The 144,179-nt window shown below is 38.2% G+C and overlaps 2 protein-coding genes across 4 annotated transcripts in view; one reads left to right on the plus strand and one right to left on the minus strand.

Annotated features, from left to right (window-relative positions):
* The window catches only part of LOC149224176 (uncharacterized), a 1,071-nt gene extending 62 nt beyond the window's left edge, over positions 1 to 1,009 (minus strand). Inside the window, exon 1 of the mRNA XM_089388102.1 lies at positions 1 to 1,009. This exon is cut by the window's left edge and continues 62 nt beyond it. Within this exon, the coding sequence (XP_089244228.1) occupies positions 1 to 1,009 (1,009 nt within the window).
* Positions 1,010 to 12,745: 11,736 nt separating this feature from the next.
* LOC149224177 (transmembrane protein (DUF872)) lies at positions 12,746 to 92,476 on the plus strand. 3 transcript variants are annotated; one of them, XM_089386024.1, is made up of 3 exons: positions 12,746 to 13,162; positions 13,260 to 13,607; positions 91,230 to 92,106. In XM_089386024.1, the coding sequence occupies exons 2-3, from the start codon at positions 13,274 to 13,276 to the stop codon at positions 91,265 to 91,267; spliced, it is 372 nt and encodes a 123-aa protein (XP_089242150.1). In that variant the 5' UTR covers positions 12,746 to 13,162; positions 13,260 to 13,273; the 3' UTR covers positions 91,268 to 92,106. The 3 variants fall into 3 exon arrangements, with proteins under 3 accessions (XP_089242150.1, XP_089242149.1, XP_089242148.1); XM_089386023.1 differs by having other exon boundaries at positions 12,751 to 13,162; positions 13,245 to 13,607; positions 92,041 to 92,476; XM_089386022.1 differs by having other exon boundaries at positions 12,755 to 13,162; positions 92,041 to 92,476.
* The last annotated feature ends 51,703 nt before the right edge of the window (positions 92,477 to 144,179 follow it).

The following is a 144,179-nucleotide window of genomic DNA, read 5'->3' on the forward strand; positions in this document are numbered from 1 at the left end:
GGAGATAAATGACCCCCCCGGCTCCTGACCTGCCTGGATTGCCTTTCGAGGCTCCGTCAAAGAAGATAGTGCATTTTCCTTGAGATTTCCACCACTTCTGGAAGCTTTCCAAATTGTCTCGAATCTGCCAGTTTTCCTTGTGATTTGGGCGTGTGATTGTTGAAGGACTCGTTGTAGGAGTGTAATCACCCAACCATGCTCTTTCTTCATCTCTTAGGGAGTTATCTCTAACATTGGATTGTCTCAGAGTTTCTATTAGAAGATTCTTGGCCTTTTCTGCGACATTTCCTGCTGACATTTCCTTTTGGTTAAAGACAATTTCGTTCCGGGAGAGCCACAACTTCCAACACACATATTTTGGAGCTGCTATCCACACTTTGTACCAAAGGGATTTGTCTGCGATGCTGTAGGGATACCTAGCTTTCCAGGACAAAAACATGTCTGTTATCGAACAATGCACTGGGGATCTTACATTCAGTCCAGCCAAGAAGCTAGTCCAGGCCTTCTGAGCATACTCACATTCAAGAAAAATGTGCACTGTAGTTTCCAGGGCTTTTTTACAAAACACACATCGGTGTGGACCGGCGATGTTCCTTTTACAAAGGTTCTCGCCAGTAAGAATTTTGTTTTGAAACAAGGTCCAGAAGAAGAAATTGATCTTCGGGATACTGAAGCACTCCCAGATCTGCTTCCACACTCCTTCCGGGTGCACTGAGTCTTTTTTACTTTGCATTTGTAAATACCCTTGTTTGGCAGAGTAGACCCCTGTTTGTCCCCAACCCCATGAATCTTCCTCGTCTTTATGCACTGGAGTAAAGTCTGTGATTTCATCTATGAAATAATTTAACTGGTTTTTTAATTGCGCTGGTATGTTGGGCAAAATCCAGCACTGCCAATTGCCTTTGTTATCCCACTCTGCAATGTCCTCGATTTTCCTGATTCCTTTTGATCTTAACCAAACTCTTAAATCTGCGATTTCATTTATGTCCGAGAGTGGAGGATGGCCCATGATTCGGTCTCTCCACAGCAATGTTTTTTTGCCATTCCCTGGAATTTTATACAAATGTGTTCTGAAGAAATCTATCCCTTTACAACAGAGCCTCCAAGCCTGTGTTCCTTTAGGTGAAGACGCTGGGTTGAAGGAGATGATCGACCGATTTCTGAGATATTTGAGATTTAAGAGCTGGTTGATTGGATGCTTGGGCTCAGATATTAACTGCCACAGGAGTTTACATCCCAGGGCTAGATTCGCTTGTTGTGGGTCTCTAATTTGGAGTCCTCCCTCAGCAATTGGACGCTTCACCATTTCCCAATTAACTAAGTGAAAACGGTTACTGTTTCCCTTCCCACCATTCCACAAAAAGTTCCGCATTAAACAAGAGATCTAATCTGCGATTTGCCTTGGAGCCATCAGCAAAGAGGCTTGGAAAGTAGGCAGAGCTGAAAGTACAGAACGGATGAGAGTGAGCTTGCCTCCTGTGGTAAGCCAGACTCCACCCCACGCTGCTATCTTCTTATTGAACTTGGAAATCACCTCCTCCCACAAATTATTACGATTGGATCCCATCGTCAACGGAAGACCAAGATACTTTATTTTATCCCACTCTGCGTAGCCTTTGAACCCTAGTTCATTGGCTATCCTTTCAATTGTTTGTTGATCGGTATTCCATCCGTAAACTACGCTTTTCCTCTCATTGATTAGTGCTCCAGTAACACTGCAATACTTTTGGAGAATTGTCTTGAAGGATTTAGCGATTCTCATGGATGCGCCCCCGAGCAGGAGTGAATCGTCGGCGAAGAGCGCATGATTCACTGGGGCTACGCCTTGCACGATTCTTATCCCAGGAATGGTGCCACTTTGTTGCTCCTGTGTCAACTTTCTGCTTAATGAATCCGCCATCAGAATATAGAGAAAGGGAGACAGAGGGCAGCCTTGCCTCAGTCCCCTGGTGGCTGAAAAGAACTCTGTTGGTCTCCCATTCACCATTGGAGCGATCCAGATGTTTTCGATGCAGGCTTTGATAAGGTTTATGAATTCCTGTCGGAACCCAAAGGCTGCAAGTACCCTGAGCAAGAAAGAACGGTTAACACGATCAAAAGCATTACTCATATCTAATTTGATAATCATACCTTGTTCTTTCCGTGTGTGGCTGGAATGGAGAGCCTCTTGGATTTGAATGACATTATCTAAGATTTGTCTGCCTTTCACAAATCCTCCTTGGGCTGGAGAGATGAGTTTTTGCAGAAGTGGCTTAATTCTGTTTGCCAGCAGTTTGGCCACGATCTTGTATGATGAATTACAAAGGGAGATCGGCCTGTATCTGTCAAAGGATCTTGGATTTGTTTCCTTGGGGATTAAAGCGAGAAATGTGGATTTTATTCCACCACCCACTTTTTCCTTCCTCAAGACTCCTCTTATCATTCTGAAGAGATCAATTTTGATAATCTCCCAACAAATTCTGTAAAAGTGTATTGTGAAACCGTCGGGACCTGGGGCTTTATCTGGTTCCATGGACCATACAATACTAGTTATTTCTTCTTCCGTTACTGGGCTCATCAGAGAAACATTATCTTCCTCACTGACTAGATTTGGGATGGTTGTGAGGAACTCTGCTTCATCCTCCTCATTCCCATTTCTTTCTGCACTAAGAAGGTTCTGAAAATGATTTACAGCTACTTCTTGGATTTGAGAGAATCCTTTATACACCTGACCACTAGAGCTGGTAATTTCTGTTATGTGATTGCGTGAGAGACGGGCCCTGCACTGTCTATGAAAGTATGAGGTATTTCTGTCCCCAGATTTGAGCCACAGACTTCGAGACTTTAAGCGCCAATATTCCTCTTCATTTATGAAAGAACAGTATACATTCCTTTGAGCAGATTTTTCATTGGCTAAATCTGTGGAAGAGGGTTCTTTCTCCTCCATTTCTAGTTGTATTCCTTCCAATTGAATTACTGCCTCCTTCCTCTGCCTATTGGGAGATTGCATGGATTTCTTTATCCAATCTTTAAGAGCTTTTTTTGTATTTTTCATTTTTTGTTCCCACACATAGCTTGGGGAACCGAGTACATCTATCCTCCATGCTGCTTGAACTGTTTCTAAAAACCCATCTTTGCCTGCCCAAAGAGGGTTGAAACGAAATGGAAGGGGGCCTAAATCCTCTTCCTCTTTTAGGCATAAGAGGATAGGCTTATGATCCGATGTGAGCTTTGGAAGAATCTTGGAGAAAACTATTCTGTTGTCCATCATTAAAGAGCTGCTGATAAGAAACCTATCCAATCTGGCTGAGATATGATTTTCTCCGGTTCTGTTGTTTGTCCAGGTGTATTTGCCTTTCACTGGTTTGAAGTCTACCAAGTCCCACTGCAGAATCAAATTGCCCACTGTATTGATGAAAGGATCTCTAGACTGGATCCCTCCTTTTTTTTCTTTGGGATCTAGAGTTATATTCAGATCTCCACCTATGACTAAATTTGTGGGACTGATTTGCGCTATATAATCTATAAGTGACCTCCAACACTCTCTCTTTTCTTCATAATGAACAGGGACATACAAGTTAAACAGAGCGAGGGTAAGATTGCTTACGGTGTGGCGCAGCTCTGTGAAAATCCAATGTTGGGTCGCTAAGATTCGTTCTAGTGAGAAGTCTTTTGTCCAAAAAGTACCTAATCCTCCAGCTGTGCCCCTTGCACTAACAGCCTTTCCTGAATCAAATTTCCATTTCTTATCGCTGATGTTTAGAAGGGTTTCCCCTTCTATTTTGGTCTCTTGGAGCATAAGGATGTCCGCGGTCTCCATCTTCAATAAGTCTCTGATAGCCTCTGCCTTGCTGGGATTACCCAGACCCCTACAGTTCCAAGAGATCAACTGCATCATTTACCGCTTGAAGGGGTAGGCCCTCCTCCTTTGGAGGCCCTAGGCCTGATATTCCTCCCTAGTGTCATTTCGATGGTAGCTTGACTACCGAGGGTTTTTTGTCTTTCTGACTCCTCTTCTCTAGTTTCCTTGTTTGATCTTCGTCCAGCCCTTTTTGTTGACCTTTCTAGTGTTTCATTATCTGATGATCCCATATTCTCTATTGTTTTCTTCTTTTTTTTGATTATATCTGCGTATGATGGAGAAGAAATATTGCTTGGGAAGGAGATTGGGTTATTACCTGGTTCTAGGGTTTCAATATTCTCCTGCTGTGGTGGTTCTTCTTCCCCTGCTTCCGGAGGATCTGAAGGAGGCGTGAGGATTTCAAATGGGTTTTTATCCCCCTCATTGCCTTTTGTTTCACTGCTTCCAGCGTTTTGGTTGCTTGTGCTTCCATTATCTACTTTGTTCTCTGTCCCTTTAGCCTTGTTTTTGTTACTCTGTCTGTTGAATGTTGTCTTCTTTGCCTGTTTCCATTGTTCTTCTTTTTCCTTCTCTGTTGTCTCGTCACTTCTTTTTTTGCAGTATCTAGCAAAATGCCCATACTCGTGACAGAAACGACACTTGAAGGGCAGCTGTTCGTAATCAAGCTCTTGTATGTGTGTCCAGTTTGCCACCGATAGTTGAATCGCTTCGGGTAATCCTGTTTCCAAATCGACCTCCACGCAGATCCGGGCACAGGAATACTGGTCCTTCCTTGGGGCTTGGTCTATGTATTTTCCAAGAGCATTTCCAATGAACTGGAGTGAGCTTTGATTCCAGCAATGCAGGGGAAGATGCGGGAGGCGCACCCAAACAGGGACCGCCTTGGGCACATCTTGCGCTGGATCAAATTTTGTAGACCATTTGTTCAAGTAGAGTCCTTGAGGCCCCATGAAGTATGGCCTGTTTCTGAAAATCAGGCCTCTGTCCTCTGAACTGTCAAACAGGAAAACAAAGAACCCTTTGCCTACAAAATAGATCTTGATTCCTTCATTTACCAAAGGTAGCCAGTTCCTTTTGACCCATTCTTCAACAGCTCTCGGGGATGGCCACAAACCGGTGAACTGGCCGATCAGACCTTTTTCTGCAAGATTCAGTGCAAATCTACAGATTTCCTCCTCTGGTAAGGCCACCTTGGGTATACTGTCCAGTTTTTTGATGAATTTTTGCAGCGGGCCTGTGGCCTGACGTTTTCCAGTTGCAGATACAAGAGCCTTGAAGGCTTCGATCTCCGGAGGGAAGGGGGAAGGGGCCGCAGGGCCGCCTCCAGGCTCCATGAGGGAGGGCGCTTGCAGGGTCGCTCAGTGTCGCGGCTAGGGTTGCAGCGCAGCAGCGGCGATCTCTAACAACTATATAAAATAATTATAATGTTGCCATAACTTGACAAAGAAGGAAAAATCATATTTGAGCTTGAACCAGTGATGGAAATAAGAACCTGACAACTACAAAATCGATTAATTTCAGAGTATCTCATTAAGTGGAAGAACTTGCTCGTTGAATATTCCACACGGGAGGATGAAAATTTTATACATAAGCATCCAGAATTACTCAAGCATTGAGGAAAACTTTTTTTTGAAGGAGAGGGGCATGCTAGGTCCCTATAATACTAATGTATTCCTCTTATTGTTATTGTTATTGTAGCTCCCTATTGTTATTGTTATGCCCATGTATCCACCATGTTGTTATTGTTGTGCCCCATATAATCCCACTATTCTTATTGTTGTGCCCTTAAATTATTAGTGTTATGTAGGTTCTTATTATATTGTGACCCCTTAGAGTCGTATATATACCAAGGAGGTCTTATCATTTGAATCATCCAAGAATTGTTCATTTATGTAATGTAAAGGAGGTTTCCCCCTCGAAGAGGATAATTTTTAAGTCATTGATCTATATCTTCTACTATTTTACGAGTTGGTTGCATAACATCAACCATACATGCAATTAATCAATCACAGAATGACTTTTAACACCTAAACATTTGCTTTATCCATCTTCTAAAATTCAATATGAAACCCCTTTGCTCTGTTAACTCTGTAATAGAGTACCAATTTGTTCCCAAGGGCTTGGAAGGAACTTTGCCATTATTTTGTCCATGATAGAGCCCATCCAATCCAATTGTTGAACTTGGATGCTCTTATAACACTATGTAACACACCCCCTACTATCCTTATCACTGCCCAAGGGTAGAAGGAGGCGGTTATTGTGTTGACCCAATATCCATGGTCCTATTATGGCAATGGGGTCTAATTTTTTCGTTCTTTTTCAACTTCTCCAAAACCTTAAATGGACACATTGTTGCATTCATCTCATTGAGACCTTTCAAATGATAGAAATTTTATCTCAGTCTGACTCATAGATCCAAAGACGCGACCCTTCAAAGGTAGGGAAATTCACCCTTGCTACGTCATCATTGATTCCATGTGACAATCACATGCTAACCCACGTGGCACCTTGTGTGCCACCTCCACCATTGTGGACCAATCCACGTGGATAGGCACTTTCCTCCAAGTAATCATAGGTCAACTTATTCCACCACTCTGCATCACATTAAGACTTAACAAAATGAGCCTAACTCCCAAACCCCAACTTGGAGGTCGACCCGGCCTCCCTCCAGGACCATCTGTGCTTTGGCCCTCGACTAGCCTAACCCTGACCTAGGTATTTGGCCCAACTCTAGACCAGGTATTCGGCTTGACTCCCGACTAGTGGGCCTGCTCAATGACTTACACTTGCACATTTTGGATTGGCCATAACTTCACTCGAGGTCCGACTTGTTCATTCAACCTTCGGACCCCCGACTTGGTGGGTCTTATAAGAGACCTCTAGTCGATTTTTCAAGCCTTTAACACTTAATTTTTTTTACAAGTTTTCTTCTTAGTTACACAAATGTCTCAACCTATGACTAACTCTCCAATGATGCACAAGAGTTCCAAAGACAAAACTTAGAAAAAGTCTCGTACATGATATTACAATTAGTAATTATGCATTCGAGTGCGTTTCTCCAAAAAAACACAGGGAACTTGAGCAACTCCCTCGCACATCACGATGATGCATTTCTTTTACTCGACCAACTCACATACACAAATAAAATAAACAAATAACAACCAACAACTCATACTTGTCGAATTAATGAAAGTAATACAACAATTCATGCTTACAAAACATTTACAGAACTCAACCATTCTTTAGACATAGTTACAGGAAATATAATGTACGTTGACACACAGGAAATCACATTCCTCATTAATAGTACAAGCATGTAACCAATACAATGACCAATACAAAATATCCAAATATAAGAAAGATGAACAAATACTTATCTTATACAACCAAATAAATAGGCAATGGAGATCGAGACTTCGACTCTCTACCCAACCATAGACAAGCTACAACCACTATTACTTGTAGTTGTCACCCTCGAGCCCGTTTCCAATGCTTGAGGTGGAGTAATTCTGAGGGAAACTTCAACCAAAACAACAACTGAAACAAGATGTCTCAAGGCCACTCTCCCTTCTTCCACTAGCTACATATGTTTCCACTTAGTCCTCTCAGACTTTTTCATACATTATGAACATCTATGCCAGGACATCACAGTACAAAGAGTTCAAATCACTTTTAGGAGAATAGATTCCATAGTAAGGAAGGTTCATTAGTGGATAAGCTACTAATGGGTAAAGAAATCACTGTCCAGGTGGTTCATCAACCCTCACAAGCACCTGAGTGATTCTTGCCAACCTAGTAGGTTCATCCATCCACAAGCTTCCAGTGGGTTCTTAAACTTTAAAGGCAAGCCATTGCTCTCTATAGTGATTTTACCTAAGAAGCCTTTACGAGGGTTCTTCAACTAGTTTACAAACTCTACAAATCTTAACAACAACAAACTACTCTGCAACGATGTTTGTTTTGCATCCTCACCTCCGACCTTGGAGGAAATTTTCCTTTCTCATAACAAGTTTGCGTAAAGAACCCGTCCACAACTCCTGCATTCTATTAGAGAGTTTGTTCTCTCTACCTCTCTTAGTGCTGGTGTATTTGTTCCCCCATGAGAATAATGCCTCTCCAGAATAATCTTATCCCAAAATTTTTCGTGTTGTCTTAACAAACCAATCATCTCCCTTTTTCCCAAAGCTCCACACAGTCAACTACTGGACAATGCATCCCACGCTTGTCTTCAAATTTTATCCTTTGCTTATGGTTGGAGCTTAAGGACAAATGGGCCTGTCCTTCCTCTTTCAGTCAATTTATGGCATAGTCAACCCATTTACAATCGCTTAGCTAACTAGAACTGATATTTAAAACAAAATCTTTCTCTAGTAGTCTCCTTCCTCAAGTAATGGAATTTGTGTCCCTCTCGGCATTTTAAATAATTATAGTTATTTATAATGAGAGAAATATTAGCTAGGGGATATCACAGTCCCCTCCCAATGAGGACTTTATTAACTAGGGGATATCACAGTCCCCTCCCAATGAGGACTTTATTAACTAGGGGATATCACAGTCCCCTCCCAATGAGGACTTTATTAACTAGGGGATATCACAATCCCCTCCCAATGAGGACTTTATTAACTAGGGGATATCACACACAAACATACACACATATATGAAGTTCAGACGAGAGTTAGCGCCGACAATTGACAAACATTTTGTTGTCAGAATGGAACTGTGACAGTGGACCCCCCTTGAGACATCAGTAACGGGGAGGGGGGGTCCGCATTTTAATCTTATTCATTGAATTGGCATGGGTATAGACAACCATCAGATGGGGATCTTGGAACCCTAAGGAGGAACCATGATAATAGACCCCCCTGTGACATCAATGAGGTGGGTGGTCCATATTTTAATCTAGCCTGTCGGTTTGCTTGGATTGCCATTGCATCAAAGTGGGCCCTCAAGAATTTACATTGTGCTAAGGCTACGAAGGGGGTCGAGGTGAGTTACATGGATGCTGAAGGTCGACTCCACCAAAACCCAAAAATACTTATAATAGAGAATTTGGTCTTACCTAGGAGAGAAAGTTTAGCGGGTCCCAAGTCTAGGAGGCCACGCGGACGAGATGCCATCAACATGATGTCATCTTAGGCTTAAATCAACTCGACATTGGGATGACATCATCTCAGTACCTCAGGGTCTAAGACCTCGAGGTGGCATGTAGTGTGCATGTTACAAAAGGGGTAAGGAGCGACGAAGACCAAGATGGAGAAGTCTCCACTAATTGATGGGAGCCTTACTGCATGAGGGGGCGAGATGAGAGACATCAATAAAATGTCATCTTGGGACCACAACCCTTGGGACCTTGGGGAAAGTTGTAGTGTGCACACTAGAATAGACAAGAGCTGAGATGAAGAGTGGGACCGACACAACATTTGATGGAGAATTCTCGAACCTTGGTCCTCAGGGCCCCTCGTCGTGGTAAGGGAAGTGATGGGCAAGGGTGAAGTAGACGGGACCAAGAGACGAGTGGTGTTTCCCATCTACTCACACAAGTTAAGTCTGTCTCACCCCAGGGGCTTGATGCTGTGCAAATTTCAAGGTAGGCCCAACACCATAGCGGTAAACATATAACGAGAAAAAGGTTGGACGACAAGCCATGGAGTCGGTCTGGTGGGGCCTAGTCAAGGGTGATGTGGCTTATGCCACAATGGAAACTTACGGGTTAGTGTGCTGATGTGCGCCCATTAGTCGAGTTTGCCTCATGGCACCATGTGGGGTGACGTGGCAGTGCCCTGTTGATATGGCAAGAGGGTAATGGTCAAATTTCAAATGGTCATAACTTTTGATCCAAGAGTCAGATTGAGGCGAAATTTATATCGCCAGAAAGATCACGACAAGCTGAATGCGACGGCGACATTAAATTTTTGTGACCCCATTTCCATAACGAGACCATGGAGGTTGGGTTAGCTTGATGTAACACCTTCTACCACCTGAGAATAATCCAAGGGCGTGGGAGGGGGTGTTATAGGATTCAACACATCCATCAACAATTCCATTATATTTTACAGAAAGCCAGTACTAATTACTAGCAGTTCCATGATCAACACCGGGTGCCACACAAATTTTAGGTGGGATACAAGGTTTGGTTGCACTAGTAAAATAATACCTTATAAGACCCCATCAAAAGCTTTGTCCACTTCGCTATGGACCTTACACCACCAAGGTTATGGGTGACAATGTTTTTGAGTGAAGTATCCCCCCTTGCTTGGCTTACACTTAATGTTTAATGTGGACCTCCTTTAATCATACTTTCCACCATTATTGGACACATTAGAGGTAGCAGAGAAATTGACAACGATAGAGCTCAACCCCGACTTCCTGAAACATGAAACTGTTAATTAGATTGTGGACACACATGTTAAGGGCACTCACCAATAGAGGATCCAACTTTATTGGGTTGTCAAAGTGGGGCAACTCCTGCACTAAGGCAAGTGGCTCACCTATGGCTAAGTTCAATAGAAGTTTCCTCATATGATGGGGGCATTCAACACAATGGAGACCATTGCTTCCTAAGGGGGGAGGAGCGGTCTAGGTGGATACCAGATGCCAACCACCTACTCCACTAGCTTAAAGCACAATTCTCCATTTTGGTAATTTTTCTACAGTTTTTTGGGTCCTAAACTTCTGGGTCCATTTTGAGGCCCTAAATGATGTTTTTTTTTTTTTATTCTTTTTCAATGTGGTTCCTATTGGAATGTGTAATTCTCGTATAGACCTTTCCAACAAGCTACTAAGTGCACCAAACAGAGATCATATGCAAAAATTATGACCCCAAGAATTTGACGTACCAACTAACCCCATTGGGCCATAAACCCTTTGGCGTTTCATCTCCTAGGGTTAGGCTTTTGGATTTTGGTTTCCTCATTGATGCTTTTATGTTAAAAAGGGCCTTTTTACCTCATTGTAATGCACTCTAGCATGTACGCGTATCTATCACATCTCTACTCAGATATAAGCTACCACCATTTGAGTGAGTTTGTTTCATTCCACATTTCTTACAATCTCGACACATTCCACTATTTAATATAAGTCAAGTTTTACTGTATCTCTATGTTTTTGTTATAAATCTATATTTTATTGAATTCCCTTCATGAATCCAGATCACTTAACCTCGAGTTTGAAATGTTTAGTGCTTTGCTACTCACGACTATATAATTCTTGGGTTGGGCAAGAGGCCTAGGAACTTTCCAATCAATGCACACTCATACATAATAAGGACATTATCTCTTTAGTTCTAGGGATAAAAGATCCAAATGTAAGATGGATTCCAAACATTTTACGAATCTTATCTGTGAAAGCTAAGATCGTTTGGTTGACTTTGGAGATCTAACTGAGGATTTAAATGCTTTTATCGGAAGTTGTCTCCCAATATTCTCTCTACTTAAAATCTCGGTAGAAATGTTGACATATTGAATTTCATGACATCCCTTGCTTGCTTGGATTGATTTTAGCTTGGACTCTTTTATTGTAGAGTCCACATCCATTTCTTGCATACAAACTTAATGACAGAAGTTGATGCCAATGGATAGGGAGAGGAGAAAAACATTTCACCCCCGCCATCCTCTAAGAGACCAACACCAAAAACTATAAAACTTTCAATGTAGATATAAGACATTTTTATCATAGAAGCAAAATGTCATCCTTAGTGGATGTTCAACATTCTATTATTATAGTGTGCATGTTTTTATAAGAAGACACTTAAGAACAACTACATATGTGCTAGCATAATTTTCATAATTATATGTTTAAAGTATTCTACTATATCTTAATTTTTCATCGAACATGTATTGGTAGTCGTTGGGTCCCTTTTAGAAGCCTAATTGTTGAAAATATTGAGGGCCATTGATTAATGGTTGAAATTATAAAAACATACCAAGTGGGTACTCATTCAGTATCTCATAGGGTGTGCATAGATACACCACAACATTGTAGTTATTCTAATTGTACCATAGGTAATTATGGGACTGATGCTCTCTAATATGTAGGTTGAAGGACACAAGCATGATATCGTACCAAAGGGTCCCAATGTACTTCCTACACCTAGATTAATGAGGGAAAAAGGAAGTTTGACTAGGTCATTCTCTTGAAAAAATGTATCCAATAAGAGTCGGGCTTGTTGAGACTCAAAGCAAAAATATTATTAACTAACTAACACCAAATTAAGAACATGCAACATGAGGCACAATCAAGTCACCTAAGAAAGTGCCTTAAATTGAGAAGCCAAAGGGTTTAACAAGGCTAAACATGAGACCACGAGTTAAAACAAAAGGGATAAAGGCCAATATAAACCTTCTCTTAACTCTAGTCATCAATATGCATGGACTATGGTCATGCATCTAGATTAGACAAAACACTCAGGGTAAAATAAACCAACACCAAATAATCTAGGTCAAACAAAGCACTCAAGGAAAAATAAACCAACGCCAAATAACTTGTTGCAAAGATGTTTAAAATATTATTCTTTATCATTTATAAACGAATCATATATTAAGTATACACCATAAACATTTTCCACATAAAAAACTATATATATATGAAAACAAATAAAAAACTCCATACATGACCCATTAAATATAAAACCTATAGCACCCCTTGCTTTGCTTGACAATTCTAGCCACACCTTACTTGACTAGTGTTTTTCAGATAAAGTTATTGGTTCATAAACTATAAAATGTAATAAGTTATTAGTGAGAATAGAGAAATAGTCTAAGTTATTAGTAAAAGGTGAATAAATCATTATTAAAAGTGACCATGTCAGATCTTCGAGTGTTCAAGTTTAAATACCATCAAGAAATATTGAGAGTGGGGCCCATTGAAGGGTTACACTGTTTCAATAGTCTTGAATTACTCCATGCCAAGAAAATCTTCCATTCAACTTTAAACCATACAAAACATTTCAAAATTTAACAGGCCATTGGGTCGCTTTGACAGATTGAATTTCCATCCGAATGAAAAAGTAAACCATACAAAACATATCAAAATTTAACAGGCCATTGGGTCGCTTTGACAGATTGAATTTCCATCCGAATGAAAAAGCTGAAAACTGGTCTGAACTCAGACTATAATCAGATTTAATTGGACGTAGCAAAAATTAATTGTCTCTACATTTCTAGTTTCAAAGTTTGCATTTTAGCAGGAAACAGGCCGGAGATGATCGAAAAACCCATACACGAAGAAAGGAAAAGTCTAAAATCCTTGTCAACTGAATAAGGTAACAGTGAAAGCACTGGGTCGCTTTGACGGATTGAGTCTCCATCGATATAAAAAAAAGCAGTAAGCTGCTCTGAACTGATGCTGTAAATCAGAGATATCTGTCTATAGAGAAAATTAATTGTCTAGTTTTCTGCTCTCAAAGTTTTCATTTTTGCAGAAAATAGGTCGGAGATGGGCGACAGACCCCACATATCTTATTCTGCTTTGGCTAGAGACGATAACCAAAATTATCAGCAGCAGCAGCAGCAGCGGAGGCGAACAGTCGGACCATCACCGTCGGATCAATACAGAGAAGAAGAAGATCATTATGATAATCACGATCGTCGTTTTGACTACGAACTCAAACAGAGAATTCCATGGAAATCCGTTGCCCTTGCTCTCTTTCTGCTCTCCTTCGGTTCATTCCTTTTACTTGTCTCCTATTTCCTCTTCACTGGCCACATGGGCGGCGATACATCTCAAGCCTCTGGCTTTCTGGTGATAGGATTCCTCATGTTTCTTCCAGGTATGCACAGTGCTAAAACCCCATTCTCTTTATTCAAAATAACAGTTTTGATTTCGATGGATAATGGGTTTCCTTTCTAACCATTATTGAATTCAGACGAGTAATTGAATCTATTTTTTTTCATCTTGTTAGATCTTTTTATTGGATAATGGATGCCCTTTCCAACGAGAAATGAATTCAGACTAGTAATTTAATCCTTTTTTTCGTCATGTTAATTTTTTTTAATAGGACTTTTACCTTCGGATTAGATGCAATGGAGGAAGGTTATCTGTAATGCCAAATCACCCAATACTTGCACCTCTCCCACGCCCCCAACGGTTTTATCTCCGGATCAGATGCAGTGGAGTAAGGTTATCTATACTGTCAAATTCACCCAACACTTGCACCTCTCCTACACCCTATCCTGGCCCATCAAGGTCGCTAGAAATTCAGCCGGACATGCACCTTATCCACACTGTCAAGTCGTTATGATTGCGCAATTCAATTTTCCTTGGGTCCATCAGGGTTAGACTCCGTCAGTTGAGTTACTGGGTGTGAGGGCCCTCCCCTCTGTCATAAGGGCCTTCCTCTGTCATAAGGCACGGTCAATTCTCCTTTGGGTCCATTAGGGTTAGACTCTGTCTGTTGAGTGGCTGTCTGTTGGGTTGCTGGGCGTGAGGGCTCTCCCAGGCGCGGTTCAATTCTATTTGGGTCCATCAAGGTTAAACTCAGTCAGTTGAGTGGCTGGGCTTGAGGCCCCTTCAGGTGGGCCTGCCCAGGGATATTACCGCAAAAAAATAAAAATCGCTATAATTAATGTCACTGCCAAAAAATGAAAATAAAAATCGCTATAATTAATGTCGGGTCTTGGATGCGGAAGGTAACTCTGTTGGCCGCATTGACGCAGCATCATATCTTGGGGCAGGGGAGGGTGATTGAACTTGGGTCTAAGCACAAGAAATTCTTTGATTTGACCACTTGACCACAAACAATAATCTAGTTTCTAAGGTTGCTCTGTCATTATTTCCCTCTTATCTGCTCTTAATTTGGTTCTAGAGCTTAGATCCTGTGCATTTTACAACATTCTCATGATCTTCTAAGATTTATAACCAGCCCTCAGCAAGCGTATCTTTGAAACCAAAGTTGCTTGCCTATCAACCTTATTTCCACGACGGCTTGAAAGTGCAGGGTATTTTGTGACAAAAGTTTCTCCCTTTTTTTTTATTGTGCGTCTCCAACTCGCAGTCCAGTTAGATTGCTTTGTTAAACAGGACAAGTCACAAGAGTCGCTAACCGCAAGAATAAAAGTTATGAGCCTGCATTAATCCAGAGGCCATAATCGGAACCAAGTTCGTGGATGTGGAGGAGGAACAGTAATGGTTAAGGGTGAGGAGGTGTAGGTCCAATAATTTGTTAAAAATTGTCGATTATAGTCATAAGCTGTGGGAATACCCACCAAACGTAAGAACAGAAAGCAGACAAGATTAGCGTGTATGGATGTTTTACAAGTCGAACACGAGGAAATTAAACAAGAAGAAGATATGCATTTAATGAATCACTCTCGTTTCACCCCACAACCACAACTTCATATATATAAAATTTAAAGAAGGCAAGTGGTTCGCATGCAATACTGGAGTTATATTATTCTAGAATCTAAAGTAAATACAATTATAAAATGACCATTGGGCTTGTCACCCTTTAATTTTTGTTGTTATGCCTGTGTAGTTTGGACTACTAGCTAGTGGCACTATGGTGGTGGGTGTTTTGTTTTAAGGCAGCCCATGATTTTTTCCATTATAGTTTTTTTGGCTATGCTCGTGGAAGCTGCTTTTGCAGTCTGCTTTTATGTATAAGATCCTTGTATATACTATTTATTTTGAGGTCAAAGTAAGCTTTAATTCAAAAACTAATAATAATATGCTCCTTACTCATGATATAGTATTCTCATTAATGGTTATATGTGAAACTACACTAAGCTTATCCCAAAACTTAATTGACTTTTCGGGCATGAGAGGCTTGGTGAGAATGTTTGCAGTCTACTTCCGAGTTGCACAATAATTCAGCTCTATCTGAAAATTAACCTCCATATGCATTGCTCATTTTAGAAATAGTTATGTTGGATTGTTTACATGCAAATCAACAAATATTCTGTGCAACCAAACTGCTTCAGAAGATGTACTACCACTGCTCTATACCCCAATTTGGAGGATGAGAATACCACAGTTCACTGCCTTTTAGTTTGACAAGAAATTGAACTTGTACCAATTTTGAAAATATATCTCCTTGTAGATTTCTTGTCCTCAATTGAACCTGCCGAATCTGACTGCAAAACCTGTCAACGGGAAATCACCTGATCTGCTATACATGATGCCAAACTCCAAAGTTCCCTGGATATATTTCAGAATCATCTTAGATGCGATCACATGTTTGGTTCTTGTAGCTGTCATAATTCTAGAAATATAACTGACTGCGAAGAGGTAGTCTCTACTTGTTGATGTAAGGTATATTAGATTGGCCACAATTGTTTGTACACTGACTCATTAGCTAATTTTGATTCAAGGTTAGTTGATAATTTCAACTTAACCTTCAGTTCTAGATGTTTTTCTACATTCAACCAACCTAATTAGACATTTGGCATATTTAGTTTGAGAGACCACCACACCACCGTCAGTATGCCAAAATTGAAACTTCTACACCTAAGCAATAATGTCAGAGGCAAAGATTAGTTTTGTCAAAAGCAGTACACAATCAAGGTTTTAGCTCTTGGGTTACACCTGGCCTCACTCCTTTCGATGATCAAGTCTTCTACATATCCTCTAAAATAACTATGCCCTAACTTGAGCTTTCGACATAAAGATTTAGACCTTAAGAACTTCTTCTGAAACTAAATCTTGTGATATGTGTATCAATTTTAATGTAATAGGTGATCTGTGCTTGCTTTAAGTCATAACCAACATAGATCCATCTTAACTCTTGATCTACCAAGTGCTGAGAGGGATCAAATCTCTCAAGATGCAAACCTCTTTTTGAGTGCAAAACTTGATGAAAGGTTTGCACCTTGAGAGATTTGATTCCTCTCAGGGCTTAATAGATCCGAAGTTAAAATGGATCTATGCTGGTTCTTAATAATATTATTTATATTTATATAAATTTCACACATCTATATATAAAAATACTTTTATTTTTAATTTCATTAAAATACTAATGATACATATAGTTACATGTTTCATGATTTTTTATGAAGTTCTGAAATATAATGGTTATATATATATCATGTTTCTATATTTAAGAAGTATTTTTATTTTTAATTATATGTTTATTAATTAAATTTATTAAGTCCTTATATGTTTATTACTTATATGTTCTGAAATATGAATCAATATTATTTAAAATTATTTTTAATGTGATATGAATATTATGATTTTTTCATGAAATAATTTGTTTATAATTTTATTAATAAAAACAAAATCACGATGTAATAAGTTGAATTGAATTGATTTATTATTTTTATTTTCTGTTACCTTTTTAGCCGAGCCAACATTATGTCTTATTATCATTATTTTTGATTTAATGCTTCATTTTATAGACACTACAATATCTCTTCCATATTGAGCCAATATTTAAATGTTTACACTCATTTACAACCATTGCAACATTTCTCTTATATTAAGCCGACACTTAAATGTTTACACTCATTTACAACCACTAAAACATATCCTCTATATTGAGCCAACATTTAAATGTTTACACTCATTTTTGGACTTTACAACATCTCCCCCATACTGGGTTGTAGAGCGCCTCTTGGAGCAAAGAGGCTTTGCCAACTTGCACACTAGATGCTCCTTATGCGCAACTTGGAATACCTATAGCTGAAGCTTGATATGTATACACTTCCTCTTAAATATTCATTCAGGAAGGCACTCTTTACACCCATTTGATAACATTTCCAGCCTTCTTGAGCTGCCATGGCTAGAACCAATCTAATAGTGACCAACTTTGTTTTAGGGACAAAGCTATTCTCATTGTCCACTCCTTTCTGCCATGCAAAACCCTTTGAACCAACCTCATCATTTTTTTATCTAGTGAACCAGCTGCTTTGTATTTTTCCCTGAACAATGCAAACCCATCTGCATGCAATGGGTTTCTTATTTGTAGGCAACTCCATCAACTCCAAAGTGTTGCTCTTATGAGTGAATCATACTTGGCTTTCATGGCCTTCTCCCATTCATCTTTATTAGTTTTTGTAGCATCAGATGCGTTCTAGCCACAAAACTTTGTGGAGAAGCTAGAATGAATGAGTTCTCCAAAACCCATAAATCGTTTCTGGAAATTCCACCGAGAAGTGTCTCAATTAGATTATTAACCAATTTTTTAATTATTTCCTAAGTCTAAACTTAGGGAATATGGTTAATTAATCAGTATTAATTGAGATGTGGTGAGAATCATCTAGAAACTCACATGGATCGGCAGGGAATTAATCTGGGCCATTGATTATGTTTCAATCTTAGCCGTTGGTGCTCCAACATAAGATTATAAGAAGAAGTCAATGGATAGATGGAGAACACACCAGTGCAGATACTTAGTTGCCCAAGCATATCGATTTTCTCAGTGGCTGAAGTTTAGCAAGAGAAGCTAGAGCCAGAGGGTGAGTTGCAGGGGAGAGAGAGGGCATTAACAGTGGTCTGAGAGTGCAGGATAAGTTCTGGAAGGGTCAGCGCGAGAGAGGACACAGTTCATCAGGGCACTATGCAGAGGATGATGCAATGAGACCAGCGTAAGGGCAGAGGGGCCGTTTCGGGGTTAGAGAATCGCTATGGAGAGTGAGAAATTTATTACTAAATTTCTCTTAGTGTTTCTTTCTCTATTTTTGCTGTCCGATATCTTGTACATGAATTACTGCAGAATAATAAAGAAACCCTCATCTGCTGCACCGGTTTTCCCACATTGGGTTTTTCCGGGGACGATTGTCCAAAATAACTGTGTTAATATGCTTATATGTGTGCTAACATTTCTCTAATTTTCCTTGCATTTATTTTTCTTCAGTGTTTAATTTGTAAAGGCTGCAGTGTATTTATTTCGATATTTTCCGTAAGAAACTGCAAATAATTTGTTTAATTTATTTAACAAATAGAAGAGATAATATCAGTTACTGCAGTAGGATTCTAGACTTCGAAATTTTCACAATCTTTGCGTTTGGATTCATCATAAATTCAGGATTCAAATGTATTTAGAACAACAAAGGTTAAAGTATTATTGACATACTCAAGAACATTTTGACCTTTCCTCATTTATCTTCCACATGGCCATTCTTCTCAAGGCTTTGGCAACTCATCCTCGTTCACATCCTCTAAAGTCTTGTAATACCATTTATGTTAAATTTAGATAACATGTTCTTTGCTTAGGTTAGATACTTCGTTAGATCATTAGCCCATTTGTCAATTTCAATAATCCATCACATTGATCATGATAGTAACTGATGAAAGAACATTAAACATGAACACAGAAGACAAGCCAAGACAAGAGGACGCAGAAATTGGCTCAAGCCAGGGAAAAACCCCAAGATGGGGAAAACCCTTTATCAATTCTTCTTATTATCAAATATCAAAAATTCAGCAGAGAGAGAGATAGAGTACAATGGTTCAAAGTCAATACTGACTTGCCAATTTGAGGATCTGACATTACAACCCTTAAACAAATAAATTATTCACTGCAATTGTGGCATGAACTGGACGTATACTGCTGAAGAGGGTTAGACTGATTAGGGCTGCTTATGGATCTCTGTTATCCCTTCTAACTGCACCAAAACACCTCCTTATAACAACGACTGAGCTTGATATGTGAGGAACTATCCTGAGGGCTGGTCTACACTCATATTAAGCATCTCAGCCTCCTTTCTATAGGCTATACAGACTGCGGCCCTACCTGAGATGATGAATCAGAGATGCGGCCTCATGAGGAGAGGATTTCTCCTTTAACTTAACCACAGACGAGCCCAGAAATAATTGCACCAACTCGGCCTGCCATGCTGCTCCAGAACTCGGACTTGCAAGGATGAATTTGCCCATACTAAACTGTCCAGACCAGCGGCTGTCCATCTTGGAGAGTCTCGGCCCTAATGCAGAAGATAACCCAGAAACAAACCCTCCTTCGACCTTCTTCAAGAACTCGGCTGCCTCAAACATATATCCAAGCATTTTGATGTGTCTAAAATGAGGGAGAAGGCACCTCAATATATACAATTCGGTGGGGGTCAAGGGACGTGACCATTGGGCTTGATGAGCCGACATAAGGGTGAGGCCGACCTTGATAATTTACTTGTGAGAGAACATAAATTCAAAAACCCACTGCTCCTTATCCAAATTTGACGATCTTTAGGTCGATTTTGGTCCTCTCGAAAAGAGGAATTCAATGCCATAATTATCTTCTTCAATAGACTTGTCTAGAGTGGAATTTGGCCCTAGTTGCCAATTTTAACAATTTAGGTATACACCTGTGACCTTGCTGTTCTATATGAAGAATCAACCACTTGTCCTGCTCCTCTGGAGCAATTTCAGCCTCCTCGATGGTCTTTATATGTTTCATGCACATTGTCCTCAGATGGATGCCAATCATCCTATGATTGTTCTCCTTCCAACTTGGGTTCTTTTCACCTTCAAACCAACAAATATCATCTGTTTTCATATCTGAAACAGACTAAAAGAACCTGATTTCTCATCTAAAATGACATCCCTATTGACAAGAGTTTACTGATGACAATGTCCATCACTTTAGTGAACAAATCATACTTTCCTGCATTTTGGGTCCAACTGATTTATCTTTTATTCTAGTGTTGAAACATAAGCAACACAATCAAGTACCCTTAGGTGAGTTCCCTATCGTTTTCAGTTGGACCAAGCCCTTTCAGGTGTAATGCTCTTCATCACCGTTGTTGGACTCTTGTGTAGTATATAAACAGTGATATATATGGTTTCAACCCAGTGATTATTCCTATGTAGTAGGAAATAATTAGTTTGGCCACATAACAATACCTGGAACAGCTGGAAATGCTGAAACAGATATGAAATGCCTTGGAAACATCATTGATTCTATGGTATAACATTTCCAAATTTTGAAATGCTGTATGGTATGGCTGGTGGTGTTTCCGATGCATTACAACCATTTCTAGTCAGGTTTTGGGCACCTTTCGGAAGTTTTTAGGTTGACCTAAGTGCCAAGGAGGTGTTGAAAAGTGTAACTAGGTTCGGTCTTCATAATGACATGTGTAATTGTGATTTTTATGTAATTGATGAAAAGAAGAAAAATAAAATTATTATTGTAATGTTTGTCTCATGGGTTTCATGAGCAAGGAATTTTATTTTTAGTGATTGCTCCCATTGTGAGCCTTAAGGATTTGACAACTAGTCATAAAAGTCAATGTCTATGTCATGGTTGTAAAAGAAATAATAATATCTCTCCAAAAGACATGTCCGCTCAGCTCCAAGTCATGTCGACTTATTATAGGCTCCAACAACTATAAATAGGGTAGTGCAGATTTCATTTAGGACAGAATTTCAGTGAAAGATTTAGGTGGTTTGCAATTCGGTTAAGGTCTGAGGCAGAGAAAGAAGTGCGAAGGTCATCAAGGGAGCCTAATAACCAGCGAGGAAGAAGGAAAGAGCAGCGAAATTTCTAGTGTTGTTTGGGACTGTTTTTGGGCTAACTTACCTCCACACGTGCGAGATTGCAGACCTGTATATTGCAGAAAGAACGCTGAGGTATTACGGTCACAGTGAGAGTGGATTTTGGGTGAAAGATAAGGCCGAAGTGTCAAGAAGAAGTCTCCTTCTAGAGCGAAGAAGATATAAGGTCAAAGTTGGTCAAGCTCATGTGGTAAGGGTTTCTAAACTAGAACCAAGGAGTGCAGTACTGAACCAAGGGACCGAAATTCTGAAGAGTAGCCGTGAAGGAAGAAGAAGCAGAGATTTGATCATTGCAGGAAGAATCTCATCAAGGAGGATTTGTGTCTTGGTCTTGGAGGGGCAAATAGGTCAAGGATCTTGGTCTTGGTATTCGTCAATTGGAATCTCTATAAGAAGAAGAATTTGCTCGGTTTTTCCTCTCAAAGAGTGAGAGGTTTTGGCCTTGGCTGATAGCCTATATTCCATGTCTCTTGTCTCTTTATGGTTTATGCATTGGTAGCTGTTTGATGAAGAAGAACACTAATAACCTAAGTAAAAGAAGATCCTAATCTAAAGAAGTAAAAAGCACTCACAAGCAGTTACTAATAGAAGAGAAATCACTTAATCTCTATGCCCTAGATTTCTCAACATGGTATCAGAGCTAAGGTGACTAAGTCAAGGAAGGGAATCTTATCAAGAGACACTCAAGGATCAAATCTCAAGGAAGGCATCAAAGCAAAGATCATCTTGAAGTCAAAGGAAGCATCATAACCCTAGATCAAAGAAGTCTTCAAAGAAATATTGAGATCACCATCAAGAAAAGAAGGCCAAAACCCTACATCTACTCAAGTTAAAGTGTTTTGAGGACTATTCATCCAAAGGAAGCTAAATCAAAAGGCAGTGTCATCTCACTGCCTGTGGGATCAAGGATCATTCTTGAAGAAAACTACCTTCATCAAGAAGAAGTTTTCTATCCTCTATATCATCATTAACATCAAGGAAGCAACAAGGAGAAGGAGCATCCTATCAAGTAAGTATATTTATGTCCACATCTGAATCTGTCAAAATTTCTTTTTATAAGGAGAGCAACAAATTGGTTGGGGCTTCAAACTATCTTGCATGGAAGAAAAGCACAAATCTAAATCTCATTGAAAATGAGGTTATGGAACATGTCAAAGGTTCTATCACTAAATGAAGAAACAAAGATGGTGAAGCTCTTGCCAAGTATATGAAAGGGGAAGTTAGGGCTCAAAGGATTCTCATAGAATCCATCAAGGATCCCCTCATCCCATATGTATCTAAACTCGAAACTTCAAAAGAAATCTATGACAAACTGGTAGAGTTGTATTTCGTAAACATTGCTGGAGAAGTCATCTAATTAAGGCAAGAACTCTACAAGCTGAAGATGTCAAGGGAAGATGGAATAGCCTCATACTTTATGAGGATATTTGAGATCCGAGATCAACTACAAGATCTGGGAGAAGTCATGTCTGATAGAGAAATGACTACAGTTGTATTAAATGCACTATCGGAGGAGTGGGGTAACTTTAATTCAAGTATTTATGGGAAGAAAGAAGCTACTCCATTCCAGGATCTATGGTCACTATGCAAGATTGAAGAATCTAGACTAAAGGCCAAATCTGATGTGGGAGCAAGTGAGCAAAATCAAGCTTATGCTACAATGACAAGAAGAAAAGGAAAATTTGGGAAGTCTGATTCTCGGAAAAAGAAAAGGAACATGGCTAAGATCCAATGCTATGGGTGTCAAGAATATGGACACTACAAAAGAGATTGTCCTAAGATCAAGAAGGACAATAACAAAAGAAGAAGAGAAGAAGCTCATATCATCGAAGAAGTGGAGGATGCTGAAAAGAAGAAATCCAAGATAGAGGAAGTAAGAGATCTCTTCTATGATTGAGATAGTCTTCCTCACCTAAGTTCTTTTCAAGTTCCTAAGTGCTTTGTTGTAAGATATGGCTATCATGATTCACTAAATGGATGCATGAAGGCATCATAGAAGCATTGAAAGAAAGAGCTCGGGACATCATAGAATCTATGGAATTCAAGGATATAGCTCTTGGGAATCTCATTGGAAACATAAGTGGCAAAGTCATCTAGTACAAGGTTCGTCATTCATCTGTCAAAAGGAAACATCTGTTGATGGGCATAATTTAGATCCACAAGATTCTCTGATGGAATCTTCATTGAAAGGTTCACTGATCATGAGCGAAAGAAGTGTTTCATCAAGAATCCCTGTCTTGTGGAATTCATGGGATGATGGTATGATGACATAAAAGTGAAACAGATCAAGGGATTGAAGCTCTTTCAATCAAGGATGCTGCTGCAGGAAGTCTGGATGACCCAAAGGAAAAATGAGGTATGTGTGCTTACATTTGATATTGTGGAAGTCATGTCATATGGTTGTAGGTAACATGGATCAATGCTCTATCTTGAGAGCATAATCAAAGGAAGGATCTCCTCCTTCGAAGGAATGCAGAAATGCATGGGTCACACATTCACTAGATGAAATCAACATAATATGTCCTTATATTAAGTATGAGGTGGTTGACTACAATTGAGGAACTCTGATTGGAAGCTCTTGGGAATGAAATGTCAATGTGTGAAGAAAAGAAGGAAGAGATCATGGGATATGCAACCATGGAAGAAGGCAATCAACATCCAAAGACCAAGAAGATTTGAATATGGTATCTCCATGGAAGATATGAAGACTTTGATGGAGTCTGAAAAAGAAAGAGACCGTTGACAATATATATCTTTGGGAGATGTTTCAATATGTATGCAGGATGCCGATTCAAACCAGAAAATGTCATGATGAAGGAACATCACAAAGGTAATGTTGATTTTAATGTTCATTCCTTTATTTTTGAATATATGGATGGGTTTATGCAGGGTTGTCAAGGGAAGATCTATGATGTCTTCCACCACCGATGCACATGTAGTAGGATGAAAGATCCTTAAGTATACATGGCATGAATAAAGCAACATGGCATGAAGGAAGGCTAGATATGGATTGATGGATCACTTTACGATAAAGACATGGCTGACTCATGGATGAAAGTGATGGATGATCGGTGCCCTATGTAGAAGTCCCAAACATGAAGACTCCTAGATAATGAAAAGAAATTCATGACATTGTGAAGAGGAGTTCTTCAAGCAACTTTGTCCCATCATCCCCACCTGAGGAGCTGCTGTAGGTCCCTAATTAAGAGGGAGCCTGGAAACAAGTTTCTTACTTGGAAGAAATTTGGAAATTCCTAAGACAAGAGGGAGCTTAGGTACATTCCTTCCATAGGAATGAGTACATTCTTTTATTGGAATAGATATGTCCTCCATAATTAAGAGGGAGAGACAGACACATCATTTTTGTCTTCACTTGGGAAGACAAAATGGAGGATTGGGTAAACATCTGGCATCCGATGCTCTTTGAGGATGTATTAGGGCATCCAAGATAAGAGTAGTCGTTGAGGACTGATATTCTTTGAGGACTGGGAATCCAAGATAAGAATAGTCCTGGTGGAACACACCCTAAGAACCCGGGTGGGGTATGTTCCTAGAGAGACAATGATGAGGGTGTCTATACATCATTGGTCTCGCTAGCATTGAGCTCAGTTAGTCAAGGCCTTGCTATGTGACAATGCTGGTTGATATGATGCTATACAAATGGGTTATCAATCTGACTCTTCTTATGAGAAATCCTTCATGAGAATGACTAAGTACCATTATGAATACCTTCCTAGTTAAGAGGGAGTGTTGAAAAGTGTAACTAGGTTCGGTCTTCATAATGACATGTATAATTGATGAAAAGAAGAAAAATAAAATTATTATTGTAATGCTTGTCTCACGGGTTTCATGAGCAAGGAATTTTATTTTTAGTGATGGCTCCCATTGTGAGCCTTTAGGATCTGTCATCTAGTCATGAAGGTCAATTTGAGTCTATGTCATGTATGAAGGACCCTTCTTGGGCATGTTAGATATTTATATAAGTCCTTAAATAATTTAGAAAGCCCTTTGAGACCAAGACAAAGTCACCTCCTTGAAGTCGGCTGCAAAAGAAATAATAATCTCTCTCCAAAAGACATGTCAACTCATCTCCAAGTCATGTTGGCTTATTACAGGCTCCAACAACTATAAATGGGGTAGTGCGGATTTCATTTAAGACATAATTTTAGTGAAAGATTTCGGTTGTCTGCAATTCGGTTAAGGTCTGAGGCAGAGAAAGAAGTGCAAAGGTCATCAAGGGAGCCTAATAACTAGCGAGGAAGAAGGAAGCAACGAAATTTCTATTGTTTTTTTGGGACTGTTTTTGGGCTAACTTACCTCCACACGTGCGAGATTGCAGACCTGTGTATTGTAGAAAGAAGGTCGAGGTATTACAGTCACAATGAGAAGATTTTGGGTGAAAGATAAAGCCGAAGTGTCAAGAAGAAGTCTCGTTCTAGAGCGAAGAAGATATAAAGTCAAAGTTGGTCAAGCTCATGTGCTAAGGGTTTCTGAACTAGAACCAAGGAGTGCAATACTGAACCAAGGGACCTAAATTCTGAAGAGTAGCCGTGAAGGAAGAAGAAGCAGAGATTTGATCATTGCAGGAAGAATCTTATCAAGGAGGATTTGTGTCTTGGTCTTGGAGTGGCAAATAGGTCAAGGGTCTCGGTCTTGGTATTCGTCAATTGGAATCTCTATAAGAAGAAGAATTTGTTCAGGTTTTCCTCTCAAAGAGTGAGAGGCTTTGGCCTTGGATGATAGCCTATATTTTGTGTCTCTTGTCTCTTTATGGTTTATGCATTGGTAGTTGTTTGATGAAGAAGAACGCTAATAGCCTAAGTAAAAGAAGATCCTAATCTAAAGAAATAAAAAACACTCACAAGCAGTTACTAATAGAAGAGAAATCACTTAATCTCTATGCCTTAGATTTCTCAACATGGTATTAGAGCTAAGGTGACTAAGTCAAGGAAGGGCATCTTATCAAGGGACACTCAAGGATCAAATCTCAAGGAAGGCATCAAAGCAAAGATCATCTCGCAGTCAAAGGAAGCATCATAACCCTAGATCAAAGAAGTCTTCAAAGAAGTATTGAGATCACCATCAAGAAAAGAAGGCCAAAACCCTACATCTACTCAAGTTAAAGTGTTTTGAAGACTATTCATCCAAAGGAAGCTAGATCAAAAGGCAGTGTCATCTCACTCCCTGTGGGATCAAGGATCATTCTTGAAGAAAACTATCCTCATCAAGGAGAAGTTTTCTATCCTCTATATCATCATCAACATCAAGGAAGCAACAAGGAGAATGAGCATCCTATCAACTAAGTATATTTATGTCCACATCTTAATTTGTCAAAATGTCTTTTGGCAAGGAGAGCAACAAATTGGTTGGGGCTTCAAACTATCTTGCACGAAAGAAAATGACAGATCTAAATCTCATTGAAAATGAGGTTATGGAACATGTCAAAGGTTTTATCACTAAACCAAGAAAGGAAGATGTTCAAGCTCTTGCCAAGTATATTAAAGGGGAAGTTAGGGCTCAAAGGATTGTCATAGAATCCATCAAGGATCTCATCATCCCATATGTATCTAAACTTGAAACTTCAAAAGAAATCTATGACAAACTGGTAGAGTTTTATTCCGTAAACACTACTGGAGAAGTCATCTCATTAAGGCAAGAACTCTACAAGTTGAAGATGTCAAGGGAAGATGGAATAACCTCATACTTCATGAGGATATCTGAGATCCGAGATCAACTCCAAGATCCAGGAGAAGTCATGTCTGATAGAGAAATGACTATAGTTGTATTAAGTGCACTACCGGAGGAGTGGGGTAACTTTACTTCAAGTATTTATGGGAAGAAAGAAGCTACTCCATTCTAGGATCTATGGTCACTGTGTAATATTGAAGAATCTATACTAAAGGCCAAATTTGATGTGGGAACAGGTGAGAAAAATCAAGCTTATGCTACAATGACAAGAAGAAAAGGAAAATTTGGGAAGTCCGATTCTTGGAAAAAGAAAAGGAACATGGCTAAGATCCAATGCTACGGGTGTCAAGAATATGGACACTACAAATTAGATTGTCCTAAGATCAAGAAGGAGAATAACAAAAGAAGAAGAGAAGAGGCTCATATCACCGAAGAAGTGGAGGAAGCTAAAAAAAGAAGTCCAAGATAGAGGAAGTAAGAGATCTCTACTATGACTGAGATAATCTTCCTCACATAAGTTCTTTTCAAGTTCCTAAGTCCTTTGTTGTAAGATATGGCTATCATGATTCGCTAAATGGATGCATGAAGGCATCATAGAAGCATTGAAAGCAAGAGCTTGGGACGTCATAGAATCTATGGAAATCAAGGATATAACTCTTGGGAATCTCATTGGAAACATAAGTGGCAAAGTCATCTAGTACAAGGTTCGTCATTCATTTGTCAAAAGGAAACATCTGCTGGTGGGGATACTTTAGATCCTCAAGATTCTCTGATGGAATCTTCTTTGAAAGGTTCAACGATCATGAGGGGAAGCAAGTGTTTCATTAAGAATTCCAATCTTGTGGAATTCATGGGATGATGGTATGATGACATAAAAGTGAAACAGGTTAAGGGATTGAAGCTCTTTCAATCAAGGAAGCTGCTACAGGAAGTCTGGATGACCCAAAGGAAAAATGAGGTTTGTGTGCTTACATTTGATATTGTGGAAGTCATGTCATATGGTTGCAGGTAACATGGATCAATGATTTATCTTGAGAGCATAATCAAAGGAAGGATCTCCTCCTTCGAAGGAATGCATAAATGCATGGGTTACACATTTAGTAGATGAAATCAACATAATATGTCCTCATATGAAGTATGAGGTGGTTGACTACAATTGAGGAACTCTGATTGGAAGCTCCTGGGAATGAAATGTGTGAAGAAAGGAAGGAAGAGATCATGGGATATGCAACCATGGAAGAAGGCAATCAACATCCAAAGACCAAGAAGATTTGACTAGGATATCTCCATGGAAGATATGAAGACTCTGATGGAGTCTGAAAAAGAAAGAGACCCTTGACAATATATATCTTTGGGAGATGTGTCGATATGTATGCAAGATGCTGATGCAAACTAGAAGATGTCATGATGAAAGAACATCACAAATGTAATGTTGATTTTAATGTTCATTCCTTTATTTTTTAATATCTGGATAGGTTTATGTAGGGTTGTTAAGGGAAGATCTATGGATGTCTTCCACCACCGATGCACATGTAGTAGGATGAAAGATCCTTAAGTAAACATGGCATGAAGGAAGGCTAGATATGGATTGATGGATCACTTTTTGATGATGACATGGCTGACTCATGGATGAAAGTGATGGATGGTCGGTGCCCTATGTAGAAGTCCCAAACATGAAGACTCCTAGATAACGAAAAGAAATTCATGACATCGTGAAGAGGAGTTCTTCAAGTAGTTGGTTGTCCCATCATCTCCACTTGAGGAGCTGTTGTAGGTCCCTAATTAAGAGGGAGCCTAGAAACAAGTTTCTTACTTGGAAGAAACTTGGAAATTCCTAAGCCAAGAGGGAGCTTAGGTACATTCCTTCCATAGGAATGAGTACATTCCTTTATTGGAATAGATATGTCCTCCATAATTAAGAGGGAGAGATAGACACATCATTCTTGTCTTCACTTGGGAAGACAAAATGGAGGATTGGGTAAACATCTGGCATTCGATGCTCTTTGAGGATGTATTAGGGCATTCAAGATAAGAGTAGTCGTTGAGGACCAATATTCTATGAGGATTGGGAATCCAAGATAAGAATAGTCTTAGTGGAACACACCCTAAGAACCCGGGTGGGATATGTTCCAAGAGAGACAATGATGAGGGTGTCTATACATCATTGGTCTCGCTAGCATTGAGCTCAGATCTCGTGGAGAGATAGAGTTGTTAGTCAAGGCCTTGCTATGTGACAATACTGGTTGATATGATGCTATACAGATGGGTTACTAATCTGACTCTTCTTATGAGAAATTCTTCAGATTGAGAATGACCAAGTACCATTATGAATACCTCCCTAGTTAAGAGGGAGTGTTGAAAGGTGTAACTTGGTTCGGTCTTCATAATGACATGTGTAATTGTGATTTTTATGTAATTGATGAAAAAAGAAAAATAAAATTATTATTGTAATGCTTCTCTCATGGGTTTCATGAGCAAGGAATTTTATTTTTAGTGGTGGCTCCCATTGTGAGCCTTTAGGATTTGTCATCTAGTCATATAAGTCAATTTGAGTCTATGTCATGTATGAAGGACCCTTCTTGGGCATGTTAGATATTTATATAAGTCCTTAAATAAGTTAGAAAACCCTCCAAGACCAAGACAAAGTCACCTCCTTCAAGTCGGCTGCAAAAGAAACAATAATATCTCTCCAAAAGGCACGTCGGCTCATCTTGAAGTCATGTCGGCATATTACAGGCTCCAACAACTATAAATAGGGTAGTGCAGATTTCATTTAGGACAGAATTTCAGTGAAAGATTTCGGTGGTCTGCAATTCGGTTAAGGTCTGAGGCAGAGAAAGAAGTGTGGAGGTCATCAAGGGAGCCTAATAACCAACGAGGAAGAAGGAAAGGAGCAGCGAAATTTCTAGTGTTGTTTTGGGACTGTTTTTGGGCCAACTTACCTCCACACGTGCGAGATTGCAGACCTGTATATTGCAGAAAGAAGGCCGAGGTATTACAGTCACAGTAAGAGAGGATTTTGGGTGAAAGATAAAGCCAAAGTGTCAAGAAGAAGTCTCTTTTTAGAGTGAAGAAGATATAAAGTCAAAGTTGGTCATGCTCATGTGGTAAGGGTTCTGAACTAGAACCAAGGAGTGTGGTACTGAACCAAAGGACCTAAATTTTGAAGAGTAGCCGTGAAGGAAGAAGAAGCAGAGATTTGATCATTGCAGGAAGAATCTCATCAAGGAGGATTTGTGTCTTGGTCTTGGAGTGGCAAATAGGTCAAGGGTCTTGGTCTTGGTATTCGTCAATTGGAATCTCTATAAGAAGAAGAATTGTTCGGGTTTTCCTCTCAAAGAGTGAGAGGTTTTGGCCCTGGCTAATGGTCTATATTCTGTGTCTCTTGTCTTTTTATGGTTTATGCATTGGTAGCTATTTGATGAAGAAGAACACTAATAATCTAAGTAAAAGAAGATCCTAATACAAAGAAGTAAAAAGCACTCACTAGCAGTTACTAATAGAAGAGAAATCACTTAATCTCTATGCCTTAGATTTCTCAACATGAGGGGCATGGGACCATGATATGGATTAGATCACTATATAATTTGTCATCTATAGCAATGCTTTTGGAGTGGAAAATTTGAAGGAATCAACTTATAGGAGTAGTTTTGTTGGCAGGACCCAGTTTGGAGAATTGGGGTTTGAAACCTTTTGGGGCTAGGTTGAGGCCTTAAACGATATTTTTTTGGGGGTAGAACTTTCCTGTCTAAGCGAAGGACCTTGTGACACTATTCTACATTCAAAGGCCTTTGCAATGGTGCATGAATCATGTTAATCAAAGTTCAAATGCAAAAGTGATGCCTCTCGGAAGTTGACCTATCGTGTTTGACGACCATAATTTGAGAGGATGCCACGTCAGTCCCATTTACTCATGGAAAATGGGGCTAGCCATGTGGATACTATGAAGAAGACTCTAGAAGGGTTGAGTTGTAATTCATGTTGAGAATTGAAGGAGTCAAACTTAACCCCTAGTTGGCTATTGAGCTATGTTATAATCAGGCCACTAGGAGGAAAAGGGGTTCCATTCTGTTCAAGTGCATTTTGTTACATAATAGAGCAAAGTAGCTGCGTATGGATAGAGAGAGAGCATAACAAAAGACGTTTGTTTTCTGTAAGAGCCCAAGGGAAACAGATCTTAGGTAACCCTATAGAGAGTGCCTTCTCCTTTGTATTTGCATCATTTCCATTCTAGACAAAAGTGAGTAGAGCACCCTCACCTTCCTGTTGGGTTTTCTTCTGAAAGGGTTTCTTAGAGCATATCTTGGTGTTCTATGATTGGTGTGTGTTTGTATTTCATTGTTCTCTATTTTCCACATATTATTTATTACATGTATAAACAACAAAACAATAATAACAAATCGAGAATCTAAAAGGAATCAATCCTTCATAGTATAGATTTTAGTTTATTTTCTTAGGTTTGTTGTGACGAAATGTCTAGTGGAATATCCACGACAATTTATAGATCGTATTGGTATCAGAGCAGGTTTCTTTGGGTAATTTGTGGGAAGTTTCAGGGGATTAGATTGGTTTAAGTAGAAAGTCATAAAACCCTAGCCATGGCCGATGAATTGGTTTATGATAACCCTCAAGATCTGCCAGAGGAGAGGTTTGTGCATATCGAAGCACAAGTTGTAGATATAAATCGTAATGTGAACCTCCTTATGGTGAACCTAACTTGTGAGCTCTAGCGATTCGGAGAAGATGAGGTTCCAAATTAGAGGTTAGATTTGAGGGAAAATCGGGGGAGTAGGAAGAACTAGAGAAGGTGTGTAGGAAACTCAAAATAGAGCAACCATGTTCAAGCACTGTGAACGATTCATAGTCTCTCTTCAAGATGGAAGCAAAGTGGATATCAGGTTATCAAGGTGAGATAGATACTTTGAAATTAAATCATCGATTGCAATAGTTAGAAGTTTATTTTAGTGTTCATCATATAGAGGATGAACATAAAATTTCTTCTGCTCATTTGAAATTAGAGGGCCATGCCCTGACCTAGTGGGAAAGCCAAATGGAAACCCTTAGGCTTGAGGGGGATCCTCTGTTAATATTTCATAAGTTTTCATAGCTAATAATTACTTCTAATGATTTTTACTTTAAATGCTCTTGTATTCACATTCATCATTAAGAAATCGCACAAAATATCTTCAACAGTAGAACAAAATTGACAATATTATTATAAAGAGACATCTAGACAAGAAACACAAACATTTTTACCCTGGGAAAACACACATGGGGGAAAAACCCAACAACATTTTCCTTAAAGAAATTCTTCAGTTCAACAAGACATACAAGTCAAATATAAAGTCAAATTGACTAGTAAGATAACCCTAGTCACACCTGGTCAATTTTCCCTTCAGACAAGTCAAATTACTGCCCAATGAACTTAGCCTGGTCTGATCTGCTAGGGACGAATTTCAGCCTCCTACTGTGCCCAAAAATCTCGATCCTGCTGCTCTGTTATGCTTAGAAACTCTGCCTCAGATCTCTGTCCTAGTTTCGTCCTTTTCTCTATCTCAAATTTGTTTTATGCTTTGTCATATCCACCCTGTTGAAATTTTGATGCTCTATGCTGTTACAATCAGTGAAATCCAAAACTTCTTTATGCTGCAAAATAAGTTAAGTAATTGTAGATAGAACATAAACCATATAAACCATATGCACAATGGAAGACAACCAAGAACTCAAATGAGACATAGAGAAGTTAGGTCAATGACCAGGGGAAAACGAATTTCGGCCTCCTACTGTGCCCAAAAATCTCAATCCTGCTGCTCTGGTATGCTTAGAAACTCGCGTCAGATCTCTGTCTTAGTTTCGTCCTTTTCTCTTTGTCTCAAATTCGTTCTGTGCTTTGTCATATCCGCCCTGTTGAAATTTTGATGCTCTATGCTGTTACAATCACTTAAATCCATAACTTCTTTATGCTGCAAAATAAGTTAAGTAATTGTAGATAGAATGGATGACTTGGTCTGATCTACTAGGGAAAACGGATGACTAGGTCTGATCTGCTAGGGACGAATTTCAGCCTCCTACTGTGCCCAAAAATCTCGATCCTGCTGCTTTGGTATGCTTAGAAACTTTGCCTTAGATCACTGTCTTAGTTTCGTCCTTTTGTCTTTGTCTCAAATTCGTTCTCGGCTTTGTCATATCCGCCCTATTGAAATTTTGATGCACTATGCTGTTACAATCACTTAAATCCAAAACTTCTTTATGCTGCAAAATAAGTTAAGTAATTGTAGATAGAACATAAACCATATAAACCATATGCACAATGGAAGACAACCAAGAACTCAATGAGACACAGAGAAGTTAGGTCAATGACCAGGGAAAAACCCACAAGGGGAAAACCCAACCAAATTCTTCTTCTATTAGAAATCAATTGTTCAACAAAGATACAAAGTATAATGAGAGAATGAAGAAGTTCACTCAAATTTGAAGAAGATCATTGACAACAGTAGCTGATGCAAAAACTGAATCACTTTGGCTCTCCAAGATCTGCTCTTTCTCCTCAAGACTCTTTCTCTCTCTCTCAATCTTCCTCTAGAATCTCCAACTCTCTCTTTCTCAAGTTCGAATTCTCCTCTCACAAGCACAAGTGTGTGTTAAGTGAGGATGAGAGGCATAGATATATAGGAAGAGCAAGGAGGTCGAATTCATGAGGGAGTAACTCCTTTTCCTGGAGGAGTAGTTACATATGCCAAAATAGGAGTGTAACTTATGCCATAAAGGAGAGGAGTGTAACTTATGTATTTAGGAGAGAAGTGTAACTTATGCATTAAAGAGGTGTAAGAGGAATTTTTTTATGACGAGCCATTAAATTGTGTAAGAGAGTGAAAGAGGTGCGTAAGAGCATTAAGAAGAGAGAGGAATGAATCCATTAAGAGAGAGAGAGAGAGTAACATATGCATTAATTGAGGGGAGTTACATATGACATGATTGAGTCTCATGATTGAGAGACTTGAATTTCTTTTTAATAATAATATAATAATATCATAAAGAGGATAATAGTAATAATAATAATAATATTGATGATTAAGTTAAAAATTAAACAATTGAGATTGATTAAGGACAAGTTAAGTGATTTTCCATCGTATATATATGATTACGAATTGATGGAAAGTGATTTACTATTTTTGGAAAGTCATGGTTGCAAAGATAGACATGACTTTCTATTTTTAGAAAGTCACTTTAGAAAGGTCGGAAATGAAATTTTATTCAAGGAAATTCATCCCATAGCTGTCAATTTTCAACACTCCCTCTTAGCTAGGGAGGAATTTCTTTCTGATACAAGGATCTTTGCTATCTCTGCTTTGGAACAATGATGTTACAATCTAATGAAGAAGAATCATCATAGGGGAGATACATCCATCACCTTATACACACTTGGGGGGATCCACTTGTCAATAGATGACAAGGATCTTGCACATCCAAGGCTCATCACTACTTGCGGGGATCCACTTGTCAACAGATGACAAGGATCTCGAACATCCAAGGCTCATCACTGCTTGGGGGGATCCACTTGTATGACAAGGATCTCGCTCATCCAAGGCTCATCACAACTTGGGGGGATCCACTTGTCAACACATGACAAGGATCTTGCACATCCAAAGCTAATCACAACTTGGGGGGATCCACTTTTCAACACATGACAAGGATCTCACACATCCAAGGCTCATCACTGCTTGGGGGGGATCCACTTGTCAACACATGACAAGGATCTCGCTCATTCAAGGCTCATCACTGCTTGGGGGGATCCACTTGTGAACACATGACAAGGATCTCGCTCATCCGAGGTTTATGATCCATGACCACACTCTCTAGGAAGGGTCACATCTGTCAGTCTAAGTTGCTCTCTGAAAATCAAGAACTTTCCTTTCGGCAAAGGCTTGGTAAGAATGTCAGCGATCTGGTCATCAGTCGATATATGATGAAGTCTTACTGCTCCTCTTTGCACCATATCTCAGATATAGTGATATTTGATCTCAATGTGTTTGGACTTGTCATGGAACACATGATTTTCAGCAAGTCGAATCCCACTCTTATTGTCATAGTAAATTACTGTAGTATCTAATACTTGCTCAAACAACTCTCCAAAGAGCTTCCTTAGCCATACTACCTCACAACTAGCCATGCTAGCAGCAATGTATTCTGCTTTAGCCGTGCTAAGGGCAACAGACTTTTGCTTTTTGCTCATCCAAGATATCATGGCAGATCCTAAGCTAAAGCAACACCTTGATGTGCTCTTTCTGTCAATAGAGTTACCAGCCCAATCAGCATCAGAGTATCCATGTAGCCTTACATCTTTGACAGTATATCTCAATCCAAGATTGATGGTCCCATGTAGGTATCTCAACACATGCTTTGCAGTAATCCAATGTGCATGAGCATGCATAATCATGTATTGACTGCAAAGCATACATCTGGTCTAGTGTTCACTAAGAACATCAGTGCCCCAATCAGTGGACGGTACTTAGAAGGATTAGCCAAATTAGGTCTTGCAACTTTACCACAAAGCTTCTTGAAATTCATTTCCGTTGGAGTATTCATGGACTTACACTCAGTCATGCCAAACCTTTTTAGTAGTTTGACAACATATTTTCCTTGAGAAAGGAAAATATCACTAGATTTCTGCCATACCTCCAAGCCTAGAAAGTAGTGCATCAAACCAAGATCTTTCATTTCAAATTCAGAAGCTAACTCCCTCTTACATTAGAGAATAAGAGGTTCACTATCGGTCAGAAATAAATCATCAACATACAATACCAAAATCAAAGGCATACCTTGGACTGTCTTAAAGTAAAGATTTGGATCTGCATTGCTTCTGGTAAAACCAAGCTTCATCAAGAAGCTATCTATGCAAGCATACCAAGCTCTTGGAGCTTGCTTCAAACCATAGAGGGCTTTCTTCAGCCTACACACATGAGTTTTTGGATCATGTACTTCAAAGCCTTGTGGTTGCTCCACAAATACTTCTTCTTTAAGGAAGCCATGCAAAAAAGCAATCTTCACATCCATTTGGTGAAGAGACCATCCTTGGCTAGCAGCTAGAGCTACAATAGATCGAATGGTGGTGTAATGGGCAACAAGTGCAAAAATTTCATCATAATCTATTCCCTCTTTCTGAGAGAAACCTCTAGCCACAAATCTAGCTTTATATTTTTCAATACTGCCATCAACACCATGTTTAATTTTATACAACCATTTAGAAGATACAACAGATTTACCTTGGGGTCTTGGAACCACTTCCCATACATCATTATGAATGATGGATTCATATTCTTCAGCCATTGCATCTTTCCACACTTGGGCCTTTACAACTTTTTCAAAAATGCACAATTTAGCTTGAATAATGTTGCTCATGGCTACAACATATCCTTGGAACCGACAAGGTTTCTTGCTTTCTCTAAAAGTTCCTCTGGGGGCAACATGTTTATCAACATCTTGAAGAGTGTCACGAAGCCATAAAGGTCTCCTTTTAGAAGGAGGATCACATGGAGGAGGATCCAAAGGATCCATGGGCTCCATGGGTTCATCAACAAGATTAGTTTTAGCTTCAGGATCTTCTTGTATTTCAAATACATCATCTTGACTATCAACATTAGTAGGAGGAAGAGGAGTGTCTCTTGCTTTTCCAAGAGCTGCATCTTCATCAAATGTTACATCCCTGCTAAATTCTATATTTCTTTGACCAAGTACATATATTTTGTAAGCTTTAGAATTCTCACAATAACCAACAAACGTACCTTTCTTACCTGAAGCTTCCAACTTGTTCCTTTTCTCTTTTGGGACATGAAAGTAGACAGGACAACCAAAGATCCTTAGGTGCCCAACTTCGGGCTTCTCGCTAGTGAAGACTTCTTCAGGAGTCTTGTTGTTTAGGGCACGGTGAGGAGATCTATTTTGAACATAGACAGTTGTGTTCGCAGCTTCTCCCCATAGAAACTTTGGCAATTTCTGATCATGCAACATAGCTTTGACCGCTTCCATGATAGTTCTATTCTTTCTCTCGGCCACACCATTTTGTTCTGGGTTATATGGTATAGTGGTCTCTTTTCTGATTCTAGCTTCTTTGCAGAAGTCAATGAAATCATTGGAAGTGAACTCTCCTCCATTGTCAGATCTGAAAATTTTGATTTGCTTTCTAGTTTGTTTTTATACTAGAGCTTTGTAATCTTGAACATGTTAAAAGCTTGACCTTTATTTTTTCAAAAAATAAATCCATGTTTTGCGAGAAAAATCATCCACAAAGATAATATAATACAAGAAGCTATAGGCATTTGTCCATATAAATCAGATTGTACAAGATGCAAAACCTGATTGGTTCTACTTTTGCTTGAAGGAAATGGTCCCTTCACTTGCTTTCCACTTGCGCATCTTTGGCAAACGCCATCATGATTAGATCTGATTTCCGACATTCTGGAAACCATCTTTCTCACATGAGGTAATGCTTTGTAGTGCGAGTGAACCTTTTGGTGCCAAAGTTCACTTTGATGATAGATGTCATGGATTAGTGCACGAATAGGTCTTCCATTGATTTTGTATAGACCTTCACTTCTAGATCCTAGAGTGAGGGCATCTCTCATGTTGGATATCGATGGCCAAGTGAGAACTTCACCATTTAACTTTCATTCCTTTATCTTCTAAAGCTGATATGGACACAATATTCTTCTTTAAACCAGGTACATACAAAACTTCTTGAAGAGTCAAAGTTTTACCTTGATCCAGATGGAAAGAAACAGAACCAAATCCCTTTATGGGATATGTAGAGTTATCTCCAAGAATGATCTTCAAATTTGTCTCCCTCAACCAGATTAGAGAGTACTTCTTTGTAACTAGTAAAGTGCCTTGAAGCACCACTATCAACCAACCAACTATCACAAGAATCTGTAAGAGATGAACTAGAAAGAGCAGAAACAAGAAAGTACTTTGATTGAGTCTCAACTGCATTATTATCATACCTTTGGTTCCTTGAGGAACGATAGTTTCCTTTGCGAGCAGAAGGAGCTTCTCTTCTTCTTTTGTAATCAGATTTGTTGGAGCGATTGTTGAAGTTGGATTTTGATGCTCTTTTGTTTTCTGAACAGTCACGAGCATAGTGGCCATGCTTGCGACAATTGTAGCATTGGACTTTTGATAAGTCTCTGGTCCATTGAGAGGAGCTGTTGGGAGCAGACTTTCTCGAATAGTGCATTCCTCTTCTTCCTTTCTTTTTTTTTGCCTTGTACAACAAAGGCAGTAGGTTCTCCCTCCTTATGTTTGGGAATTCTCCCTCTGGAAATCATTCTGGCTTCTTCTTGACTACACTTTCCCAGGAGCTCATCAAATGTAGGAAACTTGTCATTATTACTGATGGTAGTAATAAAACTTTCCCAAGAAGAAGGAAGACCTCCAAGTGAAATCAGTACCAATTCTTTATCGGAAACAACTTCACCAGAAGTTGACAACTGATCTTTGATTTTTGATATCCTCATGAAGTATGCTTGAATGGTTTCTCCTCTGTTCATCTTAACATCCTTGAGTTGATTCTTCAGAGCAAGAATTTGACTCAAGTTGTTCACTTGATACATTCTAATAAGCTTGTCATACATTTCTTTGGCTTTCTTCAAATTGGAAACATAAGTGATGAGGTGGTCTCCAAGAGAGTCAAGGATAATCTTTTTAGCCTTGACTTCTCCTTTCTTGTATCTAGCCTTGATAGCAACATTGGAGTTTTCAGCTGGTTCTGCTACCTCTCCTTCAACATACTCTAGAACATCATGTTCCTCAAGAGTAATATCCAATCTGGCCTTCCAAGGGAAGAAGTTTGAAGCATCAACCAACTTCTCTTCATTCTTAAAGTAGGAGGAAGACATTTTGATCTGCTCAAAATTTCAGCAGCAAATAGAAAGGGACAACAAGAGATATTTCAACAACAAAATGGAAGAGAAATTTCAACAGAAAATGAGCAATAAGTAGAAGGAACAACAAGAGATATTTCAGCAAAAAGAGAGTTGCAAATGGAGCGGACAACAAGCTATATTTCAGCAGAAAGAGAGCTGCAAATAGAGTGGACAACAAGCTATATTTCAGCAGAAAATGAGCTGCAAATGGAGTGGACAAGAAGTTATATTTTAGCAGAAAGAGCGCCGCAAATGGAGAGAACATCAAGAGATATTCTAGCAGAAAGAGAGTTGGAAATGGACTTGACAACAAGACATTCCAACATAAAGAGAGCTGGAAATTGAGCTTCTCTTCTTGAACGTGTCTTCACCAAAGCTCTGATACAATGTTGAAATCTTGATGCTCTATGCTGTTACAATCACTTAAATCCAGAACTTCTTTATGCTGCAAAATAAGTTAAGTAATTGTAGATAGAACATAAACCATATAAACCATATGCACAATGGAAAACAGGTAAGAACTCAATGAGACGGAGAAGTTAGGCCAATGATCAGGGCAAAACCCACAAGGGCAAAACACAACCAGATTCTTCTTCTATTAGAAGTCAATTGTTCAACAGAGATACAAAGTACAATGAGAGAATGAAGAAGTTCACCCAAATTTGAAGAAGATCTCTGACAACAGTAGCTTGATGCAAACACTGAATCGCTTTGGCTTTCCAAGATATGCTCTCGCTCTTCAACTCTTTCTCTCTCTCTCTCAATCTTCTTCTAGACTCTCCAACTCTCTCTTTCTCAAGTTTGAATTCTCCTCTCACAAGCACAAGTGTGGGTCAAGTGAGGATGAGAGGCACAAATATATAGGAAGAGCAAGGAGGTCGAATTCATGAGGGAGTAACTCCTATGCCTTGAGGAGGAGTTACATATGCCAAAATAGGAGTGTAATCTATGCCATAAAGGAGAGGAGTGTAACTTACGCATTTAGGAGAGAAGTGTAACTTATGCCATAAAGGAGAGGAGTGTAACTTACGCATTTATGAGAGAAGTGTAACTTATGCATTAAAGAGGTCTAAGTGGAATCTTTTTATGACGAGTCATTAAATTGTGTAAGAGAGTGTAAGAGGTGTGTAAAAGCATTAAAGAGAGAGATGAATGAATCCATTAAGAGAGAGAGGGAGATAACATATGCATTAAAGACTTGAATTTCTTTTTAATAATAATATAATAATATCATAAAGAGGATAATAGTAATAATAATAATAATATTGATGATTAAGTTAAAAATTAAATAATTGAGATTGATTAAGAACAAGTTAAGTGATTTTCCATCGTATATATATGATTACGAATTGATTGGAAAGTGATTTACTATTTTGAAAAGTCATGGTTGCTAAGATAGACATGACTTTCTATTTTTAGAAAGTCACTTTAGAAAGGTCGGAAATGAAATTTTATTCAAGGAAATTCATCCCATGGCTGTCAATTTTCAACATGCCCTATGCCCTGCCTCAGATCTGCCCTTTTATTTCTACCTCAAGTGATCTGAATTACTTACTTTGAGGAGGAAGAGGAAACCTTTATATAGTCTTCTAGTGAACGGAATGGGTGTGACCATAGGGGCAGGCTGACCTGACTTCTTGGAGGGCCGACTTTATGTTTTAGAGCCAAAAATTCAATATTAGAAATTCAAAATTTTCTTTTGAAGCCGACATGAAGAACATGTCTTATATTAACCATTATATGTATTTCAGGGGCTAAAATAAAATAACATGAAGAACATGTCATACAAAATTCAAGGGCTAAATTATTAGTTATGAAGACCGACCATAGCTACAAAATTCAACACTCCCTCTTAGCTAGGGCGCTATTCATAATGACTATCTAGATGTTCTCTTGTTGACAAATTTCTCTAAGAACAGGTTATAACAATTCGTCATTAGCATCAACATCATTCAATTACGATAGTGCTGGTAAGTAATTCTAACCTATGGTAAATCAACAACATCAACTAGTCAGGATAACTATGGTCAATACTTTTGACCTATGGTGTATCATTAGCATCAACTAGTCACTATGATTCTGGTCGACGCTTCTGACTCATGTTATACTGACTAGTCATGGTTCACCATCACCTTGGTCAATCTCTTTTACTCGTGGTGAAGCCTGAGGGACACACTCAATCCATTTGAGTACTTTGGTCCCAAATCCAAAGGCCTCACTCTAGGCCATGATGCTAAATGGGCTCACTCAACCTATCTGGAGAGTAATCCTGAGCCTGATGTTGAAAGGCACCTACTCAACTCTATGGTTGAGTAATTCTGGGCCTCTAAGACCATTCTTCCTAATCTTGGTCAACATACTTAACTCAGGAAGAATGTTTGTCCTCTACTAGACCAGTCTCCCTAATCCTGGTCAACATACTTGACTCAAAGAGAAGGACTGTCCTTGAATGCGCTAGCTATGTTGATGTGTCAATCCACTGCCTACGGAAAACATCCTGCATCAATATCATGCTCAACAAGTCGTCAATTGGAGTAATTCACCAATTATCCAAGTCGTTGCTTAGAACCTGGTCAACAACTGTGACCTATGGTGAAACCCTATGCTATTACCCTTCCTGCATGCTAATTGAATTGCAACTCTCCTGCCCGATGCTAGAGGCACTCACTTGCCCACCTGGGGAGCACTTTGGGCCTTGATGCTCTCTGGGCCATTCTCCCTAGCCACATTTTGTGGCCCCTGGTCAATACTTTGACCTGTCTATATTCTGACCTAGGGAGAATGTCTGCCCCTTGATGCAACAACATCACCATTCCCTCTAACCGAGGAAAATATTCTCAACCACTCTGACTTGTCCCTAAAGTATACAAACTTCTCAAGCTTGTCCTTGAAGTATACAAACTTCTCAGGCTTGTCCCTGAAGTGTACAAATTTCTCAAGCTTGTCCTTGAAGTGTACAAACTTCACCCTAGGACAGAGGCTTTGTGAGCCTTACTGCTCCCTTCTATACCATGTCTCAGTATGTGCTTCAACCTGTCATCATGGTCGTCTCTTGCACCTGATTAAACAATCCCGCGAGTAGTTACTAAAGCCACACTGCTTCATAATTCGCCAAACTAGCTGTAATATACTCATCTCTTGTTGTCTTGAGTGCGACAGATGTCTGCTTCCTGCCTAAGCAGAATCCAAATTGAATCATCATCCTGATGTGCTCTTCTTGTCTTCAACACTCTCTGCCCAATTTGAATCTGTATATCCCTGCAACTGCTTTGACACTGAAGCGGACCCTGTTGTAGCAATCTGACTGCTCCCTTTGTCAAGGAAGCGAATCTTTCTGCACAGTTGCTCCCTTTGACACATGAGTTCTTCTGCTCCTGTCAGAAACAAATCATATATGATCAAACTTGATCCATCAATCTGAGGTACAATCTTCTATTTGCAAGCAGGAGACTCCATGATCTTCAAAGCCTGCCAATTGATCCTCTTCCTCTTTCTAGGAGAACCATCTAGTCTTAAGTCTCTCTTTGTACTTGTCTATGCTTCCATCTGTTGCATGCTAGATCTTGTAGATCCATTTAGAACTTACTACTGACTTCCCTTCGACACATTCAAGGTATACTTCAAATTAGTTGATCTGCCTGTTCCCTCTGAGCTCAGATCTCATCTAGTACAATATCTCTCAACACAAATCACGAATTTTGGGAGATTCCTCTTGTCACAAGCTTTGCTTTGTTCTTCCACTACTTTCATTTGCTGCTAGAGCCTTGGCAACCTTTACTATGTACCTACAATCCTCACTAGGAGGCCATGGAAGAACGATTACAACCCAACAAAATATACAAAGATAGGAGGCTAACTAATAGTAAAACAACAATAACAATAATCAACAAGAAAGAGAGATATAAAATACTTATCTTTTGAGGATTATATGGAAATGTTAGCTCCCTCTTGATCTTAGCCTTCTTGGATCCATCTTGCAAATTTATCAACCTTGTTCTCATCATCAACATGATGTCATTCCTTCCTTGTGTTGAAAATGTAACTGGTTTTGGTCTTCATAATTGTTGTTGCACTCATTTCAATATGTATCCTATGTAACAAACAAAAGAAGAAAATAAAAAGTTATTATTATTAAAGCATGGGTTTCATGCTCATTTTTTATGGTCTTCTAGGTAAAAGCATGTTCTTCATGCTTCTAGGGTTTGTTAGGTCTTAGGATTTATTGTCATGAGTCAAAGGAGTCAACATCATGTTTATAAGACCCTTTTGGGAAAAATGTAATTGGAAAAAAGAATTTATTTTGAGCCTAGAAAGTCCTAGAAACTCCAAAAGTACAAGTCGGCCTTGGCAACTTCAAGTTGGCCTAAAGGAGGGAATTCAACCCCTTAGAAAGGCTATATAAAGGAGTAGTTCGACCTCATTTAGCATGCGCTCACTCACAAGTTCGATCTCAAGAAGAAAGTTTGATCTATAGCTGGGAAGCAGAGGAAGAAGAGAGCGAAGGTCTAGAAGAAGAAAGGAAGGATGAAAATCTTGTTTTTGGGCTCAATCTCTCTCACATGTGTGAAGGATTAGGGTTTCTGCAACTTCCAAGAAGGGCCGAAATTGCAGGATTGTATTGCAATAAGACAAAGGGAAGTATCTTGTTGCTGAGAGAAAGAATACTCTATCTTGACCTCATTGACCTTGGGAGGAGTTGTCTTGCTCTAGGAAGGTCTCAAGAGGAAGTTGAACTAGGGTTTCTGCAGCAGCAACAAGGGCCGAAGTTGCAAGACGAAAATTGCAGGTCGAGTTGCAGTATTGAAGCTGGCAGGTCGAAGTTGTAGTTTTTGAAGCTGGTTGGAGCAAGATCAAGGAAGGACTTGCTGGAAGGGCTGACTTGGTACTCAGAGGGAGACTTGGTCTAGGACTTAGGTCTTTGTGTCTCATTTGAAGCAAATTCTATAAGAAGAGAATAGTTTATCGGGTTTTCCCCTTGGAGGGGTTTTACCCTGGCTGAGAGCCTAATCTCTGTGTCCTATTGTTATTGTTTCGTTTTTGATATTTGTTTGATGAAAAAATCTAACTAAAGAACAAAAGAAGATTAGTTAAATTCACAAGCAAATATTAAGGTTAAGGAAAATTGGAATTAATAAGCTGCCACCTTGAATTTTCCAACATGGTATCAGAGCTAAGGTGAACAAGAAGGCAACTGGAAGGATTATCTTGTGGACACAAAGAAGGTTTGCTTGTCAAAGGGAATCATTTGTGGAAGGAAAGAATTGGAAGGCCTATTGATTTGGAAGGAGGGTTTCTACATTGAAGAAGATCAAGACTACATCAAGCTCTCATCAAAGGAAGGCCTGGGGGGGAGACTACAAGAAAGGTTGTCTCTTGAGAGAAGGAGATCCATTTTAATTGAAAAGCATCTTTGAAGAAAGCATCATAAGGATCTAGGTATCATTCATCACTTTTGAAAGCTGTTGTTGAAGAAATCACAGGAAACATCTTTCAAGGACATTGTTGAAGTTTCTTCAAAGGTCTTGAGGGCATCAATAAAGGTTGAAGACATCATCAAGAGAAGAATCTTGGTTATCAAGTAAGTATCATATTATCACTCTATGTCTGAACAAGTATCATATTATTACTCTATGTCTGAATCTACTGGTCATATGGGTTCTTTCTGCAAGGAGAGAAATAAGCTCATTGGAGCATCAAATTACCTTGCATGGAAGAAAAGGATTGACCTGGCACTAATAGAGCATGAGGTAATGGAATATGTAGTTGGGGAAATCACTAAACTTAGCAAAGACAAAACTCAAGATCTAGCAAAATACAATAAATGGGAAGTAAGGGCACAAAGGATCATAGTTGAATCAATCAAGGATCCTCTTGTTCCATTTGTTGCAAATTTGAAAACTTTGAAGGCTATGTATGACAAACTAGTGAATTTTCACTCTGTAAGTACATTAGGATAAATGATGTCTTTGCAGAATAAATTGTACAAGATGAAGAAATCAAAGGATGAGGATATGGCATCCTTTCTAATGAAGATCTCCCAATTAAGAGATCACTTGCAGGGGCTTGGAGAGACAATTTTATGATTCAGAAATGACCGTCTGTGTACTGAATGCATTGCCACCAGAATGGAGCAGCTTTGCAACAAGCATTTACTCTAAGAAAGATTCAACTCCCTTTGATGAGTTGTGGGCACAATGCATTTTGGAAGAATCAAGGATCAAGGTAAAAGATGACATTGGATTAGATGAGTAGTCTCAAGCCTTTCTAGCTCGAGTCAAGAAGCTGAAGAAAGGAAAGTTCGGGAAGTCCAAGAAGAAAGATATGTCCAAGGTTCAATTCTTTAAGTGCAATGAATATGGACACTATAAAAGGGACTGTCCAAGCCAACAAAACAACAAGAGAAAGGAAAGAAGCGAGGCTCACATAGCTGAGGAAGTAGGAGAACCTGAGAAGAAGCTGAAGAAAGAAGTGAAAGATCTTTACTATTAAAGAAGGCATCTTGTTTGTCAGGTTCTTGGTAAAATTGGTCTTTCCTTTAGGATAGCATGCATTGTTGTTTACTTTAGAAGAGTCTTGATTTTGCATAACATCAGAGAAACCCATGTGATAGTAGCATATGTAGTGTCTACTTGGTTAAGTTGCTTTGTAGGAATCATCTAGTCTTTAAGAAGATAGATAGACCATTTTGCATATTGTTCATCTGGGCATTACCTAACATTATGTTAGGAATAGTCATCTTGCTAAGGTGGATCATTGATCCTGGAAGAACCATCATTTTCGAAAGTTCTTAGGAGGAGCACCATGATAAGGTTAGTATATATTCCATGTAATGTGGAAACAATACATTTGAAGGGATGAAGGAGTACAATGGGTCGTGTTGCTAGTCTATTGTGAGATACATTGCTAGATGACAGAATAAAAGGCATAGGAACCCACACTGTAAGTGACTCTTGGATACGATTCATTTGAATAGAATCTTGTAACATGCTCTGTATGATTATGTGATTTTTTAAAGTAAAGGATTTGACTTAAGGATGTATAAAAGATTAAGACTTTCTCTAGAATATGTAAGATAATGATTAAATCTAGTATAATCTCTGGAAGAAAAAGTTCTAACTTGGTAATCAAGTTCAATCCTTGGGCACTTTGATGCATGAAGGAAGATTCATATGGAGATGGACCATGACAATGTTGATGGAATGAGAAGGCCATGAGGATGAGGTAAGTTTGTTTTTCATTTTTGTTGGTTATCTGGTTAAACTACTTAGAAGAATGTTGCAGAAATACATGATGACAGTTGAGGGAAAGTTCAACTGTATGGATGAAATGTATGAAGAATATTAAGGGAAGCTCAATATCTGGTACTTGGCAACTATGAAGTCAAGATGCGCTCGTCTTGGGATTGAAAGGTAGTTGTGCGAGAAGATAACCTGAATGTCAAGGAAGATCACTTTCATGAGGAAGCTATGATCAACTTGAAGTTTGGAAAAGCTCAATATAATGCCTTCATCGATGATGACAAGATGAAAGTGATGTGCAAGAAAGGTGACCTGGTTCCTGTCACAAAATTGAAGAGTGAAGATGGCTCCATGATACCTCGAAAGGAAGCAAGCTCGATATAATGAGATGTAGAGAAAAGAGGGAGCCAGACAACTATGGAGAATTGGTAGCTAATACTCTTATGAAGACAAGCTATAAGGCTTGTGGTTTTGACTTCTCAAAATAAAAAAGAAGTCTAGAATCTCCTCTAGTTTTGAGAGGGAGCAAAGGAGTCTCCTTAAATAGGAGCAAGGATCTATTCCCTGGGCAAGAGGGAATAGGGATATCCTCTCTGGTTGAGAGGGAGTGATGTTGGACATCACATGTGCATTCTCTTCTTCAGGTGATGAAGAGAATGGTGGAGGATTGGATAAGCATCTAGGTTTCCTTGAGGATATAGAATCCAAGAAAGGAAAGGTACCGACACTCTTTGAGGATAAGACAGGTATCCAAGAGAAGAGTGGTTGAAGAGGACCAATATTCTTTGAGGACTCTGGATTGGAGATCCAAGATAAGAATAGTCCTAAAATGACATACCTTGTGAACATCTGGTTGGGGTATGTGCCTTGTAGAGGTAGTGCGGTATCACAAATAAAGCCTCCCAGCATAATGCTCTCGAATAAAGTTGAGTTTGTCAAGTTAGGCCTCAATGACAGTGCTGGTTATATTGTTGATGCTTACTGTTGGCTTATCAATCCAACTCTTCTTATGAGAACTCTTCCATTTGAGAATGATGTTGTACTGGTTGTACAATCATGAATACCTCCCTAGTTAATTGGGAGTGTTGAAAACGTAACTAGTTTCATTCTTCATAATTGTTGTTGTACTCATTTCAATATGTATCCTATGTAACAAATAAAAGAAGAAAATAAAGTTATTATTATTAAAGCATGGGTTTCATGCTCTTTTTTGATGGTCTTCTAGGTAAAAGCATGTTTTTCATGCTTCTAGGGTTTGTTAGGTCTTAGAATTTATTGTCATGAGTCAAAGGAGTCAACATCATGTTTATAAGACCCTTCTGGGCAAAATGTAATTGGAAAAAGGATTTATTTTGAGTCTAGAAAGTCCTGGAAACTCCAAAAGTACAAGTCGGCCTAAAGGAGGGAATTCGACCCCTTGGAAAGGCTATATAAAGGAGCAGTTTGATCTCATTTGGCATCCACTCACTCACAAGTTTGATCTCAAGAAGAATGTTCGATTTATAGCTAGGAAGCAGAAGAAGAAGAAAGCGAAGGTTTAGAAGAAGAAGGGAAGGACAAAAATCTTGTTTTTGGGCTCAATCTCTCTCATATGTGTGAAGGATTAGGGTTTCTGCAGCTTCCAAGAAGGGAAAAATTTGTAGGACTGTGTTGCAGTAAGACAAAGGGCAATATCTTGTTGCTGAGAGAAAGAATACTCTATCTTGACCTCATTGACCTTGGGAGGAGCTGCCTTGCTCTAGGAAGGTCTCAAGAGGAAGTTGAACTAGGGTTTTTGCAACAACAATAAGGGCCGAAGTTGTAGGACGAAATTTGCAGGTCGAGTTGCAGTATTGAAGCTGGCAGGTCGAAGTTGCAGTTTTTGAAACTGGTTGGAACAAGGGTCGAAGTTGAAGTTGCTGGAAGCACTGACTTGGTACTTGGAGGGGGACTTGGTCTAGGACTTGGGCCTTGTGTCTCATTTGAAGCAAATTCTATAAGAAGAGAAGAGTTTACTGGGTTTTCCCCTCAGAGGGGTTTTGCCCTGGCTGAGAGCCTAATTTCCGTGCCCTCTATTGTTACTGTTTTGTTCTTGATATTATTTGATGAAAAAATCTAACTAAAGAACATAAGAAGATTAACTAAGTTCATAAGCAAATATTAAGGTTAAGGAAAATTGGAATTAATAAGTTGCCACCTTGAATTTTCCAACACCTTGCATGAACTAGGGTTTCTTCTTTCAGTGGAAACATTAATTTTGGTCCATCTCTAGGGTTTTATCCACAAACCCTAGGGCCTTCTAGTTTGCTAGGGTTTACAAACCCTAGAATTTTCATTTACATCTTTTGAAGGTCCACCAGACTTTGTCATCTGCAAAATTTCTTTTCCATATACAAATGTTCAACATGTATGATGAAATTCATCATGTCATCAATCAAAGGATTTTCCATCTCGATGTTAGTCAAATGTGTCAAGATCAGGGATCTTCCAATGAGTTGTCTTCATCAAGAAAAATATGACAGACCCACAACATACTTGGTTATTGCTTCATTACTAGCAATGATATTCTAGCAACCATGTATTGATCCTTTTAATCCAAGTAGCTTATACTTCATCATAATAAGAACACTTCTAGTTTTGCAAGTGACTCATTTTTCTCAAGATGACTTCGGTCTCCAAACTTGAAGAGGAACTCAACCTCTTTTTCATTGTAAGCTTGCCATGTCAAAAGTGAAGGTAATATCCACGAACTTGCTTCATGACAATGATCCTTATTCAAAATTTTCACTGCCTTGGAGTGGAAGGAATAGATTTGAGGAATGAAAAAAATGGGTCCCATCCTTTAGTACCCAAATACCGTAGTATCAACAATAAATGCAAAAAATGGCATCAATACTTTTGTAGCTTCAAAACATCCTGTTTCTGAACATAATTTGAAATACAATGCAACATCTTCACAGGTTTGTTATATCATACTTCAAATGTTCGACACATGTAGATAGATCACATATTTCCCTTAATTGGCCTTGTCTTGCTCACAATCCGAATTGTGATGCTTTCATGCTACAGATTAGTAAGTGTATCTAACAATATTTCCTTGCATGAGCATAATTTAATATCATTTGTGAATTTATTCCTGAAATTGTATTAGAGGCTTGAGGTATCTAAGAGAACTTGCTCCATACTTCAATTTGAGTATGTGATTACTTGGATTGATTGCTTATCAATAGAATTTGATCCCAAACGAAAGACAAACTTGTCAATAACCCTTCTTTAAGATTTGCAATAATGTTCAACTTCGGTTTTTGTAGGATAATATATTTTCTAGCAAGCTTGTTGAATTTCCATGAAATTCTGCAACTGCTATGATGAACAATCTGAAACTAATTCTTTTTTCACCAAGACACATAATTTCTCAACACTAAAATTAACGTAATTAAACACAGAGATAAAGAACAAAATCACACTAGAGACAATAATTTTCTTAGGAAACCTAACTGGGAAATCCCTCTTCTCGTTGTCAAATTTTATTGAAAGAGTTTGAGCATATGAATTTCTTACAAGGCAATACTGTTTCACTCGAGAACACACTTGTTCTCACTGCTTGGACTAAGCTTGAAACTCCCTGAAATCCTCTCAACCTAGCTCCTACTTCCTTTCGCAATCCCACCCCTATTTCCTAGAGTTGGAAATCTCCTATTTCCTAGCACAATAGTGGCTCCTATTATTTAGGAATTCCTCCTAAATCCTAGCACTGGTCTGCAAGGAAGTCTCCCTCTCAATTCTGCGTATAGGCTCCTCCTTGATACGCTCTCTCAACAAGATGCTCTCACACACACAAACTTGTGCATACAAGAATGATACAAATATGTGCCTTCGTCCTCCTTTTAAGCAATTCGATCATGCTAATTCTGGCAAGTACAAATTTAGAACAATAGTTGTGATTGATGAGTTAACTAAGTTTGAATTGAACTCTCTCCACTCATAACTTGGAGTTATAACTAATGTTTGCCTCAATCAAAACTGAAGCTCCCAACTCGTCTTATCCCAAACTCAAACTGCCTGTTAGAAGTCTGCTATATTGCTCCTCCAACTCCATGCATGAATTAATTGCTCCATGAACTCGTCCTAACACCAAGAACTCGTGCATGCTAAATGAAGGATTGATTGTGGTCTTTCTTGACTAAGGCACAAGTCAAGAAGACCTTCCCTCGCTATACTTTTGAACACTCCTTCTTAGTGAGGAAGGTGCTTCTGTAAGATCCTTGTCCACGTGGATCTGCCTCCAACACTACCACGTTCTCTACTGCTATAGCCGCTCCCTCTGAAGTAGAAGAATTCCCTGCTTTCTTCTATGGAATCTGATTTGAAGACCTGTTCTTTCCAACCATGCTTTGCGAGTCCATCACTTCAGTCATAAATGCCATTTACCTTGTGTACCTATGTGGCTGCTTCCTTTGGCTGGAGGTGATACTAGAAGATCCAACTCTCTCCCGATCTCCCTTAAACAAATCTTTTGCCCACTTGGCTCGAACTCTCCTTGTACTGGGAGTCACTGACTAAGTGGTTGCCTCCACTCACTCTGGGCTATGCTCCTCATCATCTTGTTGGTCAGCCAAACTGCCATCTAGCTGAGACTCAAACTGAGATATTGGCCTAGGCTCCATCGTGAGAGTTCTATCCTTCTCCCGCTCAACCATCACTTCTCTACTTTGAGTGCTTCTTGCCTTGTTGCTCAAGGCTACACCTGTCTCAACCTTTAGTAAGTACATATTCTTCTTCCTTACACCTATCTGCTTCTTACATCTAGAAGCTAAGTGTTGCAGGTAAGCCTTACCTCTGTTGAAGATGACATCATAACCTTTGTCCTTAAGGGTAGCTATTGAAACAAGATTCTGCTTAAGGCTTGGAACATAGAGGACATCTCTAAGATGAAGAGGATTAACTGGCTCCCTTTGAAAACTGATAGTATCGACTCCTCTAGCTGCATAGTAGCCATTATCTCCTAGATCGATTTGAAACTACATGTCCTTCTCCTTCAGGTGGCTAAAAAACATATTGTTCTTGGTCATGTGGAAGGATGCCCCTGAATCAATATACCATACACTGCTGTCTGTTGAGCTTGTAATGAAAGCAATCAATGAGAAATCGTTCTTCAAGTGGGCAAAAAATGCATCTACCTCTGCTGATGCAGCTACATGATCCTTCCTGGACTCCCTCTGATTAGGATAGTTAGTGGCATAGTGCCCAAACTCATGGCAATGGAAGCACATGATCTTGCTTAGATCATTCTTCTTCTTCTCGCCCTTCTGACTGGACTCAGCCTCTCCTTGGCCCTTTTTCCCTTGGCTTTGCTACCAGGGCAAGGTTTTCCTCGTGCTTGGTCTTTGTTGATCTACCATCTCTAGCCCCTCTCCAGGTTTCTTCTTGAGCGCAGTCACCCCATAGTCTTTCCCAACTAGGAAGATTTATCTGCCACTTACTGCATCCTGGAAGCTATACCAAGACTTATGAAGTCCTATTAATGCAAAACTCACCAGGTCACTCTCCGGTATAGTCACCCCCACACCACCTAGGTCATCTCGAACTTGAGTGAACTTTGAAAGATACGTGACGATGGGCTCAACATTGCTCATTCAGATACTCCGTAGCTTCTCTTTGAGAGCAAGCTTCTTGGTACCATTGGTACCCTGAAACCGTTGTAAGATGGCTTGAAACATCTCATATGCTGTCTTTTTCTCATAGAGATGAGGAATAATATGGTATCTTACCCCCTCTAGAATGATCCTTTTCGCCTTGGTGTCATTCTTAGTATGCTGAGCCAACTGTTGGGGATCTTGTGGTGGTGGTATACCTTTCTTGATGAACTCTCCCACCCCATTATCTTCCAACATTATTGTGATTCGCTCCTTCCATGCACAAAAATTCGAGGCTCCCTCTAGACTGTGATATGACCTTAGTCCAAGGAACATCATACTGCTATCCAAGACACTGTTTTGCTCTACTCTTCAAAATATGCCCTCACTAATCAACTCTGCTACACCAAAGTCAATGAACTTAGGGCTTGTCAAGGCTGTCACCTATTAGTGAAATTGCTCCACCAATATCACAAAACTTGGGCACAAAACACTGTTGTTCAATACTCTTATTGACAACCCTTCCACTAGCAACAAGGCTCCTCAAAGATTAGCCTACATGCAGCCCAATCACAAAACTTACACACCTTGACCCACAGTTAAGATTGCTGATAGACTTCGATCGCTTGCAATAGGCCTCCTGTCCACGTATAAGTCCCTCACTGTTCTCTTGTCATAACTCTCCTTTTCTGCCCAAACACTTTGCTCTTCTGCTCAACTATCTGAGGCTAGGTCCGCAATCATACTTCAGGTCTGTAATTCCAAAACTTGACCTAAAAACCCTCTCCCTTACTACGTTGCTATTTGATATAAATTTGGCCTCCAATCCGCAATAAAACAGTCCCTTTTTGAGCCTTCTTATCAGTTGATTAGGGCCTCGTCCCTCCTCCCACAACATAGAACTTTGGCCCTTTAGATAGACAACAAACCATAGCTGCTATCCCTTCCTCAACGCACAAAACCCTAACAAATTAATCACAGACTTGGACAAAATATTTGAGGTAGCGTAACCCTTAAAAAAGCCCTAATTGGGCACGTAGAAACCACATAATGGTCCCTTCTATGTGTGTTGGTCTTTATGCGGATCTCTGCTCTGATACCATGATGAATTTCCTTGAAATTCTGCAACTGCTATGATGAACAATCTGAAACTAATTCATTTTTCACCAAGACACAAAATTTCTCAACACTAAAAGCAGCGGAATTAAACACAGAGATAAAGAACACAATCACATAAGAGACACAATAATTTTCTTGGGAAACCCAACTGGGAAAACCCTCTTCTCATTGTAGAATTTTATTGAAAGAGTTTGAGCATATGAATTTTTTAAAAGGCAATACTATTTCACTTGAGAACACACTTGTTCTCACTGCTTGGACTAAGCTTGAAACTCCCTGCAATCCTCTCAACCTAACTCCTACTTCCTTACGCAATACAACCCCTATTTCCTAGCACGATAGTGGCTCCTATTATTTAGGAATTCATCCTAAATCCTAGCACTGGTCTGCAAAGAAGTCTCCCTCTCTAGTCTGCGTATAGGCTCCGATACGCTCTCTCAACAAGATGCTTTCACACGCACAAACTTGTGCATACAAGAAATGATACAAAGATGTGCCTTCATCCTCCTTTTAAGAAATTCGATCATGCTAATTTTGGCAAGTACGGATTTAGAACAACAATTGTGATTGATAAGTTTATTGAGTTTGAACTGAACTCTCTCCACTCATAACTTGGAGTTATAACTAATCTTTTCCTCAATCAAAACTGAAGTTCCCAACTCGTCTTATCCCAAACTTGAACTGCCTGTTAGAAGTCTGCTATACTACTCCAACTCCATGCATGAATTAATTGCTCCATGAACTTGTCCTAACACCAAGAAATCATGCATGCTAAAGGAAGGACTGTTTGTGGTCTTTCTTGACTAAGGCACAAGTCAAGGAGACCCTCTCTCGCTATACTTTTCAACAAAGCCCTCACATAATCTCTTGGTCCAACAATTAAGAGATTAGACTTTTCTTTAACCATTTTGAAAAGCTTATGAACATTAACTTCCCAACAAAAACGATCATAGACTCTTTCTCAACCTTTAGAATCATTATTGATCCTTTTTATGCCACGACTGGTTTCTTTAAGGTCTCGGACCCTTATAATGCTGTGACTCTTGGCCTTTTCTAGGACTTTGTCCATCACCTTCCTCTAGTTTGTTAGCCTTAATCAATTTGTCACATTTGTAACTAATATCAAATTTACAACCAAGTCCTATTCTTCAATAGCTTTGAAATAGGTCTTGACCACCATCTCTTTTGGTCCTAAAAGGCGGAGCCAGAATAAGTTAACTTTGGTTCCCTTTTTACCAGATTCATTACCCCTTTTAATATTTGAAATATCATTGGCTCATGAGATGAAAGTTTGACTTATAGGAATTCTTCAAATATTATGAAGAGTTTACTGATCATAGCCATCCTTCAGACATAGATTAAACTTGTAAAGGGTCTTACATAATTATTGATATTCATCTGTTTTTCTTGCTAGCCTTTTAAAAGGCCTGAGACAACCTGGGAATTTTCGGCTTTTGTTGAGGCCTTATTGTCCTTCCTGGGATCAACCTTGAGGCTTTTCGACCTTCTTCAATTGAGGTCTCTCGGCCTCCTTAGACTTGAGGTTTCTCCCTGTGATTTTGTGGTCTAGACTGAGGCCTTTCGGCCTTGAATCTAGGGCTTCGACCCTCTTCCATAAACAAACAAAACTTTAGCTAACGATCAACAGATTTCGGCCTCTTTGGGATGAAACTCATCCTCCCTTTAACCAGAACAGGGTTCATATGAGATTCTTCTATCAATCACAAACAAAGTTTGGACTAGTGCTTCAAAATTTTGTCTAGGGCTTCCTTTTCTGTGGCCACTCTTACATCTAAGCTCTAATACCATGTTGATTTTTTCATAGGTTTTCTTAGCCGATAATTGTTGATTTGGGGTAGCATCGGATGTTCTCTAGGCCTCAAAATTTGCAGGAAGTCTTAGAAATCGTTTTGGGAAATTCCACCCAGAAACAATTTTATTAAAATAATTAATTATTTTTAATGGGATCTTAAGTCTAAACTTAGGTAATTAAAATAATTAATGGGTATTAATCTAAACTGTGGGTGGAACTTCTAGAAGAAGGCAAAGATCAAGTCAAACGATCCTAACCATTGATTAGAATATAATCTGGGCCCTTGATTGATCAATGAGTGGATTATAAGAGGAGACTTGATGGGCACTTGGAGAACACACCAGAGGCAGATACTCAATTACCTGAGTAAGATCGATTTTCTCACTGGTCGAAGTTCGGCAAGAGAAAATTGAATCAGAGGGAGAGTTGCAGGTGAGAAAGGAAGAGAGGGCATCAACATATTCAAAGAGTACAAGGCAGCAAGACGCAGAGCAGGAACATGGTGACGCAGAAAGAGATAGTGCAAAGGCAGTTTGATGCAGAGCCTACGTGTGAAGCTTGACGCTGAGCCAGGGAGAGCAGTTTGACGTAGAGAGGATTAGAAGGATTCTGGGGAAGAAGTGCTTCACCTGGGGTAGAACTTGGTCAAGAAGTGTTTGTAAAATTTCTCATTCCTATTTTGCTGGCTGTAATTTGTACATGAGAATTTGCTGAAGAATAATAACTGCTGCACCGATTTTCCTACATTGGGCTTTTTCGGGGATGATTGTCCAAAAATAACTGTGTCATTGTGATTGTATTTGTGCCAGTATTTTTCCTTACATTTACTTTCTGCAATGTTTTAATTGTGAAGGTTGCAGTAGAATATATTTCGATATTTGCCGTAAGAATATTGTGGATAACTTATTTATGAGATAATAAGTAGAAGAAATAATATTAATCACTACAATAGGATTTCTATTTAGAAATTTTCACATGGTATCGGAGCTAAAGGGAAGCAGAAGAAAGAAGCCAGAGGACCCAACGTTGAAAGGAGAAGGGAATTTGAAATTCTTGCAGGGGCAGAAATTCGAATCTCCCAGAGGATTGCGTAGTTCAAGCCAAGAAGATTGGATTTCGTGGGAAAACTCTCTCTGAGTGAGTCGACAGAGAGGTAAGTCTTTCCAATCGAAATTTATCAGTGGTAGAAGGAACAACACAACAGAAGATTTAGCAAGGAGGGTTGTCTCAGGTGGGACGCAGTTTTTCCTGCAGCAGTTGCTGGGATAGGTTAGTGTCAGAAATTGGCACAATATGGATACTCAAAGTGTCTCAGATTTATCTACCAGATTAGATGAAGAATTCACATGCCTAGCAAATTCAACGTCAGCAGATGTTTGGTACATTGATAGCGGGGCTTCAGCTCATATGATTGGAGTACGAGAACATTTCTCGAGCTATCAAGAAGAACAAATGGACTTCCAAATAACTATGGGAAACAAAACAAAATGTACTCTAGTAGGGAGAGGCACCATAGCATTTCAGACGGAAGCAGGGACCAACATCCGAGCCACCAATGTTCTGCATGTGCCAGGATTAGGAATGAATTTGATTTCAGTGTCCGCGCTATAGGACAAAGGATATGATGTATACTTCAAGGGAAAGAAAGTATATGTCAAGCATCCTCGCTAGAAGAAGAAAAAGCAAATTGGGGTTCGAAGCAACAAGTTGTATAGGTTGCAACTTGAATCACCAATGGCACTGACAGACAACCACTGTAATGGTGAGAAGGAACATAATGAATTATGGTACAGGCGAATGGGGCACTTACACAATGTAGTACTGAGGATGCTCAGAGAGACTGTTACAGGGGTACCAGTCCTTAGTAGTGAACATGATGACTTATGCAGAGGATGTGTGCTAGGGAAGTACGCTAAAGCAGCTTTTTCCAGAAGTAACAATAGAGAAGAATGTGTATTAGGATTAATACACTCAGATATCTGCGGTTGTTAAAATTGGCAACTAGGGCCAAACTCCATGTGGGTCATCTTATTTATGGCAGCTGATATTTTTATTGGATCCCTCTCATCGAGAGGTGTAGGATTGATCTAAAGATCACATCCGATTCCGATAAGTATTTATGAAGTTATGAATTTATTTATGTTATAAAACAAATTGTCAAGTCGGGCAGCAACTTGAGTAGGCTCAGAAGCCCAATAGTCGTGTCTATTCATTATCCACGTTTTAGTATAAATTGGTGAGGACTTGAAGTCATTTGGGACAATGTATTCTTGAGGTGATCTCCTCTCCACATCTTGGGTTTTTGGAGAAGGAGAGAACCAAAAGAATACGCTGGCTTAGAAGGAGCCCTAGCCGCAAGATGATGCCATTATCCTACGGTGAGCATGGAGACAAGTCATACGCATGGAGACAATCATTACACAAGACATTCAACGTATCTGCTCCGTTGGAAGAGCTGCAGTACAATCTTGACGCTGTTTTGCAGGCACTTATACGCTGTCATCTATATGTACAACAATGAAGAATATATATACGTTCGCTGTCATGACTATATCACAATATACGCACAGTCATGTAAATGCCCTAAACACTATGAAGATATATGCACAACATTCAAGGGATACATACGCAACTATGAACAGCATGAAAACCCCAAATCTAGCCGCAGTGCTTAATACGCTGGTTATGAAGAATCTATGTACGCTGGACATATATATGCTGGTTATGAAGACACTCCACGCTGTTGTGAAGACTTAATCCAACACAGTTCATGAAGACATTTGGACACTGTTCATGAATACGCTGTTCTTAGAAATATTTATACGCAGTCAAAGATCAAGAAGATCCGCATTTCGATGAAACAGATCTAGAGTTCAGCGCATAGCTATGATCTGAATATTTAAATGATAAAGTGAAGTTTCTATCTCATTCTGGGCATACCTCTCAGATAAATGAAGCAACAGAAACTGCTATGAAAGGACGTAGTGAAACGCAGCATCATGGCATTGCACGCTGTCATGAACATGCGTGCATATAGTTAACGCAGGCACACAATGCAGCATCATGGCATTACATGCTGTCATACAACGCATCAATATTACACACTTTACATGGATTACACGCACAACAATCAGCTCAATGCACAGTCAAGGTGACACACAATTCACACGTTGTCATGGAAAGGTCTGATATGACGTTAATGATGACACGCAGCTCATACGCAGGAAAATTGATACGCTATGTTGAAATCCTATAAGGAAAACAGATGCGCTATTCATGGTGAAACCCTATAGCAGTAAAGGGTAACTATGAAGCCATAGTCATAAACAGATCCACATTTCTATAAGGGATAAATCTAGGATCTAGATCAGCCTTGGCATACCTGTAATAAAAGATGATGCCCTCGGATGGATAGAGAAGATAAGTCAGTTTTCACTATGACATACATAGACAACCTCAACAAGATGTATCGACATACATAAAGAAGGAGACTATATCATCACAACATGAGGCAGTCCCATCATACTTCGAGGAAGAGTGATAATGATCCTAGTCTAGATCATGACTGAAATTGATCATACATAGATGTGATCTCAATATCTCGAAAGAACTCAGGGCAGCATGATGATCGATGACATAGCATGATGATGCAGCATAATGGGGATGAGCAGCATGATGATGAATAGGGCTGCATAATAATGGAAAATGCAGAATAATGGGCAGCATGATGATGAAGGCAGATGAGATGGTGCTCCACTGTAAGGTGCAGCTAACGGACGAAATGGATAACTGAAGCCGTCAACTTGGAGAATCAGTGGAAGCAGAACGTCTTCAACTGATCTCATGTATCATTGTTATAGGAGATGATCTATGCTCTGATCTAGATAAGTCAAAGGGTTGACTTCTGTTGTAAATGTACTCTCTCTCTCTCTTTCTCTGCTGAACTTTGAAGAACATAAAAGAAGAATTTATCAATGGTTTCCCCACACATTGTGGGGTTTGTCCCTGGCTAGCGCCACATCTTGTGTCCTCTTGTCTTGGCATGTCTTCTGCGATTTATACTTATGTTCTATCTGCAGTTTACTTTAATGCTGATGTGATTGCTAATTGTGAAAATTTAAATAAATTGCTCTAGCATAGAACATACCTAAAATTAACATGGTATCAGAACTGAGGTGAAGACAATGCCCAAGCAAGAGTGAAAGAGTAATCACCGAAGACAGTTGGGACAAGATAGAAGGATCAATGGGTTCCTCATAATTCACCTAGAGTGAAGTTGAAGCAGAGAATGTTATCAGAATGACGTAGCGGAAGGTTCTGATGGCATACCTAAAGATCACTTCTTTGGGAAGTTCGGATCTAAGGGTGGAAGGAAAGGCAGATGTCTTGGTTATAAGTTCGGCCCTTATGCGAAGGAGTGTCCGAATGGCAGAGATGCAGCTCATCTAGGACACGGTCGACTCTTCAAGGAAGCAAGGAACCCTAGGAATGGAAGTCAAAGGTTTCAGGGTGGCACTCAACGATGGAAAGGTCCGTGTTTGAAAATAGAATTTTCAAAGATATTTTTAAGTTTAGGGTTGTATCAAGTTGCAGGAAGTCCACTGGGGACCATGTCCATTGACACATAGCACCGGAGGTCTATGAGTCAGATGGTGGCAGGGATGCCTAAATTCAAAAAGAGCATGAAAGTACATGTCTGAGATGTACCAAAGGAAAATCTTACAAGGGGATCATTCCCCTCATGTAGCAGGTCCACAGGTTTGGAACAACTCGAGGAGTTTGAGATTCATGATCGGGAATCTCATACAGGTGGAAGAAAGCCCTCTATGGCTTGAAGCAAAACTCCTCGGGCATAGTATGAGAGGATTGATCGCTATCAGATGAAGCTGAGATTCACTTGGAGTGAAATCGATCCAAACCATCCGAAGGTTGTGGATGACAGACCTCTCATACCGACACTTATGTTTGATAGGTGCAGACCCTCTCATTTGTAGAAGACAGAGGGAGTTGGATTCTGAATGTGGAAAGATAAACTGCTAGCCTGTGACTACCTCGAGGATCTTAAACTTTCAGAAGTTATATGGTAGTGATGTCAGACCAGATTTGGGAGATGCCTCTGAGTTTCATTCGCGTTGATGTTCTTGGTGAACCTCCGTCTGAACATATGTTTTACAGTTAGCATTATGAGCTCATATTTGGTTGAGCCTCACTAGATTGGTGCCAAGAATCTTCTGAGATGTCTTCAGGATACAATCTCTCATGAATTGAGATACACTGCCGGAAATATGAAACTACATGATTATTCGAATTATGATTAGGCAAGTAGTGTGGAGGCTCACTGGAGCACTTCTTAGTGCTGTTTCTCTTTGGATTCTGCTTTGATATAATGGATGAGCAGGAAGCGGAAGTCGGTTGCCATAAGCACTGCCGAGACCAGATACATATCTATGAGTATGATCTCATATGAAGCTGCTTGGTTGGGGAAGCTCTTTAGTGAGCTGTTTGATCACATACCACTGTGATTCTCTGTAACAGCCAGAGGTGGGATTCGATTATTGAGGAATCCCGTATTCGTCGATTTCTCCAGCAGATAGACATCAAATACTGCCTTATTTGGGATATGGTAAGTCAATGAGCAAGGAGGCTCCATCACACTGAGATGATGTATAGGTCAGAGCCTCGGGGAAAGATCAAATTTATGATTTTCCTGAACGACTTGGAGTCGTCGAGAGACCTTTGTAAAAGGGTCCTGCATGTTGCATACATTGAGCTCTGGGAGCTCTGGGGGGCTTGCGGTTCTTACTGGAGCAAAATACGACCACAGGGTGACTCACCCTCCCCTGGTGGTGCCCACTGGGACAAGATGATTCGGTCTCTTGTGGAACAGGATGATTCGCTCTCCTGTATAGCAGGATGATTAGTTCCCCTGTGAGGCTTGGATTGATGTGTTCTCCATGGCAATTGTAGCAAGATTGATGTGTTCTCCTGTGAGGCCTGGATTGATGTGTTCTCCATGGCGATTGTAGCAGGATTGATGTGTTCTCTTGTGAGGCCTGGATTGATGTGTTCTCCATGGCGATTGTAGCAGGATTGATGTGTTCTCCTGTGAGGACAGGATTGGTTAGTTCTCCTGTCGAGGCATCCTACCCATGCAGTCTGGGACTCATGGGAAGTACCTCTCATCTGATCAATGAGCAGGGAAATCAAGTTAGGGACCATAGTAGTACCGATGGACGCATCGTTGTATCTACCGTACTCCCTATGCTAGGATGACCTTCATTGATCTGGGATCAATGATACTGGTCTGGGACCAGTGGTAGGAGTTGTACCCACTATGACACTGACTTCGGGTCAGTAGAGGACTGGTCTGGGACCAGTGGTACATACTCTGAGACTGACTTCGAGTCAGTAGAGTACTGGTCTGGGACCAGTGGTAGGAGTTGTACCCACTATGACACTGACTTTGGGTCAGTAGAGGACTGGTCTGGGACCAGTGGTACATACTCTGAGACTGACTTCAAGTCAGTAGAGTACTGGTTTGGGACCAGTGGTAGGAGTTGTACCTACTATGACACTGACTTTGGGTTGGTTGAGGATTGGTCTGGGACCAGTGATACACACTCTGAGACTGACTTCGGGTCAGTGGAGAATGGTATGAGACATTCTTGATCAATTCTTCTTCTTCATGGTTCAGCAAAGCAGAGCTGAGCAGAGCTAAGCTAAGCTGAGCAGAGCAGAGATGAGCAGAGCAGAGCATAGCTGAGCAGAGCAGAGCTAAGCAGAGCAGAGCAGAGCAGAGTTGAGCGGAGCTGAGCAGTGTAGGACATTGATGGCAAAGATAGTACAGTCGGGTATATGGATCAGCGAATGGAGTTCTCTCTAGTTGAGAGGGAGTGTTAAAATTGGCAATTAGGGCCAAACTCCATGTGGGTCATCTTATTTATGGCAGCTGATATTTTTATTGGATCCCTCTCATCGAGAGGTGTAGGATTGATCTAAAGATCATCCGATTCCGATAAGTATTTATGAAGTTATGAATTTATTTATGTTATGAAACGAATTGTCAAGTCGGGCAGCAACTTGAGTAGGCTCAGAAGCCCAATAGTCGTGTCTATTCATCATCCACATTTTAGTATAAATTGGTGAGGACTTGAAGTCATTTGGGGCAATGTATTCTTGAGGTGATCTCCTCTCCACGTCTTGGGTTTTTGGAGAAGGAGAGAACCAAAAGAATACGCTGGCTTAGAAGGAGCCCTAGCCGCAAGATGATGCCATTATCCTACGGTGAGCATGGAGACAAGTCATACGCATGGAGACAGTCATTACACAAGATAGTCAACGTATCTGCTCCGTTGGAAGAGCCGCAGTACAATCTTGACGCTATTCCGCAGGCACTTATACGCTGTCATCTATATGTACAACAATGAAGAATATATATACGTTCGTTGTCATGACTATATCACAATATATGCACAGTCACGTAAATGCCCTAAACACTATGAAGATATACGCACAACATTCAAGGGATACATACGCAACTATGAACAACATGAAAACCCCAAATCTAGCCGCAGTGCTTAATACGTTGGTTATGAAGAATCTATGTACACTGGACATATATACACTGGTTATGAAGACACTCCACGCTGTTGTGAAGACTTAATCCAACACAGTTCATGAAGACATTTGGATGCTGTTCATGAATACGCTGTTCTTAGAAATATTTATACGCAGTCAAAGGTCAAGAAGATCCACATTTCGATGAAACAGATCTAGGGTTCAGCGCATAGCTATGATCTGAATATTTAAATGATAAAGCGAAGTTTCTATCTCATTCTGGGCATACCTCTCGGATAAATGAAGCAACAGAAACTGCTATGAAAGGACGTAGTGAAACGCAGCATCATGGCATTACACGCTGTCATGAACACGCAGGCATATAGTTAACGCAGGCACACAACGCAGCATCATGGCATTACACGCTGTCATACAACGCAACAATATTACACACTGTACATGGATTACACGCACAACAATCAGCTCAATGCACAGTCAAGGTGACACACAATTCACACGTTGTCATGGAAAGATCTGATATGACGTTAATGATGACACGCAGCTCATACGCAGGAAACCTGATACGCTATGTTGAAACCCTATAAGGAAAACAGATGCGCTATTCATGGTGAAACCCTATAGCAGTAAAGGGTAACTATGAAGCCGCAGTCATAAACAGATCCACATTTCTATATGGGATAAATCTAGGATCTAGATCAGCCTCGGCATACCTGTAATAAAAGATGATGCCCTCGGATGGATAGAGAAGATAAGTCAGTCTTCACTATGACATACATAGACAACCTCAACAAGATGTATCGACATACATAAAGAAGGAGACTATATCATCACAACATGAGGCAGTCCCATCATACTTCGAGGAAGAGTGATAATGATCCTAGTCTAGATCATGACTGAAATTGATCATACATAGATGTGATCTCATTATCTCGAAAGAACTCAGGGCAGCATGATGATAGATGAGATAGCATGATGATGCAGCATAATGGGGATGAGCAGCATGATGATGAATAGGGCTGCATAATAATGGAAAATGCAGAATAATGGGCAGCATGATGATGAAGGCAGATGAGATGGTGCTCCACTGTAAGGTGCAGCTAATGGACGAAATGGATAGCTGAAGCCGTCACCTTGGAGAATCAGTTGAAGCAGAATGTCTTCAACTGATCTCATCTATCATTGTTATAGGAGATGATCTATGCTTTGATCTAGATAAGTCAAAGGGTTGACTTCTGTTGTAAATGTACTCTCTCTCTCTCTCTCTCTCTCTCTGCTGAACTTTGAAGAACATAAAAGAAGAATTTATCAAGGGTTTCCCCACACATTGTGGGGTTTGTCTCTGGCTAGCGCCACATCTTGTGTCCTCTTGTCTTGGCATGTCTTCTGCGATTTATGCTTATGTTCTATCTGCAGTTTACTTTAATGCTAATGTGATTGCTAATTGTGAAAATTTAAATAAATTGCTCTAGCATAGAACATACCTAAAATTAATAGTGGTCCTATGTCCACAAGAGCTCTTAGTGGTGGCGAATACTTCGTCACCTTTATCGATGATCACTCCAGAAAAACCTGGATCTATTTCTTAAAGACCAAGGATGAGGTCTTTGATCGTTTCCAAGAGTTTAAAGCTCTTGTTGAAAATATGGCAAGGAAAAAGATAAAGGTATTGCATTTAGATAATGGTGGAGAATATATAGACAAAGACTTCACAGATTTTTGCGCAACGGAGGGCATCAAAAGAGAGTCGACAACTCCATATAATCCGGAGCAGAATGGAGTAGCAGAACCAAAAAACAGAGCTATTGTTGGGGCAGCCAAAGCTATGTTGTATGATTAGGATCTACGTAGGTATCTATGGGCAGAAGCTTGCAACACAGCAGTATATATCCAAAATAGAACTCCTCATAGAGCATTGGGGAAGAGAACACCTGAAGGAGTTTTCATAGGGAAGAAGTCGGAAGTCAGTCATCTCAGGATATTTGAAAGCATGGCTTATTGTCACATTCCAGACGAGAAGCATAGTAAACTGGATCAGACTGCAAAAAAAGGGTATCTCGTAGGATACAGTGAGACCTCAAAGGCATATAGAATCTACATTCCTGGCAGCAGGAAGATTGTAGTAAGACGAGATGCAAAGTTCATGGAGGACAGAGTTTTCAGGAAATCTTGTGAGCTGCCTACAGAAGATCAATCAGGTGATGTACCGTTAGTCCAAGAGTAGTAGGGACAACAAGGACAGACAGGAGGACATACACCTGGATCGAGTACAGTGACCAGCACCAATATCTCCTTAGGAGGAGGAAATGCAGATGATTCTCAACAGACGAAACGACAGGATTAGGAGGAAGAGTTAGTTGAGCCTCTCACCACCAGTGGTAGAACCAACAGAGAAGTACGACAGACACTGAGGGACGTAGAGGAGTTTGTTGGAGCTCTTAGAGCCGAGAAGAGGCAACGTAGACAACCAGATAGATACTAGGCATTGGTAGCTCAGGTTGAAGAACCCTCTAGCTTTCAGGAAGTTGTTCAACACCAAGTATGGGTGGATGCCATGGTGGAAGAATACAACTCCATCATGACGAATGATGTCTGGGAAGTAGTACCTAGACCAGAAGATAGATCAGTTGTAGGATCACGATGGATCTACAAGATCAAGTATGCTGCAGACGACAATATAGAGAAGTACAAGGCAAGGTTCGTGGCAAAGGGGTATGCTCAGAAAGAAGGAATAGGCTATGAAGAGATCTTCGCCCTAGTTGCTCGATACACATCTATCAGATTTGTTATATCCCTAGTAGCGCAAATGGGATGGAAGATTTATCAGATGGATGTCAAGACAACATTCTTGAACGGAGTGATAGAAGAGGAGGTTTATATAGAACAACCCGAAGGCTTCGAAACTCATGAGAAGAAAACTTATGTTTGCAGGGTAAAGAAAGCCCTATACAGGCTCAAGTAGGCACCTAGAACATGGTATGGTCAGATTGATATTTACTTGCAGCAATTGGGATTTGTCAAGAGTGATGCTGATCCCAATCTCTACTATTTGTTGGTAGAGAATGAGCCACTTATTTTGGTATTGTATGTAGATGACCTGTTCCTAACTGGGTCATCCAGGCTCATCCAGGATTGCAAGAAGAATCTTGAAGCCGAATTCGACATGAAGGACTTGGGATTGATGCATTATTTTCTGGGGTTGGAAGTTTGGCAGAAGAATGGGGAGATCTTCCTTGGACAAGGAAGGTACACTACAGAAATTCTGAAGAGATTCAGAATGCAGGATTGCCGACCCATGGCTACTCCCATGATCACCAACTGGAAGAAAATAGATGCATCAGAAGACAAGGAAGTAGATCCCACCTTGTACAGGCAACTCATTGGGTCGCTTATGTATCTGGTCAACACTAGGCTAGACATTTGTTTTGCTGTCAACACTCTTAGTCAGTTCATGGTGGAACCAAAAAGGGTGAATTGGGCAATAGCAAGACACATGCTTAGGTATGTAAGCGAAACAATTGGATATGGGTTGAAGTACTCCCGAGGGGAGGACGTCAGTTTGAATGGGTTCACTGATGCAGTTTGGGCATGTAATTCAGTAGACCGGAAAAGTACCTTAGGGCACTGCTTCAATGTTGGATCAGGGATGATATCTTGGTGCAGCAGGAAGCATAATATATGGCAGCCAGCACAACTACGTGCGAAGCCATATGGCTAAGAAAATTGCTTGTGAGCTTATTCAGAAAAAGGATGGCAGCGACCAAGGTTCACTGCGATAATCAGAGTTGCATCAAACTCTCTGAGAATCCAATATTTCATGATTGGTCGAAACATGTAGATATTTGTTGTCATTTTATCAGAGACTGTGTTTAGCGTGGGGCAATAGAGCTACAGTATGTCCCCACAGGAGAGTAGGTGGCCGATATACTCACAAAGGCTCTCAGAAGAGCTAAGTTCACTTAGTTCAGAGAGCAGATGGGTATGGTTGAAAATTTGTTTCAGTAGCAGTAGTAGTTTGCAGTGCAGGGACTGTTGATAGTGACAGTGTCAGCAACAGTACAGTTGCAGCAGCAACGCAGTAGTTGGTGGACAACATGTCAGACATCAGTAGCGCAGAGGACGATGCTTTAGAGTCAGAGCAGTATGCAGTAGCAGTGTATTGCTAGAGCACATTCCTTGCTAAGAGGGAGTGTTGATTTGGGGTAGCATCGGATGTGATCTAGGCCTCAAAATTTGTAGGAAGGCTTAGACACATGCATTCTCCAATACCCAGAAATCGTTTTGGGAAATTCCACCCGGAAACAGTGTTATTAAAATAATTAATTATTTTTAATTGGACCTTAAGTCTAAACTTAGAAAATTAAAATAATTAATGGGTATTAAACTAAACTGTGGGTGGAACTTCTAGAAGAAGGCAGAGATCAAGTCAAATGATCCTAACCATTGATTAGAATCTAATCTAGGCTGTTGATTGATCAATGAGAGGATTATAAGAGGAGACTTGATGGGCACTTGGAGAACACACCAGAAGCAGATACTCAGTTACCCGAGTAAGATCAATTTTCTCATTGGTCTAAGTTTGGCAAGAGAAATCCGAATCAGAGGGAGAGTTGCAGGTGAGAAAGGAAGAGGGGGCATCAACGTATTTAGAGAGTACAAGGCAGGAAGACGCAGAGCAGGAACAAGGTGACGCAGAAAGAGGCAGTGCAGAGGCAGTTTGACGCAGAGCCTGCGTGGGCAGCTTGACGTTGAGCCAGGGAGAGTAGTTTGACGCAGAAAGGAATAACAGGATTCTGGGGAAGAAGAAGTGCTTCACTTGGGGTAGAACTTGGTTAAGAAGTGTCTGTAAAATTTCTCATTCCTATTTTGTTGGTTGTAATTTGTACTTGGAAATTCGCTGAAGAATAATAAAACCCTCATCTGCTGCATTGGTTTTCCCACATTGGGTTTTTCTGGGGACGATTGTCCAAAAATAACTGTGTCATTGTGATTGTATTTGTGCCAATATTTTCCTTTACATTTACTTTCTGCAATGTTTTAATTGTGAAGGCTGTTTTGAATATATTTCGATATTTCCCGTAAGAACACTGTGGATAACTTATTTATGAGATAATAAGTAGAAGAAATAATATTAATCACTGCAGTAGGATTTCTATTTAGAATTTTTCACAATAATTACTTCTAATGATTTTTACTTTAAATCTTCTTGTATTCACATTCATCATTAAGAAATTACACAATAGAACAAAATTGACAATAGGATCATAAAGAGATAGTCAGACAAGAAACACAAACATATTGACCTTGGGAAAACCCACATGGGGAAGAAACCCAACAACCTTTTCCTTAGAGAAATTCTTCAGTTCAACAAGAGATACATCTATGTCAAATAAAAAGTGAAACTGACTAGTAACATAGCCCTGGTCACACCTTGTCAAACTGCCCTTTAGACAAGTCAATTCGTTGCCCAATGAACTTGGCCTGGTTTGATCTGCTAGGGCTGAATTTCTGCCTTCTACTGTGCCCAAAAATATCGATCCTGTTGCTTTGGTATGCCCAGAAACTTTGCCTCGTATCTCTGTGTCAGATTCATCCTCTTCTCTCTATCTCAGATGCATTCTATGCTCTGTCAGATCCACCCTATGCTTTGCCTCAGATCCGCCTTTTTATTTCTGCCTCAAGTGATCCGAATTGATTGCTTGAGTAGAAGGACAAAACCTTTATATAGTCTTCTAGTGAACTGAATGGGTGTGACCATAGGGGTAGGCTGACCTGACTTTTTGTAGGGCCGACTTTATGTTTTGGAGCCAAAAATCCAATGTTAGAAATTCAAAAATTTCTTTTGAAGTCAACATGAAGAACATGTCTTACATAATTCAAGTGCTAAATTATTAATTATGAAGACTGATCATAGCTATAAAATTCAACATCCTCCGGTAACTAAGTGAGAGGATTTTAAAACCCTCACAAAGTCCCAATTCTATCCGATCAAGTATGTAGAGGACCAGTGGATCTGATGGCACTACTTCAGGTAGAGATGGGGGGTAGTGTATAAGCGTAGATCATAGAATTTTGGAAGATGGCAATAATGTTAGTTGTCTCTCCCAAGAAACTAGATGTACTCAAGTATCTGAGGGGTCTACACAACCATCTGTGAAAGCAAGTGATGCTGTTCAAACCCAAAATGATGGATGAGTCTTGTGTACAAGCACAATACCTAGGAAACACTGGCCAGAAGAAAGGGAAATCAAGTGGTTCAAAGTGGATGGGTGTTAAGTTTTGGTATGTTCTATGCTAGAGCAATTTATTTAAATTTTCACAGTTAGCAATCACATCAGCATTATGATAAACTGCAGATAGAACATAAATATAATATGCAGAAGACAAGCCAAGGCAAGAGGACACAAGATATGGCACGAGCCAGGGACAAACCCCACAATGTGTGGGGAAACCCTTTGATCAAATCTTCTTTTATCTTCAAAGTTCAGCAGAGAGAGAGAGAGAGTACAATTACAATAGAAGTCAACACTTTGACTTTTGATATCTATAGAGATCAGTTGAAGACATATTGCTTCAACTGATTCTCCAAGGTGACTGCTTCACCTATCGTAGAGTTGCATTTCATCCATTTGCTGCAACTTGCTGTGTAGCACCATGCTGTACCATCACAGTACTGGACCTAGATGACGGAGCTGCTCCCATCACTATGCTGCTCCTTACTAACATGCCCATCATGCTGTACCATACATCATCATGCAGTCTCATTACTGATCATGCTGCCCTTTACATCATCATGTAGTCTTACTGATCATGCTGCCCTTCATCTCAGTGCTGTACCAAAATGTCACTGAGCTGTTCTCATTGATCCAAGAGAGGTTCCAGCACTGTTAGTGTAACCCTCTTGCTCCTTGAACAGCTTATCCTTGAAGCTGCACCACTTGTCAACTCCATGCTGTCTAAGGTTCTTCTATGACAGCACTTAGTCACCATGAATCTATACTCAAGTCAGTAATATGTAACAACGTTTATACTCACGCTGTCACCTACAACAAAACAGGTCTCCTTGCTGCTCTTAGATGTCTTCATTTACTGCGTATTAGGTGTCTCTATTGACTGCGTTTAGGGCTGCTTGGACAGCGTATAAGTGCCTCCATTAATGACTGCGTTTAGGGCTGTTTGGACAGCGTATAAGTGCCTTCCTTAACTGTGTTCAGGGCTGTTCCATTGACTGCGTATTAGGGCTTCTGGGACAGCGTATAAGTGCCTTCCTTAACTGTGTTCAGGGCTGCTCTATTAACTGCGTATTAGGGTTTCTGGGACAGCGTATAAGTGCCTTCCTTAACTGTGTTCAGGGCTGTTCCATTAACTGCGTATTAGGGCTTCTGGGACAGCGTATAAGTGCCTTCCTTAACTCCAGCCAGATCTCTGCAGCTAGGGTAACGTACAGCAGCTAGGGCATCACATGAAGACCAGCGTATCACTCATGGTGTCTCTCTCCTTCACCAAAAACCCAGACGTGGAGAGGAGGAGACTACTCATGAAGGTGTGTGTAAATGACATAAAATCCTCATCTATTTATACTAAAACGTGGATGATGAATAGACACGACTATTGGGCTTCTAGAGCCTACATAAGTGCTGGTCGGCTTGATAATAATTACATAAACAAAATAAATTCATATCTCCATAAATACTTATCGGAATTGGATGATCTTTGGATCAATCCTACACCTCTCGACGAGAGGGATCCAATAAAAATATCAGCTGTCAGAAATAAGCTAACCCACATGGAGTTTGGCCCTAGTTGCCAATTTAACACTCCCTCTCAACTAGGGAGAACTCCATCCGCTGATCCATATGTACGACTGTACTATCTCTGCCATTAGTGCCTTGCACTACTCTGCCTAGCTCTGCTGTCTCTACTCAGCTCTGCTGGCTTTGCTCTGCTCTGCTCAGCTCTGCTCGGCTCTGCTCTGCTCAGCACTACTAGCTCTGCTAGCTCTGCTCTGCTCAGCGCTGCTGGCTCTGCTCTGCTCAGCTCAGCTCTGCTCAGCACTACTAGCTCTGCTAGCTCTGCTCTCCTCAGCACTGCTGGCTCTGCTCTGCTCAGCTCAGCTCTGCTAGCTTTGCTCTGTTGGCTCTGCTCTACTCTGCTCATCTCCGCTGAACTATGAAGAAGAAGAATTGATCGAGAATGAGTCATATCATTCTCCACTGACCTGAAGTCAGTCTTAGAGTGCATACCACTAGTCCCAGACTAGTCTCAACTGACCCGAAGTCAGCTTCATAGTAAGTACCACTCCTACCACTAGTCCCAGACTAGTATCGCAGTCTCAGAGAGTGTACCACTGGTCCCAGACCAGTATCGCAGTCTCAGAGAGTGTACCACTGGTCCCAGACCAGTCTCAACCGACCCGAAGTCAGCGTCATAGTATGTACCACTCTCACTGGTCCCAGACCAGTACTGCACTGACACGAAGTCAGTCTCGGAGTATGTACCACTGGTCCCAGACCAGTCTCAGCCAACCCGAAGTCAGCGTCATAGCATGTACAACTCCTACCACTGGTCCCAGACCAGTATCATTGATCCCAGATCAATGGAGGACATCCTAGCATAGGGAGTACGGTAGATACAACGATGCGTCCATCGGTACTACTATGGTCCCTAACTTCATTTCCCTGCTCATTGATCAGATGAGAGGTACTTCCCATGAGTCCCAGACTGCATGGGTAGGATGCCTCGACAGGAGAACTTAATCAATCCTGTCCTCACAGGAGAACACATCAATCCAGGCTGCCATGGAGAACACATCAATCCAGGCCTCACAGGAGAACACATCAATCCTGCTACAATCGCCATGGAGAACACATCAATCCAGGCCTCACAGGAGAACTAATCATCCTGCTACAATCGCCATGGAGAACACATCAATCCAGGCCTCACAGGAGAACTAATCATCCTGCTACAATCGCCATGGAGAACACATCAATCCAGGCCTCACAGGAGAACTAATCATCCTGCTACACAAGAGAGCGAATCATCTTGTCCCACAAGAGAGCGAATCATCTTGTTTCAGTGCGCACCACCAGGGGAGGGTGAGTCACCCTGTGGTCGTATGTTGCTCCAAAAGAACTGCAAGCCCCCCAGAGCTCCCAGAGCTTAATGTATGCAACATGCAGGACCCTTCTTCAAAGGTCTCTCGATGACTCCAAGTCGTTCAGGAAAATCACAAATTTGATCTTTCCTCCGGGCTCTGTCCTGTACATCATCTCAGTTCGATGGAGCCTCCTTGATCATCGACTTACCATATCCCAGATAAGGCAGTATTTGATGTCTATCTGCTGGAGCATTGTCAAATACGAGATTCCTCAATAATTGAATCCCATCTCTGGTTGTCACAGAGAATCACAATGGTATTCATCATGTGTACAAACAGCTCACTGAAGAGCTTCAGCAACCAGACTGCCTCACAGAAGGCCATACTATCATCAATGTATTCTTCCTTGGTGGTGCTCAGAGTCACCAACTTCTGCTTCCTGCTCATCCAGGATATCGAGGCAGATTCCAAAGAGAACCAACACTGAAAAGTGCTCTAGTGATCCTCCACACTGCCTGCCCATTCAACGTTCGAATAATAATGCAATTTCATCTTTCCGGCAGTGTATCTCAATCCATGAGAGATTGTGCCCTGAAGATATCTCAGAAGATTCTTGGCACCAATCTAGTGAGGCTCAACCAAATATGAGCTCACCATGCTAACTGCAACATAGATGTCCGGACGAAGGTTCTCCAAGAACATCAACGCGAATGAGTTTAGGAAACTCAGAGGCATTTCCCAAATCTGGTCCGACATCATTACCATATAACTTCTGAAAGTTAAGTTCCACGAGGCAGTCACAAGCTTGCATCTTATCTTCCCACATTCAGAATCCAACTCCCTCTGTCTCCTATAAATGAGAGGGTCTGCACCTGTCAGACATAGGTGCCGGTACGAGAGGTTTATCATCCACAACCTTCGAGTAATGGTATGGATCGGTTTCACTCCTAGTGAATCTCAGCTGCATTAGACAGCTATCAATCCTCTCATATTATGCCTGAGGTGTTTTTCTTCAAGCCATAGAGGGCTTTCTTCCACCTGTATACATGAGATTCCTTGATCATGATTCTCAAACTCCTCGGGTTGTTCCAAACCTGTGAACCGGCTGCATGAGGGGAATGGTACCCTTATAATATTTTCCTTTGGTACATTTCAGACATGTACCTTCATGCTTCCTTTTGAATTCAGGCATCCTAGACACCATTTGACTCACAGACCTCTAGATCTGAGTCAATGGACATGGTCCCCAGTGGACTTCCTGCAACTTGATACAACCCTGAACTCAAAAACATCTTTAAAAAGATCCATTTTCAAACACGTACCTTTCCATCGATAAGTGCCACCCTGCAACCTTTGACTTCCATTTCTGAGATGGACATCAGGTTCAATCAGGTACATAAAAGAGATTCAGGGGTTCCTTGCTTTTATGGAAGAGTCGACCATTTCCTTGATGACCTGCATTACCAGTCATTCTTTTGATCATTGAAGATGTCCCAGGGATGATTGTTATCTTCATCAAGAGATGTGTCTCTGCCATTCGGACACTCCTTCGCATAACGGCCAGACTTATTTCAACAAGGCATCTGCCTTTCCTTCCACCCTTAGATCCGAACTTCCCAATGAAGTGATCTTAAGATGGACCATCAAAATCTTCCGTTGCGCCATTCTGATAACATTCTTTGCTTTGAATTCACCCTCGGTGAATTATGAGGAACCCATTGATCCTTCTGTCTTGTCCCAACTGTCTTTGGTGATTGCTATTTCACTCTTGCTTGGACATTGTCTTCACCTCAGCTCCGATACCATGTTAAGTTTTGGTATGTTCTATGCTAGAGCAATTTATTTAAATTTTCACAGTTAGCAATCACATCAGCATTATGATAAACTGCAGATAGAACATAAATATAATATGCAGAAGACAAGCCAAGGCAAGAGGACACAAGATATGGCACGAGCCAGGGACAAACCCCACAATGTGTGGGGAAACCCTTTGATCAAATCTTCTTTTATCTTCAAAGTTCAGCAGAGAGAGAGAGAGTACAATTACAATAGAAGTCAACACTTTGACTTTTGATATCTATAGAGATCAGTTGAAGACATATTGCTTCAACTGATTCTCCAAGGTGACTGCTTCACCTATCGTAGAGTTGCATTTCGTCCATTTGCTGCAACTTGCTGTGTAGCACCATGCTGTACCATCACAGTACTGGACCTAGATGACGGAGCTGCTCCCATCACTATGCTGCTCCTTACTAACATGCCCATCATGCTGTACCATACATCATCATGCAGTCTCATTACTGATCATGCTGCCCTTTACATCATCATGTAGTCTTACTGATCATGCTGCCCTTCATCTCAGTGCTGTACCAAAATGTCACTGAGCTGTTCTCATTGATCCAAGAGAGGTTCCAGCACTGTTAGTGTAACCCTCTTGCTCCTTGAACAGCTTATCCTTGAAGCTGCACCACTTGTCAACTCCATGCTGTCTAAGGTTCTTCTATGACAGCACTTAGTCACCATGAATCTATACTCAAGTCAGTAATATGTAACAACGTTTATACTCACGCTGTCACCTACAACAAAACAGGTCTCCTTGCTGCTCTTAGATGTCTTCATTTACTGCGTATTAGGTGTCTCTATTGACTGCGTTTAGGGCTGCTTGGACAGCGTATAAGTGCCTCCATTAATGACTGCGTTTAGGGCTGTTTGGACAGCGTATAAGTGCCTTCCTTAACTGTGTTCAGGGCTGTTCCATTGACTGCGTATTAGGGCTTCTGGGACAGCGTATAAGTGCCTTCCTTAACTGTGTTCAGGGCTGCTCTATTAACTGCGTATTAGGGTTTCTGGGACAGCGTATAAGTGCCTTCCTTAACTGTGTTCAGGGCTGTTCCATTAACTGCGTATTAGGGCTTCTGGGACAGCGTATAAGTGCCTTCCTTAACTCCAGCCAGATCTCTGCAGCTAGGGTAACGTACAGCAGCTAGGGCATCACATGAAGACCAGCGTATCACTCATGGTGTCTCTCTCCTTCACCAAAAACCCAGACGTGGAGAGGAGGAGACTACTCATGAAGGTGTGTGTAAATGACATAAAATCCTCATCTATTTATACTAAAACGTGGATGATGAATAGACACGACTATTGGGCTTCTAGAGCCTACATAAGTGCTGGTCGGCTTGATAATAATTACATAAACAAAATAAATTCATATCTCCATAAATACTTATCGGAATTGGATGATCTTTGGATCAATCCTACACCTCTCGACGAGAGGGATCCAATAAAAATATCAGCTGTCAGAAATAAGCTAACCCACATGGAGTTTGGCCCTAGTTGCCAATTTAACAATGGGACACCAGAAAGCTTCCAAGGAAGGGGAAGAAGAAGTGGAAAGGGGCGGAGGACACGAAGACAACAACCACAACCCACTAGTGCAAAGATTCTAGCAACCACTGCAGTATTGATGGTCACATAGAGGAGAAGTGTTGGAAATTACATCTAGAACTCAAGAAGGACGCGTAGAAGAAAAATCTCATAGCCACAGATTTAGACAATTAGGTGGAATGCAACTCGTATGTGGATGAAAAGATTATATGCCCATCAATGCAGAAGGGGGTGAATCTAAGCAGGCTTCAACAACATGAAGAGGAGGAGATGACCGAACTCTTCCATATAAAAATATAGGTCAAGAACACAAAGATTGATGCTTTGTTCAACTCATGTTCACAGACAAATCTCATAGCAACATATATGGTCAACAAACTTGGATTGGAGGTTCATGACCATCCTAGTCCATATCCTGTAACAACCCATCTCGAATCACGAGTAGCATGGAAATATTAGCATGCATGTGAGGCATGCATATGATAGCTACATATGCATGCACCACATACATTGCACTAGTATATATATTAATTACTCATGAAGAATGTCTAAATATAGGATAAATGAATTAATTATCAAAGGTGCTAATTAAATACCTAACCCTCGTAAATAGAATGAATATATATTAAGTAAGAGATATAGTGAATATATTGAGTTTATCCATAAGTTTACCACCCAGTATATATAACTATATTGTAGTACACAAATACACTTATAACCCAAAATATATTTTAAATGATTTCATAAGCTAAATCCAAAATTTTATTATTAAATCTTATATGTTATAAAAATAAATATTATTTAAATCATTGTAATATTATATCACTATATACTATTTTATCAAATCAAAATAAACGAACTGTCAAAATTAAAAAAGGGTGATGTCACCTTATGTTATAGTGTCATCCAACTCAATTAAATGCAAGAAACATGACAAGGCAGCCATCGTTTGACAAAAAATATTTTGCTTTATAAGATGGTGAATGAATGCGTAGAGGGGAAGGAACCTTTGCTATTTAAGAGAGGAAATAGGGGTTTTGTGAGGGTGTCTACAACTGTTGTTAGTATTCTCTCTGGAGTTGAAGGAAGGAATTTCGAAGAGAGTCACTGATAGAAGGAAACTGAGCTTAAATTGTAGTTGGTAAATTTTGGATGAATTTAGGAATTTAAATACGAAATTATATTTTGGTTTGAGCTTTGCATTTTGGGTATTAGAGCTCTACATATCCATTGGGATGGATCAACAAGGAGGAAAATAAAAAGGTAACCAAAACAGTGTAAAATTAAATTTACTATCAGTGCAAATTTTACCAATGAAGTACAATTGAATGTAGTTCCACTTGATGTATGTGGAGTTGTGTTTGGGAGTCCCTACATGTGTATGAGGGATGCAATCTTCATGTGGAGTGCTAACCAATATCTCCTCATTAAGGACAGAAAATCATTCATCATCAATGTGCACAAGGGAAAGTCAAAGATTTCAATGATAAGTGCTAATAAAGCCAAGAATTGATCAGTTCTAGTAAAAAGTATGTTTTATTATTCTTAAGAGAGGTTCAGTCTATAGAAGGTCAATGAGAGCAAAGCCATCCTTGGAGAGGTGCACTAAGGAATAGAGACAACAACTCGAATAGTAGATGGGAGTGTTCTAGGAGCCTAAAGGGCTACAACCTGAGGGAAGTGGAGCACGAGATCCAATAGTTGTCGGGCTCTCCATTACCAAACATTGGGCTGTATAGGCAGTCCATTATAGAAGCAAACGAAGTGAAGAAGTAGTTGTAGTAGCTACTGGAGCAGGGTGTTATTTGAGCAAGTACCTCATCATGTGGGTCACCCGTCATAATTGCGCCGAAGAAGGATGGGACTTGGAAAATGTGCATGGATTACAGGGTGTTAAACAAAAATTAAAATCATGCTCAAGAACATGTGCCCCCTGTTACCCACCACCAGTGGGTGAAACCCATAGGAGAATTTTTCTCCTAGATTTGTCTTTAGCCGACAACCAACAACCCCTTGCAGACACCAAATAGCTCTATGCGCCATAATTCTCCGCCACCTAAGCCAACCATTATGTTCCCTCGCCCATCTGTATGATCGTATGTTTGAAGCTGGTCCTTCCAACCCCAAAGGTATGGATTTCATTATATAATTGGGTATTTTTGCTTACTTATCATGGACACATATGGACATGGATTAGTGGGGGGGATTCGACATAAAGAATAGGCTTGGTCTGTACTCTTGTCCCCTTTGTCCCACTTGGTGGTTAGTTTTGTATCCTAGTCCCGTGGGATCTCCTTTATTGGCTACTAGCTTGAGGAGTGACACTACATATGAAACCCCAATTTTGGTTGCGTGGTCCCACTCCCGGACACCACATACATCACTCCCCTTCGCTTATTATAACCCCTTTTCACATATTTCCCATTCGGGTCCACATTTGTCCATTGGGTCCACAAGGAGTTAGCTTCGCCCTCCCCTTGTCCACACTCTGGGTCAGGCCTAGAACGATGCCCCGGAGGTTGATGCATCAAAAAAGAAAATTAAAAGTATAATTTGTCCACTTACAATAGGAAATGTACCATAAAATGCAAAAGATGGCTGGGACATAAAAATTTAGCATGCGGGGAAAAGCCAAACATGAGCTCTACCCCTATCATTATGGCCATCACCTTGGTTCCGAGGGACCGTATGTGAGCCCCTTGCATCATTAAGGAACCCATGATTGTCCCAACTCCTGGTGGGCAATGAACTGCCCAACCTTAAGAGGATATCTGTTGCTATCTCTCATTCCCTCGAGACCCGAGCAGTTAAAAGAAAGAAAAATCAATAAAAGGCAAAAGGCATATGAAGAAGGGTGGAAAAACAAAGGCTGGGGTAACTCATGCACCACGATTGCTCCCTTCTACATCTATTCACCCATGTGTGGCCTTCCCTCGTTAGAGCTACACTTGTACCATGGCACGTGGCTTGGAGCCTTACCTGTTGCCCCACTTCGTCCCATTATTATTTCACATGACACTTGTCATTTGATGGATGTACCATGGACCTGTCACTCCCTTAGAGGTTGAAACCATTTAATAGGGTCCTTTATTAACCTCCTTCTTGAGCCTAGGGACACCTGTACATTCTAAAGTCCATTATGGAAGGGCATGCCACTATGAAGAGTCCACTTGGTTCCCTGATTAGTAAGCTCATTTACTCAATTGCACCAATGAATTGTTGTACTGGAAGGCAAGGATATCCATTGGATCTTATAAAGGATTGTAGGCGGGTCTTCATCTTGGGCTTCGCCTCACTATACGGGATCCAAGCCCTCGAGAGGGTCATAATGGCACTTGCAGGGTGAGCGATGAGAGCCATTGGCCTCCTCCACAACAAAGCATAGATTTCCACACCATGGGATCATTCAACACCACATTTGGCTTGCTCGCGCCCCACTCATACAGAGATGATGATGCGCTTGGACCACATTGCCCAACCGACTACATACTTCCAGACACTCGGCATATGATCTAGGGCCTAAATGGGGTTTTGTCTCACCTAAGGAGACATGGGAGGGCTTGTATTATGATTATACCCTTTATGGATGGAGTATCGACATGTTGATCCAGTTGGAGACCCATGAGATCATTCACTGTGCCCCCACAGCCACTTGGGGCGCCACAAATGTTTTGCTTAGAAACCAAGGGGCCAACCCCTTGTTCATCATCATGAGAGTACTCCTCTTCGATTTGGCACATGGAGGACTTGTCTAGGTCTTCCAACGACCCATTTGCACTATTTGTCTATCATTTCGACCTTCTTAAGAGACTTAGTGTTTATCCTTGGAGCTATTTGGTGGGCTTGTCACCAATAGGTTTATTATTTTGCAACATTAGAGCCATTCTTAGGGGCTCATTAGGCTAATTAGACCAATTCGAATTGTTAGAGGCTCTCATAAATACAAGTGAGGTCTCATTTGTAACTCATCATAACTTGGGATTTTTGCCAGCTCTTCTTGAGAATTTCAACTTGCAATTTGTGGAGTGATTTGGATGGAATAAATGCATTTTGACATTTGGAAATCTCCACTATCTTTTCTTGGAGCTTCTTGTTGCAATGTTGTGGATGGATATATTCTTCATTGTTTTGTAAGTGCCTGTTAATGCTATATTTATGAAATAATGATTGTCTAATGCATGGAATTTCTTTCTTATGGTTATTATTGTGCCCTAATTCATAAAAAATGTTTTAGGCCTTGATGTTATTGAAATTTTTTACATGTGTTACTCATAAGATGATGAAAGAATGAATGTTCCTAGGGGATCATTTGCATGTGCATCCTTGAAAATCCATAATGTTTGCCATCGAAGTATAAATGTCTAAAGTTGTTGTGTTGCTGCATCCATAGATAATGAAGTTGCTGCTTTAGGCCTCCTTGAAGAGCGAAGGTGACAAAGTCGAGATCATTTTGACTCCAATCCTCCCAATACCCAGACACTGGTCTTAAATCCTAGTTTGATCACATCAAATTTTTTCTTTTCTCTTCCTCTCCCATTTTCTGCCCTAACCCTAGAGGGTCTCTAAGGGCCTAGTGCAAATTGCATTAGGGAGGACATCTTGAAGTGTTAATTGGCAGGCTACTGTGGTGGGGTTTTCTCTGGGTGCCCTCCAATTTTGAAGCAAATCCTGTGGCTAGATTTGGAGAAAATTCAAGCCCTAGCTCCAACATCATTTCCTTCCCCTAGGCTTCTTTGGTTAGCGACTTTTCTTAGGTCATTTGCTCCTAAAACTCAGTAGAAGTTAATCATTCGTTGACCCTTATCATCCTTGCTTGACTTAGGCATCTTATTCTCATTGAAATTTGCAAACCCTAGGCCTTGCTCGGATCCTCTTAGGCCTCCCTTGTGGTCCCAAACCTTCATATCCTTGTTATCTCACGAAACCATAAGAGAAGTCCTTCTCTCTCTTCAAAAAGTCTTGATCTGGGTGTATCATTCATATTGACTATCCTCCTTTCCTAGGTTTTACACCTCCTCCCATAAGTTTTTCCTAGAGAGCCTTTATCTTGATTTTAAAGCAAGCAAGCCATTATTTGAGCCTCTCCTTTGAATGGGATTTGGAAATCACACTCTATCCAATCATTGACCTCATCATCCTAGTGATTTCTGTAATGTTCCTACTAGGAAAATTAACAGTGATATTTAAGCAAAACACACATGCAACATAGAAAATTCAGACAAGAAGTAAACATCCATAAAATTACACCAAAACTGTGCCAAATTGAGCCATTTTATTATCAAGAGGGTAAAATATATGGAATGTGTGCACCTGGGCTTTCCCAAAGCATGCTAGATAATCCCAAGTGAGAAAAATGTTGCCCCAAATGCAAGGAAATGACTTTCCCTCCAGCATTGCGCTGGCTCCTGAAATTCTGCAATTGTTAGCTAGAAGAAACTCATGTTTGAGCCCCTTACAGTGCTCAGAAAATTATGCTAAATTAATCTTGGGCTCTCCACCACAAACCTAGGAAGGGTTTGGTCTAGTTCCAACCTTCCAAAATCACCCCCAAATCTTGTCAGCTCCTCCACTGACTGGAAATTAAGTGCTACAGGAAATCAGCCTTTGAAACCCCTCCAAAATGTTGGGAAGATTCCCTCAACAATCCTTCTTCTCCCTCCTAGCAAGTCCAACTCCAAAATCCCCGGTCAAGCCTTCCCCACAATCAACCCCCACAAGGAAATGCATAGCCCAAAACTACTTCTGCACAGTCCTAGGAAGAATAATTCGACCTGGGCAGTAGCTACACTCTCAGGCCACAAATTCTCTTGAAGTTTGCTGTAGAATGCCCAAGGATTTGTCCTACAAAAACTTGGAACTAGCTCAACCCGGAACACCTCTCCACAAGAGCACGTGGTCCCTTTTTCTGCTCCCAGATTGCTCCACAATGCAGCTTGATTTCCTTGTAATCTTCCCCGGATGCCTGCACAGATGATGACAATGCTCCCCTAGGGTGGCACTCAAGATCCACCAAAGGAGTGAAATTTCCTCTTAGAAATCCCTGGTGCTGAACAACACTTTTGTGACCCAGCTAAACAGCTTGAGCAATAATGGTTTAGATGTCAACTTAGCAAAAAGGTCCCCAAGTGAGTGCTCCATCTTCCATTTATAATTTCTGCCCCTTCTCTTGCCTTATGGGATCCACCCATCAAATTTCCTTTTCCCTCCTCTCTCCAAGTCGAGCTCTCCAAGGGTGCGTATTCCCTCATGGAGTGGCCCCCACCTTCCACGAGCTCCATGATTTCCTGCTTTTTCTCTAAGCGAGTCCCTTTGATTTATCCATTCTCCTAAGCTGTGGGCCAAAATATTTCCCAATTGCCAAAATTGAAAAAATGGAAATTCTTCTTAACAAAATTAATTAATTGGGGACATTATAGCCCTCCCCACCAAAAATTGCTTGTCCTCAATTATGCTTGAACAAGCACCCTCTCGATCAGCTTACCCAACAACCCTAAAAACAATCCCGGGGTCCCAAATGTGCCACCAAGTCATCCCTAATCTCTGCACTGCCCCCCCATGTGGAAATCCCTCGGTACGAGGATCCCAAGCCATCCTGATCACACGAGGCATCCTCGGCTTCCCTCACTGTCCAGCTCGGCATGGGCATCAGATGCCCTCTGCATGCCACCACTACGTAGAGCATCATGGTGGTATAAAATCTTAACCATCTCCTCGTGAAACTGCTCCACTGAGTAGTCCCTCTCATGCCCTTCAAGAGTAGACTCCTAAAGATGCAATCCAATCCCTGTGGGGTTGATTCCTTGTCCACATGGGCTTCCCCTGATCTCCTCCGGCTGATCACCCTGCCACACTCTACGGGTACCTGAGCTGCTAAGCCTTGTGATGCCAGAATCCCCTACTCGTTGCAAAATGAACCTATCCTGCTGACATCGCGACACCCCAGTCATGCTCAACTGCTCAACACGCTTGTACTGGATCCTCCTCTCTAGTAACGCTCGACCACTATATCTATCATGATCTGCGCTATGCCCAACCTGCGAGGGCAACTCAACAACGCTCGAGTCCACCACTCCACGGCTAGCTTCGATCCTGAGTAGCAAACTGCCTCGCCATATGATGAGGGTCTTGGTGATTCTCCATGTGTTAGCCTAAAAAAGAATTGGATGACTCTCCATCGTAACCTTGCCCATCGAGAAGTGGAGTGATCCACTCACAAATCGGATCCCTGGATCCCCTGACCATATTGGGAGCTCACAACTCCCACACCTCATGGGTTGTCGCTGTGTAGCACTGCTACCTGCTAGAGCCCATTCAACCCTCATCTCTGACCCCCATATGTATACCATAGGTGGACCCCAAGTATCAAGAATCTGTCCCAAGCATTCCAATTTTCCCTGCTCCTGCCAAACCATATAGTGAAATCCTTTATCCCAACTCTTGATGATACACCTGGACATTGCTCGGAGTCTGGACACCCTCCTGTAGACAATGTCTACCATCCACAGTTCCTCAGGCTCTTGTAACGCCTCAGATTGTCTCGCCAAAAGTGCATCATGTAGCTCCTGCGCAATCACCTCCCCAAGTGTGAGCCCAGGGGTGGAAGATAGGCTACCTTGGCAATAAACCACGCCATCCCTAAACCTATATCTGTTAGCTCGTGCATCCACCATGACATGCGGTGTCTCATCCAACTACCTAGGGTGGGCCTCCCATGTCTGTCTACCTGAACGGAGAGCATCAACGGGCAAAAACCAAAAGCTATGCGAATGTAAGCAACACTGGAGGATGATGGTTGGGTAGGTCCCCAAGGGTGTGATCAAGAGTTTGCAGGGATACTAAAGAGTAATCCTATGGACGGCCCTCCCACTGCCTTGGATCTGCTGATAACCCCATCGAAGACATGTCTCTGCTAAACATGGTGTCCCCAGATGCTCAACAACGTCCTCATCGATCCTAGGTGAGCTGCACCCAATGGTACACCTAATGTCCCTGTCCATAAATCTCCTTGGAGGCAATGCTCCAAGAGCTTGCTGTGCCACATCATATGCCACTGCATAGCACCAAGTATCACCACACTCCTCAGCATGCCACTGTACGCCGCGACCTATCCCTGTACACCACTGGATCACCTTGCCTGCTGCTATATCACCCTGTACCGTCGAGTGTCCCATATGCACCAACGCCTCTGTCACCCCACTAACAAATCCATTGTGGTGTGAGTCGCTACCCCTACTCCATGGTGTGAACCCATGCACCACGGCACATCACCAATTTGTTGCTTTCCTTGCAAAAAGACATTTTGATAGATTCAGATGTAGACAAATATACTTACTTGTGAAGATACTCCTTGATGACAATATCTTCAGCTTGCTGCCTTCTTGATTTTAATGATGATATTAGTAATAGATGACTTCTTCTTGATGAAGATGTCTTCCTTCAAAAAGTGATCCTTCATCTAATGAAATGGAGATCACCTTAAATCCTTGATGATGACAATGCCTTTTTTCTTGCTTCCCTTAGATGGTAGTTCTTTCTTGGAGATAAGGTCTTTGAGTTTTCCTTTTTCAAAGTGATGATTGAGTGAGGTTCCCAAGAATACTTTAAGTGTAGATGCCTTCTTTGAACGAACTAGGGTTTTGACTTCCTTCAAGATGATGATGTGATCCTTTTCCTTGAGGTGCTCTTGGGGTGAGTGGCCCTTCTTGATGATTGATGCCTTTGATGATCTATTAGTATTTCAGTCCTTGATTGTCCTTTGATGAGCTGCCCTTCCTTGACTTGTCACCTTAGCTTTGATACCATGTTGAGAAATCTAGGGCAGTGAGATGAGATGGTTCTTCTTGTAATGATAATTGGTTGTGAAGACTTTTTACTATTCTTAGTTAGATTCTTCTTCATCTTAATGATTGTTATGTGTTCTTCTTCATCAAACAACTATCAAACCATAAAGAACAATGAGTCAAAGGACACAAGATATAGACGATCAGCCAGGGCCAAAACCTCCAATCTTGAGAGGAAAACCCATAGAATAATTCTTCTTATAGAATTTTCAATTGACGAATTCCAAGACCTAGATCCTTGACCAATAACCACTCCAAGACCAAGTCAATGCTAGTCAAACTTGTACCACAACTTCAGATTTCAGCCCTAACTCAGAATTTTGTCTAGCTGTTGTAGACCTGCAATTTCAGCCTCTACTCTAGAAACCCTAGGTCACACGTGTGGCTGGAATATGGACAGATTCTCCTCCTTTTGACTTCGCTTGACTTGGAATCATTTCCTTGACAATTCAACTTGCTAATTTGACCTTCTTTGACCCAACTTCGGCTCCCTTTTGTGAGTGCACTTTTCGACTTCTGCTGCTTCAGGATGAAGCCCTTATCTTTGCACGTGTGGAGGAATTGTAGCCCAAAAATAGATTAGAAACACTTCTTCTTCTTTCTCTTTCCTTCGCTGGGTATTAGGCTCTTTTCTTCACCTTGATCAAACTCTTCTTGATGCTTGAGTGTCTCTAGAATGAGGTTGAGTGCTCTCTATATATAGGCATCTAGTCACTTGATATTAGGCCGACTTGTTGCTTGTGTAGGCCGACTTGTTTGGTAGCCCTTGACTTGATCTTGGAGGGTTATTTTTGACTCTTTCTTGACTCAAATAATTTCTTTACAATATGTAACATGCCCCAAATGGGTCTTTTATACATGACACTGATTCAATAGAATTTTATGACAAACGTAGAAGCACTTAATGGGTTCTTGACCTAAAAATAAATTTCCCTTGGGCATGAAACCCATGCCTCAAGATCAACAATAATAAATTTATTTTTCTTATTTCATTAAATACATAAAATCATGATTACATATGTCATTATGAAGACCGAACCTAGTTACATATTTCAACAGCTAGAACCTTGTCTTAGGTTGAAATGCAACTCGACTTGTGTGCAATCAATAACAGAACTTGCCTCCACAAATTTCGTGCCCTTTTCAAGACATATATTCGACCCTAAGAAGAAAATCGAACTGCTGGTGGTGATGGCTCTTGTTCCTTGCTGTAGAGTCTTCCTCCCAAAGCTCTTCCTCCTCTTGCTGCTCTCCTCAATTGTTCTCATGAGAATAATGAGCTCTAATCTCCTTTTTCTTCCTTTTTGTCTTCTCAATAAGATGAAAACCCTAACCCTTAGATCTAATGGCTGAGATTAAATCTCAGCTCATTAGATCAAGGGTGGAGATCATTTCCTCTTGACCCCCTTTTAATGTGCCCCCCCTTCTATTAATGAGCCTCCCTAGTACTTTTAATGTTTTAGTACCATGGTCACTTTTAGAATATAAAAATCACTTTAATAATATAAAGTGTACTTTAGTCCTTTTCACATAAAGTGACTTTTAAAACACATGTGACTTTAATAACTTAAAGTACCTAGTACATCTCCACATAAAAAGTACTTTAGCCCCTTGACATTAATTAAACTCATAATGTCACTTAGACAAAAGGTGATTAATGTGTCTCCCTAGGCCAAAAGGAGAAATGCCTAGGAAACACCTCCTTGGTACCCTTATTTTCAACAACGAGTTCACCACCGAGAGGCTGATCCTCTTACCATACTACAGAAGACAAGGCTCGGATAATAGATCTCCAGAAGTTCAGACCTTGAATAGAATCACAATTAGATTAGAGCTTGGATCTAGGCTTAGATCACAGCCTAGTCTTAGTCAGGAACAGAACAAACTTCTGATAATGAGCTAATGAGCAGATATTGGTCACCAGATTTCAGATCCCAAGTATAATAATCAGATCTCAGTCACCAGACTTCAGATGACAAGTATAATAAGCAGATCTTGGTCACCAGACTTCAGATCATAAGTATAATAAGAAGATTTCTGTCACTGACTTCAGATCATAAGTGTGATGAGCATATCTCAAACTTTTGACTTTAGATCATAAGTATAATGGGCAGATCTTGAACCTTTGACTTCAGATCACAAGTATAATGAGCAGATCTTGAACCTCTGACTTCAAATCATAAGTATAATGAGCGGATCTTGATTCACTGATTTCAGATCTAAATGTAATGAGCAGATCTACAGATCTCGGACCACTTGACATAGGAGAGCAGATGAGTAAGGTATGTGCGTTCAAATTGCATCCCAAGGAGAGCGAATTGACCTCTCTATATAGCCATCATGTGATTCGAATGAGTGAGTTTCTAGGCAAGCCAACTAGCTATCATGTGATCTGAATGAGACAGTTTTGAGGCAAGCCAACTAGCCATCATGTGATCCGAATGAGAGAGTTCCAAGGCAAGTCAACTAGCCATCATGTGAGTTTCTAGGCAGGTCAACTTGATCATCTAGAAGAGCTAGCCTAGCACTTGTGGAGCCACCTGAAATTATAAAAAATAATAATTTTATTTTTCTCAAGTACAATGATATATATTTTTTTTTTTTTACGAAGACCGACCATAGCAACAATTTCAACACCAAGCAATGTAGGATTTTAAACACAAGCCCAAGATCTATTTGTGAAAAAATAATAGACTAGCAGGTACAAAACAAGAGAGAGAGAGAGAAAAATTGCATAGAAAATTGACTAAATAACCAAAGAGATAATTCAACTTACATAAGAGACATGATATGAAAATCTGATGATATATTATTGCTGAACATGAATATAATATATAGACTCTCCTCGACGAAGAACCAATTCGATTTAGGTTGGGATACCCTTGTGCATGTACTCAGTTAACTACAGTAGTTTCCTAGAATAGTTAGAAAGCAAAAGTGGAGTGGGAGAATCTTAAATTAGAAAAATATCTAATAAAAGAGTTAACTGAAAGAAAGTGGGGTTAGAAATCAGTTAGAACTGATGTAGCACCTCACACATGCAATCAATAGCCATGCAAACTCCAAAAATTGAATTGAAAGTCAACAAAAAAGCTGATAGGTGAGTGGGGAAAGTTCTGGACAAGGTGGTTTCCCAAAATAAGAGAGGGAATTTGTATTATGTAATATGGATCTTAGTGATGAAATAATGGAGAGGAAATCTCCATAATAGAAAATGCTAAAAATAGGAGATGATCTCAAATGATAGGGAATGTCTAGTAGTGAAAGAAAAGTGGTCATATGTGGCCCTAATAATGTATGGAAGAGGGTTAAATGATGGCTTGAGTGTAGGTTCTGATGAACTTCTGAGTGCAATGTACCCCAACAAGCAAAACATCCACAAAATATGAAGTGTGCCTATGTCATAAGGAGAGTGTTCCATCTAGTCAAGATCCAACCGTCAAAGGAGACCCCTCTAAGTATGAAAATATGCAAAATAGAGCCAAGCGCACCACCTAATCAAGCCTTAAATCCCATGATGAACATATCCAAGTGTGAAAAGTAGCCCAAGTTAGAGTGCTCACATTAGGAAGACTCCAACCATAGGAAAAACTCATCCAATATGTCAATGAAGATGGTGGAACAATGTAGAAAGAGGTCAATATCCATGTGAAAGCCAAGAATGAGGTCAAAAGGAGGTCAAACAATCATTAAACTACTGCAATCATCCTTCACATGTGTGCATTAGGTGAGTACTCCATGTAGAGTGATAACATGGTTCATAACGATGTGTAACAAGCATGAAAAATACCAAGATCTCCTAAGGTGCTCACTCTAGGGGCCCTCGTCGCCATGTAAAACACATCCAATACATTAATAACCACGCTGGAACCATATGAAAAGAGATCAATGCTAAGTGCCCCACCTCCATATGACATCAGTGCATACAAAATATATAATCATGTGCTAGGGAACTTGTTTCCTAGGCCATCTACCCCCAAGCAACAACCACAAGATGTCTATGCATTAGAAGCATGTCATGTTACTACTAGTCACTAGGAAGACATCATACATGTCTGTGAGGGGTAATACCGAGTAGACATGATGAGCAATATATCAAGGAAAACACTATGATGCTAATAGAAGTTGCATGAAGTATAGCAAGCATCACGATTATCTATCCACAAATATGTTGACCCATCAACCGAAGTTGTGCAACCATAAAGAGAGAACTAGGCCATGACAATCTATTACAAAGGAGAAATGAGTCTTCTCCAATTGAAAATACTCAATCAACCCAATGGAAGTACCATCCTTATGAAGCTATCATTTTGTAAATCCCTGTAATGTGTGATGAAAATCAAATGTGTAATACTCGTGCAAGATGAGGGGTAACCAATGCTATCAGAACCAGACTTGTCATCGAACGTATGACCCTAAAAATTTGAACAGGACTAGAATTGGAAAAAAAGGGGGAAAACTGAACCACAAAACTAGTTGACCAAAAAATACGTAAAATATTCACATTTTGAAAAAAAAACATATATATTCATGTGCATCCATATGAATCCAAACCTTCATACACAACTTTGCAATGTTTCTCATGTATATAGAAACCGTGCGTGTAACCAAACTAGCACTGGTTGCAATCCATCTCTGAACTAAAATACATCAACAATGAGGTTCTAAATGGCCTCTACATTCCAAAAATATCATGCTACAACAAATATCTACATATCAAAAGTGTTGAAAAATCAATATGATTGTAGATTAGGGTTGATTCCTCTTGATAATTACTTGTTAGCGTTTGTTGACTTTTATTACTTTATTATGTCTTCTTCATCAAGCAATTACCAAAACATAAAATACATGAAGATCACAAGAAATAAGAAACACAAGATGTAGGCTCCAAGCTAGGGAAAAGCCCCACAAGGGGGAAAACCCAAACAACTTTTCTTATAGAATCAGAGGAAAGTGAGACATCCAATACAAAGATCAAGACCTCCACAAGAACCCAAGTCAACCGTCCTTCAGATCCTCCAATGAAACAAAGTCAACAAGAACCATTGCTGGTCAAACCTCTTCAAGACAAAAATTTCGGACTTGCAACTTCGCAGAGTTTCCCCAGCACCTTCGCAAAAATAGAATTTTGGCTTGTAATTCATAGAGTAACCCCAACAACTTCGCACGTGTGGATAAAGACGAGCACAAATTTGAATTTTCTTCGTTCCTTGCATTCTTCTCTCTCTTCCTTGGCCTTCACACTTCTTCTTTCTTGTTCAGAGATCGGACTTTTGAGTGAGTTAGCAAATGAGGTCGAATAGGACCTCTTCAAGGCCAAGTTGACAAGGCAGGGCCGACTTGGTCTTGTGGGACAAAATGAATCTTTTTGACTCAAAATAATATATTTTTTTTGTTACAAATTGTCCGAATGCGACTTTAACACATGACACAATTTCTTCTTGACTTAGTAAACACTAAAAGCATGAGGAACATGCTTTGACGAGAATAATAATAATAATAATAATAATAATAAATTTCTTTTTCTTTTTGCTTTTTCATGAAACATATATTGATACAAGTACAAAGATAATTATGAAGACCAAACCTAGTTACAAATTTCAACAAAATGGTCATTGTCTGTACTGGGATCCTCATCATTGGTATCTACTATCATCCTCTAAGCATTCAAATAAGTGAAAAAGACTTAACATGCCTAATCAATGATTTTACTTGAGTGAAGGGTACATTTTTACTAGGGTCAACATATGGCTTGGTTCTCTTGATTAAATGTCAGTTCCATACCCTCATACAAGATAGAATACAATGGAAATGTTGTAATCTTGTGAATCCAGAAATCTTGAAAACTGTTTGAGTCCTTTGAATTTTCAGTGGGATCTAAAATTCCACTTTTTCCATATGAAGTCCAATGAGGTCGAAATTGCTCTCAAACATCTTGAAACAATTAATGTTAGTGTTAAAACATGAAGTAAAAAGATAGAAAAGGAAAGATAGAGGAGAATTTCAACCTTTCATATTAAGAATTTTAAATTTCCATTAATTACTAGGGTTACATTTTTTGCTTTCGCTATTATTATGTTATTTATTTTTTATTTCTTAACTAAATTTGACTTTTAGTGGTGTTTAGCAATGGCTGTACAAAATTGGCTGATTTGGTGACTGAGCCGAGCGGCTCATTCTACAGCCCAGTGTGTTGTGTAACCCTGTCCGTCTGTCATCAAAGTTGAAATTTTGCTCAGGTCGGCCCAAATAATTAAAAAAAAAATAAAAATTAAATAACTATACAAAATATTTAAATAATGTCAGTTCATAAAAAAATTTGCACGTGAAGAAATTAGATCCCTCTAGGCTCATGTTAGATCCTTTTTTAAGATGGATCTATGCTGGTTTAACAACAATACCAGTACCAAACTGGTCGGTTGGTATGGAACTGGCCATTTCCAGTTCAGAAACTTCAATCGGACTGGTATAGCCCCAGGTCCAGTCGAATTGGCTGGTTTTGCTGGTTTGGGTCTGGTTCCAATAACATTGGGGGTAACAATATCCACACATAAAGCTGATTGAGAGTTTTCCTTTTGTTGTCAGCGAAGGCACCTATCCACTGAAGAGACTCATCCAAAAAGGGTTTGCCCCTTTCGTCGAGCACAGAAGCCTGTTGAGCACAACCTGTTGAAGGATGTGAAACAAAAGAAGAAACAAGAGTTTTACCTTTGTTCAAAGTGGCTTGTCAATGGGTAATATGCCATGCCATCTTCAAAAGGTTTGTGGGGAAACACCTAGGCCGAACTACACTTGAACCAAAGATACTCTGTAGGGTGTCCTCTATGACCGCTGTATGCATCTTAACTTGGCTGAAATGCACTCCAAGCGGTGTTGGGACACTCAAAAAGGCTGTTTCTAGACTGATCATGTCTTGCAGAAACAACTTGGTATCCTCCTCCTCCATCTGGTCTCCAACGACTTCTGGTACTGTTCCAGACAATTGTTGAAAGAGGGGTCGCTGTGTTTGGACACCTGCCACTTCAAAGAGTTATCCGAGTGCATTTGATCCAAAAACATACAAGGAAGGGGTAAGAGGGCACCTTTGGAAAATAGATCTCAATGTTAGGATTATCTCTGATAGATTCCCATTTCCACACACTCCAGTGGAATCATTTATGAATTAGTACAAATAGAATGAGCAATAAACTCGCAAATTCCAACCAGGGCAACCTGTCTAATATGAATTCCCTCTCAATCCTTTCATAGGCTTTGTCAAAATCAGTCTCGAGGAAGAGAGCTTGGTAGTTGGTTTCCCCTGCCCACTCGATGCTTTTCCATGCAGTAATCAGGTTGTCCAAGATGAATCGGTCCTTAACAAACCTGTTTACTCACATCTCACAATTTTTGCAATTGCTGCAGCAGCTGGTTTAATTCTGTTGGTTGGAGCCTTAGAAGAATCTTATATTGAGCTGTGTGACCTGTCTCCAGCTACCTAACATGTCCCTTTTTCATCCCTTTGGAATAAACTTGATCGTACCTGGATTCACCTGCTTTTCATATTAGTTATTCTTAAAGTTTCTTGGGGCATTTCTAGCAGCTCGGATCCAATTACAGGCCAGAGCTTCTTATAAAGGTTACATGAAAGACCATCCATACCTGGCGACTTACCATCTGACATGTTCCGAATTGCAGAAAGTAGCTTCTCCTCTTCAAATGGCCTTGACAAATAAGTCTTCGTACCTTGGCACCTTTGAAGGAACTGCTTGCCTAACAGCTCCAATGGCTTCTTTTATGCTATCATCACATACTGTCAAGTAAAAACTTGTTAGAAAATGTAATTTTTAACTGCTTTTCATCTTCTGCCCAAATAGTCTGTGCTTGATTTTAGACAAATTTAAATGCAATGCTTATTGTGAAGTTATTTCCAATTGCTGACCGATGTTTGTCATCTAGATCTTTCTGGCAGTATCAAGACTCCCCCCCTTATGCTAAGTCATGCAGCAATTGCAAGCCACGGTATTTGTCTCTTGATGAATGTATAGGACTCAACCCAAACATGCTGATTAGTTGTTTCAGTATTCCCGTTGACATGACCATTGTCATTGCAACAAAATAAGTTTTAACAGGAAAAGGAAAACATCATAACTCTGTTAGATTTCCAACTGAGTGATAAATAAATAAAATTCAGCATGTTTTTAATTGCAGTGTATTTTACAGTCAAGAAGAGGAGGGAAACTTGTTTTTAGTTTATAATAAAATGAAAGATGTAGGAAAATCCCTAGAGAAAATATATTTAAAATGGAGGGGAGAACATGAGAAAAGGAGTTTCGAAAGAAACCGAAGGCATATTTTGAATAAAACATGTATATACACACACACGTTTTTATTTTAGGACATGATTCTATTACGATTATAAATAATTCAGAGAACAGTTAACCTGAGTGCATCACAGTTTGTAATGACCGGGTACAACAAAATAACTAAGCTTTTTCATCTTTTGCAGGGTTTTATGAGACCAGGATAGCATATTATTCATGGAGAGGTTCTAAAGGCTATACATTTTCCCGCATACCTGATTACTAAGCATGGTTAGATGTTTATCAGGAGTTTCTTTCAAAAGACATCGTTTTTTCTTATCCTCTTACCAACGCAGTAGAACTGTAACTGCTACTCTCTTTTGTAGCTTTGAGCTAAATTATTTCCAACTGTAAAAATAGCAAGCTACCTATAAGATTCTAATTGTTCATTTTGTTTTATTTTTATGCAAAGTATGCAGTGCATCTCTCCAAAATGCCAAATTACAATAGATGAGTAAGAGTTATCATAGAAATCTTCCATTTTTCAGATCCTTCGTTTCACAAGGGCTTTTTCTATGACTAAATTATTGTAATTATGATTGAAAATACCGTTACAATAATAAAAGTGTATTATTCATCAGCTTTCCTGCTTTTTATGACCATGCATTACACTGTTTACAAATGAAAGAATCAGAAAATGTTGTTACCGTTTTTTCTTTTTATACTACACATTTTACTGCTTACAACTGAAATATAATCCAGTTACTATTAGAGGATAATGTAACAATTCTCCGCCCATTTGTTCGTCTCTCTAGATAAGGGTTTATGCTATCACTGAAATTTGTTTACAGGGGCAAGGCACAAGAACTAGATCGGAACTCTTTTCAATTATGATTCTTCACCTGTTAGCCTTAGGTTTTGTTCTTGGAAGGATTGTTGTATGAAAGAAGTCATTAAAGTGTTTTCTAATTAAATGATGAATGATCCCACCCATACATGAACTAGCAGCACGCACAGGTAGTTTGCCTTTAAGTTACTTTACTATTATAGTATTTTATATGAATTTTTATTGTGGTTATCTGTGTATTTGGTTAGATGCTTATGTTGGTTTGTATTGATTTACTCCAGCTAAATGGTGAATGAAGTTTCCCTCTGCTTATTTTTGTCAGCGGAAACTCAATTTTAAAAATGGGAGAATGCTTGTTTGCAGAAGAGGATCAGTGTTACTTGTCTTTTTTTATTGACGTGTGGATGTTGATGATATTTGAACAAGTTATGACACTTTTGATACAGTCCAATTAAAAATGTCAGATATTTAATCGTCCACATCAATTCTTGCATGAACATTGAACATATTATAGTCTGAAGCCCCACCAGAGTAATTTCACTTGAACTCTGAATTAGGGACCTCACTTCACTTGCCCGAGTTTCATGGATCTTAGTTTGAGTTGGCAGGCCTTTATCAGCTTTGTGATTCACAGCTTTGCAGATCTCATATGAAATGAAATAAAATTATTTTAACATCCATGAGGCTAAAAATAGCTTATGGGACAGATTGCTTCTCCGTCTGGTTCTTATATTCGGCCATTTTCCTGTGAAGTCTCACAATAAACACTCCAAGCTTATCGACAAACCTCTCGCTGAATAGATTATCCCAAGAGCTAGCTGCCAGAATATCTGCATAACTTTCCCTGCCGTCTTTGAAGGCATCGCATTCTAAAATGAAATGCTTTTCTGTTTCCACTTTTTCTGAAGAGCAAAAAATACATATTTCCTTCCACACTCCTTCTGGCCTTTTCTAGCGCCTGTTTCACAACGGAGTTGATGAGAATTAATCCTTAATTGAGTAATAAGAATTTTGGCTCTCCAAGAAATATAAACCTGCCTTATTAATTTTTTTCTAGGTCTTATGTTTTGCTATCAAAGTCATTCAGGGTGGTTTGATTGACATCCCCGCTAATCCGTTTGATCCCTCTGCCAATGACTTGATCTTGTTTGTTTATTCTTTTATGTGATCCCACCCAGGGTGGTTTGATTGACATCCTCGCTAATCCGTTTGATCCCTCTGCCAATGACTTGATCCTGTTTGTTTATTCTTTTATGTGATCCCACCGAGGGTGGTTTGATTGACATCCTCGCTAATCCGTTTGATCCCTCTGCCAATGACTTGATCCTGTTTGTTTATTCTTTTATGTGATCCCACCCATACAGTTAATAGCACTAACATTGTACCGAACTGAGTGGAACAGGTTGGTGATGAGCCTTTATACACGTAACACAACTATATATGTTTGTTTCAGATTGCCACCATCATGGTTGATGAATACACTAGGGCCAAACTGCAATAATGATTTTGTGCGGGAGTGAACATCAGTGAGTGTGGCCTGAGCTTGAAGTGATATCCTTTAAATACCCTTGCCTTCATTCTAACATGTGGGTTGTTTGAACAAGGGTAATAGTTACAATGCAGCATAGTCCCTGCCTCTGTTGCTAATTAATTGATTAAAGGTTGTGTGGAGTGTGGAGAAAACTCTGTACAATGAAAGCTTTCCGCACACAACTCTTCGCACAAGAGTGCAGATAAAACTCCGTACAATGAAAGCTATCTACACACAACTCTCCACATAATGAAAACTCTCCACACGATGAAATCGCTCTGCACAAAGCTCTCCGGACAATGAAAGCTATCTGCACAATGAAATCTCTTTGCACAAAACTCTTCGCACAATGAAAGCTCTCTCCACAAAGATATCCGCACAATGAAAGTTCTCCGCACAATGAAATTTCTTTGCACAAAACTCTCTACACAATGAAAGTTCTCTCCACAAATCTCTCCACCTGTCAAACTCTCAATGTCTCTCCGCACAGTTCTTGTGCATTATTATTATTATTATTATTATATGTTATTGGTAATACTTTAATACTAAATAATTCATATTTTCGTATTCCAAACACTGCTAATTAATTGATTAAAAGTTGTGCGAAGTGTGGAAAAAACTCCGCACAATGAAAACTCTCTGTAGAATGAAATCTCTCCGCACAAAACTCTCTGCGCAATGAATACAAGCTCTTGACACTAAAGCATTTAGACTCTTCAATTAATAGGAAACATTAACAAATATATATCTTGATTATTGATTGATGGGTTTTTACAAGAAGGGCCCTGGCTTAAATAAGCCCTTGGGCACCTTTTCGAGAAGGGATCGTGCCCCAATTACACAATTAAATAATTACATAACATTGCCTCCCTCTTGAAAAGATGCTTTTTCCTCAAAGCATACGTAATGACAGGGTTTTTGGCAAAAAGCTTATGTATCCTAGGGGGCTTCTTCTGGTAGGTTCTTCCACTTGATAAGGTATTCTTTAATTACTCGAGATCACAACTTCCTTTCCCTGGTGGTAACAATTTCTACTGGTTTTAAGATGAGCTTGCCTTCATCATCTAATATCGGGGGTGTTGTCTGTGGGGATTGGTGTCTGTCCAATGCCTTTTTAAGACAAGATACATGGAAAACGTTGTGAACTTCACTGTTGTCTGGAGGGCTTACGCTGTATGTAACTTCGCTGATCTTTTTGTTAATATCATATGGTTCATAAAACTTTGTTGCCAATTTGTTTTTTCCTTTTTGTTTCAGGGATAATTGCTTGTAACGCTGAAGTTTAACAAATACCCATTCTCCAATTTCAAATTCTCTCTCTGTTCTATGTCGGTTGGCCTGCTGCTTCATGCGATTTCTTGCAATACTAGATTTTATTTTAATGTTTGAAAAACTTTTTGGGTTTCTTCTAATTGCTCTTTCACTGCTGGAACTTTTGTCTCGGAAATGGCCAAATCCTTCCATTTGGGAGGTTCATATCCTTACAGAGCTTGAAATGGGGTCATCTTTGCGGAAGTGTGATAAGTTGAATTGTACCACCATTTAGTGAGATGTAGCCATTGAGCCTACTTGTTTTGTTTGTTTGCTGCATAGCAATGAAGGCAAGCTTCTAAGCACTTATTGACAGTTTCTGTTTGAGCGTCTGTTTGAGGATGATATGCAGAACTCATGTTGAGGTATGTTCCAATATGTTTGAAAATCTCCCTCCAAAAATTCCCCTTAAACCTGGGATCTCTATCACTAGCAATGACTTTAGGGATTCCATTTAATTTGTAGACATTCTTGCAAAATATCTCGGTGATCTCTTTCGCTGAATCTGATTTCTTCATTCATATGAAGTATGCATACTTTGTGAGTCTGTCTACTATTACAAGAATTTTATCTTTTCCATTTGACATGGGTAATCCTTCAATAAAATCCATTGATATTTCCTCCCATTTTTGGTTTGGGATATTTAAGGGGTGGAGCAACCTTGGGGTCATAATGTTCTCACTTTTATTTCGCTGACATTGATCACATTTTGCTACATATTTTTGAATATCATTATTCATACCCTTCCAGAAGAATGATTGACATGCATTATAGTAGGTTTTAAAGAATCCTACATGTCCGGCTGACAGTGAATCATGCGACTCTTTGAGAATCTTGGCTTTAAATTTGGAATTTGAACTTAGATAAATTCTTCCCTTGTACCATAGAATATCGTTTTTCCATTCAAATTTTGAATTCTGAGGAAGGTTATTGATTATAGCACTTGTTTCTGGATCTTTTGCATATTCACTTTGAATCTCATTAAGCCATTCGGGAACAACAACTGAAACTGCAAGTAATGATGGTTCTTCGTCTTTCCTAGACAGAGCATCAACTACTACGTTATCTTTCCCTTTCTTATGTAATATATCCATGTCGAAGGCAACAATTTTTTCGATCCATTTTTGTTGTTCTGTAGATAGTGTTTTCTGTTGGAGGAGATGCTGAAGACTATTATGATCTGTTCGTATTAAGAACTTACTTCCCAAGAGATATTGTCTCCATTTGGCTAATGCGTGCATAATATCAAGCATTTCCTTGTTGTATGTAGACTTGAGACGTTCTTGCTTATTGAGCTTCCTGCTTTCAAACGCGATTGGGTGGCCATCTTGCATTAGTACTGCTCATATGCCAAAACCTGAAGCATCACACTCAATTACAAATGGTTTTGAGAAGTCTGGAGTTGCCAATACAAGGGCATTAGACATAACTTTCTTCAAGTCTTCAAAACACTTTTCTGCTTCATAATATCCATCGAAATGAATTCTTCTTTAGAAGGTTCGCTAGGGGTGCGGTTATATGGGCATAGTTTTTTATAAATCTTCGATAATACCCGGTCAATCCTAAAAAGCCTCTTAGCTTAGAGATATTAACTGGTTTGGGCCATTCCCTTATAGCCTTGATCTTATTAGGATCTACTTTAACTCTTTTGGATATTATATGTCCAAGATACTCTACTTCTTCCTTCCCTAAAGTGCATTTGGACTTCTTGGCATAGAACTAATGCTCTTCTAATACAACAAGGACTTGCTTCAAATGTTGTAGGTGCTTCTTCTGTGTTTTACTATAAATTATAATGTGATCAAAGAACATTAACACAAACATCCTTAGATATGGATGGAATAACTTGTTCATAGTAGCTTGGAATGTTGTTGGTGCATTGGTTAAACCAAATGACATTACCTTAAACTCGTAATGACCTTCATGTGTTCGGAACACATTTTTTGCTATGTCTTCCAACCTTATTATGATTTGGTAATACCCTGACCTTAAGTTCAATTTGGAAAAGTATTTAGCGCCATGTAGTTCATCCAACATTTCATTGATAAAAGGATTGGAAACTTGTTTTTAATTGTTATTTTGTTTAGTCTTCAATAATCGACGCATAATCTGAACGATCCATCTTTCTTTTGAATTAATACAACTGGAGCAGCATACAAACTTTTACTTTTTTGTGATAATGCTTCATTTTAAAAGATCCTGGACTAATTTCTTTCAATTTTAGTTTTTTGATAATGTGGATATCGATACGACTTGATGTTGATGGGATTTGATCCTGATTTGACTTCGATTGTATGCTCGATTTTTCTTTTAGGTGGCAATTTCATTGGAAGATCTTGGAATACTTTTTCGTGTTTTTGAATTAGCTCTTGAATCTCCGATACTTCTTCATTGACCAGATTTGAAGTTAACATTTCTGATGGATGACACTGTACTAAATAAGCTGGTGCTCCCTTCCGAATAATTTTCATCATCTAGGATGATGATACAATTTGATTCGCAGGGGCTGGAACCCATATAGCTTGTATTTTTGCCCTTAATATTTAAATTTAATAATTTGCTTTTGATGGTTGGCAAAGTAAGTACATAGGGTTTGAAGCCATTGGATACCTAGGACCACATCCACTCCTAATGGTACAATGTAGAATGAAGATTCAAGATTATAATATTGAATTTGTAATTTGACTTTATGGCATTTCCCTACCTTTTCAATTTTCTTACCATCAGTGACCATAACCTTCATGTTGGGCATGGGAAATGTGAAAATGTTGAGTCTTTTCGCCATAGTTGAATCTAAAAAGTTGTGGGTGCTATCGATATCTATCAAAACCATTACGTTGCTCTTCTTGATATGTCCTTTTAACTTTAATGTATGGGGTTGCGATATACTTGTCATGGCCGATAATGACACTTACGAAATATTCTCGTTATCTAGTTTTGGAGAGAATTCGGGGAATCTTCAATTTCTTCTACGTCTCATTCATCATTGTCTGATTCATTAGTTGCTTCACATTTATACAGGTTCTTGGTCTCTTTTCCTTTAACACACCTATGTTTGGGGTTCCTTTTTTCACCACAACGTTTGCATTTGTCTTCTTTCATTTTTTGCATTTCCGAATTAGTTTTTTCTCCTTCACGAAAATGTGGTGGAACATATTTTGTGTTATTCGTGTCCGCAGTTTGGGAAAATCTTTGTCTCGAATATATTCTTTCGAATTTTGGCCACTGCATCTTTTCATGTTTCTTTTCAACAATTTTTGCCTTTTGTCTTGCTACTTCTAGAAATGATGTCATGAAGCTCAAGTTCAACTTGAAGATGGGGTTCAAGTCCCGTGGTGTATGATTGAATGAGACGAGTTTTTGATAATCCAGGTACTCGTGTAGCTAAGGTTTCCCATCCTCGAGTGTATTCATCCACATCTCCTTTTTGTTGCAGTTTGGTGAGTGTTGAGAAGAACTCCCGTTCCTTAACACCTTGAAACCTTTTAAAGACTGCATTTTTGAATTTTCTCCAACTAATAGCAAGTGTCATCTTTTTCCACCACATATACCAATTATATGCTTCACATTCCATTTGCATGGACGCATGCCTGATCTTTTCGTCATCATTTTCAATACCGTAAATCTCGAAATATTCTTCTGCATTATTGAACCATGCAACACTGCGCTTCTCATTACCGTCAAATTTGGAGAGTTCAAGTTTTGCTCTTCGTTGATACGTCGCAACTGTTGGAGTAAAGAGAGGGTATTGATTTGCACGCTGCATATTTGAGAATTGATTCTAGAGCTGCATATTTTGAAAATTCGTGTTACTATTTCGTTGATGGGGTATGGACGATGCTTTTGGAGACTCCGTTTTCTCATGTGAGTTTGACAAGTTTGATGAATTTGGAGAATTGAGATGTTGAGTAGCTTCATTATTTTGGGGTATTTGAGAATTGATTCCAGAGCTGCATATTTTGAAAATTCGTGTTACTATTTCGTTGATGGGGTATGGACGATGCTTTTGGAGACTTCGTTTTCACATGTGAGTTTGACAAGTTTGATGAATTTGGAGAATTGAGATGTTGAGTAGCTTCATTATTTTGGGGTATTTGATCGAGTGTAATTTTCAACCTGTTAGAAATATAGGTCAACATCACCATTACTTGATTATGATTCAGATTCACTGTATTTGAAAGGATTGCATGCTCTTTTTTAAATTCGTTATGGTTCTGCTTGAGCTGACTTTCTATTCTCTTTGTTGTATCCTGGAGCTCCTTGATTTCATTGGAATGCTCAGTAACCTTATTCTCAAGATCAATCAATTTTTTACTAAAATCAACCATTGACATAGACGATGACATTGAACGGGTTTGTGGTGGTGTATATTTATCCAGTTTAACCTTTTCCTTAACTTACCTTATTATTATTATTTTTTTTAAGAAAAAACCCCATTTATATATATATATATATATATATTTTGTTTTGTTTTTTTTTGTTTTTAAATAATTAAATTATAGTGTAGCTATTAATTAAATTAAATTTAATTAATTTTAATGATTTAAGAAAAAATATAGTGTAACTATATACACCATATATAGTTATATTAAACAAGGCTGAATCGATTGGTTGACCTGCAACCAAGAGACGACGGGTGGGATACCACGGTGAAGACAATAGTTGAATGACGACTCGATTCAGATGGTGATAATGGCGGTGGGAGTTAGAGGCAAGGAACGGGCAGGGCACAATGCGAGTTTTGGTTAGCAGAGACAATGTGATGATAGTGAAAGCTAGACAACGAGGCAGAAAGTGAGTTAGAAGAATGCAGGGTGACGGGGGATGAGGGACAAGAAGACGGGACAGAGCGTGGTCAAAGTTGAGGCATGGTAGCAATGCAATGGTGGCTCCGATACCACTTGAAGGATTCAGAATCTTCAATTAACAAAAAAAATTAACATATATATATACATATTGATTATTGATTGATGAGTTTTTACAAGAAGGGCTCTGGCTTAAATAAGCCCTTGGGCACCTTTTCGAGAAGGGGCGTGATCTTTGATCGTGCCCCAATTACACAATTAACTAATTATATAACAGACATAAAGTTCTCCACTTGTTTTGTTGCCAATGTCTCTTTGCATTCTCTGTAGGCCACAAAAAACATTTAACAAATCAGTCATCAAACTGGTCAAGGCACAGTGAAAGCTCTTTGCACAAAGATCTACCTCTAATTAATTGATTAAAGATTGTGCGGAGTGTGGAGAAAACTCCGCCCAATGAAATCTACCCACACACAACTCTCTGCCCAATGAAGACTCTCTGTACAATGAAAACTTTCTCCATAAAGCTCTCCACATTGTTGAAGAATGTAACTAGTGTCAGTGTTCATAATTGTATCTGAGTCATGATGTAATGTATTTGTCAAAAGAAAGAAAAATGATTTTTATTATAAAATAAATTGACTTATTAAAGCATGGGTTTTATGCTTGGGTCAATTTCTTTTAGGTGAAAGCCTCCATTGAAGGTTTCTAGGTTTTGTATTGAGTCAATAGTCATTTTATTTTTATTAGACCCTTCTTGGGCTTTTGTATCATGTAAAAATAATTATTTTTGAGTCAAAAAGATCATTTGTCACCTCCACACCAAGTCGACCCTATCCTCAACAATTCGACCTAGATTAGGGCTATTTGACCCAGTTGGAATTCTATAAATAAGAAGCAATTCGACCTATTTGATACACACTCAAGAAGTTCGATCTACAAGAAAGAGAAGCAGAAAAAGAGAGTGAAATTGCTGGAGAAGAAGAAGATTAGCTTGAAAGACCTAAATCAAGTTTTTAGGCATTCTATCTCTAACACGTGCGAAGTTACTGGGTTGTTGTAGAGGCCGAAATTCTGAATCTACTGCAGGTCCAAAGTTCCGACGCTGGGGGTTGTAAATCTGTAGTTGGGTGCCGAAATTCCAGATTAAAGATGCAAATGTGAAGCTGGTACTTGGAGACTTTGGAAAGGATCATCTACAGGAAGGAATCGCTGACATGATGGTTGGAGGAGGTCTTTGTTTAGGTATAAGAGGTCTTGGATTACCTCATCTTGATTTCAATCTACTAGTGGAAGAGATGTCTGGGTTTTCCCCTATAGAGGGTTTTTAGCCCTAGCTGAGCACCTATATCTGGTGTCCCTAATCTTCATGTTTTGATTTGATGATTGCTTGATGAAAATAAGATAAAATAAGAACATAAACAAAGTTAATAAGAACATAATGTTGAGAAATCATTGTTTATATGAATTAGGGTTTGATTCCTCTTTCTTGATAATTACTTGTGAATTATGTTGGCTTCTTTTACTTCTTAGTTAGTTTATCTTTCATCAAGCAATTCCCAAATTTTATATGTATATGAAGATCACAAGAACAAGATACACAAGATATAGGCGCTCAGCCAAGGCAAAACCCCTATAAGGGGAAAACCCAGTCAACTTTTCCTTCAATAAATTCAAATTAAGATGAGACACTTCCAGACTTATTAGACCTAGACAAAGACCTCCTCCAACCACCAAGTCAAAGTATCCAAGTGACAGTCTCTTAGCAACAACTTTTGTCCATAATTTCGCCCCCCTAGCTGAAGAACTTCGACCCCCAGCAACAGAATTTCGAACCTGCGGTAGAGAGATTTTCGGCCCCAACAATTGCCCAGAAACTTCGCACATGTGAGAGATAGATGGCCCAAAAACTCGAATTAAGTCTTCCAGCAAACTTCGTCCTTCTCCAATTACTTCGCTCTAGTCCTGTTTCTCTTCCTTGAAGATTGAACTTGTCAATGAGTGAATGTGGCAGATGGATCGAACTACCTCTCTATATATAGCCTTTCCGCTGGGTCGAATTGCCCTAATGTAGGTTGACTTCATGGGGACAGGGTCGACTTGGTGTGGAGGTGACAATTAACCTTTTTGACTCAAAATTAATTCTTTTTACATAACACAAAAGCCCAAAAAGGGTCTAATAAAAATGACAATGAATCTAATGACTCAAGACAAAACCTAGAAGTCTTCAATGGAGGATTTCACCTAGAACATGATGACCCAAGCATGAAACCCATGTTTTAATAAGCCATTTTCTTTAATAATAAAATTCTTTTAAGTACAATTATGAAGACCAATACTAGTTACATTCTTCAACACTCCCTCTTAACTAGGGAGGTATTCATAATTACAAGTACATGGAAGATTTCAAAATGATATGAACTACGAAGAGTTATAGCACACTCAGTTCCGCGGAATAGATACCTGACCAGGGTATTCTATCCGGGTGGGACTAAGGGGACTCAAGATTTAGCCAGTTTAGGTACCATCAGGCTTTCAAGCTCTACGACCAACCCAGGGATCTAGGTGTGTATCCAAGGTCGGAGCTCCATGACCAACACCACCCTCCATCTTCGGGATCTAGACATCAACACATAGGCCGACCAGATGCCCTTCCAAGCATCTTTCCATTAGATTCTTCATCTCTCCCTATCAACTAAATCCGTAATATCAACCAACCCAAGCATGCTTCTAAAATATTTAAACTTCTTATTCAAAAGAGATTTTGTTAGCACATCAACTACTTGTTCATTTTTCGGGATTGTAGCTTCACGAAACCATCCTGTACCAAACTCCTAGTGCAATGGTACTTGTTGTTGATATGATTCATCTTTGCATGGTATACAAGATATTCAGACATATTGATGCTGCTTTGATTGTCATAATTTATCACCGTAGACATCTTGATGCTGCTTTGATTATCATAATTTATCACCGTAGGACCCAAAGGCTTTCCAAACAAATATGACAAGAGTTTTCTTAACCAAACTACTTCCTTTCCTACTTCACATGCAACTACATATTCTGCTTCAACACTACTTAATGCAACAAGATCTTGTTTTTTACTCATCCATGAAATCATTGTAGATCCTAAACAAAAACATCCACCGATAGTGCTTCTTCCATCAGTTTGACTATCACCCCAATCGAAACCAGTAAACCCTGTTAACTTGACTTCCTTTCCATCATACTGAATTTATGCAATATCTTGATTACGTATTTACCTTGACTCATATATATCTCACCGGGTTTTTGCCAGACTTCCAACCCCAAGTAATAATGCACGAGTCCCAGATCTTTCATATTGAATTCAGCTACCAACATTTTCTTTCATTCTAGTATTTTACGCTCCATACCTGTAATAAACAAATCATCCACATATAGTAGTATAATGATTGGTTCATTCTTTACTACCTTAATGTAGAGGTTTTCATCGACAAAACTTTTGACGAACCCAATTATTAAGAGATATGCATCCATCCTTGCATACCGTGCCCTAAGAGCTTTCTTCAAGCCATATAGGGCTTTCTTGAATTTGGAAACATGTGTATCTTTGCTATTTATTTCGAAACCTTTCGGTTGTTCAATGTATAGTTCTTCATTAATGGTTCCATTTAGAAACACAATTTTGACATCCATTTGATGGATATGCCATCCCATAGTTGCAGTTAGTGAAACCAAAGATCTTATAGTAGTATACCTAATACCCAGAGCAAAAGTTTCTTCATAGTCTATTCCTTATTTTTGTGAGAAACCCCTTGCAACGAATCTATCTTTGTATTTGTCTATGCTTCCATCAACAACATGTTTGATTTTGTAAATCCATTTTGAGGTGACAACCAATTTGTCACTTGGTCTAGGAACGATTTCCCAAACCCCATTCTTCATGATGGATTGATATTCTTCTTGCATCACCTTCTTCCATTCTTCTTGATGAACAACTTCTTCAAATGTAGTTGGTTCAACTTCTATCAATTTTTTCATGTATGTAGCATATCCTGAATATTTCTTTGGTCTTTTTCTTTCTCTACAATTTCCTTTAGTAGCTCCATGTCCTTCGACATCTTCAAGTGTAGCTTTTAGCCAATTTGGCCTCTTCTTTGTTTCGAGAATGATCACATGTGAGCCTATGAATAGGCTCACTTGGTCCTTTTTCTTTTTCTTTTTGGTTTGTAGTTGTCTTGTCATGATGCTCTTCTTCTTTAAATAGTGGAATATTTCATCATCAGATTCAATTAGTATATCCTTGGACCTTTTGTAGGCATGATTTTCATCAAATATAACATCCCTGCTAACTTCAATTTGTCTTCCTTCATAGATGTAGATTTTGTAAGCCTTTGAAGAAAGACTGTAGCCAACGAAGGTCCCTTTATACTTGTAGAATCCAATTTCTTTCGCTTGTCTTTTGGAACATGGATATATGCGGGACACCCAAAGATTCTAAGATGGTCTTCACATGGTTTCCTTCCTCTGAATTCTTCTTCCAGTATCATATTATCAAGGATTCTATGAGGAATTCTATTTTGTATATATACTGATGTCATTGTTGCTTCTCTGCATAGAAACTTTGGTAGATCTTGATCAAATATCATAGTTCTTATGCATTCTTCAATGGTTCTATTCTTCCTTTCTACAACTCCATTTTGTTTGGGGTTGTAGGGAACAATGAGCTCCCTCTTAATACCTACTTCTTTACAATATGCAATTAATTCTTTTGAAGTTTATTCCCCTCTATTGTCGGATTTCAAACTCTTTATCTTTCTTTCGGTTAAGGTCTCCACTTCAGATCCAAATTCTTTGACCTTTTCAACTACTTCATCCTTAGTTTTGAGAAGGTAGAGCCATGTATTTATAGAGTAGTCATGAATGAAGGTCACATAATAAAGATGGTCTCCAAGATATTTGTTAGACATTGACCCACACATCAGAATGAATGAGGTCTAATATTTCCTTTGACCTTGTATCACTGCTTGTAAAAGGTTTCCTTGTATTCTTTCCCAAAGCACATCCCTTACATACTCTTTCATGATCTCCCTTAATGTTGGGGATGCCTTTTACCATCTGACCAAGAGAGGGTATTATCTTGTAATGAATATGCCCATATCTTCTATGCCAAAGTTTGATAGTATTGATCTCCATGTGAGCTAGGGTTTGAGATGGTGTTATAACTCTATATAGATTTCATTCACAAACTCCAATAATCTTTGGTTTTTCAATACTTGAATCCTTTCCCCAAACCAAAACTTTTCCATCTACAAAAGAAACCCTATCTCCCTTATCTTCTAAACAAGAAATGGAAATTAAATTCTTTTTCAAACCTGGGACATAGAGTATGTTGTTGAGATGTAGCTTTGCTCCACTTTCCAGCTTCAATGATGTAGATCCAAGGCCATTGACTGCATAATTGTTGTTGTCTCCTAGCTCCACTGCATGTGATGATGGTTCCATTGATAAAATTTTAAGTTGTCCACTTTATCTTGTCATATGTATTGATGCTCCACTATCAATGATCCATGAATTTTCATAATCAAGAGTACCTATAAGTGCAGCCAAGAAACCTTCACTCTTGACTTTCCTAGATAGGTTGTAGATGATCCTTCCAATCCAACTTCCTGCAATTCTCACGATATTGAATCCCATATTCAAGTAACTTGACATAGAGGTAGTAACCTTTTCTTCCAAGCCAACAAAGTGATCTTCAACCTTCTTCGACCCTAGCTCTGAAACCATGTTGAGAAATCAATGCTTATAAGAATCACTGTTTGATTCCTCTTTCTTGATAATTACTTGTGAATTATGTTGGCTTCTTTTACTTCTTAGTTAGTTTATCTTTCATCAAACAATTTCCAAATTATATGTATATGAAGATCACAAGAACAAGAGACACGAGATGTAGGTGCTCAACCAGGGCAAAACCCCTACAAGGGGGAAATCTAGTCAAAACTCTTCCTTCAGTACATTTAGATAAAGATGAGACACTTCCAGACTTCTTAGACCTAGAAAAAAAACCTCCTCCAACCACAAAGTTAGCCTTTCCCTTCAATAAATGATCTTTGTCAAAGTCTCGAAGTGACAATATCCCAACAACAACTTCTATCTATAATTTCGGCTCCCCAACAACAAAACTTCGACCCCCATCAACATAATTTTTGACTTGCAGTAGACACAAATTTTTTGCCCTAGAATCTACCTAGAAACTTCACACGTGTGAGAGAGAGATGGCCCATAAACTAGAATTAGGTTGTCCTAGCAAACTTTGCCCTTCTCCAGCTACTTCGCTCTATTTATGCTTCTCTTCCTTGAAGATCAAACTTGATGAGTGAATGTGACAAATGGATCGCACTGCCTCTCTATATATATCCTTTCTGCTATGTTGAATTGCCCTAATGTAGGCCGACTTCATGGGAACAGGGGCGACTTGGTGTGGAGGTGACAATTAAATTTTTTGACTAAAAAATAATTCTTTTTACATGATACAAAAGTCCAAGAAGGGTCTAATAAAAATGACAATGACTTTAATGACTCAAGACAAAACTTAGAAGCCTTCAATGGAGGCTTTGACCTAGAAAATGATGAACCAAGCATGGAACCCATGCTTTAATAAGCCATTTTATTTAATAATAAAATTATTTTGACAAGTACAACTATGAAGACTGATACTAGTTACATTATTCAACACACACGAATATCACAAGTAATTATCAATATAAGAAAATCTTTTTGCCTTCGGATTTTCTAACGCGCACAATGCAAGATTTCCACACAAAGCTCTCGACCTGTCTTGCTGTTAGTTTCTGTCCGCACAGTTCTTGTGCATTATTATTATTATATGTTATTGGTAATATTTAATACTAAATAATCCATATTTCCGTACTTTGAATACTGCTAATTAATTGAGAAACTCCGCACAATGAAATCTTTCTACAAAATGAAATCTCTCTGCACAATGAATACAAAGCTATCCACCTATCTTTTTGTCAATGTCTATCCACATTCTTTGTGCCCATAGTTCTCCCGCATCATCATTATTATTAATATTGGTAATGTATTAATACTAAATAATCTGTATCTTCATATTGCAAATTGTTCTTCCCTAATATTATTTAGGCAATAAAAAACATTTAACAAATCAATCATCAAAGTGGTCAAGGCACAATGAAAGCTCTCTACAAAAGAATTTGTTAATAACATATATACAAGTGTGCCACAATGTTCCGCACTTCCGCATGCATTCTCTCTCCATATAGTTCTTCAACATTATTATTATTATTATATATTATTGATAATATTTTAATACTAAATAATCCGTATATCCATATTCCTTATACTGCTAATTAATTGATTTAAAGCTATGTATAGTGAAGAGAGAACTTTTCACAATGAAACCTCTTCGCACATAACTCTTTGCACAATGAATTATCCAACATTAGATGAAATTTGCTAATAATAAATACTAGTGTATGATGCTATTTCACACCTTCACATGGATTCTCTGTTTTCACAGTTCTACATTTTATCTTCGTATTCCAAATTATTCTGCTGCAATGTTCCATACTTGGGCATGCATTCTCCCCCTGCACATTTTTCCTGCACTCTTTCCATACTAGTTTTTAAATGATTATAAGGCTCCCTACATTATTAAATGCATTAAATATAAAATGTTGTAAAGGGTATGTATCTTTATTAATTGAAGAATTAGTGCAAAAACAAGGATTACCAGTAAAAATTAATATTTATAACATATTATATTATGTAATCATTCTAATGATAATAGGTATTGTACAAATTATTGAAATCATCTAGTACTAGAGCATGTGAGAAAGGACAAGTGTGTAGCGCAACCATATATGCAAAAACTATGTTGAGACGGAAACGTTTGTGAAGATGCGGAAACTTGGAGTGACAGATACTGATTACATTGCAGATGAATTCACACTTAACATTGAATAATTAATTAATGCTTAACAATGTTACTAATATATATTCAATAAATTAATATGCAATAACGTTATCGCTCAAGTTCTTAATAACATTTACTCTGATGCATTGTGTAATGATTGCTGGTTGCAAACATATCAATAAAATTGTATCTATCGTTATTATAAAATAATCTTTTTGGCATTTATTTAGTGAATTCAAGTATATGCACAGGTTTCCGCTACCAGTATGCCTCATAGCGAATTGAAATGATGTGTGGATCTCCTTCATATAATTTTATTTGTGTATTTCTTTTGCACAATGAAATCTTATTCTATATCTTTACAGTCCACACATGTATAATGATTATTGGTTGTAAACATATCAAGAAGAACATATTTATCGATATTATAAAATAGTCTTTTCGTCATTTATTTGATGAATCAACACGTAATCAAATATTATAAAACATTTTTTCTTCCATTTATTTGGTGAATTGATACATAATCAGGACGTCGATGCTTTAATGTGAGGCATAACGATTTCATTATTAGCCTTAATTGACTTTCTAATATTCAAATATACGTGCTCTAGAAAGTTCGTATGTGCGGATGGTAATGTGTGTGAAAGTCTAAAAACGAATGAACAAAGATTTTGCTGCACATGTTACTTTTCGCACATCCCTCTACCATTCCATATTGGAAGCTGGCCACAGAGCAATGTTTATGCATGCATTTTCTAAATAAAAGCCGAAAAGGCTATTTTATAATATCGATCGATTTGTTAAAAAAAATAATCATTATACAATTTCAATTCACCGAATAAATACTTACATTAACCGAAAACGGAAATAAAGAAATTTGCAAACTAAGCTATGAAAATATTTTGAAATTAGGGAAATATTTTTTGGTTTCTGAAAATATTGGAAAAATAGGGTTTAACTCCGAAAGCAAAGAAACAACTAAATCGATGGTGTTTTAGATTGATGTAGGGTATATCTAACGAATTAAATAGAGCGATATAGATAAATATCACACATGGAAATTATTTCTGGTATTTTCGAATTCAATGACGAATTAAGGTGAAACATTTATATCCTCTGGTTTCAATAATTTTTCTTATTCTTAGCAGTTTCTTTTGTTACCTGGTCTTGGTTCACTTCAATGCAAGTCTAAGTGGGTTGTCCCTATTATTAGTTGACTCGCTATTCTATTTAATGTAAAAGCTTTCGTTAGTTTGCATCATTTATAACATTGTTATATTCGAGTCTTTTCTGTCATATGGTAAAATACAAGATGCCACGCGAACAAGGTAGAGTGAGGCATGGAGTTGGTGAATGAGTAGAGTCAAGTCGACGTCACCTTCAAATCATTGGTCAAGGGGAGGCTATAGATCATAGCCCTGTCAACATCTCTGATTTTAATGATTATGTATTTGATCAATGCAACATTGGTAATGAGCTTGCGTATCCAAAATTCTTGTGGAATGGATCCTAAGAAACAAACATGATGACTGGAATGATATTATCTCTTTCATGAATAATCTTCAACGCAAACAGTGGTAAATGCATGACAGATTAGAAAATTTGCAGAGGGGTCATGAGCGTTTATAGGAAAAACTAAATCGTTTTGAAGGCAGGCTGACTCATATGGAGAAACATGTACACTGTGGTTTTCAACTTTCATGGTAGGTGAGCTCAACAACAGAGAATCCCGTTCCGTAACTACCCCTCATAATTAGTAGCTATTGAGTATATAATGATCCTGAAAGTTTTCTGGATCTATGTTTATTTTTCTTTTTTGGCAGTGAATCAATTTTTTGTTAAGTTGTTATTGATACTGTAAACCTTCCAACATTGTCGATTGTTGGAAATTTTCCTTTTCCACCTTATTTGCATATAACTTTATTTAAAATTCGATGAGATGATTGTTTATTTGTGTGTGCTTGAATTCATTTATAGTCTTTAATATTTTATGCTTCATGCTTTATTGATCTTTCGAAATTACTTCGATGCACTAAAAATATTTTTATTTAGCATATTGCACAACAACGTGATCAAATGTTTAAAATGAAAAAAAATTTAAAATGAAAGCTTCTTAGGGATCAACATCAATGTCAGTGATAATAGTGTCAAAGTAATTAGTAACAAAATAACTATTCACAAAATTAGCTCAACTTTATGCGTGTTGTGGAGGAAAAAAAAGCATGATTCGTTATAGTTCCTGCTACTTAACAAATTTCCCTGCACTCAATTTCTCTTCTCACCCTTTTTGTCACATTTTCTCCACAATGTTTCTACTTTCTCCACAAATTAATTACAAAGAGTAATTTAGCATTGACTCTTGAAAAATGAAATATGGAGTTTTTTCAGAACACTTTGAAAAATAAACCACATAGTTTAATGTATTATGAGATCATGCTTTCAACTTCAACAAAATAATTTATTGTGTCATAAGTCTGTGATATTTTTAGAAATTAATAAAATTTATTATTAAGTGAGTTTTCCTTGTGCGGAGCGACTTAGTTTGAGAGAAAAATTGTCACCTTTTTTGGTCAACTGAAAACAATGTTGAAATGCACGAACAAATAGATAAAGTAATTGCACAATTACAGAAGCAAATTGCGAAGATAAAGTCATTGCTAATCCGTACTATGGTTAGTTTATCTATTTCCCCATGCAACGCTTCTTCCTTGTACCGATTGAAAATATAGTTCATTTGATATTGGATAATACGAGTTCAATTGACAAATGTGAAATCACTAATATAGAATTGGTCGATGGAAAAAAGAGTTTACAGAGTAGATGTCCTGAATATGCGTTGGTTCACTAAAAAAATGCCAAAAGGATTTGTATTTATTAGCAAGAGAGGTTTAGTTAAACAAAATAGAATGCGATCTAGGATATTGATAAAATAGTATCTTGATATCAATTTCTAAAGCGTGCCACACAAAGAAATTATGAAACGTAATCGTATCAATTGGCCTATCTTGAATTGGAATTTAAGTAAAACATATATGATTTAAAGTAACCAATTTCGGAACAATCTTTTCTTATTAAAGATAAGGAAAATCAGTACTAGCCAAATTGATGACTATTACTAGTTAATAAATATCATTAAAATAAATACTAGTTAGATGCCCTTTCAGAACTTTGATGTCAATTGGTGATTTAAATGACTTATTGCCTTTCATGCATTATTAGGCCTATTGGCTCTACAATAGTTTCTAATAGATTTTGGAAAGCAATTTTCCAATGCTCATCTCGTTGTAGACCCGTTAATGCTAAAGTCGACAGTGAAAGTTCTAGGCAACCGAATTGCTTTGTTTCTTCTGAAATTGATAAGTGTTTTCAAGTTTTTCTTTATCATTTGTCTACTATTTTTTGAATTTGTTACTAAAAGTGAAACAAATGGTCCAAAGAAACAATGGCAGAAGCACACAAGAAGAGGTATATGTAGAGAGCCAAGATATCCTAATTCTCAACCAAGATATATTAATGATTAGTCAAGATATTTTAATGCTAATGGATAAGATATTGGAACTTCAACAAAGGCTTACGTGGCTCGAATATGAAATGGATGTCATAAGAAAATTGTTAGAAAATCCCTTGAAAAACATGAACACAACAATCCAACCTCCATTTTCGCAGCATAATCAATAGAAGTGTTAATTTTGGGGAACAATGGTTGATCAATAAAGAAATCGTTACAAAATTTTTCCATTTTCTCAACCAATTTTTAAATTCAGTATATGTTAAAGACTATATCTTGTAATATTTCCAGCATAGAAAAAAAACAGATCAAAATATTGTGGAATATACATGTATGTATAGATGAAAAATATTTTCTAAGTTATATTGTAGTCTTTCTTATTCGATGTACAAATTTGTTTAAGCTCTATATGATAATGATTTATTTAGATATTTGTTTAAATTTTTCATGAGAGATCCTTTTTGATAGAAATATTTACAAATTTGATAAAACAATAAAACAATGTAAGAAATCACATTGGAAAGAAGCACACATGACATAGGACAATGAAAAACATAATAAATAATATTAGTAAATAACATAGTACAAATATCAATAGTTGATAGCAGTTGGAGGGGGGGGGGTTAGGGGAGCATTACATGAAGTGTGGATGAGAAAACGACCAGTTGGGTGGGGGAACAAATCGAGTCTTTCACACCTTCACATAATGTATCAACATTAACAGTTCCACAAACTATGTAAACATCTTGAACAAATTTAAGTGTAACATATTATATACTTTATTTAAACGTTTTTATTTTTAAATTTTTGGAAACTTAATAACAATGTAACTTTGATAACTTTGATTTTGCAGTGTAAATTTATGACACTTTGAGTTAAACTGAAAAGCATGACAATCACTGTCAAATATTATTAAAGTCGCCAATGGTTTCGTTGTGGTGAGTGGAGTATCCATGTGGAATGGAAATGTGAAGGCATCCACATGTCATAAAATATTTCGCACACCTCTGCACCTCCACACACTTTCTCTTACGCCATCAAATGAAAAACATAGTCATCGTTAACTGCATCCAATGCCACTGGGACAACTCCATTAATTAATAACAGTGTCATTGAAAAATGATTAATCTATTATCTCACGTAACTAAGTTGTAATATTGTTTGGCTAATTATAGAATTTGCAAATCTGATTAACTAATAAAACAATGTAAGAAATCAAACTGCAAGAAAATAAACATGACATAGCATAGTGAACCTACTACACATAACAATTAAAACATAGTAAATTATCTTAGTAAATAGTATAGTACAAATTCCCTTACCAATAATCAATAGCACATCGCTTGACCATGCAAGCAAAGAGAATATTAGTTCAACTAATCATAACATGAAATCATATCCCAATCATCTAATAAATCGAAAGAGTTGTTCTACAATAGACAAATTCTTGAACCAAAAAGTATGAGGTAATGATAGGATTGCTTGACAATGCAAGAAAACATAACTGTATCGTTACTGGATTACTCGACAATGTAAAAAAAGAAAACCTTCATTGTATATGCATAATCATGTTTTGATGGTTTATCGTAAATGTGCCATGTGTCTCGAAATTGGCCAAATCTTTAACAATTGATTTGTCCGCACAATATTGCTCATAGGAAGCTTTTCGTTGCCTAGGTAATACCTTTTCCAGTTCCATGCCTCTTAGAACACACTGTATTTTAGTCTTGTTATTCATATGTATGATATAGTTTAACTGATGAAAATAAACTAAGCGACAATCCTTGTTGAAAATGGTACAATAAAACATAGTTTCATTCATATTTCTAACAGTTGTAATTTGACTATTGCATTTCGCACATACAATCTCAAATAGATTCATATATGCACTAGTCACGTTTAGGTGTCCTTGGATGTGCTATAAAATTGATATAGAAAACGAGGGCTTAGCAACATGAAATCAAATGTCCTTTTTATTCTTTTTTCTTTATACACACACACACACACATAATAGATACAATGTTATAAAGTTTATTGTGCATATTCCACTTGTCGAATAAAGAATTTTTTTAAGATTTCCGACTTTCTTTCTTGTTTTCAATGGACATATGAGCATCAGTTGTAACGTTTGGAAAAATCTTTATTGTTTTCTAACTATATTTTTTAGCAATATCAATGGATAAATATTTTCTTGCAATTGTGTTTGAATTGGAATACATGTTGAAACAAGTTTATCGTGTACTTGAACCTGTTACATATGCAACATTTATAAAACAATACATGGAAATCGTATAACATATGGAAAATGACTTTGTAACAATAAAATATTCAAATAAATCAAAGCTTATTGCTGCCATGTCCTATTTGCATTGTTGTCTTTTATGTCTAGAACAAATTGCATTGCTGTCTGTGTTATCGAAATTGCAATAGCATCGATTGTGGCAACTGGAAACATATCTTGACTATGAGAAATATTTGTAATGGCCATGTTTGGAAAGAATCGTTACTCTGTGCAAACATGACAAATGTATTCTACAATACTAAAACTATCTATTCAAATAGTTTTTTCACAATCACCATTGTCGTATTTATGCTTTGGAATTATTTCAAAATCTCTAATAGAAACATTATCATTTGCAATAAGTTTTACCTCATGCAGTTTGAATAATTGTGTTGGCACAAGCAATGTTATTGTCATTTCAGGTTTCTTATTTGTTAAATTTGCACAGTGTATTGCTTTTGTCTTATTTTCTTTGTCCAAAAAAGTTCGATATGTAACTAAGACAATGATATGAAAAATGTTCCCTCTTATATTATTATTGATATCTTCGATCAATAATGGATTAGGCTCAATATTTTTTTGCCTAGTAATGAGCATTGAATTGAAATTAATTCAAAAAAACAAACAAAAAAAAATTTGATATACAATTAACTGAATTTGGATAAAACTACTTATTTGCTTTTGTTTCTTCTCGGTTTTCTGTTGCTTTCATTTTGTCTTTTGCAATATCTGTTTCTGTAATAATGCTCATTACTATCTATATTCTCTTCATCTCTACTGTCACATCATTCAATCCGATATCTTTTTTCTGTTCACAAATAATACATTAAAATTAATGCTTAAAAGGACATTATAATTGATAATATTCCAATGTCATGTTCATAGTTATCAGATATAATCTGATTTCTATGCATATAGGATAAATTCTAAACATAATTTAGTTTCAACAGATAAAAATATTTTATAGAAATGTTCAAAGTACTTTTTTCCTTGTAATTGTTGTCCTAGATATGAATCTCTAAGCATTATATGTTTCCTGAAAATTGAAAAAACCTTGTTTTTATTTATAATACATAACAAATATAACAAAAAAAAAGAAATGAAATCAGAGGACTGTATAATGTAAAAATAATCAAATGACAATAAATAGAACATAAAAGTACATCTTAGCAAAGTTATCATTATCTTTAATGATATCTATTATGCTTGTGTTCATTTTCGCTGCTGAAACGATATGAATTAGATCAAATATATAGATATAAGAAAAATAAGAGGTTCTAATTTCATAGTACATAAGTAATTCAGACGTAAGACTAATATGGAAATAACATATTTTGTATAAACGTGTTTAGCACTATCACATTATCCACTTTTTGAACTTTGCACCTCATTGCTATAGGACTGTAACATATATTGTATAAACATTTTAAGTACTCACATATAGAACAAAGAATGCACTGTTTACTTGAAAAAAATACCACACGTTTTGCACCTTCCTTCAAAATGAACTTGCATAGATATTCCCTCATGCCATGCAACTACTAGTACAACGTCGTACAACCTACACAATAAATCTATTTATAACCACCTCCCCTGAAAAGTGATCGAACATGCATTCGTAATGTGTATGCTAAAAAAAATGCATCATGAACACCTGACGAATGCTCCTAAAAACAAATTAACTAAAATTAGTGATCCTAATTGTCATGCTACCTTATAAATATTCAACATACATATTAGATACTAAGTAAATACAAGCCTAGTTTGGAAAATGCGAAATGCGAAATAAGATTTTTTTTTTTTGAATTTACAGAAGTATAATGATATTTAGCATTTTTCTGAAACTATAATTGACATGTGGACATAAATAATCAATGATCAACAGACTTTGATGTGTAGATAGAAAAAATTGTAGTAAAAAATAATCAATAGTCAGCGGGCTTTGACCGCGAGGTGAGTGTTATAGTCCCTAGCGAGGCAGGGACTAATAACAAGGCATAGACTAATGATAATAACTAGCGAGGTAGATATTATTAATAATAATCATAATAATAATAAACTATGAAAAATAATGAACAATGAACACATTTTAATCACAAAATGAGTGCTACTAATAAAAAATTATCATTAAATAAATTTGATTTGCTCATAAAGTTAAAGTTAAATTTGATTTGGTCATAGTCAATGTTTCATTGTACAAACTAAAAAGACACTTCTTCCAAACTATTATTGTCATATATGAAAGTTTCATAAATGATCTTATGGGATTTGATTATCATAACTTTTGTTTTGTCTGTGTCATACCCATACTAAAGAGAAAGTGCTTAAGGATTTTTCAATAATTATTAAGGTCCTAGGAATTGCTTGCTATAAGAACAAATCATTAGCATAAAGAAAGAAAAGGATGAAGAAAGTTGTGTGGTAATTTAATTGAGCTTAAATTAATGTATAAATTATAAACTTGGGCTTGTAAACTGATGAAGTGTATGTGCACCGGTTGTGCTAGAATCCTTTATTAGGTGAGTAAATTTTCAATTTGAATTATGATATTTTCATGCACATGTTTTATCTAAGAAATTGTCACTCTTGCAGGAAAGGAAAATATCAGACTGACATAAATAAAGCTAAATTGAAGTGCATAAGTAAATAGAAAAATGAAATCTACATTCTCTTCACATTTGCAGAAAAAAAAGCTAATATAAAATTGCAGAAATAAATATCACACCAACAAATATAGATCTACTTCTCACTGACATAAATGAAACTAAATCTTAAGTGTAGAAATAAAATATCACACTAGCAAATCTAAATCACAATGATAAAGCCTTGAAAGAAATTATACTTCTAATTGATCAAAATTTACATGTGCATAATATATCCTTTTTGATTTATTTTCTTCATCCTTCACGCAACGAAATGATTAGAACTATGAAATAAATCTTCAATAAACTCTATTACAAAATCTGTCCACATTGTCATAAGCATTTTCTGAAAATCAAAACTGAAATATTAGCTATGGTAATCTAATGCTACAAAACTAAAATATTAACTAGAAATGAAATGAAACCTTACAGTTGCCAGGGGGCCCTCTTGTGAGTTGTAGGTATGAAACAATCAACAAAGATTAATCACACATTTAAACACACAAGGAATAACAAGATTGTTTTAATAATTACAAAGAATATTTCAAAATAATAATCAACCTGTGTATATCGTCGTCGTGCCAAGAGACACGTTTTATAACCTCCTTCATTAAACTGTTTGGATATTTCTAAGCCTATCCTACTTGACAAAACTCTAAAAATAACATAAGATAACATAAAATAACAATTGTTCATGATTTTCTATTGTAGAAGCAAATCATGAGGCAAAATATCAACTTCATCCTTATCATCGATCTCCTTGCTTACCTGATTCGTCTTTGGCTCCGTTTTCGCTGGGTTGACTTCAACGTTGACCCGCTCATACGACATCCTTATCATCTTGATGGATCACAGGGATAGATGGATATCGTTATGATAGTTTTCATCTACCTATCCATACATTTCATTCATTAACTGGTGTTTTGGAACCTACATATTCTTCAAGTAAGCTGCAGAATTGATCATTAGTTACAGAATTGATGCCATTCAGTATCTTATGAAAATATTAAATCAAATAATAAGGAAACAATGAAACTATGAATAAATGATGATTAAGTACCTACTTTTGCCAATGACCTTGCAAGTTGACACCTTATTGAGATTATTATGGTCAAAAAGGAAGGAAATGGAATGCTTGGAGTTTAAGGAAGGTGTAAAAAAGGAACAATTTTGGTCTTCAACGTTCCCCTACACAGAAGATATTGCATGTCCTCATGCAAAAAATTTCAAATTTTTGTGACCCACTTTGTCACTGAGCTACCTCCGAGGCTTGAGAAAGAACATCTAAATTAATATTCTTTGTTTTTCTAGTTCTAGTTTTGGTTGCCATCCTTGGTTTCTTCATTAAAATCCTGCATTGCAAACTCCTGATTTTGCTTTTGAGAAGTTTATTTTTAGCCTTTAACTTCTTGTTTTTCTTGTACCAGTGGAAAATATGTAAGAGAATATTATCATTTTGAGTCCTTTGAATGTCATTTTGTACCTTCATTGCTTCATGTTCTTGCTTTAGAAACTTGTTTAACACTTTAAGAGCATTTTCAATTCTGGATTCATCTGAAGGGATGAAATGAACTTCTTCACTTAGAATTTCTTCTTGATTTGACGACAAATCAACAACTTTCCTTGGGCTTTCTGTTCAAGAGATTCTATATAGTCATAGATTTCCTGTTGAACAGGGTCGATTTCTGGGGTCTTCCTTGTTGGACTTGCAGTTGGTGATGGTATTTTTTCTACTTTTTCTTCTTCTAAATAAAAAAAATATGGAGACTGTTTAATGGCTGATTTAATAAGTCGTGGTCTTATTCTTTATGGTTTTTTAGCAGTGAGAGCAACTTTCTCTTGCTAATTTTTTCTTGCTCTGTTCTTTCTTTTGATGGACCTTCATTTGTACAGATCGATTTATTCTTTCTAAGACTCTCTAAAAAATTTGCAAGAGGGGTTTCATCATCAAAATATTTATCAGTGTGTTCATCTTGTGGTATTTCTTGTGCAGGTACTTCGTTTTGAAGCTTAGGGTTTGAGGGAAGTTTTCGATGGCTTCTTCTTATTTTGGAATTGGACTCATCTTGCTCAGATTCTTTAAAATGATTTCAAACCAGAAAATCCTCCCAATTATCCCCTTTACAACTCATATGAGCTTAAATTAATTTTTTTACTAACCCGTGATGATACAGAGCATTGTCAATAGACTATATTTTCCTTTGGATATTAGCGTCCATTTTTCTTAAATTACAGAGCAGGGAATATGGAAAATTGACTTCATTTCCATCAATAAAATGCATCATCAATTGAGCATGATAAAAGAACATATCCCCAAACCTACCCTCATAGGTTATAAAATTTGAATGATTAACAACAAATTTCTCTATCTACTTTTTAAATATGTTACTGAATTCCTTTCTTAAAAACGGAGATGTCCATAATTGGGTTTTTAAGGAAGATTTTCCAATAGTTCTCTTTGAGTTTTTGGCTTTTAAACCAACTTTCCATGTTTCTTGGTAATCCTGTAGTTTTTTCCATAAACAACTTTGTCAAGACCAACCTGATATATCTAATTTATGCTTCTATCCCATCATAGGCCCGAGAAAATGACTTTGTAACCTCCTTCTCATGCTCATCAAAATTTTCAAAGAATTGTAACCATTGTGCCTGCTGCAATTGCTATTTCATATGTGGATAGGCTTCAAGAAAATTGGTCCCATTCAACTCAAAATGCACAATAACTCCCATGTTGAGGAAGCTTCAGTCCTTAATTTCCATTTTCGACAGGATTATGGAGTGTAGCAAGGACAGAAACAGGATTTGGGTAGCAATTGAGATGCTTTCGATAAATAAAAATGAAACGTAACCGAAGGAAGTGGGATATAATGCGAAGGAAATGGGATAGTGTACAAGAGAAATGGAATGATATACAGATGAAGGTGAATGAATTTAAATAATAACAGGGTTTTAATGCCATTCACTTCTTCTGATGATTACCAACAAATCATGCATTGAATGGAGAAAACCAATATTATGTGAAAGGTAATCACTGAATAATTGGTGGGGGAAATGGTTATACTCATCTATTTATATCATAACTCAATGCTTTTCCTTTATTATTTAACTAATATTTACATACCTTTTATTCTGCCTTACTAATTTGCTCTTTTTTATAGGTTGCTTAGATTTCTCTGGCTATGATCTCCATTTAGGTTGCTTTGGCCATGATATTTATTTGCTTTGGTTGTAATCTGTCAAGTCAGCTGCAGAATTTCATGAGAGCTACAAATTATTGAAAATTCTGTAGCTGTTTTATTTCTACAAAAGAGGAATAAAAGAAATGAGACAAGAATAGGGAAATTAAAAGAAAATCTAGGCTGCCAATAATTCTTGGTTTTCAACTTAGATTTTCTATATAAACATGGCAACAATGTTTGTTTTCATGTTTATACAATTATTTATCTATTTAATTTAATTTTTGATTTTTTAATTTTTTAATTTTTCTTGAAAAAAGAAAATAGAAAACTAAGTTGGAGAGGAAGAAGAATCTTCCTTGACCAACTTCAAATCAAGATTATCTTGAAGATTTCTTATTAACTCTTGTTGAAGAATCTAAGGAAATTGAAGTTAATGTGATTCTTCTTGTCATGATAACTATTTGTGAGGTTCTTTTAACTTTTCTTATTAATACAATCTTTCCTTATTACTAGAGTGTGTCTGCTTAGTTCATCAAATATCTACCAAAATCAAAAGAGACGAGAACACAAGATTTTTGGATTTCTGGTAGGGCGAAAACCTCTCACTATTTGAGAGGAAAACCCACACAAAATTCTTCTTAGAGAGATTCCAATTGACGAATACCAAGCCCTGGACCCTCGACCTATTAAGCCACTCCAAGACCAAGATACCAATCCTCTTTGTGACACTGTTTAGATCATCATCATCACTATTACTATACAAAGTTCAATTTCATCACTCAGTCCATTGCAACTTTAACTTCACCGAGATCATAGATGCACCTTTTCTGAGATTATTACTCTACCTTCATTGAGATCATCTATGCAACATTTCCTGAGATTATCATTGTGTCAACGAGGTCACTACACTGATCTTATCTTAATCACAATATTGATTTCATGTCTTCATTGCTATACAAAGATCATCATCATAACGTTGTCTTTGCGACCATGATTATTATGCCGAGATCATGACTTAAGGAAAGAGCGTATTTTTTGAGGGATCATAGTCATACTGAGACAGAGTATGCCGAGAGTGTATTGTGGAATCACTGTTATGTCGAGATAGAGTATGCTGAGCGTGTATTACCTCTTTAAATATACTGAGATCATGACTGGTTGCTGAGACAAAGTGTGATGTGATTCATTGTCATTCTTGCTATGCTAAGACGAGACATAGATTGCATTTAGAGTGACTTCGTTGAATATGCCAATACTGTACCCATCCAAGACTTATACTTCTTTAATGCGGATCACAAATTGTAGAGGCGTTCAATACCTTTAGACCTGTACCCATTCAAAAATCATCTTGTGATAGTCCTCCGAAGATCTCAGAGTAATCCGAGTTCTTTTCCCATGAAATTTAAGTGGAATTGCTTTTCTCATCCGAAGTTGCAGAGATGTATGCGAAGATATATTTTACTGTGATTACTCTATATAGTTGTCATATCTCCATAGTAGGATGACTTGACCCATTGAAGAGGTGTGTCGTTTATGCAAGCCGACTTGTCTGCTTTCACTTCGTTTTGCTGGTTGAATTCATCAAGAGTGATTGTGCTTGTAATTGGAGGGCTTTTTGACTCTAGTATACATTAGGTTTACTTGTATTCATTACATTCACGCTCAAGAAGAGCTCTTTAACATGAATTTGACTCTTTGACTCTCCTAGACCTATGTAATGAGCAAGAAACTTATTACAAAAATATAATTTTTTTTCTTGATAAATACAAAGATCAAAATTACATTTGTAAATATTAAACCTAGTTACACTTTCTTCAACACTCCCTCTTAACTAGGGAGGTATTTATAATGGTACTTGGTCATTCTCAATCTGAATAATTTCTATAAGAAGAATCAGATTGGTAACCAACATTGTTTCCACTTCAAGGCCTTGATTGATAACTCTATCTCTTATTAGATCAGAGCACAATGTTGGCTAGACCAATGACTATAGACACATTAATCACTGTCTCTCAAGGTACATACCCACCCAGGTGTTCACTATGTATGACCTTATAGGACTATTCTTATCTTGGGTCCCAACCCTCAAAGAATACCGGTCCTCTTGCCTACTCTTATCTTGGATTCCCTACACATCCTCAAAGAGAATCAAATTCCAAATGATTACCAAATCCTCCATCTTTCTTCCCAGGTGAAGACAAGAATTTTGTGTCTATCATGTGTCTACATTCCCATTCATGGGATTCACATAGACTTATGGCTATTAGTCCTGGTCTAGTGCATGACACATGAAATAGAAAAACACAACTGCCACTCCTTTTTAATTAGGGGTGATCTAATCCAAGCTCCCTCTTGATCAGGGACCTGTCAGAGCTCCCTTTTAGCTAGGGACTATTCTATACATCAACAACTTCTTATTCGTGGGTCCTTAAGCTGCTTGATCAACTTCTCTCCTTGATTTCATGAAATTCAGTTGAGCTTCTTCCTTGTAGGGAAACAACCATCGATCACTTTCTTTCTTAATTTGTCATGTCATTTATCTCTTCATGGAAAGTAGCATTCTTGGTACATATCTAGAACCTTCTTCATATGGCTACTTCTTTTCTCTTCATGCTTCTTTCAAGAGTTTCCACCCATCGCATCAATTTTCGTTGTACTTGTACTTACAACTTTTGTTCCGGTAGCCCTGCATGAAATCTTCCAGATATTATTCAAGAAATCAAAGCATAACATTAAATCAAATCATACCTTTCGAGATGAGTCTTCATCATGACATATTTCTATAGGTATCAACATCCTACATACACGTTGACACATTTCCCAAAGATATACATTGTCAAGGGTCTCTATATTTTCCAGACTTCCATCAGAGTCTTCTTATCTTTTAGGGAGATTTCCTAGTCATCTCTTCTTGGTATTTTGGATGTTTATTTCCTTCATCATGGTTGCATAGCTCACGGTATCTTCCTTCCTCACAAATTTCATTCTCAAAGGTTTCTAATCAGAGTTCTGTAATCGTAGTTAATCACCTCATAATTTATATGAGGACATATTATGTTGATTTCATCTAGTGTGACTTATGCCTTTCTGCATCCTTTCAGAGGAGGAGATCCTTTTTCCCTGATCATGTTTCTCAAGATATAAATATTGATACATGTTACCTCCAACCATACGACATGACATTATACAATTTAAACATAAGCATACATACCTCATTTTACCATTAAGTCATCTAGGCTTCTTCCAGCAGCTTCCTTGATTGAAGTGTCTTCAACCACTTGATTTGCTTCTTTTCTTATGTAGTCATAACATCATCCATGAATTCCATAAGTTATATTTATTGATGAAACACTTGCTTCCTCTCTAGATTAGTAAATCCTCTGATAAGGATTCCATCAGAGAATCTTGCATATCCCCATCTGGCATATGTTTCCTTTTTGACTTGATGTATGATGAGACCTATCCTGGATGACTTCTTCCTTTCCTTTAATGTCCAATGAGGTTCTCAAGAGTTATATCCTTCATGTTTGACTGTCATGTATTTTATCCTTCACGATTCCCATGGTGATGCCACAAGCTCTTGCTTCTAATTCTCTCATGATGCCATGATGCATCTTGATATCATGGTCATATCTAAAGATTTAGAAGCTTATGATAGGACCCTTTTTTTGTGAGGGAGGACATCTAATCATAGTGGATATCCGTTTCTCCCTCTTTCCTTGGCCCTTTTCTTCAACTTCCTCCATCTTTTCAGCGATATGAACTTCTTTTCACAATCTTTCCATAGAACTGTTTTCCCTTGCTTATCAATTAGAACAATGATGATTATCTTCTTATCATCTTTCTGAGATCTCTATATTGAGATATCATGAATATATTACTTCATTCTTTGATACCTTCAACTAGGTCTAAGTGATATGAACTTCTTCATTTCATTTCATATATCTTTTTTATGTCTCATTTTTTGCTACCTAGGAATGAAAGGACCTTAAGAGTTCCTTCCCAAGAATTCAAAGGAGACCTTTTCTTGATATGCTCACTGACTTATTTTATCTATGAGGATTATGAAAATCCTCCTAATTTCATGTAAGTACTTTTGATGACCTATCCAACCAATAGATCTCCTTGAAATCATCAAGTCAATTAACCAAACTTGACTATAAAAATGAAAGATACTTACTTGACAAGTGAAGATGAACTCTTCTACTTGATCACTTTGGTGCTTGTTGGAGAAAATGTATTGGAGTTTTCCTCTTGGATGATCTTCCCTTTGATGGAAAGTCTTTCTTCAATGGGAAAGGTTGCTCCTTTTGATGAGGATTCCCTGATTATTTCCTTCGATGATTTTCTTATAGGGAAAGGAAATGATCCTTTCTTTTATAACCTTGAAGATGATGACAATGCTTTTTCTTCTTCAATATGCTTTGCCTTCTTTTGTGGATAAGGATTGCCGATAGGGTTTCAAATTTCTCCAAGATGATGTGATATTAATTTTGAAATCCTTCGAGCTATCTTGTTTTGTAGACATCTTGATGAGGGTCTTGGTGGCCTTTTGATGATGAATGTGGAGACACAAGTTCTTGCTGTTGTGGACTATCTCCTTGATTGCATAGAAAAAAACCCTTGCTGATGTAGACTGCTGTTGTAGATTGCTAGGGTTTGATCAAGATCAGGGTTTGTTTCTTTAATGTAGATCTTGATGTCCTTCAACTTGCTTTGTTGTCCTGCTAGAAACTTTATCCTTGAAATGTCTCTTTTCTACCCTTCCTTTGACTGCAACCATAGCTCTGATACCATGTTGAAGAATCTAAGGCAGGTGAAGTTAATGTGATTCTTCTTGTCATGATAAATATTTGTAAGGTTCTTTTACTTTTATTATTAGTACAATATTTCCTTATTATTAGAACATGTCTTTTTAGTTCATCAAATAGCTACCAAAATCAAAAGAGACAAGAACACAAGATTTTTGGCTTTCTGCCAGGCCTAAAACCTCTCACCATTCGAGAGAAAACTCACATAAAATTCCTCTTAGAGAGATTCCAATTGATGAATACCAAGACTTGGACCCTTGACCTATTAAGCCACTCCAAGACCAAGACACCAATCCTCTTTTTGACACTATTGACATCATAATCATCAATGCTACTATACAAAGTTCAATTTGATCACTGAGACTATTGCAACTGTACCTTCACCGAGATCATAATTGAGCCTTCTCTGAGATTATTACAGTACCTTCACTGAGATCATCTCTACAACCTTTCCTGAGATTATCATTGCATCAACGAGGTCACTACACTGATCTTATCTTGATCATGATCTTGATTTTATGTCTTCATTGATATACAAAGATCATCATCATAACATTGTCTTTGGGACCATGGTTATTATGCTGAGATCATGACTTAATTCAAGAGCATATTTTTTGAGGGATCATAGTCATACCAAGACAGAGTATGCCGAGAGTGTATTGTAGAATCATTGTTATGTCGAGACAGAGTATGTTGAGCATGTATTACCTCTTTAAATATACTGAGATCATGACTGGATACCGAGACAGAGTGTGATGTGCTTCCTTATCATTCTTGCTACGCTAAGACGAGACAAATATTGCGTTTAGAGTGACTTTGTTTTATATGCTGAGATTTTACCCATCCGAGACTTATAATTCTTTAATGCGGATCACAAATTGCAGAGGCTTTCGATACCTTCAAACCTGTACCCATTCAAAAATCATCCTGTGATAGTCCTCCGAATATCTCAAGCTAATCCGAGTTCTTTTCTCATGAAATCTCAGTGGCATTACTGTTCTCATCCGATGTTGTAGAGATGTATGCAAAGATCTGTTTTACTGTGATTACTCTAGATGCATATATATAGTTCTCATATCTCCATAGTAGATTGAATTGACCCATCGAAGAGGTGTATTGTTTATACAAGCCGACTTGTCTGCTTTCACTTCGTTTTGTTGGCCGAATTTATCAAGAGTGATCATGCTTGTCATTGGAAGGATTTTTTACTCTAGTATACGTTAAGTTGACTTATATCCATTACATTCATGCTCAAGAAGAGCTATTTAACATGACTTTGAATCTTTGACTCTCCTCGACCTATGTAATGAGCAAAAAACTCATTACAAAAATAATATTTCTTTTTCTTGATAAGTACAAAGATCAAAATTACATTTGTAAATACCGAACCTAGTTACACTTTCTTCAAAAATTCTTCCTGTGTTAATGGTTTATGATATATTCATAATCTATGGCCATTTACAAGGAAAACTACTTTTTCTTCATCAATGGTTTTAATTCTGACTGCTCCATTATAAAAGACAGTTTCAATCTCATAAGGACCAAGCCAATGAGTTTATAATTTTCCTTGAAAATCTTTAAATTTAGAATAAAAAAGCAATTCCCAATCACCTGGATGGAATTTCCAATATTTGATAAAATTATCATGCCATCTGGATCTTTGTTGTTGAACTATGTTGGTTTTGTGATTAACATCTTGTCATATCTCATCAAGTTCATTCAATTGCTCCATTCTTTGTTTTTGGGCTTCTGAGGATCAAGACCCAATATGCATGTTGTTTTGAAGGTCTTTATTTGGAACTCGATAAGAAACAAGAATTGCTTCCCATAAACAAGTTCATAAGGAGTATGCCCTGTTGTGTTTCTCCATGTGGTACGATATGCCCATAAAGCTTCTAGAAGCTTTTCTGCCCAATCCCTTCTATGCAAATGTATAGTCTTGGTAAGAATTGCTTCAAGTAATTTATTAGTAGCTTCAACTTGTCCATTTGTTTGTGGATGATAAGAAGTGGATTTCCAATGTTTGATTTTGTATTCCTCCATTATCTTTTGCACCAACTTGGATGTAAATTGAATACCTTGATCTATTAAAATTTCCCTTGGGACACCAAAACGAGTGAAAATATCCTCAAAAAGAAATGAAACTACAACATTTTCAATAGCAAAAGGAAGTGCTTTAGCTTCTACCCATTTTGAGACATAATATGTACACACAAGAATGTACCTTTTTTTCCTTGATGGTGGATAGATTGGACCAAAAAAATCTAGAGTCTAGTTTTCAAAGGGTTCAATAAGTACCTGAGGTTGTACATGCATCTCATCTGAAAGAACATGCTTTCCCATTCTTTGAAAATTATCACATCTCTTAACATATTCTTTGGCATCTTTAAAAAGAGAAGGCCAATAATATCCTAAGAGAAGGATTTTATAGGCAGTCCTTTTATCAGCAAAGTGTCCTCCACATGGTTCATCGTGAAAAGCCTTTAATATTTATGGTACTTCATCTTCTTTGACACATCTTTGAATGATTAAATCAGGCCTTGTTTTGTACAATTCTCCATTTATCCATGAATAAGATGCACTGGTTTGAATAAATTTCCTTTTCTCCCGAGGAGACAAATGTGAAGGTAACTTTCTTGTGGCCAAATAGTTAGCAATATATGCAAACCAAGGAGATTTAATAGATATTGAAAAAATATATTCATCAAGAAAATTATCTTTTACAAGAACATCCTTATTATCATTTTGGATTCTAGATAGAAAATAAACAATTGTATTCTCCTTTCCAGGCCTATCCAAAATAGTAATATTGAATTCTTGTAATAACAATAACCATCTTGTAACTCTGCCATTATTAATTGATTTATTCATTAAATATATAATTGCCAAGTATCTGTGTCAAAAAAAGTTTCATAACTAGTGATATAATGTCGAAACTTATTAATGGCATGTACAACAACTAAAAACTCCTTTTCTGTTACAATACAATTCAACTGTGCATGAGTCAAATTTTTACTTTCGTAATAAATGGTATAAGGAGTCAACTCTTTCTATCCCAATACAACTCCTAAGGCTGTATCTGAACATTAGTTGAAATGTGAAATTGAAGACTCCAATTTGGTCCTCTTAAGATGGGTGCTTCAAAAATATTTTCTTTCAATGTTTCAAAATATTTTTGGCAATCAAAAATCGAAATGAATTCACAGTGTTTTGTAAGTAATTTGAAAAGTGGAGAGGCTATCTTTGTGAAGTTTTTTATGAATCTTCTGTAATAACCAGTAAAACCAAGAAAACTTCTAACAACTCTTTGACAAACAAGAACTGATAATTTGGAAATAACTTCTACTTTATATGCATCCACTTTAACTCCATCTCTTGAAATGTGGTGGCCTAAAACAATTCCCACAGTGAACATCATAAACATTTTTCATGGCTTAATGAGAGATTTGTTTCTTTACATCTAATGAGAACTTTTTCTAAATTTTCAAGAACTTCCTCAAAAGAATTACCATAGATAGTAAAATCCATGTAAACTTCCACACAATCATGAATTAGATAAAAACCAATGCCTAGAACTTCCCTTTGGAATGTTGCAGGTGCATTACATAATCCAAAAAGAAGTACCCGGTAAGCATAAGTTCCCCATGGAAAGGTAAAAGTTTTTTTGTATTGATCTTCCGAAGCTACTTGGATTTGGTTATATCCACTAAAACCATCCAAGAACGAAAAATACATTTTTCCTGCTAGTGTATCAAGGACTTGATCTATAAAGGGAAGCGGAAAATGATCCTTCAAGATAACTTTATTCAATTCCCTATAATCGATTCATACTCTCCATTTTACATTTTTATTTGGAACAATCACTAATGGTGAGACCCACTGACTATTTGATATTGGGTAAATGAAATTCACATTCAACAATTTTTGTAACTCCTCTTTAACAATTTCCCTTAAATTTGAATTCATCCTCCTTTGGGGTTGTCGAACTGGTTTTCCATTTTCTTCAATATAAATATGATGCATACAAGTATTAGGATCAATTCCTTTCATATCAGTGTATTCCCATGCATAAGTAGAGGAATGTTCTTGTAACATCTTTATCAATTCTTTCTTTTGGGATTCTTCTAGATTATCATTAATGTTCAAAGTTTTCCCCGGAAAGATTTCTATTAAAGAATTTCCAAAATTTTCCATAAAATGTAAATCCATTTGACGAGATGATAAATATTCAACATTGTATTGTTCTTGAAAATTTTGGTCTTGTTCAAAATATGAGGAAGAATCATTATTATTCATTAAATTTAAAATTTGATCTTCTTCATCTATTTGTGAAGTAGCAAATATTGGTTGTATGTCAAAATCTTCATTATCATCGTCTATCCAAAATTCACTTTCTACTTCTATTGTTGTTTTTGCAGGAGGATATGGTGCGAATTTCTTAGTAGAGTTTCCATTAGAGATAAAAATATGACCGGATCCACAACTCATAAAAGCATCAGCTGTAGCTAACCATGGTCTGCCCATAATCAATGGATGTCCTCCTAATTTTTTCTTGGGAGCTAAAATCATAAAATCAAATAGGATAATCCCAAGAATATGAGGAGACATATACATATTCTAATACACCATCTAGTTTGATAACAGATCTATCTGCTAGCTGAAGTAATGTTGGTGTGTATTGAAGATTAGAAAGTTTTAAATGATCCATACTTTGTTTACTCATTATATTGATAACTTATCCTAAATCGATCAATGTGTTTGGATTCTCGACACCATTAATGTGTGTTTTTACAATGGAGTCCTAGATCTATATATTTTTGAACTATTGGTTTTCCCATCATAATATCTGCAATTTTTCCAACTAACTAAATTTTTTTAACTTCTTTTCTTCTTTGTCCTGGTTTTTTAATGGTTAACTCCTTGATTATATTTGCAAATATTGGCATTTCCCTTATAGATTGTAACAAAGGAATTTTGATGCAAACATTCTTCAATTCATCTAACATATCATATTCAGGCAACACAATTTGTTTTTCTATTCCTTTGTCAATTTTTAGCCTTTCAGGAAAGGGTGGATTTTGAATAGAAACAAAAGGTTTTTCTGCCACAGGAGTTGAGTTTATTGAGGTATCATGTATAGGGGTGCTCCCTTTCTGAGGAGTTTATTCTTGATTAAGAGATGTTTCTTTTTCAAGCGATTCATCCTCTCCAGATTCCTGAATAACAACATATGGTAACTTGTTTTCCAAAACTCTACCAGATCTAAGTTGGACATTGTTTAGATATAACGAATTTATCATGCAATCTTGGAAATTTTTACCTTCTATATTGTAAATAGGTTGTGAATTTTTATTATTCGGATTTGAAAGTGGATGGGAAGGTAGTTGATTGGTTTTTTTGGGGTATGATTTAGATGTTAATTGAAGTGGTTGATTAGAAGGTTGAGTTGATTTTGAAATTGTGGAAAAGTGTTTGATTGAGGAGGGAAATATGGAGGTTGATATGGAATAAATGGCTGTTGAAATTGATTATATTGAGGATTCCTAGGAGGATACTACCAAACTTGTGTCCATAATGGATTTTGAGGTGGCCAAATTTTCCAAGGCATCAAAGTATTCTAATTGTTCTGAGGTTGTGCATATGATTGGTATTGAGGATTAAGACCTTGTACCATATTTGGTTGTTGTGGTGGCCACGGTCTTTTACCAATAAAATAGAGTGACTTAGCTTGGATTGCTTCAACTTAATTTTGAAATACTACTTGAAGTCTAGGAATTGAAGGGCATTCCTTTGTGATATGACTTTCTGTACAAATAACACATATTTCTACACTATCAAGAGGACATTATCTTAGAGCATGTTTCTTTTTGCATTTAGGACAAAAAATAGATAATGCAACATTTTCAACTTTTTTCTTGTTTTTAATATTAAGGGTATTTATTTGTTCACTAATAATCCATAATATATTTGTTTTGAAGTTTTCAAGCAAATGGCCTATTTATTATCTACTTACTGTCCCAATTATAGATTTTTTAATCCTAGACATAACAGGGTCTCTTGGATTTGTCCTTGTTCTAGCCTTCCCTCTTGAAATGTGTACACACAATTCAAAAATTTCTCTAAATGATAACTGAGAAACATCTCCTTTTCCAATTAAATTGAGAAGATCTACCCACTCATCTCTAATGGCTTTTAGCAAAAGATATTTTAGAGTTTCTTCATCTAGATTATGCATTTTAGCTCTTTACATCTAATGAGAACTTTTTCTAAATTTTCAAGAGCTTCCTCAAAAGAATTACCATAGATAGTAAAATCATCCATGTAAACTTCCACACAATCGTGAATTAGATAAAAAACAATTCCTAGAGCTTCCCTTTGGAATGTTGCAGGTGCATTACATAATCCAAAAGGAAGTACTTGGTAAGCATAATTTCCCCATGGACATGTAAATTTTTTTTTGTATTGATCTTCCGTAGCTACTTGGATTTGGTTATATCCACTAAAACCATCCAAGAACGAAAAATTAATTTTTCCTGCTAGTGTATCAAGGACTTGATCTATAAAGGGAATCGGAAAATGATCCTTCAAGATAACTTTATTCAATTCCCTATAATCGATTCATACTTGCCATTTTACATTTTTATTTGGAACAATCACTAATGGTGTGACCCACTAACTATTTGATATTGGGTAAATGAAATTCACATTCAACAATTTTTGTAACTCCTCTTTAACAATTTCCCTTAAGTTTGGATTCATCCTCCTTAGGGGTTGTCGAACTGGTTTTCCATTTTCTTCAATATAAATATGATGCATACAAGTATTAGGATCAATTCCTTTCGTATCAGTGTATTCCCATGCATAAGTAGAGGAATGTTCTTGTAACATCTTTATCAATTATTTCTTTTGGGATTTTTTTAGATTATCATTAATGTTCAAAGTTTTCCCAGGAAAGATTTCTACTAAAGAATTTCAAAAATTTTCTATAAAATGTAAATCCATTTGACGAGATGATAAATATTCAACATAGTATTGTTCTTGAAAATTTTGGTCTTGTTCACAATATGAGGAAGAATCATTATTATTCATTCAATTTAAAATTTGATCTTCTTCATCTATTTGTGAAGTAGCAAATATTGTTTGTATATCAAAATCTTCATTATCATTGTCTATCCAAACTTCACTTTCTACTTCTATTGTTGTTTTTGCAGGAGGATGTAGTGCAAATTTCCTAGCAGAGTTTCTATTAGAGATAAAAATATCACCGCATCCACAACTCATAAAAGCATCAGTTGTAGCTAACCATGGTCTGCCCATAATCAATGGTTGTCCTCCTAAATTTTTCTTGGGAGTTAAAATCATAAAATCAACAGGATATTCCCAAGAATCTAAGGAGACAGATACATATTCTAATACATCATCTGGTTTGATAACAGATCTATCTGCTAACTGTAGTAATGTTGGTGTGTATTGAAGATTAGAAAGTTTTAAATGATCCATAGTTTGTTTACTCATTATATTGATAACTTATCCTAAATCGATCAATGTGTTTGGAATCTCGACACCATTAATGTGTGTTTTTACAATGGAGTCCTGGATCTATATATTTTTGAACTATTGGTTTTCCCATCATAATATCTGCAATTTTTCCAACTAACTAAATTTTTTTAACTTCTTTTCTTCTTCTTCCTGGTTTTTTAATGATTAACTCCTTGATTATATTCACAAATATTGGTATTTCCCTTATAGATTGTAACAAAGGAATTTTGATGCAAACATTCTTCAATTCATCTAACATATCATATTCAAGCAACACAATTTGTTTTTCTTTTCCTTTGTCAATTTTTAGCCTTTCAGGAAAGGGTGGATTTTGAACAGATACAAAAGGTTGTTCTGCCACAAGAGTTGAGTTTATTGAGGTATCATGTATAGGGGTGCTCTCTTTATGAGGAGTTTATTCTTGATTAAGAGATGTTTCTTTTTCAAGCGATTCATCCTCTCCAGATTCTTGAATAACAACATATGGTAACTTATTTTCCAAAACTCTACCAGATTTAAGTTGGACATTGTTTAGATCTAACGAATTTATCATGCAAGCTTGGAAATTTTGACCTTCTATGTTGTAAATAGGTTGTGAATTTTTATTATTCGGATTTGAAAGTGGATGGGTAGGTAGTTGATTGGTTTTTTTGGGGTATGATATAGATGGTAATTGAAGTGGTTGATTAGAAGGCTGAGTTTGATTTTGAAATTGTGGAAAAGTGTTTGATTGAGGATGGAAATATGGAGGTTGATATGGAATAAGTGGCTATTGAAATTGATTATATTGAGGATTCCTAGGAGGATACTGTCAAACTTGTGTCCATAATGGATTTTGAGGTGGCCAATTTTTCCAAGGCATTAGAGTATTCTAATTGTTCTGAGGTTGTGCATATGATTGGTATTGAGGATTAAGACCTTGTACCATATTTGGTTGTTGTGGTGGCCATGGTCTTTTACCAATAAAATAAAGTGACTTAGCTTGGATTGCTTCAACTTAATTTTGCAAGACTACTTGAAGTCTAGGAATTGAAGGGCATTCCTTTGTGATATGACTTTCTATACAAATAACACATATTTCTACACTATCAAGAGGACATTATCTTAGAGCATGTTTGTTTTTTCATTTAGGACAAAAAATTGATAATGCAACATTTTCAACTTTTTTCTTGTTTTTAATATCAAGGGTATCTATTTGTTCACTAATACTCCCTAATATATCTGTTTTGAAGTTTTCAAGCAAATTGCCTATTTATTATCTACTTACTGTCCCAATTATAGATTTAATAATCCTAAACATAACAGGGTCTCTTGGATTTTTCCTTGTTCTAGCCTTCCCTCTTGAAATGTGTACACACAATTCAAAAATTTCTCTAAATGATAACTGAGAAACATCTCATTTTCCAATTAAATTGAGAAGATCTACCCACTCATCTCTAATGGCTTTTAGCAAAATATATTTCAGAGTTTCTTCATCTAGATTATGCATTTGAGCTCTTTTAACATTATAAGAAAATCTTTCAATGAAATCTTCAAGATTTCCATCCTCTTTTTGCATCATTTTAAAGAATTCATCTTTAAGGTTATGAGGCATACAATAATATTTGTCTTTATCTAAGATTTTTTTTATTTTTTATTTTTTATTTTTTTATTTTTTCCCATGTTCTTATGGTATGTTCCTAATCCCATAAACTGTTTAAGTGCTCCATATTTAAGAGTGGTTGGAAACAATTTCAACTTTTGAGAATCAAGCAAGTAGTCATAAGATCTTGTTGTAGCGGCTACAACCACCCTCCAAATTTTTTCCTTCACTTTTGTTTGGAGCCTCCCTCCTCAAAATAAACGGAACTATCCTACATTGATTAGGTACTTGTGCTTATTTGAGTTCATTTGTCCTTTCATTGATTGTGTACAACTCACTTGTTCCGTCGGTAAGCCACAAGCACACTCCGCACTTGGTTTACATCTGGAAACCCGATTATCGGGAAAAACTGCGCAAATCTGGAAAGCAACTTGTCTTTCCCTCCATAAATACGCAGAGCAGACCAATAACTTTCCTACACTAAAAAATTGCGTAGAACAGGCCAGACAACCTTTCTCTGGAAATTGCACAGAGCAGGCCAACCAACACTGCTCTGGAAATTTGCGCAATTTCAACTAGCTGTATTTCCTCCAACAATTGAGCAGAAACTGACCTAGTTGCATTGTCTTCCAGAAATGCGTAGAGGAGCCAGGTTAGCTGCATTGTTCCTGAAAATTGCGCAGAACTGGCCAGTTGAACTGACCTCCATAAATGTGCAGTGAAAATCAACATCACTGCTTTGAAAAATTACGCAGAGCTGGTCTGTCATCCAGGGCCCCTCAGTCTAGAAACAGCGCAGAAGGTCCCCCTCATTGACTATCCGTTGCATGTGCCAGCAGGTTGTCCGGTTCCCTCTAGAACTACACAATCCTTCTTTGCATGCCGGGGATATTTTTCTGAAAAATAAAAAAGTGAAAAGGCATCCCTAGATTTTAGGGATCTATTTTTAGCAGCAGGAGTTACATGAAAAACCATTTTTAGAAGCTTCTCGCCAAGTGTCGCTTTTTCCTAGATTTGTGGCATGCACATCATAAACCCTAATTTCACCAAATCTATTTAATCGATGCCTTAGAGCTCATTCTTCACATTCAACCCTAGAGCTCTAGCATTCCCGAGGCATCTAGGAACCTTTGGCACGGTCGGTGCAACTTTTCCGGGTAAGTTTTGATTTTCATGCCTTTTGCCACTTTTTCTGTCGCTTTTTAGTTTTCAGCTTGTAAGAGTGTTGTTTCCTTGATTTTAGTGAATGACGACTGGTGTTTCAATGCATTTTATCTTGTAGAAGCAATGTTTCAAGTTTTGCATTACCTTTCCTTAGTGTTAGACATATAACATTGTTCTGCACCCATATTCACGGTTTCAACGGCTTGCTTCTTGAGCTTCTTGGTTTTGTAGATTGATTGATTTCAGCCCTCACTTGAATCACATGCATGTTTATTTCACTCAAATCTACACCAACTTTGCACTTGCATTCAATCCTTAGTGATTTTCAATCGCCCTTCACCAGGTCTGAGCTGCTTTGGCCAAGACCTTGCGTTGCCCGAATTGCACTGCGCATTTCTGGGATGGAAGGCTCTACCTTGCTCCCAGGATTTGCGCAAATATTACCTCCCAATTCCTTCCCAAGATGTGCTCTGTGCAGTTTTTGGAGACAATACCGCAGTTGGCCCTTGGGATTGCACAATGCATTTTTCCCGGGCAGCAATCATGCTGACTGAAATTGTGCAATGTGCAGTTACAGTCCTCAGAAGGCCAAGATGGATCATGCTCTACGCAGTTTCAATAGATAGTCAGCTCACTAGTACCCTGGACTGTGCTCTACACAGTTTCAACTGTTAGTCTCCCAACCTCTCCGAGATAAAATTGCACAATTTTCCCAAGCAGTCAACCAGGTGTGTTGCATGTCAATCCTCAAGTTTCTTTTGGTTTTCAACTGAAATTTTCTTGCCATGAGTGTTGCTCTATCTCTAGGTATCACAGGTTTTCATCAGTCTCTCAGCAGTACAGGTACAATGGATTCCAAGAAATCATGATCAAAAGACACAGTTGAGAGCAGTACCGGGGACATGGTTGAATAGGGGTCAATGAGCTTTCCCGTGTACACAGACACACACTTGTTCATCGAGAAGGATATCAAGATAACATGGCAAGACATCAACACCATCTTTTTAGGAAGCTTTGAGGAGAATTTGGAGGATAGATAGGTCTATGTGAACATCCATAAGTCAGGACTATACAAGGTTGCATGCAGGTTTCCCGTGTTTCCTTGCGCAGATGTGATCCACTGGATTGTCTCACACACTAATCCCGAGACAATGATACTAAGTAGTGTTAGTGGAACATGGATTTCTTCCTTCAGGACGGAGGATTATCTAGAGATATATCATTTTCCATTCCTAATGAGAAGGATGGATGCACCGTTTTACACTCTGAACGATAGCATGAACACGAGATATCTTGAAGCATTGGGTAAAGGAGCCAAAAAATTTCAGGACGACATCCAACCAAATATACAGGATGAAGACACTCAGGAAGGCATATCAGTTCTTGGTCATCTTCGCATGTTGCTTGTATGGCCAAGGGAGTACAGAAACATTCCCACAAAGTTGGGTTGCTATGTTGGATCATCTGGAAAATGAAGGAAAACCATTCAACTAGTCTGACACATTGGCTCTCTAGTTGAAAGTACATCTATCCAATGCTCAGAGTCTGCCCAAAGATCAGCAAGAAAAGTTCTTCATGTCTGCATACTTGCTTGATGCAATCTGTTCCTGTCAATAGTTTCCTGGCACAGGTTGGGCATGGAAACGTTCAGAATTTTCTGTGAACAAATATTGCAAGTTGCTCTTAGATTGAAGCTACCGAGGAGTCATGGCTAGAATATGTGACCAATTCATCGCCCCTTTGTATAGGATTATTTTTGAACAAGATCCACCCTGCATGTCCCAGACAACAATGGAGGTGTTGCTAAACATTGCAGATTGGTACGCCTCACCCGAGGGAACCTTCATCATAATTTACATCGCAGAGAAAGCTTCACATGTGTTACCAAGGTTTGCCATGGGAAAGTTGGTCATGCAGGAGGTTGCATACCACATCTCAATAAGGTTGTCAATTGGATTACACAGGAAGAAGGCACCATGGCCCATGCTTGCTGTGCGAATTGGGTTGTACGAGGTTGGGAGTTTGAAAGAAGTCGAAGACTTCAAGAAGTTTGAGTTTGAAACCAGGAGTTACAACTCGTATGACCCACATAGTTTATGCAGAGACCACTGTAAGAGAGTATACTATCCTTGGATCCACGGGGAATATCATTAGCCAGATGAAGACCCATGGAGATATTGTTACAACTCCTCTAGGCTCAATGAACCTGTCACCATTACAGTGGAGTGGCTAGTAACACTCAAGGTACCAGCATTGCAGGGAGTAGCAACAAAAACATCAGTAAGTAGAAAACCTGTGCAAGACAAAGGAAAGAGAAAAATTGCCAAAGGCATAGAGATGGAGCAAAGCTACAAGTTTAAGGAAGACCCACTTGTGAAAAAGGTAGCTTTGGAGATAGACGCAAAGAGGTGACAACGCGACATGAGGATTGCACAAAGAAAGAGGGAGAAGAAAAGGCTGGAAGACATTGAGAGGATGTTGTAGGAAGTCCAGCAGAAGCTCAGGGAAGAACAAGAGCTACAAAGAAGAGAGAAGGAAGCACAAAATGAGCATGAACAGGAACAGGAATTGGAACAGGAGGAAGTGCAAGGCGCGAAGACAGTACAAGCTGCACCAATACAGGTTGAAGACTTCAAACCAATAGTATATGAGGAATAGGGTGAGCAGTCATAGGAACTAGAACTTTCTTTGTAGGATGAAAAGATAATAGAACAAATGTACATGGAGGTGGAGCAGCCGGAACAGGATCAGGATACCGACCTCATGCCAATAGAAACTGAGATCACTCCACAAGCTTCACTAGATCCAACATCAGAGCAAGTCCTGAGTGAACAAGGGGATGCCATTCTCCTTAGGGACCATCCAGGGACAGAGATATACAGCATAAAATTTGATGAGTTGCAACACAAAGTTGTATAATCATGTAGAGCGCACACTGTTATCACCAAAAAATGATCATCTAGCCATGAATTACTAGATGGATCAAAATACAACATGTAAGGCCAATTTTACCATAGGAAAATTGCTTTCACTATAAGAAATTACTTAATAAACCACATTTGTTAAGTCATTTCTGATTAAACCCATGAAGAATAATTAAATAAATCACTATTTATTTAATTATCTTCTAGGAACAATTAATTAAACCATTGTTTAACTAATATTCCTTGTCATATTTGACCCAGTTATGAGAAATAAATAGATAACTAATTAATTATCTTATTTTTCTTTAGGAATAATTAATTAATCACTAATTAGTTATTATTCCTTGTCAATTTTGACTAAATCCCCTAGGAACACTTAAATAAATCATTATTTGCTTATTATTCCTTAAAAATATTTCTTGAGATGATAAATAAACCATTTATTTATTTATTGTTTCTAAATAAAAGTATTTAACCAATTTAAATACTTTTTCCTTCCATCCAAATATAATAAAATATTCCAAATAGTTAATTCTAGGATTTGGTTAATAATATTTTACTATTTGCCATTATTCGAGAATAACCTAATATTTTGTTATAAATAGAAGGGTTTTACTTTCATTCTTCACATTTTATCATTTTTATTGTTGCACTCACTATTGTAACCTTGATTATTATCATTATCGCACACCATTTTCTTTTCCATTTGAGTTCTCATTGAGCTAAAACATTTTGTTTGCTGGATTTTACACATTATAGAGGAGAGAGACTCTACAAAAGCTGAAGACATTGAGGATAGCCAAGAACCCATCCCATAGAGGGGGACTGGTAACATTATTTGTTCCCTTCACAGGTGTCGTTTAATAAAATATATTCTTTATATATCTGGTTTCCATTGGATTATTGGAGTTACTTATGTTTATTTTGTTATCCCATTTTGCTGCTTAACTATTTCTGTTGCATAGATCAGGGCTTTGACAGGTTTTGTTTCTATCATTTGCTGCAGATCTACACTGTTTAACAACCATTTTTGTTGTTTAGGCTGTTTTTCATCCATAGTCTAAAGTGATTTCTTTTTGTACACCTCCAAGAAGAAAAAATCCCAACACACACCCTGAATAAGCATGCATCACCCGTGCACTTGGAATAATGGGTGATTGTGTCAGATGTACGGAGACATCCAGTTGCCTTGGCCGATGCTACAAAGGCTTATGCCAAAGCCACCAACTTGAGTTTTAGGTTCTTGATAGCAGAAAATGAGTGCATGGCTAAGGAATTGTAAGCGACCAATCAAAGAGAGGAACAATCAACGAGATCCTCCAGAGCAAAGATGAAGATGGCCATACTTTCTGAAGTATCGACTCTTGAGACTATCACGCGAATATTGTATGACAGATTCATCACCATACACAAGGCAGTTCTCCACCTACATGGTCATCAACAACGCTGCACCAAGATAGCGCGAACACTCACAGACATGTACATTGCAGTTAATCATGTACATACATGGACAATGAGGTACAAGGGAGCCCCACATAACTTTCATAAGATGATGAAGCCACAGGTGGAGTTGGACAAAGCACATATCTGGAGTCAGATCCAGAACTATGAGGAACTCCCGTCGCTCATCACTAGTATCGAGGCTTCGTATGCACGGTTGTACAAGAGTTTGGATGTTGTGGTGAGGAAGTATGACACCTCGTCGATTGGTACGCTCACCGAGGCCAAAGAGAAGAACCAAATCAGACTGGAACTCGATGCGTATTTTGATCAGTTGATGCTCATGACCACCAACACAGATTCGTAAGTCAGCACATATAACATGCGGATGTACATCGCCGGTTCAGCCATGCTCAAGACTAAGTTGCACATGTTACAGGATGAGTTGGACTAAGGTTCCAAATCAAAATACTCGAAAGCAATGGAGGCAAGGGTTTGTTTTCATAAGGACTTAATCAAAGAGTACACGAACACCATTTCACACTACCAAGCATGGTATTAGTTCGTCACCAAGGATCACAGAGAGAAGGTTGACGAGATGGTATTCCCATAGTCGTCCGAGTCTTAGTGTTGTCTTGTTTGGCTGACTCAAGCCAATCTTGTCCCACATGGGTATATGTGGAAAATGTATCATTATGTAAACATGATGTAAAGTGAAATTTTAAGTGTTACTAGTGGAATACAAACAGTCATATGTAATGGAAAGAGTCATGAGGGTAGTCCAAGAGTCACAAAGCGGAATGTCAAGGGTCACCCCACCCTTTGTTATAAATAGAACCTCATTAATCATAAAATGGGATTTTAGGGAGCCAAGATTTTTCTAAGAATTTCTTAGAGAGGGATTAGAGAGTATTGTGACAAGCATTGGCTTCTCCAAAATGCGGAGTGAGCACATCTCTTTGGAGGAGCAGGCGGTGTTGACTGTAACGTTCCACTATTGGGGCTAGTGGTTGTCATGGTTGTATTTATGGATGTAACTTTCACTTTATATAATATAACATAGCCAACACATGTCATGCATATGTTTTTATTGTAGTTGGACTATTCTGGTTACTTTAGCAATATATGTAGTTTTACTTATGCATCGATGTATGGGCTATTCCGTATGTGATTGTATGAATCTTATTGAAGCATGTTGTTGGTTTAACTCATCACTTTGGATTGTCAATTATTCTGCTTCCAAATTGTGATGTCATTTAGCTCGTGTGTTCCTTTTAGGCTACGTACTATTACAGGCTTATAAGGGGCACACTTCTTTTCCCCCTTTGTGTGTTAGAATCTCCCCATGCATCTTTCTTGACTAGCTGTAAGGTCACACACTTGCTTACGACAAGGATATCTTGCTTACCTCTGTGCGCTATCACAGTCAAGGCATAAATTTACTACCCACTGCTAGGACTCCTACTCCAAACGGTCTTAGTTCGAGTTGGGACTTCTTACCAAGGAGATCCCCTGACATGTTGGAAAGTCCAACACCGTTGACATTTCTAGCACTAGAAGAAGGGCTAGATGACAAGCTGAGCTCTCAAAATCTGTTCTGAATCTTCACACATCTATCACGTCTTATGTTACTCTTCGTCCTCCAAGATGTTTGTCTTACACTTATGACTTTGAAATCCTGGAGGTGTTTTGGGATCTCTTGTCACAAAGCAAATATGCATGTGAAGGCCTAACAACTTGGGATAGGCATAGTCTTGCTTTTTCAAATCTATGTGAACACATCAAATCCCGAGAGGATTATGTGATCTGCACACTGTTCACATTCACGCTTCGTGGGCATCCATTGGAATGGATTAACACGTTTCTCGAAATATATATTCACTCATTTGGTCACCTTGTTTTAGAGTTATGTCATGCTTTCCATAACTTTGACCATCAAGAACTTAATAAAAAAATTCTCCAATTACAGAAATCTCCTGATGAATCTATGGTGCAATTCTGGTATTGTTTTTGTAATCTTGCCTACCAATTCTCAGAGGATGAAATTGATTGGGAATTTCTCAATGGAATATTTCAGTATCTTCTTCACATATATGAGAATCCACATATCTTAGAATCATTCGAACCCCTCCCAACATACCTCGGTGTTAGAGCTGCCAAATCCAAGGCAGACATAGTCACTGTCACAAGTGACTGTCTGTCCTCATCTCATCAAACAAATCTAGCCCCACAGTGTGAGGTGGGAGAAGGTGTGCATCCATTTGTTGAACTGTCACATCCTCCCACCCCACCTGCTCTTAATCTCTGTACAGATTTGGCTGACAAGACTATTGGTTGTCACGTGGATTTAGTTCCTCAACCTCCGTCCCATCATTCTATTGATCCTCCATATTATACTGTGTTGTGTTCTCCTGTTCTGGACTCCACACTTGTTGTTCATGACGATCAAGTTGTCGACATCGTTGGTGTTGAGAAGACAACCTGCGCTATCATTTATGATGAATATGTGTGGGAATCTGAAGAAGAACCAGCAGTGAAGGATGACCTCCTTCTGTCCGCGGCTCATACGCTTTTCCTTGACATCTTTGGTGATTCTTCCATTGTTGATTTTCTGTGTGAGAATACATTCCCAGATGCATATACTTCTGATCATTCACAAAATGCATCAGATTTCAGTATGTCATTACTTGGCGAAGAGGACACATGTGTTTGTGATTTCGCTCAATATTTCATTTGACATTTTTGAAAATGCAGAGGGTGAACATTCTTTCTTCTCATCAACCCCTCTATATGATTCATCAAATCATGAGGATGCTGATGAATATATCGAATTTTCTGATCGTGGTTGTCGTGATCTCTTTTCTCCTTCATTTTATCACAATGTTGATTCACTCGATGTCGATCTTTCTAAACCACCTATATTTGATGATCTATTTGTTGATGAAGTGGAAACCCCAGAAGATGTCAAGGAAATTTAGCTCGAGATGATGGTTACGTTAGGCCCTTGCTATCTTGAGATCGATTCCACTCCAGATCAATTTTTTTTTTTGAAACACCTAAGGCTCCTCATCACTCACCTATTTGCATTGAAGATCAATCTACTTCATAAAATTCACATCCTCCACTTGAATCACATGATCCCATCGCTCATGCATTGGAGGAATCATACATAGTGAGCACTCTTGCTAAGTGCAAGTTGTCTTTATTTCCCATGTTTTCTTGTTTTTCACGATCAAAAGAGTGTACATGTTTTTCATATTCACGTAGTGTGGAGTATGACCATGATACATCTGCAGAATGCTTGTCTTGTGCTTTTATTATGTTGTTGTTGTTGTTGTTCTTTTTTTTGTGGATATTTTTAAACTCGGAGTGAGTTGGTATTCATTGTTATATCTTTCATGTTTTCTAGTTTACACGTTTATCATTCTTATAGACCACACCTTCACCAACATGGGTCAACCAATACACCAATGGTTGCATTGGAAATATCACTTCACGTGAGCCGGCCCATGCATTGTTTAGCTTAGGAGTAGGAGTAGTGTTTTCTTTCTTGTTTTTCTTGGTTTTCATGCTTGCTTTGTTTATTTTTTTTGCGTTTCTTGTTTGCTTTCATTTAATTCTGTCCTTTTTTGTGTGTTTGTTTACTTGTCTTTCACCCATAGGCTTAGTTTCGCATGAAACTGTCTGTGGCTCTCGAGACAAGTGAGGTTAAGTACAATAGGACTTGCACTGCTATTAACACTTAGTTATCTATTGTCCTCTCTCTTTATGAAAGAACTTGTTGTCTTCAGTCAATGATACCCTGATGGAAAATATGTTATGTTCAAGTGAGTCTTGGTGAAAACACAACACTTGCACTTTAACTAGTACCACCTACTCTAATCAGTTATTTTGGGTTAACCCTTGTCAACTCAGTCAAGTAGAGTAAGGTGAGGGGGAAAACCTTAACAAGTAGTGTCAGAGGTATACATAAAATAATTCTCTGAAGGGAAAACCTCTTCTACTCTCAATAAGTCAGGATCCCTCTTCCGCCTCTGAAATAAATAAGTGCCTATGCACAGTTCTTTGAAAAATGAGAACATGAAAAATGAAAAAAGAATAAGGCAAAAGAATAGAAAGGCTTCCTGCGTAGAGAGGTGATGCAAGTAACTCCACCGGGGTATTGAATAGGCTTGCTGGTAGCAGAGAGATGCTTGTGTCCTTGCGTGACTCCGCCGGGGTATTGTACAGGCCTGTTGGCAGCGGAGGAACACCAGAGATGAAACTAAGACTCTGACATATTTATTGATTATATACCAATATAGCCCTCATCCCCAATCAAAATAAATGACTTGAATTGGCTTGGAATGTGTGCTGACCGATCAAGAGAATGGTAAGGGAATATATATTTAACTCAAGCTAAGTGTTGAATCCATGATGATGAATTGAACAATACTTCTGGAGGAGTTAGACTCGCTTTTCACAGACAAGGTCCATACATAGAGCTAAACTTCTACTCGTGTGTCGCCAATGTCGTAGCGACTACAATGATCCAGATTTAAACATGAACGTAAAAAATTACAGAGATAACCATAAACACAGAGATGAAGTGGAAATAATATTTCATTTCATTAATGTAAAATACTAAAATATGCTTACAAACAGAAATGGAAATAAACCAGCTAGGGCAATGGTAGCTTATCATTGAGAAGAGATGTGGCGGCTACATGCCTTTGAACTACCTTACAATGAGGCTCAAGGGCCTTTTTATCATTGAACAATAAGAGCAAACCCTAAACAACCAAAACCCTAACCAGAGGAGATGTAACACCGAGAGTTTATGGGCCCCGTTGGGGTGAGTTG

Source organism: Pinus tabuliformis, chromosome Q (assembly GCF_031772625.1).
Source record: "Pinus tabuliformis cultivar Carrire ecotype Pingquan chromosome Q, CPIR1, whole genome shotgun sequence".
NCBI classification, from domain to species: domain Eukaryota; kingdom Viridiplantae; phylum Streptophyta; class Pinopsida; order Pinales; family Pinaceae; genus Pinus; species Pinus tabuliformis.

Bases quoted from the DNA above. Each gene is read 5' to 3' on its own strand.
- LOC149224177 (XM_089386023.1), top strand. From the start codon at position 13,274: ATGGGCGACAGACCCCACATATCTTATTCTGCTTTGGCTAGAGACGAT. The intron at 13,608-92,040 runs GTATGCACAGTG...CATCTTTTGCAG, and splicing joins ATTCCTCATGTTTCTTCCAG to GGTTTTATGAGACCAGGATA.